General features: G+C 41.5%; 1 pseudogene; it reads left to right on the top strand.

Annotated features, from left to right (window-relative positions):
- Positions 1–140824: 140824 nt before the first annotated feature.
- Positions 140825–141903, top strand: LOC129478471 (large ribosomal subunit protein eL36-like; annotated as a pseudogene).
- The last annotated feature ends 2276 nt before the right edge of the window (positions 141904–144179 follow it).

Genomic DNA, 144179 nt, shown 5'->3' with positions numbered 1-144179 from the left:
AACAAAGCGGCCCTCAACAAAGTCATGTCTTTGACATATTCATTGTCCTTCTAGATTCCACAAACGTAGTAACCTGCTTTTTTTTTTTTTTAAAAAAGCCCTAAACTTTATTCTTGAAGTAGAGTTTCTAAAATGAACCCTATTTTATCTTTGCTAAAATAGTTTTAACAGCAGTCTCCCCTTGAAATGAACTTCTTTTTCAGTTATCCCTTTTCTTATGATTATTTCACTGAAAACGAATTTAAGATCATTAAAGCAGATATCTAGATAAATTTTTACTGACCTTCACATTCATCAAAAACAAAGCTCTGCTACATGGATACAGTAATTTTTCCAATACACAGATAATTACTACAGCAATTAAATTGAAGTAAATGTGGTGAAAGAGAAGCGTGGTTTAAATGCTGCAGGAGTGTAGGCCTGAGAGATCATCTGACTGAAGAAAGAATAGAAGGTTTCAAACAACAGGTATTATCCAGGCTGACCTAAAAGACACATAGGATTTCAACAGGAGAAAGGGATTAAAGGAATTCCAAGTAGAGGGAGAAGCGTGAACCAGATAAGAAGCCAAATGGTGGATAAAGATGCACAATAGAGAAAAGGACTGGAAAAAGCAACTGAAGGTCTTGAATACCAAGCTAACAAGTTTGACCTCATTCAGTAAACACTGGAAAGTCCTGATTTTTCATCACCAGAAGCAACTGTCAGATCTGGGCTTTAAAAGACCAGTTTAATTGCAAGTGTCCTGTGGGCTAGATAAGATCTGGGCTTTAAAAGACTAATTCAATTACAAGTGTCCTATGGGCTAATAAGCAGACCAGATCTGAAACAAATTTGACCAGATCACCAGAACCAATTTTCTTTAAAATACCCCCATCCTATAGAAAAATTGGCAAAATTAAAACAGGATTTTCTCAGTAGAAAAAATGCTTTCAACAACCTTTGGAAAGATAAAATCATGGATAAATTATCACATATTTGTCACAGGAAGTAGACCAGGCATTTTAGCTTGGTGTAAATTTCTGAACCATGAAATTATTGAATATTGCTACGAAAGTCTTTTAGAAACTACTTTATCAAACCCCTTCATATGGTATCTGGAAAACCAGGATCCAGAAGGAAGCCATTTGGGCTTGTGCAGTAGAGTAAAACTTAGTGTGTGTTAAATACAGGGCCTACTAATGAAAGAACAGTGTTTAGCATTCTTCTGTGCTCATCTGTCCAATGATAGGGACAAATACTCTTTTTCATACAGGGCCATATAGTACAGTGGAGGTCTGTGTTCAAATCCCAGATTCCCCACTTAATTCTTGGGTGAGCAAGTGACCAACTGTCTGTTTCTGTTTCCTTTTCTCTAAAAAAAAAGGTTGGTGGGGGATAATGAGTACCTGTTTTATAGGGCTGTTGTGGGGATTAAGTGAACTAATTTATTTAAAGTCCTTAGAACAATGCCTAGCCCAGAGTAAGTGCTCCATCAGTGTTAGTCATTCTTATTTATAGAAAGAATATCAGAACCAGAGCTCTTCCAGAATAGAAGCAGTTGCTTCAACCAGCAGGAAATGTTCTGTTGATGGACAGGTCCAAGCCCCACAGCCTCACCAAGATGGTGGCCAAGCACCACATGGTCTAGGTGAGGAGGTCTACCTGCCCTATGCAATGTCTCAGTCTTAGACATAAGAATAAAATGATGAGTTTTACAGTTTTATGAGATCCAGTAACAATTCAGTGTTCCATTTAAACCATATCATGCAAAGTAAACCATTTATCTCATTTTATAGATAGGAATCTGAGACATGCACACATTGAGGGTCTTTTGACTACAATTCTGGGGTCTTTCTCCTGCTGTACCCTGTGTGGCCATGGAACAATCATAAGTGAACATAATATACAAGATGTAGTACACGGGCCAGACAAGAGAATCAACACGTCCCTAAATGCAGACAAAATCATAAGAACTACAGGGGCTCCTAGACTGGAGAGGCCTCAACCAGGGCTTTGGAATTATGGCAGCAAAAGAATCTGTTTTGTGAAACTGCATCCTAAAAACACTATGTAGAAATCAAATCTGGATGCAATGCTAGCATTCAGAGAACAAAACCCAGTTATTAGATACTGAATATAAGTTAAATATTCAATTATGAAGTTTTATGCACGCTAAGGAATTGCTTCCTATCTCTTTAGTAACTGATGTATTTCCATACATGATCAGAAACTAAATCAGCTCTCCACTTTGCAGGACATAAAAGTTTCCAATTCGTTTGCATTTCAAAAAACTGCTCACACACACACATTTGAATTATGACTCATGAAAAGAGAAATAACAATACGGTCAGTCACACATTGCTTAACAGCAGGGATATGTTCTGAGAAATTGTCGTTAAGTGATTTCATGGTTGTTCAAACATCATAAAGTGCACTTACACAAATCTAGATGGTATAAGCTACTACACACCTAGGCTATATGGCATAGCCTATTATTCCTAGGCTACAAACCTGTACAGCATGTCGCTGCTTACCCCAGAACCACCATAAACATGTGAGTAATTATGATGGCTATAATGTCACTCGATGACAGGAATTTTTCAGCTCCAACATAATCTTGTGAGACCACTGTCATATACACAGTCTACAGTTGACCAAACATCATTATGTGGCACATGACTGTACTTTTTGTTTGTACATTTCTTTCTAGTTTCTAGTGTACTTTATTATCCATCACAGCAACTAAACTTATAACAATGCTGTGTGGTAGGTATTGCTATCCTTGATTTTATGGTCAAGACATCAAAACATTGACTGGTGCAGAGTCACCCAGATAATTAGGCCAAAACTATAGAAACAAAATCTGATGACTCCATGTCTAATGCTTTTCTTGCCACAACAGAGCCATCATGAACAGTGAACATGAAGATCTCCACCAAGCTTGATATCTGGGAACTATTCAACCCTCGGTGGAAGTTTGTTGGGTTCCCATGTTTATCTGAGTTCTTTTACCAGGTTCCTGTAGGACTCACTCATCTCACTGGACTCTGCTTCCCTAACCCAAGGGGACTAGGCAGGTTTTCCCAATGCCAGATGGTTGGGCTGGGAGAAGCATTACAAACGACATGAGTGAGCCACTACATCCCAGGGGAAATGCTGCTTGGATCTTTGAGAAGAGGCCAAGGGGGTGCCTGACAAGACCCAAAGGGAACCGTTATTATGGACAATTCACAGGGTCCATGTTCTGGCCCCTCCCCTCACAGGCTCATAAATTCCTCCTGTCAGAGCTACAGATTTGACTAGGCCCAGAGCACTGACTCACACTACTAATGTGCACAGAGACATTCATCAAATTAGCCGCCAAATCTGCTCGTTTGCAATGAGGAAACTCATTGTCAAGGGGATGGGTGCTCCTGTCAGCCTGACCAGCTGCGGGCAGGCTGCAGGGAGAGTCAAGTAACCTTTTGTGGGCCTCACCCTGATTAGTGGCAGAGAATTAACTGGATGATCAAAATGTTTAGTGGTAAGAGGCGGGATAACAGATGACACTTCTGTCTCATTGCAGGACAGACTTATCAGAGAGAGAGAGAAACTGAGGCCAGTCTGACCAGATGTGTCATCATAGGGCTGCTGAGATGACACTGGCACCCTCTGTGACCCTCCTTTAGCTGAGTTTGTTCCGTACCAACTCCGTTCTGACAGACACATTCTGAACTACATTTCTGAATGTCAAGTTTGGCTGTAGCCAGGACTAATTCTGGCCTCTGAGTCATTCTGATTCTTTAAAGAGATTTTGCCCCACTCAACACTAATACTTTCTATGTTGATTTCTGAGCCTAATTCCCAGAGTGCAATCTGAAATCCCTTATTTTCAAGTTTCTGGTGACAATACACTCATCACTGTCAGCCCTGTGTCAGAACAGTCTGACTCACCCATTTCACTTTTGCAAATTAAAAAAAAAACTTTAAAAATTCTTATTACAAAACCAACATAAGCCCTGTATTTAAAAACTGGTAAACATATGTACACACATCCACACACAGATTTAATCTCCTTTAATCCCAATGACTCAGAACATTCTGTCAATTCTCTTTATGTACACATTTTAATAAAATAATAATATTTTGAAAATTGCTTTTTCACTTTACATATTATGAACATCTTTGTTAACAAACAATTCTAAAACATCATTTGGATGACTATCTGCTATTCCATTCTACGAATAAAATTAAAATTATTTAAGCAAGCGTCAATGGTTGGATATTCAGGTTGTTTCCAACTTTTTGTTCTTACGGCAGACTGCAATGCAGATCCTTACGGATGAATATTTTTAATAAACATTTTATTTTAGAAGTATTTTACGTTTGCAGAAAAGTTGCAGCCAGTATAGAGTTCCCATAATATAGAGTTCCCCTAATGTTAACATCTTATATTACCATGGCACATTTGTCGTAACTGAAAAACCAACATTGGTATGTTAACATTAACTATACTCCAGACTTTATTCGGATTTCATCAGCTTTCCTACCAATGTCCCTTTTCCGTTCCAGGATCCAAATAAACATATCACATTGCATTTACTGTAGCTGAATTTTTATGCACACATATACAAGTATTCCTTGACTTAGGCAATGGGTTTATGTCCTCATAAACCCATCGTAAGTTGAAAATATCCTAAGTTGATAATGCATTTAATCCAATTAACCTACTGAACATCATAACTTAGCCTGGCCTATTTTAAACATGCTCAGAACACTTACATTAGCCTACATCTGGGCAAAATTATCTAACACAAAACTTATTAAAAAGTGTTGAATAGCTTATGTAACTTTTTGAATACTATACTGAAAGTGAAAAACAGAATGATGGTGTAGGTACTGAAAGTATGGTTACTACCAAATGCATATTGCTTTTGTACCATAGTCAAGTCCAAGGCTCTTAAGCAGAACCATCATTAAGTTGGGGACCATCTATATTACTTCCATTTATTCCTGGACATAAAAGAATAAACTCCTGGAAGTGCTGGACCAAAGGACACAGAAGTTTTGAAATTTTTTGAAACATGTAACTGCATTGCCCACCAGAAGCGTTGTACCAACACACATTCCTCCCATTAATGCATTAGAATGTCCATATACATGCTGACAAAGCTCTTTCTTATAACAGCTTTGAACCCTATTATGATGGTGTCATAGCGAAGTCAAATTATAGAAAGAAAGCTGACGAATGTTGAGGGCCCTATCTCTGTTTATCTGGCTGGGTCCAGGGAGGTTTTAGCATATGTGCAGATTGGTGAGCTATACGTCCTTCAAGCAATCCTCTAATGTCTTATGTGATGACTAGCTAAGCCTTAAATAGATATCAAGAAGTAGTAAGCCTAACGGTCAATGCATGGCCAGAGAAGTGCACCTGGGAGCTCTTTCATGTTGCCAAGGTTACAGTCGTCTTCAGTACAGCTCCATAGACACGTGTGCTGGAAGGAATCAATGTGCTGCACTACATCAGCTTTCAGGTTTTGTTTTTTTTTTTGTTTTTTGTTTTTTTTTTTTTTACCATGACTTCCTGCTCAAAAGCACATTTTAAGTCCCGAGAAAAAACTATTTACTATGAGCAATGCTCTCTGCAATTTTCCATTGTATTCGATTTCAACGTGTAATCTTACAAGCACTGAACTTGTGCTGTCTGCTATAGTAGCCTGCAGCCACATGGCTAGCGAACACTGAAATGTGGCTAGTCTGAATTGAGGTTTGCCGAAAGTGGAAAATACACACCAGATTTTTCGAATTTAATTCAACAAAGTGGATGTGCAATATCTCATTAACAATTTTATATTAATTACATGCTGCAGTGATAACATTTTGTATATATTAAATAAAATATATTAAAATAACTTCAACTGTTTTTATTAATGCAGCTACCAAAAAATTCTAAATTACATATGTGACTCACATGACATTTCTGCCAGATGATAGTGCACTAAACTAACTTTATGATACACCCCAAGCCGCAGTTTAAGAAACACTGCTCTAGTGGGATCTGGGTTCCCTACCAAGAGTCATGGCCAAAGGCCAGTTGCTATTTGGTCATTTGTCCCCACATCTCTCCTGCCACCCACCTTTCTGAGAGCCACACACCTGAGATTAGGTCACGATTCTACTTGAAAAAATGGCTTATATGTAGAAAGCTGAAACTGGATCCCTTCCTTACACCTTATACAAAAATTAATTCAAGATGGATTAAAGACTTAAATGTTAGACCTAAAACCATTAAAATCCTACAAGAAAACCTAGGCAATACCATTCAGGACACAGGCATGGGCAAGGACTTCATGTCTAAAACACCAAAAGCAATGGCAACAAAAGCCAAAATTGACAAATGGGATCTAATTAAACTAAAGAGCTTCTGCACAGCAAAAGAAACTACCATCAGAGTGAACAGGCAACCTACAGAATGGAAGAAAATTTTTGCAACCTGCTCATCTGACAAAGGGCTAATATCCAGAATCTACAATGAACTCAAACACATTTACAAGAAAAAAACAAACAACCCCATCAAAAAGTGGGCAAAGGACATGAACAGACACTTCTCAAAAGAAGACATTCATGCAGCCAAAAAACACATGAAGAAATGCTCATCATCACTGGCCATCAGAGAAATGCAAATCAAAACCACAGTGAGATACCATCTCACACCAGTTACAATGGCCATCATTAAAAAATCAGGACACAACAGGTGCTGGAGAGGATGTGGAGAAATAGGAACACTTTTACACTGTTGGTGGGACTGTAAACTAGTTCAACCATTGTGGAAGTCAGTGTGGCGATTCCTCAGGGATCTAGAACTAGAAATACCATTTGACCCAGCCATCCCATTACTGGGTATATACCCAAAGGACTATAAATCATGCTGCTATAAAGACACATGCACACGTATGTTTATTGCGGCACTATTCACAATAGCAAAGAGTTGGAACCAACCCAAATGTCCAACAATGATAGACTGGATTAAGAAAATGTGGCACATATACACCATGGAATACTATGCAGCCATAAAAAATGATGAGTTCGTGTCCTTTGTAGGGACATGGATGAAACTGGAAAACATCATTCTCAGTAAACTATCGCAAGGACAAAAACCAAACACCGCATGTTCTCACTCATAGGTGGGAACTGAACAATGAGAACTCATGGACACAGGAAGGGAAACATCACACTCCGGGGACTGTTGTGGGGTTGGGGGAGCGGGGAGGGAGAGCATTAGGAGATATACCTAATGCTAAATGACGAGTTAATGGGTGCAGGAAATCAACATGGCACATGGATACATATGTAACAAACCTGCACATTGTGCACATGTACCCTAAAACCTAAAGTATAATAAAAAAATAAAAATAAAAAAAGAAAAAAAAGAAAAAATGGCTTAATCTGCTTTAATATCCAGAAGAGTGGATGGCCTGTGTTCAAAGTTCTACTCCATAGATCATAGCTAAAATAGTTTGGAATTCACTACACATTTCTGAAAAATGCAGACTTGTCATCAATATATTTTGAAGGCTAAAATATCTCCTTCAAAACAAATTGATACCTAAAAAATGAATGTTTCAGTGACAGAGACTTCCTCAAGTGGCCACTGTTAAGCTGTTTTGTTCTTACTGTTTACAACTCCATACTATTTTGCATTTTATAGTCTGAGATATTATATAAATAATTGGTAGATGCAGAAATAGCTCACCAACTAATGCGAAAACATATAATCTTTTGGATATGTTGACTTTAAGACCTAAAACAGAATCTTGTTTATTTCTAATTTTTAACTATATATATTTAATGTCTAGTAAATTTGCATACTTTCATAAGTTCTATTTTAATAACACTCTAACATATAGTTAAAAGTACAGTAGAGAATACACCTTATACAAAAATTGTAGCTTCAGTAACATGTGTTATGATATTGTTTTCATAACATCTTTATAAACCAGAAAGGGCCAAATGTTAAATATTGCACAGAGACATTGAAATGGCATGTACATTATTTATTCAATTATTCTCTCTGAGATACAGGTTCATTCTAGTTTAAAGTCTATTTCTTTGTCTGAAATAAGAAGAAACTAATGATTCAGAATATACTTGGATCTTATCATCATATGCCCCTCTGCTCTCCAATAAACACTGCCAAATGTTATCAAGTGACTAATGGATGAGCATAAACGTATCAGCCTTAATAATAAGCTTACTTCCCATGCTATCTTCTAGATATTTTATGCTATTGACTAAATGTTGCCTTTTTTATTATTAAAGCTTTGCTTAATTATCTAGGTAATACAGGCTCATGTAACTAAAACAATCTAGAGATGTGGAGTGTAATGACCAAGCATCACACATGCAAAAATACAGTAATGACGACTTTGCAGCAGACACAGTCAAATCTCTCCTGAATGACAAGGTCTTGGAGGGATTGCGCACCATTTTCTTTTTAAAATAAAAAATAAAACGAAATTATTTTCCTTTATACGCATAATGTAACTAACTCTCTTGTTCATTTTTACAAAATTTTATTATTTGTCATTCCTACATGTATACATTCCCCTAGACAGTAAACTCCAAAGAAGCTTTTCTGTCTCCCCTCCTCAGCCCAGCACCCGATATTCAGTCAATATTGCCTGGATACAGTCTCTGAGTCTCTGGAAGAACACCTGTGCTTTGTATCTTCCCCTTCCTGGCTTCTATTTCCATTACAGATGTCCTTGGGGGCTGGCTAGGACCACACAGGACTCTATGGCATCCCTAATATCATACAATCAGGGTGTGACCCTAACATCTGTTCCAACTTTCAGTCAGCAAATGAAGTGATTTCTATGCACTGGGCCCTGTTCTGTGAATGAAGGAGAAATCGGGTGAATCAGCCTTATTCTCTGCCTTCAAGGGACTCACAGGTACTTTAGGAAAATGAGGAAGGTAGTGAGCACAGACCCTGTGCTCTGAGGTCAGAAATAACAGTGCCAGGAGACAGATAGATGGTAGGTGTGGGCGCAGAGCTGGAAGAACTGGGCCTAGAAAGAGTGGAAGAATACTCATGGAAAAGGCAGTAAACAGAACCCAGGAATGAGGAAGGGGCAGGAGATAGATGGGCTTCAGAAGACACTAGGCTGAGTTCTCCTGCCTTTAACCTCAACCTTCAGGCCTATGAGGACAAATGGACCATAAACGAGACCAATCCCCATATAAAGGTAGCCTGGAAGACAGATGGATGAAAGGGGTATGACTTCCCTGTAGGAGAAGTATGGCCCAGGTTTGGCTCAAGTTTAGCAGGCCTTCCTTGGCCCTTGTGTGGGAAGAAGGGAGTAGAAGAAGTACCGTGAGGAGTTAATGAAGGTGGGGGCAAATGGAGGCATATTCATGGAAGAGAAGCCATCTCATGGGTTCAGATCGTGACAGAGAGGCTGCCTTGTGTACTCAGAAATGGGAAAAAGGGAGACCTGTGGAGAAACCCCGATGCTGGAGAACTATCAGTCTGGAAAATAATACAAGTGGGTGTCAGGATTGTGGTGGTGGTTGGGTGAGGGGTCTTGGAGCAGAGGGTATATAGTGCATTGAGGCTGCAGAAAGGCACCAAGATCCCTTTGCCCTACCTACAGGCACAGAGTCAAACCGTGCTTCAAGGCTCTTGTGCACTGAAGAGGGAGCTGTGAGGCCTCAGGCCACTGCTGGAAGGGATGAGATGGGGGCTTGCAGCCAGGCCTCTACTCTCTTTGTGGTCCCTGAAGTCAGGTGGCCACAGTAGGTGACCCTGACCTCATTGATGAGTTAGCCAACCCTTTCGGGTCACCACATACCTGTGAATGCCCCTTCCTGTCTGTCTGGGCTGTGGTCTGCCTTCACTGAAAAGAGATAGAGAAAAACTGAAGAGGACAGCAAAGACAGGTCTTTATGCTTCAGAATTTTTGTATTGCCTACACTGGGATAGTTGCTCAAGTATAACAAGAAGGACAGCCAGCAGCAAAATCCACAGGCCCTTCAAGAAACAGGGCTTGGGAAGATTCTTGGAATTTTGAGTGTCCTGAGCCAAAATTCACAGGAAGAACCTATGTGTCCACAGGTAGGAGAAAAAAAGAAAGTAAAAGCTCGTATGTTTTTGGCTTCCGTGTGCTATCATTAATCATTTTCTCGGGAACAGAGGATGGTTTCCTTGCCATAAAGAGGAAAAGAGAAACAGATCCCTTTGACCAATGTGCTACCCAGATGTTCTCCAGGCCCCAATATTTTTCCCCCATTTGATCTGACAAAGTGAAATAGATGACAATTGAGGGGAAGTGATTCCTGAAGACTGCATCACCCATCCCTTCTCAGCTACAGCAACAATCACCTTCTGCTGGGGGAATGGGATTACCTGTTCTGAGAGATTTCCAGATGACTGCCCAGCTATCTTCTGAGGGAAGCCATGGAAAAATTTGGTGGACTAACTCTTTCCTGGATCAGCCATGAGTTAAATTACCTGGTAAGAAGGAGGGAGGCTCATGGGTAGCCTGTTGCTACAGGCATGGCCCTGATCTGAAATTCCTGGACACATTTCAACCTCACCTGGCTTCCCATTGCACCACATGTTCTTGAGAAATTAACTGCCACAAGAAAGAGTTAAGGCACATACTCAATGGAAATAATTCTTGGAAGCTTCAAATTAGAGGGACAAAGGTGAGTGAGACACAAAGACTGTGAAGTTCCACAAAATCAACCTAATTTTAAAGCAGCAGTCCCCAACCTGGGTCTCGATAAATGTTATTATTTTTCTTTTAATTACCTCACATTTTTACATACATAAATGTTTTACACACAGAAATCTTGTATCACCTTAGCAGAAAATTAATAGACCTTGCCACATGCAGATATTAACAGTGAAAAATAAACGGAGTGACAAAAGAAGCATTATGAAATTCCTCTTATAGAGAGCATAATTTTTACAAGCTTTTAAGCCTGAATCTTGATTTCACCTTATTTACAAACAAATGGATACATACAGATGATCAGGTAGAGGAGAGGTGATAAGGGCATGTTGGCTTCCAGTTGCAACCTTCTCTGGCTAATCTGAAGGCTGGAGAATTAAAAAGGGAATGGGTTCTCACTATGAGTCTATGGTATTTATCATTGTATCCAGATACCTTACCAAAATGACCCTAGAAACCATGAGGGGTAAATCCCTCACTTTAGAGAATGCCCAACTAGATGGGCTCTAAAAGCCTTCAAACTCTGACATTCAGAAATTCTAGATTGTTATAGTGATGTCTTTTAAATTACATAATCAGTAAAATGATCAATGTGAGGTAGGCATGACTATATAAAATGGATTGAGGAAGCAATAAACCTGATTTTCCTGCTTGACTTTGGAAAAACAGTCTTATACCTTTATAACGACTCTTCTCCGTGGTCATGGCATCATACATAGAGGCCTCTTATGATTGACTAAGTCATAACATGGCTTGGGGTCTCCCAAAGCTCCAGCTGCTTAGGAAATGAGCCTACAGTGCACAGGTGGTTTTTCTGTACTCTAAATCAAGGTTTCTACGAAACCTGATTGATAAATAAGCTGTCACCGTCATATACCTTTTTCTAAATCTTTGTCTGTCTAGAGACGGTAAAAGTCTTCCTTGGGTTACTGTCAAGCTGAAAAACGGCCCAAGAAAAAGACAAGACATGGCCAGATGTTGTGGCTCACGCCTGTAATCCCAGCACTTTGGGAGGCCAAAGTGGGTAAATTACCTGGGGTCAGGAGTTAAAGACTAGCCTGGCCAAAATGTCAAAACCCCATCTCTACCAAGAATACAAAAATTAGCCAGCTGTAATAGCGCGAGCCTGTAGTTCCAGCTACTCGGGAGGCTGAGGCAGGAAAATCACTTGAACCCAGGAGGTTGTAGTGAGCCAAGATCGTGCCACTGCACTCCAGCCTGGGCAACAGAGTGAGACTCCATCTCAAAAAAAAAAGGAAGAAAAAAAGAAAAAGACAAGACAGGCCCAATAGTAGCATATAGGCAGGAGAGTCCTGGAAAACAGCTTCAGCTCAAAAGTGTAATCTAAGACTCTACTGTCAAGGCAGAGAATCCACAGTGAGGTGAAGCCATGGTCAAGAGAAAAGCTGAACTGTCCAGGAAAAACTAGCTGTGAGTTGAAGGAGTGTTTTGATGGTAGACCGAGCAGCAAAATAAATCAACAGACAGTTGAAGAGTAAGGAAGAAGGAACAAAACTACTGGTTCAAGGAGCTAAGTTGAAGAACAAGTCCGATATGCTGGAATGTTCCATCTATGTGCCACCTGTACCACACTGCCAAGGCAAGCACTGGGCAAAGAAAGAGCCCCTCCAAATGATGCACACAGTGCCTCTCCTGCAAGCCCGCAAGCATGCACACATCCATCCATCCATGGACGCAACCCTTCCCAGTGCCTGGAATGTGTAAATCATTGTGTGAGGCTGTGCTGAGGGGAATGCAGAGGTGAATGAAATATAAGTAAAGATGCTTAGAAGGAAGAAAGAAACAAGACAAGGGAAACTATAGCACTCAAGGCAGACAGTGTCCAGTGAGCCAAGAGAAGCACAGAAGTCACCATGGAAGGGAGCTCCAAGAAAGGTAGGGTCACATTGGAGTGGGAGAAGTGTGAGTGGGGAACACCTAGAGTTCTGCAAATATCTCTACTCCATCATGAATATCATAAAAGGAGAGAATTTTATAGAAAGTGGGTGCCTTCAAGCAATGTCCTGAAAAACTGGGAAGGCTCAGATGGATGTGACAACAAGGGAAGAGGGAAAAGATTTTCAAGCAAAGAAAACAGTTTGTGGAAAGGCAGAGACAATTATTTACAGCTTCCTAGATGTTTTCTAACCACAGAAACCAAAACCTAAATAATCTGTCAGCACATTTGGGGATTGCTGACTGAACCTTGAAAATTTACAGGCAGCTGACACAGGAGAATTGGGTATTTCCTTTGATTTTATCATAGCACCCATGATCTTACATGGAGAGAAAGAGGTAAATGTTTTAATGATTTGGAAAGGCTTTTTCTTTTATTCCACAACCTGAAAATTGTTTTGCAATAAAATACCTTGACATGCTTATAAATACCACATTACAATAAAGTGAGCCTTTCTGGACCACAGGCTTTGGAGATTTCTTGGATGGAAATTGGGAAATTTCTGGAAAAAAAATTAACTGAGTTTTAATGCACTTAGAATCTGGTCATATGTTCAAATCACAGCAGTTTGGGGACCTTTTGGCCTCCAAATAGTGCAAGGAAGCAGAGCTTACTTCTATTGATGGAGAACTCATCCCCTTAACAGCACTGGCATGTTACAACTAATTCTCTTAATATTGTGAGATGGAATAAAAAGAAGAAAATGTTGGTCTTCAGAGAAACATCTGAAGAAAATGGTAAAACGAAGACTATCTTCTTGACTTTCTGAAATAAAGTGCTTCTTTTTAAAAAATCTCTAATTTAAAATAAAGCAAGTGGAACTCAAAGAAATTATATAAATGACCCAAAGTCATGTGTCAAATGTCTTAGTTCGTTCAGGCTGCTGTAACAAAATACCATAGACTGAGTGACTTATAAGCAATGGAAATTTATTTCTCACAGTTCTGGAGGCTGGGAAGTCCAAGATCAAAGCACTGGCAGGTTCAGTTTCTGACAAGGGTGGCTTCCTGGTTCATAGACAGCTGTCTTTTCACTGTGTCGTCACATGGCAGAAGTGGTGAAGAGGTCTCTGGGGTCTCTTTTTTTTTGAGATGGAGTTTTCGCTCATCACCCAGGCTGCAGTGCAATGGCGCGATCTCAGCTCACTGCAACCTCCGCCTCCGGAGTTCAAGTGATTCTCCTGCCTCAGCCTCCCAAGTAACTGGGATTACAGGCATGCGCCTCCATGCCCGGCTAATTTTGTATTATTAGTAGAGACGGGGTTTCTCCATGTTGGTCAGGCTGGTCTCGAACTCCTGACCTCAGGTGATCCGCCTGCCTTGGCCTCCCAAAGTGCTAGGATTACAGGCATGAGCCACTGCACCAGGCCTCTGGGGTCTCTTTTATAAGGGCACTAATCCCATTCATGAGGGCTTCACCCTCATAACCTAATCACCTCCTAAAGACCCCATCTCCAAATGCCATCACATTGAGGATTAAATTTCAACACGTGGATTTGGGGGGACATAAACATTCAGTGAGTCACATCAAGTAAGGGGTAGACAATTAGGGTGAGACATCATTAGTGCCCTTGTCAATCCTTTCCTTGAGCTATGCCCTTGGCCCTCACTCCCTGTAACTTTAACCCCAGACCTGGATCCACCTCACTTAACCCTCCCTCTGTCCTGGACCTGCTCGGTGGACCTGAATTCTACTTCATACAGAATTCCTTCCACCTTGCCACTGCCAGAAGACAGAACCAGTAGTAGAGAATCTTACTCTTTCCCCAGTTTCCCCATCTTGGTAAATATTATCAGCATCCATTAAGTAGCGAACACTAAAAAACTTAAGAGTTACTCTTTCTTTCCCTCTTCCCCTCTCTATTAGTTTCTCATGGATGCCATAATAAGTTTACAACAAATTTGGTGGCTAAAAACAATAGAAATTTATTCTCTATTGTGGAGCCAGAAGTCTGAATTAGATGCCACCAGAGTTGATTCCTTCTGGTGGTTCTGAAGGAGAATCAGTTCCATGCCCCTTCTAGCTTTGGGTGCCTGCGGGCAATTGTGGCATCTCTTGACCTGCAGATGTATCATTCCATTCTCTGCCTCTGTCTTCACACGACCTTTCCCTCTGGGTCTCTGTGTCTGTCTCTTTTCTGTCTCTTATAGGGACACTCATCATTGGATTTAGGGCCTACACTAATCCAGAATGATCTCACCTTAATTACATCTGTAAAGACTCTTCTTTCAAATAAGGTCACATCCTGAAGTTCTAGGTTGACGTATAATTCCAGGGCCACAATTCAACCCATTACACCCTCCTCCCCACATCATATCTGTCCGAAGTCCTGCCGACTGCACTTTCACCATATATTCCATTATCTTTCCTTTCTCTCCATCTTCATTGCTACTATTCAGCCTGGCACCACCATCACCTCTCCCTGGACCACTCCTGTGGCAACCTAACTGGCTTCTTTGCCCTTACTCAGACCTTTCCATCCATTCTCCTTCGAGTATCCTGAATGATTTTTCAAAAAATCATACCTTATCACTCCCTTACTTAAAACCCTCCAATGATTTATCACTCACTCAGAATAAAACCCAAATCCCTCACCATAGCCTCCTGAGAAGCCATGATCTAGTCCCCACCTGTGGCTCAAACTTTCTAACCTACCATCCCCCACCCCACACTGAGTTTTTCTGAGTTTCATTGTTGTTATTTTGTTTTGTTTTGGGTTTTTTTTTTTCTGTAGTTCCTCAGACACTTCAAGTTTCTTTTCCTCTTAGAGCTTGTTTCTAGCTTTCCCTCTAATAGGCATGCCCTTTTTGCTCCATTCCCCCATCCCTACAAGGCTACCTCCTCTTCCATCCCAATTTAAGCTTAAATGTCACCTCTTTGGAAAGGCCATTCCTGACCACCAAGAAGTTGTCACATAGAAACTTTTAGTCAAAACACTTAGCCTTAATTCTCTGCATAACACCCAGCATGTCTGATAACTTTCTCATTTGCTAGTTGCTGTTAGTTTTGGGATTGTCATTTGCTCGTTCTTTAATCATCCACCTCACCTCCAGTAGGATATATGTCCTGAAATTGGAGATATAATCAATTTGTCACTATTAAATCTTCAATTCTAGAACTCTCTGGAACATAGTAGTTTTTCAGTAAATATTTACTGACCAAACAAATCAATGAATGAAAAAATGAAAGTTGCTCATGCTTAAAGATTTTGACTTGAAGTTGGTAACAGGACACAGCTTCTGAAACCCTCAGACAGGGTAAGATCTGGTTGGATGAGTACCCAGGAAAAGTCCACAGACAGTTTCTAAAACTTGAAACATGCAAAGGCAAGTAGGGACAAGAGATTCCCAACTGTTAGGGAATCAGACCCAGAACCTTTGTCTTCTTACCTGCACATAAGTATGCAAAATTTAATGCTGGAATTGATTAGAAGTTACATGTAACTGAGGAGGCCATGGACATCAGCATTAGTTATAGATCCTGGAGAACTTAAAATAAAAAATGAAAAGGAAAACTTGTTTCAGCCATGAAAAAAAGAATAAATATGACAAGTATAACATAATTTCTCCAGATTCCCATGCATCAAAATGAATATATATCACATTCAGTGTGTGTTAAATTAATGTAAGTGTAAATGTTATTGGTGACAACAATAAGTCATAGACCTCTCTAGGGGGCAACAGAATGTGTCGCCTAAGTGACCTGAGACCCACACCACCATCATCAGGATCAGCCAAAAAGTGAGCCACATGGTAGCCAGGAGCCTCTTGTAACAAGGGGTCAAATGAGAACTTGCATTGGTTTATGGGATAAGAGGGGGCAGGATGCTGGTGGAGGGATGAATTCACCTTTCTTTTCCTGGGACTTTCCTGATTTTGGCACTGCAAGTCCTTCCACCCTGGAATGCCCTCTATCCTGGGAAAACCGAGATGATCGTCACTTTAAATGGTGAGGACTAAGGACTGAAACTTTCTGTTGAATTAGTAACCCCTGACCTAATGTTATTTCTAGCTCAAAGGACCTAGCAAATATTTTCTCCAACCAACACTATTGCCTCATGTGCTCTGGCTTTTCTCTCTTACTGACTGTTAAGGACAATTCGTCTAAAATGTTACTCCCACCTTTGCCAACCACATAAACTTCAGGCCCATCTCTCCAGCCCAAAGACCCCATATGCTGGTTTTGCCTGAGAGCAGATGCCCCTCCCCCACCCAAAAAGTAGGGTCAGCATACCCCACACCAGCTGCTCCCTCTGGGACCCTACTCCCTGCCTTCTTGGTGCCTCCTGAGCTTCCTGTTTCCCCCAGACCCACCACATTCTTGGTGCTGTTCTCACCTCTGTGGTGCAGTTCTCTCTCCCACATCCCAGGCCACCCTTTCCTGTTTGATCCAAACCCATCTGTTTTCTGTCTTTCCAAGATTCCTCATAGTTCCCAGTTCACTATGTCCCTTCTTGCCCCATATCAGGTAGACACAGATTTATCTTAAGGGTCTGTCTTCTCTATTGTTCCCTGGAGTTAGTGACATATGAGTAACCATAGCACACGCTCAAGCTGCCATTTTAAAACACTATGGCACGCACAATTTAATCCCCATTTAGGGAAACTTGACAATACTTGTAACGTAAGAGGGAAAAGAAGAGTGAAAGAATACACGACATATGCAAATAAATGAAACCACCACCACCTCTAAAGGTGATGACAGCAGGATTAGCTGCACCCAGAAGAGAAGTATCCTAAATCTGCTTCTCTACCTTTGAATGTTGCTCATTGATTTTAAGCCTGAGAACCTCTTTTTCCTGTAATTTTTTAGGCACAGCATGGTCACAAGATCTACTTTTGTGGACCTGATTATAGTAGGAAAATTTTCTGCAATGCTTTTAATAAGAGTATTCAAAGAGTTTGAGTTGGGTGCTTAATTGGTTTTACCAAAAGTTATTTTAATGACATCATATCTGATTCTATCCGGTGAATTGTTTACCTCCCTTCTGAACAGCAATTTGTTTATATTTTAAATAGAACATTATTTTGAATAATTTAGATAAGCTTTCCACTTTGTTTTAGACTTATTCTTTGTTAGAAAAAATGAGAAAGAAACGACCATTTAGTGTACTGGGTGCTTTGCCTGCATCATGTCATTTAATCTTTGTGTTCATATGATGAGGTGGTACTAATATCCCCATTTCAAAGATGAGAAAACTGAGGATCTGAGAGCTTACATAAATTACAATTAATCACATAGTAAGTGAAGGAGCTAGAATTTAAACCATATCTGCCTCTATTAAGGACCTCAAAAGAGCCTTGGATTTCTACTTAGTGCAGGTTTCCTTGTTGATTCCTAGGTGATTATATATATATATACACACATATATATATAATAAAATATACATTATATATGTGATACTACCTATAATGTCTTAACTATTAGATTTTTGTTTTGGTTTGTTTTGTTTTGAGACGGAGTTTCACTCTTATTGCCCAGGCTAGAATGCAATGGCACGATCTCGGCTCACCGCAACCTCCACCTCCCGGGTTCAAGCGATTCTCCTGTCTCAGCCTCCGGAGTAGCTGGGATTACAGGCATGCGACCACGCCCGGCTAATTTTGTACTTTTAGTAGAGATGGGATTTCTCCATGTTGGTCAGGCTGGTCTCAAATTCCTGACCTCAAGTGATCCCCCCGTCTCAGCCTCCCAAAGTGCTGGGATTACATGCATGAGCCATCGCCCCCGGCCTGCCATTAGATTTTTTTTTAAGTAACTTATACATATCATTGCTCAGGAAATAAAAATGTTTTCTTTTGTTTTCAGAAAATGAGATCCTGGATTTTATTTTATTTTTATGTGTTTACATTTATTTATTTTTATTTATTCTAAAAACTAAAACACAGGATGCATATGCAGAATGTGCAGGTTTGTTACATAGGTATACATGTGCCATGGTGGTTTGCTGCACCTATTGACCTGTCCTCTAAGTTCCCTCCCCTTACCCCCCACCCCTCAAAAGGCCCTGGTGAGTATTGTTTCCCTCTCTGCGTCCATGTGTTCTCATTGTTCAACTTCCACTGACGAGTGAGAACATGTGGGGCTTGGTTTTCTGTTCCTGTGTTAGTTTGCTGAGAATGATGGTTTCCAGCTTCATCCATGTCCCTGCAAAGGACATGATCTCATTCCTTTTTATGGCTGCATAGTATTCCATGGTGTATATGTACCACATTTTCTTTATCCAGCCTATCATTGATGGGCATTTGGGTTGGATCCATGTCTTTGCTATTGTAAATAGCGCTGCAATAAACATATGTGTGTGTATCTTTATAGTAGAATGATTTATATTCCTTTAGGTATATATCCAGCAATGGGATTGCTGGGTCAAATGGTGTTTCTGGTTCTAGATCCTGGAGGAATTGCCATACTGTCTTCCACAATGGTTGAACTAATTTACATTCCCATCAACAGTGTAAAAGCTTTCCTATTTCTCTACAGCCTCGCCAACATCTATTGTTTCCTGACTTTTCAATAATCGCCATTCTGACTGGCATAAGGTGGTATCTCACTGTGGTTTTGATTTGCATCTCTCTGGTGATCAGTGATGTTGAGCATTTTTTCATATGGAAAAAAATGTTTTTAAAGAGAAATTCCTTAGGTCCATAGATAAGTGGGCTATTTGGATTTGTGGTGACATAGACATTTTACTTCATCTTAAGTTTAGGGTTAAATCTGGAGCACTAGATAAGAGTTAGAAAACACCTTTAATTGATTAAACTGCATCAAAAGAACTTTCTGTCTTCATAGGTAGGTAGAGGAAATCCAGTGGACATAGCATATATAGATCCTAAGAAGTAATTCATTCACTCATTGGCAAATGGCTACTGTGTAACTACCACATGCCAGGCACTATTGGAGGGAGGCACTAGAGATCCATCAGTGAACAAAATAGACAACAATCCCTGTCTTCATGAAGCTTATATTTTAATCACAGAAGACAGATAATAAACAAAGGAAATGAGTAACTTATATGGCATGTTTGAAGAGGGTAGATGTCGTGGAGGAATAATGCAGAATAATAAAGAGCAACTCAGGAATCGTGGGGCTTTTAGCCTCCTTGTGAATTCGTGTCAGCATATTCTGTAGGTGACTTGCAGATGGCAAGACCACCTTTCCCAAAGGCAGCTCAAGATCAGCATTAAAAGAAGTCTCTAGGAGCTGGACAAGGGCTGTACTCTATTCTGCCTTGTTTTGAATTACATAAAAATGGAAAGGAAAATAAATAGTTTGGATGGCAACCAGAATGAAAAAAAGAATTCCACAGCAAGCTGGAAGAATGATCAGAATCTAACAATACAACATGAAATTTAATAAGGATCAATGTACATGCCTCCTAAAATCAGCTTACGAGCATAAAGAGGGAGAGGGAGTTTTGATTTTGTACTGAGAAAAGACACAGAATTTTCATAGACTGTGTCAATTGTTCCCATAGATTATAGCTAACAAGAAAAGCAAACTTAGACTGCACTACCAGAAGAATCTTATCTTGGACAATGGTGGTGATAATGCTGTTCTACACAAACCACCTCTAGAGCATCCCATTTTATTCACATTTCAAGAGAGACTGAGCCAAAAATCTCCCAGAAGAGGGTGGTCCAGGTATAGGGAACTCAAGCCAGCCCCATGAGAAAGGACTGAAGATACAGGATTTGTGCACCTAGATAAGACAAGACTCCAGAACTTCATAGCCAGTATCTTCACATCTCTGAAGTACTGTCATATGAAAAAGGAATTGGATTTATTCTGTGGACTTCCACTGAGTAGGATGCAGAATACAGGGTGGAAGTTACAGGAGTACCATAAAATGTGATAAAATTGACTTTCTGAAATGTAAGTTGTTACATATTCTCTTTACGGTTTTATTTTAGGAATGTATGTAAAAACTAGCTCCTATTGTCTAAGATAACTTCAAGCTCTCTGTTATATTTACAGTAACCCTAACAACCAGCTCAATATGGTAACATCAAAAGGGAAATCCCATGTCTCAATAATTTGAATTCGAGAAACTTAGATTCTAGTCCCCCATGTGCCCAACAATGGATGTCTAGGGATGTTTGTTGTGGCATTGTTTGTAATAACAAAAAACTATAAACAACATAAATGCCCATCCATGGGGAAATAGTTAAATACATTTTGGTATGTTTATAAAATGGAATTCTAGGCAATTGAATAAGTGACTATGTGTTTTGATGAACTGATATGAAAACATGCACCCGATATAATAATAAGGAAAAAGTAAGGTTTCTAACAGAGTGCACACCATGCTTCAATCTCATGAAGTAAAATATAAGCACAGAATAGCTCTGTAAGAAGGAAACAGAAATGAGTACCAAGTAGGAGCTCAGACCATGCCTCTGAATGTGAATTGAATAGTGGCCATCATTCTTGATTGCCATAGGTATTAAAACGTCATATATTTTTATTAACAAAAAGAAACTATAATATCCATTTTCAAATCATTGTTTTCCAATAGTTTTGTATAAGTACAAATGGGCACCAAATTCTTTCTTGATCAAAGATTTATAGGAATAAACGGATCATAGGCACTGAGGGGATGCTGATGGGCTATCCAATCCCAGAGAAATTAATCAAATCTATGAACAGTTATGTAAGAGATCTAGATGATTTTTAAGCTTCCTTTTCAGCTATCAGAAAATATATGTCCAATTCTGAGACAGGAGAATGGCCTTCTATCTTCCTTCTACTATTTTGCAAAAAAAGTAATCAAGGGGTCTAGGTGGGCCCACCTGGTTCCTATGCTGGCCTGATGTGTAAAGACATTGAGGAAGACTGAGGACAGGAAGAGCAAAGCTACATTGAACTCTGATAATAAGTTACCATCAAGGGTAATTGAAGAACTTAATGTGGTTCTACAACGGTCAACAACCCTTTCAAAAGAATTACAGGATGAGCAGATTTTGAAGTAAGAAATAAAATGAATTGCTCCCCAGATTATTTGTTTTAATATTGTATGCAATCTTTATGTGTAACTCCGAAACTGAACTATAAGATAATTCATAAGAATTTGCCTTTTGATAGGCAAATCTGTCTACACTTAGGCATTTAAGGAGCATTTAAAAATATGTATGTATGTGATTGAATGTAAGATTAACTTTATTTTGGTCTGAACAAAGCTTGCAAATTTCCATTGTATTAACTTTGTGTAAGAAGACATTGGGTTACTTAGATGGTCAGCCCTTTTAAAGTAGTTGTCTGTTAACTGGTATAATTTATGAGCAGAAATCTCAAACTGTACTGTATTGTATAAAATGCTGTATTTAAATGAAGCCTAAGAAACTATCTCTAACATATTTTGCACTTTGAGAAACCTTGTATATTAAATTATCGTATGTTTTTAGGTTTACATAGGTTCTACCTTAGGGAAAAGAAAGGGAAGTAAATTGAAAAAGGGGGGAGAATTTATTGTAGTGGCTGCCTAAAAAACACTGGAGTTTTTAAAAGAAGCAAGGAATTAAATGTCCTACGAAACAAGGAAGTGAGCTAAGATTCATTCTGGTTCACTAATGACCAGAACTTGTCAATGAGAAACCACTTGTTAAGAAAAAAGTCCAGTGTTTATTTCCCAAGAGGAATATTCGGCCAACAGATGTAAATAATAGCACTAGCCACTCTTATTAATATTTATAGCGTTAGAAAACCAGCCGCAATACAGATTCACTACATTTGAGCTCATTGTTGGTGACTGCTAAGAGGAAACTTACACTGCATTGGAGAGATTGTGTACATGGGAACTGGCCTGGATGCTGATTGCACTGTCATTGCATGCAAGCATTTTTTTTTTTTTTTTTTTTTTTTTTTTAGAATTTCTGACTATACTTTTGGTACGAACGAAATTCATCACCACAGGGTCCTGTTGTTTTGTTTGATTTTTAGAATTTTTATTATTATTATTAAGTAAGGTTGTAATGTTTTTCTCTGAATTGTCAGAAATAACTGGAAGAATACGATATATGGCCATTATGGAGCTAGGGGCTAGTTGGCGGTTTACTATACATTTGGGGGCTGCCTGTTCGCATTTAACCCAGGATTTTTTTTGTTTTTTTTTTTATTTTTAAATACAGAAGTGGTCTCTTCTCTGTACGTACGAATAAGGACAAAGCCCTATTTTTGTTTCCACATAAAGATCAGCTACTGAACTGGTGATTTTCCTGACAGACAATACTATCTAATCATAGTTCATGTTAGGGGAAGCATTTTTCATCAGTTTCTTTAAAATTGGATTGTACGGTGAGTTTTGATATTAAACTTTATTTTATGTAGCTAAAAAATAAAAATAAAAAAATAAAGCACAATCCCAACAGAGCAATCAAAGCCTGTTTTACTACTTTGACTTGATTTGTGTGATTAATATTTCCTTTTTAAATTTTAATCTAGTGGAAAAGCTGCTGGTGAGGAAAAAAAAAATAAACAGCCAGCTTAGCTTTATTTCCCGTACGGTCAGCTTCCTAACCAAGAGGAAAAAAGAAGTGCTCTGACAGTGAATGTATAGAGAGTTCAGGAGCTTTCTAGACATGGGTTAATTGAGCAAAGGCAGTTTATTTTTTAAATCTGGCTCAGGTAGGCAGTTGCAGTGAAATGGATGTAAATGGCTATGTGTTCAATGAGCGCCTTCCGTAGCCTGGTGCCTGGGATCTAGGATGAGTGCTCTCTAGGATGCTGGGTGGACACAGCACAGGCTATACTTGCAGGGAGTCTGCTATCTCGGCATGAAGATTAGCACTGAGATAAGTCAAAAGATGTAAAACAGCATGAAATAAGCACACCCCAGTCAGAGGAAGGACTCACTATTCCTGATTAAGGGAATTAAGTAAAGCTTCATGACAAAAAGATGATTTCTACGCTCAGCCTTGAAGGATGAATACAAGAAAGTAAGAGGGGTATTGCTGGCCAGCATCAGCAATGACAGACGTGTCTGATCTTGAAGAGGCTGGAACACCAGGCCCTCGAACCTGAGCTTTACCCTGTGGGCTGTGGACACATCATCAACTGCTTTGAGAAGGATGCGATATGAAAAGACTTCCGAAAGCTCGTGCTGGTGCCTGTGCATGGAATGAACAGGCCACCAAGAAATGCAGTTAGGGAGTTAGGGAGCTGCTACTGCAACCCTGTGATGATATGAGGGGCCCTAACCAAGGCTGGGGTAGGAGGAACTGCAAAACAGAGACTTTGGGGAGTTAAAGCACACAGGGTTTGGGAACGCCTAGAGGCAGAGAAAGAGGGAGAGGGAGGAGTGAGGATGACTCCAATATTTGAAACAGTAAATGGGAGGAATTTTGTATTTGTTGAAATTGGGAGAAAAAAAGATTGGGAAGAAAAAGATCATTTTGCCCTGGGTCTCCCTGGCCTGATGCTCATTCTCACTTGGGATACTACCAGGGCTGACCAGCTCCTGCCATGACTCTCTGAATAGTCATTTTTTTTTCGAAATAGACGATACTTACCATTTCTTTCAGGATAGGTCTATTACCCATTCCTTCAATGGACTGGTTTGAATATCAATACCCAAGGGGACTTTCAAGATCATCACCACTTTTGTGCCAACTTCCCCCATTCCAACACACTAGTTAACCCTTTTCCTTCACCCCTAAAGGAAGCTATAAGGGACAGCAAAAAAACAAAACAAAACAAAACAAAAAAACACAAAATTTAGAATCAGAGCAGGTCTCCAATGCTGTCTCCTCCATGGCCAATAAATGGGACCATAGGCAAGTTTCTTAATGGGTCTATAAGTGCTGACACTCAAAATGGCAACAGGGCTTTGCATTTTCCATCATTAAAGAACCAGAGAGCAATGGCTTCTGTGACCACCCAAGGCTGCCTTCAGGGTGGTTGTTGGCTTCATCCATCATGTGCTTATTGAGGCCATATCTTTGTTACCAGCTGCACTGAGAACAGCTGGCTCCCAGACCAACTAAGGCTCTCAGGAAAGCACAGGCTAAAGAGCAGTGATCAGCTGATTCCAAGCGGAGAGAGAAGCCAAGGCAAGCAGATCAGCCAATCAGCAAGGAATTAGCTGCTCCCTCAGCAATCATGAAACACAGGCTCTGCATGCATGCCCGGGGAGCGTCTCACTTCAAGTGGGTCATTGTTATCATCATAATTAATATCTTAACATCTGTGCAGCAATTTACAATTTTAGAGACACTTTGATCTTCATAGCAATTCTCAGAGCTATAGATTTTTATCCTAATTTTATAGTTGTTAATAATTATTACAATGTATTAATATAATAATCACATTGTGTTATTAATTAGCTACTGTGTTCTAGGCACTGTGCTAAAAGCTTAGCTTGCTTTATCTCATTTAATCCTCACAATCCCAAGCCCTTGGCAATGCTAGTGTCTGTTTTACAGAGGAAGAAATTGAGACACTGAGACAGCCATATACAAGGTTGCACTGACTGACTCCAGAGTCCACTCTGTGGTCCACTGACCCAGGCTGCTTTAATGGGGATGACAAAGGGAGGCACAGAGTGGCTGAGAGCCACTTCAGAAGTTATAGGACCAGTAATTGCAGATCTGGAACTCAATCTATGATCCCTTATTCTAGACCCTAAGCTGTCCCTACTACCCTCTGCTTCCACATGTGCTTGGAAGAGCAAAATGGTAAAGACCAATTCCCATTACTGATACAAAAGATAACAATGAGTATAAGAAGTGACTATTGGGCCATTGGGCACCTGTGGAATCCTCTTTGGTGTCTGTCCTTGTCCGTTATTCCTACTGCAGTTGAGTGCTTCCTGCTTTGGGACAGCTACTTCTTCTATTTGATCGTATAATTAATTCCCTCCTTGTTGTATTGGGCTTCATGGTCAATAATTTCAGCTGAACTCCACAAGCACCCTAACCCCTTGACACCCCCTAGAACTCACTCCATGAGCCTCCATGAGTATAAACCCCAATATTGCTCATTCGTCCAAGTACCTTGAGGTCTGTAATGGTTCATATTAGGTGTCAACTTGATTGGATTGAGGGATGCCTAAATGGCTGCTAAAGTATTGTTTCTGGGTGTGTCTATGAAGATGCTGTCAGAGGATATTGAAATTTGAGTCAGTGGACTGGAAGAGGAAGAGTCAACCTCAATATGTGTGGGCACCATCCAACTGGCTACCAGCATGGCTAGAAAAAGCAGGCAGAAGAAGGGGGATAAGTTTGCTTGCTTGCTTGGATAGGTTTGAGTCTTCTGGCTCTTTTTCTTCTTCCCATGCCAGATGCTTGCTTCTGCTCCTCCTAACCTTGAACATCAGACTCCAGGTTCTTCAGCCTTTGGACTCTGGGACTTGCACCAGAGGCTTAGGCTTCCTGGGCCACAGCCTAAAGGCTCCACCATCGGCTTCCCTGGTTCTGAGGCTTTCAAACTTGGACTGGGCCACTATTGGCTTTTCTTTTTCCCCGGCTTGCAGATGGCCCATAGAGGGACTTCGCCTTGTAATCATGTAAGCCAATTCTCCCTAATAAACTCCCTTGTACATATACATATATCCTACTGGTTCTGTCCCTCTGGAGAACCCTGACTAATAAAAGGTCTGTTAAAATTCCTAATATATGCAAGGTCGACTAGCTTCTGCTTTGTCTTGACTCCTCAAAGGAGGCTATGACCATCGAGGCATGTCCAAGTGGTGGTAGAATTGGCTACTGCAATAGCTTCCTATTTAGGCTCCTTTCATTCCTCCTCGTCTGATTCATATGCCCGCATGACACAAAGGCAATTTTTGTACAACACACACCCAATTTTGACACATTCCTGCTCAAAAACCTTCATGGACTCCCAGTTGCATAAGAATAGATTCTAATTTCCTCATTGCATATTGAGTCAGGATGAATCCCTGCCCTTTCTCCCCATGGGACTTTGCTCAGACTGTCACCCCTGCCTGCCATGTCCTTTGCCTCACGCGTAAGTCGAACCATCATTTTCCAAGGCCTAGTTAAATATATCACCTCTCCATCAATTATTTCCAATGCCCTCTTCTTAGAGTGCTTTCTTCTTCATGGTTTTCCCCAAACATGTGATTTGCACAATCACAATATGTATCACCAACTGTGCTATGTTAGAATTATTTTATGAATGAGAGTTATATATGTATCTATACCCCCCTACTTGATTGAAAGTATCTGAAGTTATTTGATATTCATTTTTGTCTTTGTCTTCACACATAAAACAATGTTTTATGCAATACTGAGCTGGATAAGGTGAGAAGTGTGCTACACTTGGGTGTTAGAAGATGGGTGGGTAAAATCTTACTGATGGCTGGTGACCATGATTTAACAAGTCCCAGAAGAGAAGTGGCTAATCCCCTCTGGACATTTTTCCAGCCTCACACTGAGCCAGGGTCCCAGGTTGTGTTCAGGGAGGAGCCAGAGTGGATAGGGGTGAACACTGGTCCCAGGTCCCTCCCTCCCTCCTCATTGCCACATTAGTTTCTGCTGCTTCTCACTGACCTCTGGCCACTATTCGGTCAGGTAGGGTGCCTTTGACATTGGCACTCGAGAGGCAGCATTTCAATCACCACGCCAGCCAGGTGGACACTCACACCTCCATCCTGTGGATGATCTCTCTGGCTGAACAGAGTAGATATTCCATTAAGAAGGATGAAAGGTGCTGGGTAGAAGTGTTAGGAGTTCTCTCTTTTCGAAGTTCAAAATAGCCAGGGTGGATGGCATGCCCAAGTATATCTTCTCTTTAATCTGAATTTTACCAAGAAGAAAACTGATTACACAATTCAATCATCACATTTTTTACAATGCAGAAACCGGGGTACAAACAAAGCAAGGGACTATAAAAATAGTCAGGATCTAGTCAGGAAAATGAAGCCTGGGCTAGCTATAGAAGAAATGAGTCACACAGGTTTCTAAAGGGCCTAAAAGCAAAATAAAGAATAGAGAGTCAAAGCAGAGATTATCAACAGTGAAAAGTCACTACTGTCCCAAGGGTTAGAGACATAAAAGGAGGAGTGATGTTATCAGAGCCCAGGAGCTGGGATTTCCGAAAGGGAGCTGGAATCACAGCAGGAGTTGCCTGGCAAAAAAAATTAGGGACCACAGAGGGAGGGGCTATCAGATGGCAGCTGGAATTGTGCAGGAGATTCTGCCATTGTTGGGGACACTTTCCTAAGCAGAGAGAAAAGGAGAGAAATACCCTGGTGTCTCACCCTTCTCCTTTCTTTAATCTCTCACCAGCACCTCCTAGTGGTTGAATCTAGCTGGAAGCCAGGTGGTAAAGAAGCCTGGGAAATGTTTGCAGGGGTCAGCCCTGAGTCATGCAGAGCAGAGCATAAAAAGAGCAGGGAGAGGATCTGACACAGAGGAGCTGTGAGCGGCTAAGGGGCTTTTCAATGGCATTTGTTTTCTATTTCATCTACCCAACGTTTATTGAGCTTGCTGCCTGCAGCAGTATTTCTTGAGTTTGCTGGACACCCCTGGCCTAAAAGTATGAGGAGAATGCAGGGAAGAAGTAATCTCAAGTGGATAGTGAGTGAGATGTCAGGGAGTGGCAGGAGATGAAATGGAATATTAGGTAAGGCCAACAAGTAAAGGGCCTAAGTAGGCCTAGCTACTTGGGAGGCTGGGGCAGGAGAATTCCTTCAGCCCAGGAGTTTGAGGCTGCATTGAGCTATGATCACGCCCACTGTACTCCAGCCTGAGCAACAGAGACCCTGTCTCTGAAAAAAATAAATAAAAATAAAAATAAAATAACTTATGTGGACTTTCTTTTAAAAGACAGCAGAATCATCCCATCCCAAAAAGTTTTTCACTACTAATAGGCAAGTGTTTCCTATCACATATATGTAGAGAATGAATCAGTACATTGGATTGTAGCAGTAGAGCAATAACAGGAAGATGGAGAGTTCTGAAATCAGACTGCCCTGATTAAAATCCTGATCTGTCACTTGAAAATGTGTCGCCTTGGATAAGTTAGTTTAACCTTTCTGAGCCTCACTTGCTTCACCAGCAAAATGGCTGTAGCAATATCCACTTCGTAGGATTATCCCAAAGATTAGAAACAATGAAGGCAGGGTCAGGCACATGAAGGCAGGGTCAATCAACGACTGCTGCTGGTGTGTCTAGGGGGCAGATGAGAGTGAGTGAAAGTCTTTACATTTACTGCAAATAATCTATCGCACAAAGAACTCACAAGAGACATCAGCTCAGCAGTGAAAAGGAATATAAAACTACCTGAAGTCTATTAGAAAAAATGTTGACATTTATTATTTCCTTGCTGTTTCTCTTACAAAGAAATTCAGTTTTGTCTCACCTTCACACCTTTCCTCAAATGAAAAACAAAGTATATGTAACAACATCCATTTATTCCACAGATATCAAATGAAGCCCTCTCCTACAACAAAGCCCGTACAAGGCACAGAGAAACCCAGATGAGAGGCAGACTCCCTAGCCTTAAATTGCTTTTAGTCTACTGGGGAGTCAGACACATAAACAAATAATTACAAGTAAATTGCCTCTTATTTGCAGTGTAAGGTATTTTCGGGAATTCTGATACTATTTCTAAGAAAGGCTTCATAACTTGCCTGATAAAGCAAGAAGTCCCGTCCACTGATGCTGATGTGTCAGCTATCGTTAGTCAAACAATTGGAGGATGGCAGGATAAGTGATATCACAAATGTCTACATAAAGTGTTTGGGAGGTACAACATTAACTAACCTATACACCGAAAGTGGATTTCCCTTCCAATACCAAACACTAGCAAATCCATGGCTTCTAGATTTACAGATGAGACCTACTTGAGAAGAAAATATGCTCCGAAGAGAAAAATCAGAGAAAATGAGGGAAGTGCAGGAACAAAGACGAGGAGAAAAAGGAGAGGAGAGAAGGTAAGGAGAAGAGAAGAAAAATGGTCTGTGAGCCCTATAGAAAGGAAAAATCTCTGCCTGGATAATTTGGGGCAGACATTACAAACAAAAGGACATTCAAGCTAGGCTTTGAAGGTTGAGTAAGACTTTGAGAGAGCAAAGATATTCCAGACAGAGTGACTGGGTATATAAAAATATATGTTCATCAGGTGAAAATGTTTGGTGTAGCTGGAATATGGTGGTATGTTTCTGTTGGGACATGGACAAAAATGGGAAATATTATCAGAGAATGAATAAAAATTAGGACCAGATTGTAAAAAGCCTTGGATTTCAAAGTAAGCGTTTGGTCCCTTTTCTGTTTGCAAGGAAGAGCCACAGAAATATTTTCAGCAACAGCAGGTGACATTATTAAATTTAAGTTTTAATTTAAAAAAAATCCTGGCTGCAGCATGGAGGTGCAGTCAATGTAACATGCTACCTGGATTCACTTCAACAATGAAGGATTTGAGATGAAGTTACTGGAAATGCTGTCAGTGCCTTTGGAGGATTGCCTCAGGTGAAGGGATAACCCCGTTGTATCAGTCTTTTCTCACACTGCTATAAAGAACTACCTGAGACTGGGTAATCTATAAACAAAAGAGGTTTAATTGACTCACAGTTCCACATGGCTGGGGAGGCCTCAGGAAACTTACAATCATGGCAGAAGGAGAAGGGAAAGAGAGTGGTGGCAGGAGAGAGGGAGAGAGGGAGAGAGAGAGAGAGTGAGGAAGTGCCACACATCAGCTTTCCTGAAAACTCACTGAGAACTCACTCACTATCATGAGGACAGCATGGGGAAATCCATCTCCATGATCCAATCACCTCCTACCAGGTCCCTCCATCAACACATGGCAATGACAATTTGAGATGAGATTTGGGTGGGAACACAGACCCAAACTATGTCACCCCTTCCAGAGGTGGCCAGCACCCAGTGTCTGGTTGACATATGTGAGAATAAAGGCCCCCCCGCCCATCACCCCAACTCAGAGCAGCTCTAAAGGGTAATTCTCTCAACTCCCTGCAGGGTGGGCTAGGACTGCATCCCAGCCCGACTTCATCCTCTACTCAGTGCTGATTCTGTTCCTTCTCCTCCCTTCCCTTTCTGGGTGTTTATTACAACAGCACTCCTAACAAACCTCTGTACACTAACCTGAGTCTCAATGTGCTTTTCAGGAAACCTAACTGGGGCAGCAGAGTAGATTGAAAAGGAAAGAGCGAAAAGGCAGGAGGCTAGTTGCTGTGGACCAGGCTGCGCTTGCTGGAACCACACACACTGAACTTCCTGGGACATCCCCTGTCCGGGTGGACACCACGTCCTGAGGCATGTTTTCTGCTAACGTGATTTTTCCTAAATCCTTGGCTAGTCTCCTGGCTTCTGATTTTATCAACATGTATCAGGAATCAAATTAAATTTTGATCACTTTTGGAAAGGAGAAAGAAGAGTCTTCCACAGACAATTAAAACACAAAAAGAAAAACACGGGGCTGTCACGGGACAGGACAGAATGATAGAGAGGATGGACCCGCGATGCTGGAAATGGAAGGACGTGAAATAAACCAATGGACCAGCTACTGTGAAACCTGTCATCCTTCCTGAAACAAATCATTCAAGAGACAGCCCCTTTCAAATACATTAGCAAACACTGCCCAGACTTTTTAAATCAATGCATATAAACAGATTTTTAAACAACATATGAATGACACGACATGCCTAGTTTCATATTTTGATTTTTTCCCACCCTATATTATTTCTTTCACATTTTCTATATGAGGAAGAGAAATAACCTTTTGATTCAACAGGGGCTCCTGGAGTCAGTTTGTACACTTGGGTTTTTATTCAAAATATAAATCAATGGATTTAAGGAAAGCTGGGGTCATGCTACCTCATAAGCAACTGGCAACCCACCAAATGCCCTTCCTTCAAATGCGTGACCACAAGGCACTCACTCACCCTTGCCCCCTCCCCCCACACACATCCTACCCCTGCTAGGTAAAGGGGTTCAGCTTGTCTTACTAAATATGGTAGATATAAATAATATTCATAAAATAATTGTAACATATACAATATTCAAAAAATACATGTAACTTATAAGAATTACCATAAAATGAACAATTTCGTTCACACTGCCTATCTTTAAAAAAGAATATTATCATTACCTTGAAATTTCCTATAGTTGTCCCACCTCATTTCAAACCTTCTCTCCCTCTCAAAATTAGTAATCATTGTCTCAAATTTTGTGTTTATTTCCTTGCTTAACTTTATAGTTGTATACACGTTTGTATCTTTAAACTATACACACACAAACACACATATACAACACACATGGCTATATGTTTTTGAGCTTTTTGTAAGTGGAATCATACTGTATGCATTCTTCTGTGGGTTTTTTTCACTCAATGATACAATCCTGAGATTCACCTACATGCATTTAATTGAAGGCAAGTTGGTTTTGTCAACTCTGAAACAAACACCACGGCCTCCAATGGTAATAAAAGCCACAGGTAGTCAGAAGTCAATAACCTCCCTAACTCATCCCAAGAGAAAAGAGACATTTGCAAATCAGTGTCAGGATTTCCATAATGTAATGGTCCTGCTGGAAAACATTATTTTTTTTTTCCATTCCTTTCACCACCCTACCTCCCACAGGGACAATGGCCACCGCCGCCAATATCACTATGGAAAAATGTGTCCAGTGAAACATCCCTCTCAGTAAGCCAGGCATTCAAAACTCTCTGCATCTGGAGGGGGACAGGCTCAGCATGCTAGTCCTCTCCTCTCTGCTCTGCTCATCTCCTGCCAAATATCCTGTCCCAGCTCTGGAGCCAGATGAGGGATTCCCAGCAGCTGCTGGAGCCCACGTCCAAGCCCTCCTGTATGTCATTGCCCTGGGCTGCACACTTGACCATGGCTTTCTCAGCTCACAACCACGAAGAAGAATGGTCTTGGGGAAACTACTATCTTCTGATGTTCTGGATCTATCCTTTCACTTGGCATTTTGTTTCTGAGACAAATTTTCCAAGCCCAAAAGGCAACCCCCCGTAGAAGAAAGGTCATATCAAGAGCCACTTCCCCCTCATTTCAGCCAGATAAAATGAGAGCCTGTTCTGTTGGCATTCCACATTTAGCATTTCCACTGCAGCCGCTGCTGGGAATTTCCCCTCTGAAGAAGACTGAATTAGACCCTCGGCCAGGCTGGCTGGCCATGAAGCATCTGAATTCCAAATGTCAAAGATTTCCATCCAAGAGGTTCTGATCTTTTGCTCACATTGCTCTGTTTGCAAAGGCATAATTAATAAGCCATGGACTTCTCCTTTCCAGGAAATCTATTTTCCTGGTCTCAGGAAAGAAATTCCAGTTCTGTACCAGGCATTCTTTCTTCACATGTGACATCCCTGGGACTCAGCATCTTATCTCTGAAGGCTTCCTTAACCATCCCACAACTCCAGCATCACTGACTCGTCCCTCCTCTGCACCCCTCACACACTCTATATGAAGTGCACCTAAAACATATTCTTGCCTGTATTTACTTAGCCCATTTGCTTCCTTATTTGGTTATGGGTTCCTTAAGGATAAGAGAGTGTCATATCCATGTCTATATCCCCAGATTAGGCCAAGGCCTGGCACGGAAGAGGCAGCCAAGGAATCTATGAAAGTTGTCCTGAATCCCCTGCTCCTGGCCTACCCCACAGGTGACCTGGATGGCCAGCCAGAGTGTCAGATGAGCCACTTGGAGCCAGAGGATATGCTCTAAGAGGCTGACATAGGTGAGTATCCTTCCCTGGAAAACAGGCTGAAGAACATGAGTGAAACGCCAGGCCAGATTCTTGAGACAAAAATGAGTCCAAACTGAGGATACCCAGCACTAACGTTGAGTGTGAAATGTTAGAGTGGGAGAATCCCTGGGAGACAAAGCCAAAATAAGCTGGATACTAAAGTAAACCACAGCAGAACAAGAAGACTAGGAAGACTTAGAACCATGAGCCAACCAGGCTTAAAGAGGGTTAAGGCAAATAGGTCATAATTAAATTCTGAATGGCCTTGAATGCTATGCTATAGTGTTTGGACGTTATTCTGTGAGACGATGGCAAAATTATCCCCATGGCACTTGAAGTCAGTTGGCCTCCCCGAAATGGAGCCGAACTGCTTGAGAGGAGCAATGCCACTTCTTACAACAAAAGGAATTGAATTGGAATTCTGTCTCTGACTCCAGTACCAGGGAAGGCACCTACTTGGCTTGAAAAGTCTTGGCACAATGTTGGATTAACTCCATAAATGAAACCCAAGCTGTCAGGCTTCAAGCAGAGAGAGAGAGAGATGGGATCGGGCCCAGTGACTGCCTCCTTCCCCTTGATGGTTCTCTCACTCACTTATTCTCCAAACCATTATCCTCTGTAAAATGAGGTTATTAAGTTTCTTTCCAGTTCATCATCTGTGAAGTTAGAAGGCATTTTTTTTTTTTTTTTTTTTTAGAAACAACCAGATACAAAGCCTGCAATTGTACTTGCTGACAGCTTGCTAAGGGTTTTGCGGGACAGCGAAGGCATCCGTATCCCCAACATGTCAAATCACAACACTGAACAGACCCCAGGTCCATGGCGCTTGACATAACGTCTACAGGGATCTGGAACCGAGAGGGCTTTGTCTGGACATATTTCTGAGAAACCTGGACACCATGTAGAGATTATCCCAAACTGAGATCATCCTGACCAGATACGACTGGTTCCCATATCCTTACATCTAAAACAAGATCATCAAACTCTGCTAAAAATTCCTAAGCCAAAAATCCTGGCCATTGACCTTATTTTATGAATAGAGTCTTGATAAAAACAGAAAGAAAAATGCAAGTTGAGCATTTCAGACCAATGATGACCCTTAAGTTCATCCAGTCCAACATCCTAATATTACAGATGAAAAAATCAAAGCCCAAAGTGGGGACTAGACTTAACCAATGTCACAAATCTGCAGAGAGGAGGAACCAGGAAACAAAAGTCATGTCTTCAAACTTCAAATGCCAATCTCGAAAACAGATTCAAGCCTGGTATTATTTTTAAATGACAGAATAATAATAAAGTGTTATAAAATGGGAATGACACGGGAGAAAAGTTCAATTCGAACACTAAGAGGGAAAATACAAATAACAGAGAAAACGAACTGTTCAAATAGCTGACACTAACCAGAGAATACCAGGGCCCAAGTTAATTAATTACTTATCTCTTATGAAAATGTGAAATAAGGGTGATCAGGCTGGGGAGCGACCCGTGCTTTTAGCTCATCTGGACCACTAATGTCAAGAGCATGGGAAGTTTAAATGGTTAGGCTTGCTAAATTGAAGGAAAGTGAAAGAAGGACTGGGTGCATTTTTGGATGGGCCCCCAATGGGGGGCTCCAAATGGGAATGTAGTAGGTGGGGGCAATGGGAGCCACCTCGTGAAACTTGACTTGCAAAGAATCTGCACAAATGTCCAGAACACTGAATTCCCTTCCTGAGTCTCAGTTTCCACAGCCCTGAAATGGTGATCATAAGACCCACTTCCCAGGGCATAATGTTAGCAACATCAAAATCTCTGGTAAACCATGGTCTTCTAGTAATAGAAGAGCATTGTTACTCAAGTTTTTATGGGACCAGGGAGGTTTGCTTGAGATTCTATGATTTCTGAACCTGCTTTTTGTAACAAATGACAAAAATATTCCACAAAGGAATAGAAGAAATTTATCTTCAACAGGGAATAGAAAGAGGTATTTAACAACCTATCAAAACAACCATACATTTTGCTGCCTGCCAGATCAGTAAACAAACCATAAATTTAAATGGAAAACAAAAAAAAAAGAAAAAAAATGTGCAGTTGTTTTAGAATAATGAGATTCTAATGAGCCATGCATCTTCTGTGCAATTACCTAAGCAGTTTCTTATCTGAGATATTTGCAAGATACCAGTGACAAAAATGCTACTGCTAATCTGAACTGCTACATGTCACATTGTTCCCAAAGATGTTACCCTGGGAGGGACATCAACCTGGAAAACAGGACAGCTGGGTTCTCATCTCAGTTCTCCTCTGTCTTTACTGAGGCCTCAGCCACATTCTGTCCGCTCTGTAGGTCTTGGATTTCTGTAAAATGAAGATTTGACCCAGAGGTGCTATTTCTAGATCCTACCATCTTTAATTCTCAGTCTCTCTTTCTAGCTATTGAGTTTGGCTTGTTGCCTTCCTAACATACCAGTGTGAGAAATCATCATGCAGTAGGGAGCTGGGCTCCCACTGGACAGCGAATGGCAGGTTCTTTGGGTTTCTCTTCCTCTTTGGACAACTTCAGGAGATGAAAAGAGATTTGACGTGGTGTCCCAGTCTGGGACATTTCCCTTCTGGCATTTGCTTTCCTTCTTCATTTCCCTTTCCATACTACCTCAAACCCCACCCACCATTAGATCACCAGTGCCCTCTACACCAGTCACTGACTGCCCCTCTCAAAACCAGAATGGAGATAACTATACATGATTCTCGAAATACAATATTCACTCAAACTAAAACTCACCAATTACCTGCGCACGAGAGAAAACCCAGGAACCATTTCGCATCTCTGACAATCAGAATATATGGAGACATGTTCTGAGTGGCCCTAAAAGAGCCCTAATTAAAACCAATTGGTTACAGGAGAGAGCTTTAACATAGTAACACATCAGCCTATTTTATGTTCTTCCTAAATAGCATCCATTTAATAAAACTATTTTGGCTCTGAAATATTTTCTTAAAATAAATATGAACATGATTATCTAACAGTGCCCTCTGTGTGTGTGTGTGTGTGTGTGTGTGTGTGTGTGTGTGTTTTCACACAATCTAGGTGTGGTTATATGCTTTCAGCCAGCAAGAACTCCAAAGCAGGTGACATCAAAGGGAATGCTACCCCCATCCTTGAACTGAGTGTGCTCTGCAACATGTGTGGTTTATCTGTTATGACCTGTGTGTATCTGTGTGTGTTTTAACCCATAGTGGAATGCAAAACCTGTTTGAGACTAGCGCTGGAGTTCTCTAGAATTTAAAATAATCTGTTGGATGTTGTATTAGTCTGTTCCCATGCTGCTAACAAAGACACACCCAAGACTGGGTAGGGTAATCTACAAAGGAAAGAGGTCAAATTGACTCACAGTTTGGCATGTTAGGGAGGCTCCAGGAAACTTACAATTATGGTGGAAGGAGATGCAAATACATCCTTCTTCTATAGTGGCATCAAGGAGAAGTGCAGAGCAAAGGGGAGAAAATCTCCTTATAAAACCGTAAGATCTCCTGAGAACTCACTCACTATCACAAGAACAGTGGCATGAGGGTAACCCATGATTCAACTACCTCCCACCAGGTCCCTCCCATGACAGGTGGGGATTATGGGAGCTACAATTCAAGATGAGATTTGGATGGGGACACAGACAAATCATATCAGACTTTAAATGGCCATTAAATTGCAAATGTTGCTATATTTTAAGACTCCAAGTAAGTGGATGAAAAAACTGAGATTACAGACTAGCAGGCAATCAGGAGGGGCTTTGCCAGATTGTCCCTGTTCTTGGTTTTCTGGACTATATGCTGATTGGTGAAGTTTCTGCTCAGTGCCTGACTGTATGGTCACTTGTGTTGCTCCACAGAAGTGATCTGCTTGACCTACCCCTGTAAGCTGGAAGTTGGTCAGAATGAGCTTAGATGCAGAAAATACAGTGCATTATACTGCCTTGACTACGTTCCTACCAGATGTCCAGAAACTTAACCTATATTACATCCCTGCCAGATAGCCCAACTTCAAGGGCTCCTTACATTTCCTATTGCTCATTCGAAAATGTGTCCTCTAACTGTTCATGCAAGGCATCTTGTGAACTCTCAGAGAAGCTCTCAGAGACTCTATTCTGCCTGTCATCTCCTAGGAGTTTTACCTCTCAGAGGAAACGTGCCCTTTCTTTACATAGTTAAGTTTGTGCTTATAACTGAGGTTTTTTATTGCTTTTCGTTTTCACTTACAAGGATATAATCACTAATAACCCACATTAAAATATTTGATTGGGAAAAAGATGATAAGCAGTCATTTAGAGATTGGTGGAAGACTTTTGATATTGTATGATATTGTTGGCATCATAAGTGATCCTGCAGCCTGGAGAACTGAACAAGAATAATCCAGTGGGGGAAGCCATAACTGGAAGCATGTGGTTGGTGACTTCAAAGAATATGAATAGAACAGAAGAGCCATAGGAACATGTTTTAACAGGGACCATGCTACAGAGACCCCCATATCATGCAGAGTCACTTAAGGGTCCCATTTCTAGAAGTCGTACCCTAGTGAGAACTGCCATAGGTTTGGTAATGGCAATGGGCTATTTCCCAACACTGGAAGTTTTTGAACATCAGTTGGATGTGAAAAGATGAATGCACAGAGATGTTTATTTAACATTATTTACAGTGGTGAAAAAAATAAAAATAAGCTAAAACCCAACAATAGATGATTTATTACCAAAATATGGTAAACCCACACCGTGGAATACTATAAACATTATGATATAGGTATATATTTATTTATATAGGGAAATAGTGATAATATAGTGAACAAGCAGTAACGTATAGTATGATCTCGTTTATAGAAAAGACTCTAGGTAGCTATGCACCCAATTGCTAACTATATTTATCCCTGGTTGGTGAAATGACACTTGTTGTTGTTGTTTTCATTTTGCTTATATGTGTTTTCTAATTTTAAAAAGTGAATATATATTGTTTGTGTAATATTTTCAGGTTAAAATAAATAAATAAGGGTTGAATGGTCTTCATAGCACTTAAACCCTCCTCTAACATTGAGACTCTATGAAATTCATGACCTAAAACCATAAACAACTAATGCCCTCCTCCTGTCTCAGCTGGCCAACCTCTAACCTGGAGAATCTTTTGCATCCTCTGGATATATGTCACCAGCAATAAACAGACAGCTGGTCCCTAGGACAGGGGGCTAAACCGATAAGTCCCATGGTCACGGCAAGAATTGTGATGGGCACAGCAGTACTGATGCAGCACATTCAAAGGGATGATATGGTCAAAATAACACCAACACTCCGCAAATGATAAACAGGATGGAGCACTGCTTGGCTCAGGTGAACTCTGCCGTTTGTTTTCTTTTGTTGTATTTCCCCATTCGCGAAACAAGGATTTGCCTTTGGGTCTCACAGGCCCCACGATACTGTTATCTTGAGTTGTTCAGTGCATTGCAGAGGATGAAAGGACACTTGTTAGTTCTAAATCTAAACACACCACCCACTCCAGGCAGCATAAACACTATTATCTGGAGTTGACGGATGAGATTTATAGATATGTATGTAGAAGACAAGTTGAAAATTTGCAAGAAGTAGAGCATTATAATGAAGATAATAAATGTAATCCACTTTGTCAACAAAGTTGGCCAAGAATTATATTTTTAAATGAATTTGTAGAAGGATAAATACATTTAATTAGAGGCTGATATTCTAAATATCAGCTCAAGATTAAGGTCCGTGTCAAACTCTAATCTTCCTATCTCATAAGAGTGTTGAAGATTTAGTTCTAGGAAGATGATGGACCCAAAAGTCCTTTGTGTGCTTTCTGAAGGATTGTTACTTTTGGTATGAGTAATAGTAAGAAAACAATGTAAGTTGTCCTCTGATATCTTAAGAACACTAACTTTCACCAAAGGCCTGTTATTGCCTGCTGAGTTAAGATATACAGAACCATGTTAGAAACATCATTCTTTTCTTTGTTGATAAAACTGAAGTCAACATCTAGAACTCCACAGAAACACGTAAAATATGAGGAAAAACATCTTCATTGGACTAGGCATGTCAGCCCTTGCTTTAATATATTAAAAATATTGTATCTGGAGGGAAATCGTAATTCAAAACACTTTATGTACCACACCACTTCTGAAATAAATATTAAGATTTTAAGTGTCTAACAAATGCTTCATACAAAGTAATATTTATGAAGCCTCTATCTTGGCACTTCCACATGGTTTTCACTGTTGGCCTGAGAAAGGGATATCACAACCACGTTTTATGTATGAAAACTCAGAAGCTAAGAGTAATCAGGTGATGCCCCTCAAGGATCCACAAGCAGAAACTTTCAGGGCCAGGATTCTAATCCACATCTTTTGATTTCAAGACTCATGCCCTCTCTACTTTAAATGAGCTGTCTTCTCCTGCTCCACTGGGCAGCCTCATGATACACAGTATGAGTTTACTACTAGAAAATCCCTCATTTCTACAGAGAAGTGGCTTATGAAAAATGGTTTGTGCTAGGCAGGTCATCTTCTGCCCTACTTGTGACCTGCTGGTTGCCTAACTCATGATTGCAGTGAAGTCACAGTTATCCTAATTGCCATCATCACAAGACCAAGCCACGCAGGAAAGGTGTTTCCTCCCAAACCCCAAGCATTTGGACCATTGTTTATGACGGAAATAACACTGGGGGCTGACCCAGGATAAAGCAGCTGGTCACGTAATTTAAAATCATGTTCTATTAACAGGAAGATGTGCAGGTTCCTGATGCATAGGAGTTTATTTGCTGCTGTCATTCTTATTCAGGTTCCATCTGAGTTGAAAATGGAAATAATGAGTGTAGTCTACACTTAGATGCTTTGTTAGAATTAAGAGAAAAATGTTCTTCCCAAACTGATAGAAAACATTTGAGAAGTATTTTGGGGGCAATGGAGAAAGCCCAGGTTCTATAACCCCATAATCCTGGGCTTTAACACTTGCTAGGTTGTAAGATCTTGGGCCAGTTATTCAACCTTTTTCATCCTTATTTTCTTTGCGTGCTGACAAGTTTTTACAGATCTCACAGCTAGGTCCTGACAGAGCCAGGAATGTAATTCAGATCCCATCCAAGGGAGGCCTGCTGCACATTAACACAGATGTACATTTCAGAAGACCCATGAAGGTGCACACACCGAGGGTGTGCTAGTGCAGAGTGGGGAGCCTGCCCTCACACTGAAGGATATCAGAGACCAGGTGATGGAGGAAGATGTGTGAGAGAAGTTGTTTTAGGAAAATACACTGTTGATGAAATGAAGAGGCCCACATAAAGAATTCTAAGCTCGGAGGTATGTGATGAGTCCATCTGAGGTTCTGAGGGCAACCTCTCCATAGAGATTTTGTTCAGTTCCTTGAGAAAAACCAAAATACTGAAAGCTCTCTAATTGCATGTCAATCAAACAAGTTCTTTGTCTGAAACTCATTAAGCATTTGTGCCGGCCAGGCACTGGCATGCTCTCCCCACAGAATTATTTAGAATCCAGAGGGAGACACAAACACAGAGACATGTACACAATGTCAAGCTGTAAACTAAGTTGGGTGGGAAGACTTTTGTTCAAAGCATGAATGAGAGCTAAGAAGAAAGCTTGCTAGCCTTAAGTCTCCAACTTCGGTCTCTAGAGTTACGGATTATAACCTGTCTATCTCATGTGGTAATGTTCTCTTTGATCTTGCTGTTTCCACATCAGTTCTCCTCCTACTCTCTACATGATAATAATAATAATAATAATAATAATAATACCCTCAGCTCCATTAAAAGGCATGCCATCAGACCCATCCCAATGTTTTCTTCATTTACTGAAGAGTTTGGAATTTTATGATTTCTCTTCTCGGCACGTGTCTTATCATCTCTCTTGGTGATGTCATCATCCATGTACATTACCCACTCATGGCTCTGGCCTCTCACTTACATTCTTAGTTTCACCTTGGATCTTACTAACCTGCCCTGCTCACCTCTGAAATTTCTTTTTTGACCATCCCACCCTAGAATGCTCACCTCCTCTCTTACTAGCTTACAACCTCTACCAGACCCATGCCAATAATTCTTCAGCCCAATTATGAACTCCAATTCACTGGGTCCACACATTTGTTCCTTTTCATCACCTCCATCATATCCTCACTTTCCTCTTACCAGGTGGGTTTCCATAATCTGTTTCATAATCACTCCCTTGCCCCTTCAAATCCCTTGACTCTCTCCATCAAACTCCCCTGGAAAAACTCCAACCCTAGTCTGCAGAATTGAGTAGGGGCCATAAGCACAAATTCCCCATATTTGTGAGACGATGTAGCTTACGAATTAGAATTAGAATTAAAAGCCTAGACAAATACTGAGTGTGGCAACAATTCTCTCCAGCCAATGAGTTGACTGGCTTTTTGCACATGTGTTCTTATATGCAAATAAAAAAATAAATAAATAAAGCATTGTTGATTTAGACAGATTAGGGAAAGGAGATAGGAAACTTATGAAAAATAAGTTTCTGGCTCTAAAATGAATATAGTAATTGGATCTGCTAAAGCAGCGCCAGGCAAAGTCCAGACCACTTGCATTCAATACATTGCCTGATGATCTTATAAACAGAAGATGCTTAATTTTTTTTAAGAAAGACGCTTGCTCTGTCACCCGGGTTGGAGTGCAGTGTCGCAGTCTCGGCTCACTGCAACCTCCAGCTCCTGGGTTCAAGCAATTCTTGTGCCTCAGCCTCCCAAGTAGCTGGGATTACAGTTACACACCCGGCTAATTTTTGTATTTTTAGTACAGACAGGGTTTTGCCATGTTGGCCAGGCTGGTCTTGAACTCCTGGACTCAAGTGATCCACTCACCTTAGCCTCCCACAGTGCTGGGATTACAGGCATGAGCTACCATGCACGGCCGAGGATGCTTAATTTCTTAACAGAAGCAGTCTCTTATTAAAATATCATTCACTATCACCTTGTTAACTCTCAAGATTTAGTTAACAAATTTCTTTGTAGAAAGAGGAAGGAAAGATAAAACTTATGGCACTTTTATGATCATAAAGCTAATAAATGTTCATCACAGAAAACTTGAAAAATATAGGCAAGAAATCCCTGGAACAAAGTGAGCACCCAACAGTTAGTTATCTGTCCACATCATTAAAAGTTGTTTTTAAATATTATAATGACTGCATCCTACTGATGCTAAGCAGCTAAGATTGAATTATTCCCCTATTACTGGACATTTAAATTGCTTCTTTTTAAAAATTATAAAAGCACTGCCAAGAATAACTTTGTAAAAAAGTCAGTGTACACAATTCTAACTACTGGTTTTTGTTAAATCAGATTGCAAAAAATGGAGCAAAAGAGCTTAAAGGGATATTTTAGTTTTAAGATTTTTTAATCTTAATTTTAAGATTTTTGATCTGCAAATTGGCTTCTTAGAAGCCAATTTGTCCTCCAGGAAGTTTATACCTATTGGTGTTTTCACTCCCAGAGAGGAAGAGTTCCTTGGAGGGCAGACAAACACATAAAATAGCTTGAAAAACGTGAGAAGGTTTAAGTTTAGACCAGGCTAACATGGTCCCCTAGGGTAAGACTACAGCTCACTCCCTCTGCACAGAGATTTGCAAGGATCATATGGCTCTGAAAGCTCACAGTGCTGTCCTTAAGCATGAGACAATTGCAAAATCAGCAAAGGTCCTGGCCTGGTGCAGATCTCAGCTTCCCCATCTATACAATGATCTCTCTAGCAATGGTTCCCAGACTCAATAACAAATGCCTTGAGAACATGTTAAAGTTCACAAAGCACACGCGCGCGCGTGCACACACACACACATATTCATACACATACATACACACACACCCATACATTTCTGCATTCCTGGACCCATCCTGTAAAGGTCCAGACTCAGTCTCAGACTGGGGCTAGGAATTTCCATTTTCAACACTGTCCTTGGTAATTGTGGTACAGAAGAGCCTCTTAGCAGAGCTGGCTCCTGAAAAGATTTCTCACTCACTTACTTATTGATGGTACTGGTTCCTCAGCTGTGATATTTTCACTAACTTCAGCTTGTCATAAAAATGATCCAAAACTTGGAAATAGGCAAATGAGGATGCTGTATATTCCATCATGCAGTGCTAGGCTTGGCCTTCTATCGACAGAGCTTTTCTACAGCTCGTTAGGGACAGAAGATCACTTGCACATTTTTGTCTAATAGGCAAAAAACTCCTCTTTGGTGGAAAAGACTGCCCCAAGGATTGAGGGTGATGATGTGTTGGACATTGACCATTTTTGTAACTAACACAGAAATCTATTAAAGTGTCGTTATGTGCCTGGCTTCTCAATTCCTCTCCAGACTGGTCATAGCATCTTACTAGCTCCCTAATTAATTAATTAGTTGAATGGGTTCTTTAACATGTGTTCATTTTATATTTGTTAGAGTCTAAAAATTATACCTGAACAGTATATGACGTTTTGTTTATCTTTTAAAGGAAACTATGTTTTCTTTAAAATATGGCTAATATTAGGCAGCTAAAGTGATCTCTTTTTAAATTTGATGGGGAAAGTTTTGAGAACATTTTTAAGATGAGTGGTACTTAATTTTTTAATGTTATGTGATTATTTTGTCCTCAAACATATGCCAATATCAGTTTCTTTCAACAGATTCTCAAATGCATCTATGTATTTTCATAATCCTGTGGTTTTGTAATCAAAACTATTTGTTCCTTGTTTTTTTTCTTCCCTTAAATGTATGTTGATGCACAGTTGAATATACAGAGAATGTATTTAGGCCTCCTTATCTACACTCCCCTGGCACTTCCTTCCTACCTCCATCCTCTGGCCCAAGATAGTAAGTGGCCCATGAGCTGCCCTGCCTTTCCACTCATCTTTTCATTTGCAATTATAACAACAACAATAACTCTTTGAATGAGCATGCACCAGGATTCGGACAGTGTATGGAGGACTTTTATAGAGATCACCTTGGCTCTCTAATACTAGCCAATGCTGCCTTGTAATTCATTAGATGTGACTGAATTTATTAATTCCACCAATACTAATAAACACAAAACATAGTTTCTTTTAAAAGATAAACATCACATACTGTTTAGGTATAATTTTCAGACTCTAACAAATATAAAATGATCATGTGTCAAAGACCTTATTCAACTAATCAATTATGGAACTAGTAAAATGTTATTGAGAGGTGACAGCGTGCTGGCAGACCCTGCAGCCCTCACTCACTCTCGGCGCCTCTTCTGCCTGGGTTTCCACTTTGGCGGCACTTGAGGAGCCCTTCAGCCCACCGCTGCACTGTGGGAGCCCCTTTCTGGGCTGGCCAAGGCCAGAGCTGGCTCCCTCAGCTTGCAGGGAGGTGTGGAGGGAGAGGCGCGAGCGGGAACCCCGGCTGCCAGTGGCGTTTGCCGGCCAGCTGGAGTTCCGGGTGGGCGTGGGCTTGGCGACCCCGCACTCAGAGCAGCCGGCGGGCCCTGTCAACCCCAGGCAATGAGGGGCTTAGCACCTGGGCCAGGGGCTGCAGAGGGTGTACTGGGTCTCCCAGCAGTGCCGGCCCACCGCTGCTGCACTCTATTCCTCTCTGGGCCTTAGCTGCCTTCCCGTGGGGCAGGGCTTGGGACCTGCAGCCCACCATGCCTGAGCCTCCCCATCTCCGTGGGCTCCTGTGCCGCCCGAGCCTTCCCGATGAGCACTGCCCCCTGCTCCACGGCATCCAGTCCCATCAATCACCCAAGGACTGAGAAGTGCAGGCGCACGGCGTGGGACTGGCAGGCAGCTCCACCTGCAGCATGGTGCGGGATCCGCTAGGTGAAGCCAGCGGGGCTCCTGAGTCTGGTGGGGGGGGACTTGCAGAACCTTTATGTCTAGCTAAGGGATTGTAAATGCACCAATCAGCACCCTGTGCCTAGCTCAGCGTTTGTGAATGCACCAATGGACACTCTGTATCTAGCTACTCTGGTGGGGCCTTGGAGAACCTTTATGTCTAGCTCAGGGATTGTAAATAGACCAATCGGCACTCTGTATCTAGTTCAAGGTTTGGAAACACACCAATCAGCACCCTGTGTCTAGCTCAGGGTTTGTGAATGCACCAATTGACACTCTGTATCTAGCTACTCTGGTGGGGCCTTGGAGAACTTTTATGTCTAGGCTCGGGATTGTAAACACACCAATCAGCACCCAGTCAAAACAGACCACTCAGCCCTACCAATCAGCAGGATGTAGGTGGGGCCAGATAAGAGAATAAAAGCAGGCTGTCGGAGCCAGCAGTGGCAACCCACTGGGGTCCCCTTCCACAGTGTGGAAGCTTTCTTCTTTTGCTCTTTGCAATAAATCTTGCTACTGCTCACTCTGGGTCCACACTGCCTTTATGAGCTGTAACACTCACCGCGAAGGTCTGCAGCTTCACTCCTGAAGCCAGCGAGACCACAAGCCCACTGGGAGGAATGAAGAACTCCAGACGCGCCGCCTTAAGAGCTGTAACACTCACTGTGAAGGACTGCAGCTTCACTCCTGAGCCAGCAAGACCATGAACCCACCAGAAGGAAGAAACTCCGAACACATCCAAACATCAGAAGGAACAAACTCCGGACACGCCGCCTTTAAGAACTGTAACACTCACCGCGAGGGTCTGCGGCTTCATCCTTGAAGTCAGTGAGACCAAGAACCCACCAATTCCGGACACATTATGACCAGTCCCTACCAAGCTGTAGAAAAGCTCCATCGATAGAAGGCCAAGCCCAGCACTGCATGATGGAATATGCAGCATTCTCATTTGCCTATTTCCAAGTTTTGCATCGTTTTTATGACAAGCTGAAGTCAATGAAAATATCACAGCTGACAAATCAGTACCATCAATGAGTGAGTGGGTGAGTGAGTGAGTGAGTGAGCGAGCGAGAAATCGTTTATCAAAAATGTGGTGCAGCCTTCTGGGATCAAACACCAAAAAAAGAGAGAGATAGAGAAAAGAAACTAAAAGAAGAAAGAGAGAAATCAAAAAAGAAAAGAGAGAGGAAAGAAAGAAGGGAGAGAAGGAGGGAGGTAAAAAAGAAAAAACCGGGTTGCCAGTTTTATTCCTCATTCTTCATGCCTAGAATTTGGATTCACCCAACGTATGTTATTTGCTTAGATATTTTATCCAACAGTGTTTATAGTTCTGTCAAAATCAAGGCAATTAGGATTGCACACTAACAGTATCTGAATAAATACAGCATTATGTTGAAAGACTAGAGGAAAGCTAACGTTACTTATGGCTTGTTCATCTAACAGTTTTGATGTACATTGATGGCAAACATTCTGTGGTTAAATCAGATATGGTACATGTTCATTGTTAAGATGCTTATTTAAATTACTGCATTTTGGTTTTCATATATACTTTGCTATTTGGATTTTTATTCCTTTAGAGAAAAGGGCATGACCATTTTTTTGGAAAAATGTTGTCATAAGTGTTTCAGGCACAAATGTCTAAATCCTTCTGACATGAAAGTGATATGTTTAGATTGAAGCTGAGCAGGAAAAGAAATAATCTTATTTTTTCCCTGCTATTTGAAGCAAAAATATTCAGACATTTTTAGATGTTTCTAGAATTTTTTTTCTCTTCAGTGCAGTTTAAGTTTTCAATTTATATTGATAGAAACAAATTCCAGAAAAAAATATTTTTTTTAGGAATGACCAAAGCCATGATAGGTTGGAACAATTGAAAAGAGCCAAACAGACATTTGGATGGATATCACTTGTATAAATCTACTTTACAGTCCCATGAGGGAAAAAAAATTCCTTGGGATATTTCCTGTACTCTTTGGTTTGGCTAACCAGAAGTATCTTCGAAAGAGTCTTTATACTAATACTATAAAATCTCTAATTTTGGAAGTTAGTGGAAATCAGAATGACAATGCCAACAATAAATAGAAACAAAATAAAATAAAATTATTTTTTAAAAGTTTCCCAGTTCCAGCCAACATTTTAATTATCTAAATGTCAGTATAAGGAATCTTAACTAAAACATGTCAGTGTTTGAAGAGACAAAACATAGCATCCCATTTAGACCGACAGAGTAGATATTGGTGTTGACATAGATGGGCTCTCCTGTCCCTTTCATGAATAGCTTCATGTGTGTGGGAGTTGCAAGAAAGAGAAGAATTACTGAAACAGTTTCTTCCACCCCAAACCCTGGAGAAGGATGGCAAAAGGACCTGATCATTAATGACAGCCATTATGGCCAGACACTTTACAAACACTATCTCCTTTAATCCTGCCACTCCCTGTAGGATAAATGTTATCCTCTTCCTTTTAACAAATGAAGAGACCAAGTCTCAGAGAACTTGAACAACTTGCCCAGGATCACATAGGACCACACACCAGAAACATTAGCATGGTAAAATTCACTTCCATTAAAACCATTTCTTCCTGCAGACATCCGCAGCCTACTAGACCCTTACTCAAAGGCTACTGGCCAGCAGGAAAGCAAAAAAAAAAAAGAAGAAAAAAATGCCTCTTCCATGATCAATTTTTGAACAAGCACAAATCAGGAAAGAGATTTGGACTCTGGTGTTCTGACTCCAAGACATGGATGTTCTAGCATCCCTGCTTCTATGTTCAATCTGAGGTTCAGAGAAGGCCTGGTTCTCTGAACACATTCACATTCTGGATGTGCCTATATATACAGGTATGTCTAGGTCCACTATATCTATAGGGAGTACTTAAATCACACATAGTCCTCTAAACTTGAAACGCCTATACCAGTTGTAGAGAGAGCCACAATGGACAGGTGTCCATTGTTTTTCTAACAGCTGCTCCATCTTGGATGTGATGCCAATGGGATGTAATGAGAATAAAATCACAAAACAATCACTGCTCCCCATGAACTGAAAGCTCATATTTTAGATATTCATAATTAGGCATCCCACAGGTACATTACCAATGAGACCTTCCAAACCATAAACAATGACCTGTCAAAATCAAAAGCTATGACAGAAAAGAAAAACAACAATTTATACAGCTATCCAAAAGCAACAAAAAAGATACAACTAATTCTTGGAAAAACTGACAAGCTAGATTTTACTCAAATTTATTTAGACCAAATGGTCTTGAGATGTGGTTAGTTTTGTTGATCTACTGTTGCCAGGAGCATGAAGCTTTGTATGAATTAGTATGGAAAAAAAAAAAAAAGCTGCTGTATTTAGTAGGTTTTCATCAGAATCTTAAACACCTTGAGCAATAGCTTAATATGGCTCAACTATGTGGAATACAATTTGCAGGTAAATCAACATGACATGCCTCACAGGGTCCAATTTCTCCAATTAGACATGGCACAGTGCTATATTTGAGTAAGTGGAATGGAAAGATGGTCATTCTTTACTTCAGCTTTTTCCCAGGCTAACCTCTCAACCATGCTTTGATCACTCTCCATTCTTAGCACTTATTTGGCATCAGGCTCCATGAATGGCACAGAGAATGAGGTAATAACAAAGATACAGTTCCTCTAAGAAGCACAAAGCCTACTGGGGAACACAGTCAAGTAAACCATCAACTGCAAGATAATCTTATGGCCTAAGTCCAGAGAACCTTGAAACATCAATCTGAACCATCTTCAGCCAAACTCAGGGAAGATTTCCAAGAAAATGTGAAGCTTGACCTAAGTCTTGAAGAACAAGGAGAAGCATACCGGGTAGAGAAGGAAGAAGAGGACCCCAGGTGAAAGGAACAGCATGTGGGAAGGTATGCAGGTATGAAACAGTCTTATATGTTTGAATGTCTGGTTCTTCTCTTCTAATGGGAGGCTGGATGGGTCCTGAGAGGTCCAAGTGGTGGAAGCATCACCTTAAATCATAGATCTAAAGTATCAGAGCTGTGGGTTTACTAAAATCAATAAAGCATGCAAACTGAGATTCCAGAAGGCAGACTGAGAGATCCAAACTATCCACCAAATTAACTAGAATCTGAGAATGGTATCAGAAGGCAAAATACGGGGCCAGGGGATCTAAGAGCCAGGAGGTTATAAGTGGTAATATCATGTTGGAGAGGCAGCGGGTGGGAGTGTCACTGTTCGGGAGGATCTTTTACATGCTTTTTGCAGCAATATATGAGTCCATTCTAGTTAAAATATCAGATCTAGAATGTTCAAAGTAATGGTAGTTTAATCTGTGTCCATGTAGATAAACCCACCAAATGTATAATAAAAACTGATTAGAGTCCAGGACTGTTTAATTAGAGTCAGAAAACAGAAACCACTCTAGGTATTCAAACAGAGGGAATTTCATACAGGAAATTACTTATATACATAGCTGAGAAACCACACCAGGGTGGTGAGTTACTCATAGATTAGTAACAGCAGGAAACTTCTAACACACCCAATGCTAAACGGAGCACAGGGGCCAGGATCAGAAGAAAGACACTGGAACCATGGCAGCCCTGTCCAACAGGGGCTGGAGTCTTGGAAGGATGAAGCTGATGCTGGAGCTGCTACCCAAAGCAGAGATGAGGGAAGAAATACCCTGGACTATCACCTCATCCTGCCCTCCAGTCTTCTGCCAGTTTCTTGTCCGCCTATTGACCAAATCAACTGGAAGCCAGAGAGCAAAGAAGCCTGGAAAATGTAGTTCCTTATAACAGAGAGCAGGGCAAAAAAGGGCAAAGAGAGCATCTGACAGCAAACAAGCGAATAACCAGCAAAGTCAAAGTTAAGACAGAAGACAGAAGATATGGGGAGAACAAGATCATGAAGCATCCTTTTTGTATTTTATTCTTTGGAAAATAGAAAATGGTTAAACAGTTTTAACTATAGCCATCTTGGTGCTTTATAAAGATCACTCTGGCTACATATGGAGGTTGAGCTTCAGGAGGGTAATTGTAAGAAGCCAGAATACTGTTGTGATTGATTTAGATAAAAGGCAGAACAGCAATGTTCATGGTCCTAGGCATAGGGATGCCAAGAGTCAATGTAGGGCTTGGGGTCTCCATCAAACATCACCATGAGAACAACCAAAAGCCCTCTTTGAGGATAAACATCCTGATTTTGAGTGAACACTGAAGCTTTTATCTAGCTGGACAAAATTACACATTGGACTTTTATACTTAAACTCACTTGGTAGCATTTCATTTCCTGGCCCTCTTGTGGCTGAGTAGGGTCATGGGACTAGTTCTGACCAAAGAGTTACAAGCAGGTGTGGCCTGTATCACTTCAAGGCAAGGGCATTCAATTGCCAATGTGAGACCCTCCAGAGTTCACACTCTCACTCAACTTCAACTGCGATGACCAGCAACATCAGATATGGTAGCTGCTTCATCAACCTGGGTCCCCAAGTAAGCAGGCACGGTGCAGAGTCCCCTAGCAAACTGACAGTGGACAAACTGCATGGGCAAGAAAGAATCCATCTTTGTTGTACACAGAGATTTTGGAGTTCTTGTTAATGCAGCATAACCTAGCCAATCCTGGCTAATACCATAGCCATAATATCCTTCAGAGTACCAGTCTCAATTTCCTCTTCTGTATAAAAAGGGAATAATACCATTCTCGCATGCAATTATAACAATAACATAACCTGATATATGTGGATGTATTTTGTAAATGACAGCTGTTTTTCTTCATTCAGTAAACTGGACGTATGACCAATGCTTTTTTAAAGAGGACAAACAGGATGAGAAGAAATAATTACTATTCAGTTATTTTTTTCTACCTCTTAAAAGAAACCTTTATGTTCCATTTCAACAGCCTTCTACACTGATGGCAATTTCTTTAGATAAAATTTTGTAGATTTGAGTGACAGGTTTGGGAAGATCTGCCTTATTGCTTGCTGATATAGTATATACAGACCTCTAGCAGGCCTCGGCCACCTTTGACTAGCTCTTTTGAAATGTGTACACCTGTACCTGAGGAGACACCACTGTCAGCTTTGGCTGGAAAAAAAAAATCCTCTAATATGTGTTACTCACCCCAGCATCACCCCTCTACCAAACTTTGGATTCATTTATTTAATTAGCAGTCACAGAGATATATTAAGCACCTTTTATGTGCACAGAACCTTGCTATGGTCAGGGTACCTATACTTTCTGAAATTCAAATTAGGACAGAAGGCCTAACAACCAAAATTGTACAGGCAGAAACAGAATGTTGAAGCTGAGCCTATCATGGATAATATCACTATTCATGATAGCAAATGGGTATTCATTCATCCATTCATTCATTCATTCATTCAACACTTACTGACTTCCTACTACGTGCTGTGGCTGCCAGTAATAAACAAAAATGGTCACCGTCTCTGCCCTCAACTTACTTACCATCTGGATAGGGAGAGACATGTTAGTGAAATAACCACAGAAACATGTCAACTGGCCACTGAGACAAGTGACATAACAGCCATAATGTCATAAAAATGTCAAGGCATTTAACTTAGCCAAGGAGGTCAAGTGAGCTCTCCTACAGGAATTAATGCTTAAGCTGAGATTTGAAGGTGACTGACTGGAGAGAAGAGGCTATTTCATGCAGAAGGAAGACATGGGCAAAGGCATTGTGAGTAGAAGAGACCAAAAGAAAGCTGGAATGGAGAATGCAAGGAGGAAACGATGTGTGGTGAGTTTGGATTCATGGAAGATGTAGTAGGAAACACTCAGCACTGATGTCGTTATACCAAGAGCAATAAGCAGCCATGGAAGACATACATAGAAGTGTCAGACATAACAATCTGACCCTGGGCAGCATAACGTCTGACAAGAGGACAAGACGTGTCCAGCAGTAGCAATAAATTAAGGGAGATACCAGAATGCAAACTCTCCAAAGTCAGGGATCTTTCTTTGTTCACTGGGTCACCCTAAATACCTAGAATAGTACCTGGTTCATGGGAGGAACTCAGTAAGTATGTTTTGAATGGATAATGAGACAGGACTTAGAGGGGCCCAGTGAAGCATCACTCTCAGAGATCAGGGAGGGTGTTAGGAGGCAGCATCTGAGCTGCATCTTGAAGGTCAGCTAGGATTATGCTACGTGGAGATGAAGAGTTCAGTTATTCAGGGAGGTATTCCAGGGAGAGAAGCCTGCTTGAGCTCCTGGACAGGGAAGCCTCAGAGTCACAGATGGGATGGGCAGTCCACTTTGGCTGGAACACAGGGTGCATGAAGGGGAGTCATGAAAAGTGAGACCACAAAGGAAGGTTAAGGTTAGCTACTAGGGGGCCACTTTGAATGTCAAAATCATTTCCCAAGCTTATCCATATACCTTCTCTTGGCATTTAGATTTCTCACTTGTGGGAATGCTGTGTGCTATAGCAGGAGGAAACAGGCACCAGGAAATCCAGCTCTGGAGAAGTACCAACTCTGCACCAATGTGATGATAGAATTTTTGTTTGTTTTTATTTGGGAATTCCAGCAGACGAGCCAGCCCTCCTCAGCACACCCTCCAGGGAGCCACTGACCGTCCTCCCTCTATCTGACACGTGGATCTCACAACCCCAGCCTGCACTTGTTCTACCCTTTGGGAGGCAGAGACAGGGATGCGGAACTGAATGAAATTCGTAATTACAGCACCATCCAGGAAGAACGTGGGCTGCCGTTCAGTCAGGCAGAACTTCTAAAGAAGCGTTTCTCCCATGGAGACTCCAGACACTGTCTGCTTGCCACTGTTAATATATGTTGAACTGCTCTTGGACAAATCAGAGCTGTTGGAACGAATTACTGATCACAAGAGTTCTGAGTGTTAGTGGGTGGTAGGAATGAAATTCAAGTTACACTCTTTTGCTCTGTGTGTGGGTGTATTCCATTCCTTTCTTAACTTTTTGATGTTGGGTTCACTAAAAGAATAACAGATTGGGAGTCAGGAGTCCTAGACAGTAATTCTAGTTCGCCACAAACTAGTTTAGGTCTTAGTTACTTGACCTTTCTGGGTTTCCTCATCAATTAAAAAATGATACTAGACCAGGCATGGTGGCTCACATCTGTAATCCCAGCATTTTGGGAGGCTGAAGCAGGAAGACCCCTTGAGCTCAGGAGTTTGAGACCAGCCTGGCCAACACAGGAAACCCATCACTACAAAAAATTTAAAAATTAGTTGGTGGGCCCGTGCTCCCAGCAACTTGGGAGGCAGAGGTGGGAGGGTCACTTGAGCCCAGGAGATCAAGGCAACAATGAGTTATGATCACACCACTGCACCGCAGCCTGGACGATAGAGTGAAACCTTGTCTCAGAAAACATAAATAATAATAATAATAATAAAGCAGAGGGTGGAGAGTAAGGGAGTGTGGATAACTGGGGCCCTCCGTGGCTGGGATGTGCCAAGGTCTTTGATTAGGAAGGTAGCACTTGGGTGAAGGATCGTCCAAGGCAGCAAAGATTGAGAGGCATACAGAGCAGCAGTGGCTTTGGTGCCAGTCCCTTCCGCACGAGGCTTCATTGAGCACTCACTCTGTGTTTATTCCAAATGCTTTACAAGTATTAACCCAGCTAATTCCTGAAACTGTCTCCATGAAGAGAACTGACCAACAAACCTGGACTGAGAATCTGTTTTGGACCCACAACTGTGCTAAGCACTGGGAACATGGCAGTGAACTCCCAAGATATCCACCCCTTGACGTCCCAAACATAGCCATCTGATACGGTTTGGCTGTGTCCCCCATCAAATCTCATCTTGAATTGTAACTCCCACAATTCCCGTATGCTGTGGGAGGAACCCAGTGGGAGGTAACTGAATTATGGGGGTGGGTCTTTCCCATGCTGTTCTTGTGATAGTGAATAAGTCTCACAAGACCTGATGGTTTTTTTTAAAAAAAAAAAAAAAAAAAAAAAAAAAAGGAGTTTCCCTGCACAAGCTTTCTCTCTTTGCCTGCTGCTATCCATGTAAGATGTGACATGCTGCTCCTTGCCTTCTGCCATGATTGTGAGGCCTCCCCAGCCATAAGGATCTGTAAATCCATTAAACCTCTTTCTTCTGTAAATTGCCCAGTCTTCAGTATGTCTTTATTAGCAGAGTGAAAATGAATTAATTCACCATCCTACTTCCTCCTGTCATCTGTAGCTATGTTATTTGAAAACAGGGGTCATGCTCCCAGGCCCAAGTCTTCTTTGTTGCAGACTGAACATCCTGTGTCCTCTGCTCTGATCATGTTCCTCTTTGTCCAGATCCTCCTGAAATTGCATCCAGGAGGGAACATGTATGGTGGCCTAGGATGCTTCGTGGTGTTACTATATTTTATAATGCAGCCCTACAGCCAGACAGTGACCTAGCCTAGCATAGGTAAGAATGCAGATCACATTATTGATTACAAATGGAACCGAGTTTGGGGTACCTGTGAAAAATACCAGAAAGAAACCTCTATCACCTCCCACCAGTCTGATACCTTGTCATTCTCCTTGTCTCTAAAAAGACATTTTATAACTGGATTAATAAGAAAGTCAGTGAGCATCTCTAGGGGGCTTTTTGCCCATGTACTGAGTTTCTACTGGGATCTTCTCCATAGACCAAGATCACTGAGTTATAAATGTCTTAGATTTAGGCCCCAATTTCCCCCATCCACAGTGTTTTCCCATCTGCTTTGCCCCAGGTCTGGTCTGTCTTCCTCAAATCACCTCCTAGGTGCATGCTTGGAGAAGTGGAGCAGTTAAGAGCTTTTGCTCCAGCCACGTCTCCATGTAGTGCGGTACCTGAACACCTGGAGACTCCTGCCATTTCTGGTTGCAGGTGCACTGGGGACTCTATGGACTGATGGCTCTGCTCTGTGGCCTTCTGCCCCTGGAGATGGAGAGTGTTCCTTATGATCCTTCTTTCCTCCTCAGGTGGTCTGACAGGGGATGGGAGGGTGCTGGGGGTAGGGTGGTGGTGGCAGCAAAGGTTCATGTCTGATTTTTCTTGAGGCATTTAAGACAATACACAGCACACAGTAGGTACTCAGTCAACCTTTGTTGAATGAATGAATGAATGAATGAATGAACGAAGGAACACGTGAAAAGGAACTGATGTTGAGCGTGGAGAAGCTGGTATTTTCTCTCAGAACTCTCTGGGCACCCTCTTGTCTTCTGGCCAATGCCTAGTGTTAGAGGAGAGCCCTTCTTCCTCAGGAGGGAAGGAGAAATAAGGAACATGTATTGGGCACCAGTTGTGTGCCAGGAACTTTACCTACATTGGCTCAGACAATCCTCACAGCAACCCTGTGAAGCTGGTATTACTAGCCCCCATTTCACAGATGAGGAAACTGAGATTCTGATTGCTAAGCCACTTGCCCAAGGACATAGAGCTGGTAAGTGGCACGGTGGGAATTAGAACAACTTGATCCAGCTGGCTGTGAACACTTGATGCTTGCTACAGTGCACCAAGCTGGCCTGACGGCAAAGTTACTGCAAGAACTGACTCAGGCCCACAGCCTCATAGCCTAAGTTCTCCCTAGTGAACTTCCAGAGAGTCAGGCTGCCCTGTGATGGGGTGGGTGGGAATAAAGGGAGCTAGCACAACACGCCATCTGTAGAGGTGTGCAAGCCTGGCGCCATGTGGTGGCTGGTCTGGCTAGTCAGCAAAGCTTCTCTCAACCCTTAGGTCCCTCGCCTTGGTTCCAAGAGATAAAGGATTCCCTCCCAGGTTGCTTTGGGCCTCAGGGCTATTCTCCTGCTCCTTCCACTGCAAAACAATTCAAGAAATCACATGGTTTGGGATCAAAGCTGCTGGGAAGCGTCCTGAAGCACTCTGTGCTGACCTGCTGCTGATCCCTTGAGCTGCTGGGGAGGTCTGGGGAGTATCTTTGTGGTGGGGCTGGGGCCATCCACCCACAGGAGGCTGCCTGAGGGGAGGGAAACCCAAGAAGGCTTCTGTCTCCTCTCCTTAAAGGGGAGCCAGTCTTAAGAGTAGAAACGAGCTCGACTTGAATCACTCTTTTGAACTCTTTCTAAGCAGCTGCCGGGACTGTGGCCTGAGGAAGAAATGGGAGGACTAGAAGTAGCTTCCATGGATTTTCTTCGAAAAGGCTCACCCTTGTTTCACCCAGAAAATAGCATCAGAGGACATCTCTAAAGCTTCTCATTAGGACCCTTAGGATGAAGGCAAATGCTGGCCCTTGAGGAGCATGAAAATGGAAAACCATTTGCTAACTGCTGCTTGTAGATCTGTCACCCCAAAACCGTTGTAGAAATTGGCAAGGAGCTCAGAGACAGAGTTTGTTTCATTTCCTGAATCCAAGGTAAAAATAAAAAAATAAAAAAAATTCATGCTGGGTGGTCAGATTGGTCTCATCGCGTGATCAGGACCTTCAGCGGCAATAATGTTCAGTAACAAGCAAGAACATGAAATGATGAATCTGACGAATACTAAAAAAACCCAGAATTGTAATATGTTATAGCTGTTTGCCTTCTGCCATGTTTACTCAAGTGTTTGATCTTTTCCTCCTCCCAACTGCATGAATTTCAAGAAGGAAATACTTGTGAACTTTGTTTTTATACTGTATCCCCCCTCTGGCTGAGATTCCAAGGCTGTCAGTAGTACTACCTAAGTGGGGAAGACTTTGGGAGAAAGACATAACATACCCAGTTAGGAATCCAGTGTTACTGAGGAACTGAAAGAGAGCCTGACCATGTCACCACCATTTTTATAATAATCATTTCCTTTTTAGTTTCAAGGATGACAATACTTTTTTTGTTGGTGTATTTCTATAAAGCAGCTTCTTTGCCTGTTAAAAAATATTAACCACCAAGAGAGAAAATTAAGAATTAGACACCATTATTATTAGATTGATAAATATGCACTAACCACTCTTGACTTCGGTGAGGCAGCAAATGGAAACAGAAATCCACTGAACCAGGCTGTATCCCAGCTCTCCAGTGAGCGCCAGCCTCCCTAAGCCTCAGGTGCCTTGTCTTCAAGCTGGGAATGACTGCTTCTTCCTGGCCTAAGGATTATGTGAGCACCAACTTGGAACCCTGTATATGAGATGCCTTTGTCAACCATGGTACACCTTCTTCAATGTGGAACATGACAGATATTGATCAGCATGGTGGCCCATGGCTTATTATCTGTAATGAAGGAATGGTCTTTTCAACATGACTGCTAGTCCCAGACACAAATAAAATAAAATCGTAGTCCCGCTGAATATTAAGGAAAAGTGGAGAGCCGCAATGATGGCATTAAACGCAGGAAATCAGGCCTGGATGCTATTGAAATGTTTTAAATAAATGCACTCCATCAGTGATCAGGCATCTCTTCTAGGGGGCAGTGGGTAAACTGAGGCACAGGCCCTCATTTGAAGGGAAACCACCAACTTGTGAAGAGACCAGAAAACAGGGCAGGTGTTAAAACTATGTGTCCTGAGGCGTGAGCTAAGCTCAGAGGACACCTGAGCCAAAATCAGGTGATCTGGGACAAGTACCTCAAGAAAGCTTTAATGACTGGAATCCAAGGGCGCACTGCCCAGAAGCAGAATGAACCCCCTCCAGTTTGCTGCAAAGTGCCCAAGTTCACCTTTCATTCTTGCCCCAGGGATCGGCAGCCCAGGGAAACAGCTATGCTCTTGTCTTTGCCCTTGTCTCTCAGGTGTACTTGTCATTCCCACCTGCTGCTGTGTTTATATTCTTCTGCGAGGCCATCAGCTTCTTGGCACAGAGACTGAAGGTGGTGGAAGTGGTGGCTGCTGCTGCTAACATCAAGCGTGAGCTCTCAGAGCTAATTCCACTAGGAGATACTCACACCCACCTCCCAGGGGTGGCACCTGGGAGTGTCCAGGAGGAAGAGTCAAGCCTGAAGAATGCCTAGACCTTGTTAAGGAGCTGCTCCTCCCGGCTGCTCTTTGTGTCATTTAGGCCAGGAGGATTAGGGCGTGTTTTGAGGTTGGCCTGGGGGATGCCCCATTTCCCCAAACACAGAATGCAATTACAACAGAGGGAGGTCACAGTGCCTAATCTTGTAAGCAAATAACACTGTCGCTAGAGACTGAGAAACTAATGATTTATGTCATTTCCCTCTAACTCCTTACTTTCACGAAGCCCCATTACTCAGACCTGCGACAAAGGTCTGAGTAAGCTGGGGCCCCTCCCACACACAAGCCATGACATGATGTGCTGTTTCAGGCCATGTTCCTTCTGCATCGAGTTTCCCTACCTCCACTTCTGTGCCTCAGGGAAGCTCCTACACATCCCGTAAGGCCCCATTCAACTGTCACCTCCTGCCTGTAATCTGCACTAATCAGTAGAACTAACTGAATTACAGCACCAAGCCCTGAACTGCCATAGGTCAGCTGCAAACGGGCTGGGCATACTCGATGCCACGAAAAAGTAAAGGTTCTTATAGCAAAGAAGAAAATGCAAAGGAGAATTAGGTAGGCAATAAATAATGCCTGCCATCAAAATAGTGCATTTTGTACTCCCCACCCATCATTTTCTCCTTTTGGTGACCCTGAGATATATTAACATATTAAAATTTTGAGAACTGTGTATATCTTGTTCAACCCAAACTTTCCCTCACTCATATGGCCACAGGATGGATGTGTCTTTCACTTTTTTTTTCTTTTTGAGATGGAGTTTCGCTTTTGTTGCCCAGGCTGGAGTGCATGGCGCAATCTCGGCTCACTGCAACCTCCGCCTCCCAGGTTCAAGCAATTCTCCTGCCTCAGCCTCCCCAGTAGCTGGGATTACAGGCATGCACCACCACACCTGGCTAATTTTGTGTTTTTAGTAGAGATGGGGTTTTCCCCATGTTGAGGCTGGTCTCGAACTCCTGACCTCAGGTGATCTGTCCACCTCGGCCTCCCAAAGTGCTGGGATTACAGGCGTGAGCCACTGCACCCGGCTTCTTTCACTTTTTTATAACACCTATTAAAAATCTTTAGAAAACACGTTTGAGAAATGCTATCATCCATTTGAGACACATAACATTTTAATGAGATAAACATAATTATTCCCATTTCATAGATGATGAGATTGAGGCATCAAGTGATCAAGTAAGTTGTAAAAGTTTACCCACCTAGGAAGGAGCAGAAGCTGGAATTGGAAGCCAAGGCTTCCAACTCCAAAATAGGTGTTTTTCCATTAAAACCAGATAGGTAGAGAAACAAAGAAACTAAGAGAAGAAAGACAGATGGATTGTTTGAATATAAGCAGAAAGAACTGCAAAAAGTAGAGGAAGTTAAGGAAAAAGGGCCTCTTTTGTTAAAGATAGGTCTAAGTCAGCAGACAAAGGGCAAAGAGTGGCACTAGTGGCCTCAACTCCATTAGGACCTAGCAGGGGACTGAGTAAAGTGATGCATTCAGGAAAGGGCCTAGGTCTTTCCAGGCTTCTGTCTTTCCTTCCTTTGTTCAACAACCTAGCATTCATGTAACAAATTCTGATTGAGCATCTGCTCTGTTTCAACTCTTGCTGGATACCAGAGAGAGGACACAGCTTTTAGCCTCCAACAGATTCCACTCTCCCCAGACACACTGACTTCTGACCACACAAACCTTCTAACAATTTCCCTGAACACCCAGGACTCTTGCAGGGCTGCCATGGTTTGCACATTCCCTTCCTTCCCTGGAGAAAGTCTTTCCCATCTTCGCTTTCTAGAAAAATCTTGCTCAATTTTCCAAGCGCAGCTACACATGGCCCATCTCTGATGCAGCCTGTCCCAGATCCCCCATGGACGATGTGGCTGTGGAGCCCCTATGAGTCCCTTCTCAGGCTGCCCTGGCTTCTGCGACAGCTCTGTGCACTGTGGTCCGTGTAGAGGAGTTCTCATTCAGAGACAGTTAGCCCTGAAGGAGTGGACTGGATGAGGGAAGCTCCCACAGCGTGAAGAGCACCATCTTCCCAAGCAATCTTGACTTAAGTTCCAACTCAAAGCAAGGGAGCAGAGCACAGCTGTGCAATGATGGGAAAGGTGTATACTGATCAATAATCATAATGGAAGAGAAAATAGTGAAGAGGAGGGAGGGGCTCTGTATGCCTTTGTAAATCAAAAGCGCCCCAGACAGTATTTACTGCCTCAATTATGTCAATAATGTATCATCGTCACAGCTCCATATGTCAGAGTTGGAAGTTAACATTCCAACATTCTGTTCCCTGTACTAATGCTTGGATCTGGAGAACATATGCTGGTCTAGAAAAAATTTAAAAAAGACTCTAAAAGGCCTGGGTCTGGTGGCTCGGCTCATGCCTGTAATCCCAGCACTTTGGGAGGCCAAGGTGGGCAGATCACCTGAGGTCAGGAGTTCGAGACCAGCCTGGCCAACATGGTGAAACCCCGTCTCTACTAAAAATACAAAGATTAGCCAGGTGTGGTGGCGGGCACCTGTAATCCCAGCTGCTTGAAAGGTTGAGGCAGTAGAATCACTTGAACCCCAAAGGCGGAGGTTGGAATGAGCCAAGATCACGCCATTGCACTCCAGCCTGGGTGACAAGAATGAAACTCTGTCTCAAAAAAAAAAAACAGCCCTAAAAGAAGAATTTGTCAGAGCCTGTGTATCCCCGCCCCAGTAGCCAACATTGATCCTACGTGACAACAGCCTTCTGGTTACTAGAGAGAAGATTGCATTGTGGAGCAGGATTCACTGCCTCTCTAAACCCTTTAATGCCATCTGCTTTTCTTTCGTGTTCACCAACATACTACTGAAGATTAATTTGCTTGCCTTGCTAGCCTGCCAGTATAACATAATCACTAGGAGCATGGGCTATGGTATCAAACTTGGCAGGATTCAAAATCCAGCACCACCACTTTCTTAGGAACCTTAGACAACTAACATAATCTCTTGGAGGCCTACTTTCCTCATCTCTGAAACTGTAACAGAGAGAAATACCAATGTTATAAGTCAGTCATGGGATTAGATAACATAAGGCACAGCAAGTACACAGTGCTTGGCAGACAGTAACCCTCAGTAAAGGGCAGTTATTTATTAGTGGTATATTTTTACTGTTACTTCCTTGATACAGTGTCTAGAACATACGTAGATTTTCGATCTTATAAATTCAGGCACTGACATTCAGCTTCTACCAGCCAGAGTGAGAGGTAAGAAATCACTCAGCACTGACAGTGAGCTTGCTAAGGTTTAGGAATAATGACTAGCTAGTGTTCTTGGACCTCAAAACCTTAGGTCAGTCCCCTGTGACATTACTGCCCTGGCATTAACTTCTACTCCACTCTGTGGCCCCTCATTCCCACCCCACTGGCCAATCACTCTTGCTTTCGAAAAGCTCTAGGTTGCTTTCTCTGTTTCAATGAACTTCAAATGCTCTTTCATGTGAACGGCCCCCTACCAGAAGATTAGCATGTGGAGGCCAAGGCATTGTTTTCCCTGTCTCTAGAGCTCAGGACCTGGCCCAGAACAAGTCTTACCGTGTATCGAATGGACAAATGAATTTAGTAGGGAGTCACAAGTGAATTGATGAAGATATTATTATTTAGGTCCATGAATGACAGTGTTTGATGAAACCAAAATGGAAGAAAACATTAGTTCCTTTTGTAACTTGTTTTCTTAGTTCTAATTATTTCAGAACATGCATTATTCCCACAATGTCCCAGCCTCTCCTCTTCTTCCCATTGCTCTTTTTAATCTTCACACCCCACTTCTGCCTGTTATGTGGAAAGCCCAATGAGGAAGATGAGTACTGTACAGACTATCATCAGCATTTATCCACCCTGAGTTCATGAGGCATCCCTATGGAGAGCTCAGTAAGAACTCAGCCAAACCTAGACTGTCCATGAAGCACCACGGGTTAATAAAGAACAGAGGAATAAGAGACTAAGTCACTAAAGGGATACAAGATAAAGTCAGAGAAACCCAAGTAGCTGCCCAAGATGCTAGCTGTATCAGTCCGGATGCCAAATAGGTCCCCCAAATCTCAAGGACTTAATACTACAAAAGTTTCTTTCTTGATCATGACACATATCTAAGGCAGGTCAGAGAGGGCTCCATCTGGTAATGCAAGGACCCAGCCTGACAGGGGAATGAGCCATGATGTTGTGACACCACCATCCTAACACACGGCTTCAATGCTCACCATGACAAAGGAAGAGAAAGAAGAAGAAACTCACCCTCACTTCCAAACATCTTGGCCCAAAATGACAAACATCTCTTCCACCCATAGCCCATTGGAAGGACCTACTTTTGACTCACTGAACTGCAAGAAGACTGGCATGTGAGGCCCTTCTAGATGCTCCAAAGGAGAGAATATAAGAATATGCATAATTGAAGTCTCTACCACAAATTTTGAAACATCACAGGAATCAGTAATGAAGTTGGTAGTTAACTCAGATTTCCATGTATAGAACTGGTAAAATAGAGAGCACCCTCATGTGGAAATTTTACAACCGCTACTCACTGGGATCACCTGGTTAATAATGAGGTTAGTTTCATTATGGACACTGCTCAGTACAACCGTGGCCTACCCACCAATCCAAAGACCAGTCAGCTGATTTTCCCCGGAAGCTAGCAGAAAATCTGAAACCAAATCATACCCAGGGTCATGCTGTTTATTGGCAATGGGTGATTTTGTGTACTATTTAAAATTTAATTCTATTAGCAGGCTTACCGAGAAGTTGTCTGGATCAGAAAATCAAACCAAAAAAGCTTAAGAGAGTGGAAAAACAGAAAAGTGAGACATTTTTGGTAAAAGGTAAACCAGGAATAGCACATTTTAAAGCTCTTCTGAATGAGATTGTGCAACTATATTATTGGAAGTTACCTTCACCCTGCTGAGTGTTAGTGACTTACACTATCCATATATAGTGATGGAAAAACTAGGACCTAGATGGCTATTTCAAATACACTGAAATATTACATTAGAGGCAATGCATATAATGAATTCCTTGTTTTATTATTTATTTATTTATTATTATTACTGATACAGGGTCTATCACCCAGACTGGAGTGCAGCGGCACAATCTTGGCTCACAGCAACCTCTGTCTCCTGGGCTTATGAGATCCTCCCACCTCAGCCTCTTGAGTAGCTGAGACTACAGACATGCATCCCTGCACCCTGGCAAACTCTGTGTTTAAAATGTTAACATAGAGTGAAAGAAATTCAGTATAATAAAGAATCGGCTTCTCTCCTCCTTCACTAAAATAAATATTGAGCAAATATCTTTAAAACACTGATAAGAACAGATGCCAAATTAGCCATCTGAGGCATCCCACATCTCACCCCAGTCCTGGGCACAAGATAGCTCTAACGGAGCCAGAGGCAACTCTATCTTTCTATAGGCAAAAGGAGGCATCTCGATGCAGACAAAGACATTGGATTTGGATACAACAGAATGTAAGAACTGGCGTGGCAAGTTACTCGCCAACTTGGACAACCTATTTAAACTAGCAAATGGCAATAAGAATGCTTATCTTATCAGATTATTTATTTGGTGAAATAAATAAACTATCAAATGTATATCTCCCAGCATGAACCTGCCTGGTAGATAATAGAGCTTTAGTATCTAGACCTAAATCGATTGACTGTTCTTGCAGGCAGGAGACTTGGACTTCAGCCAAGCAAGATCAACACGAAGTGGGACAATTCAACAAACTATGCCTCAGCTTTCCTTTCCGCAAAACAGAGATGACAACAATTGCTTCCATCTTCACAAGAGAGCGATGAAGATGACCAAGATAAAGCAGGAAAGACCTCTGAACTCTCAGGAAAAAGACACTGGAGAAATCCACACTATTATTACCTTTGCTGAGTAATAATAGGGGATTTTCCCAACCAGGAAACAGCTCTCTACTCTTGAGAATGCTCACTGTCCATATCATGCAAATGCTACAGTGCTGACCTATTTGCCAATGTCAAGTAAAATCTTGGCAGGGCTGTTAGTTAACCAAGTTCATTATGCTGAAAGACACAGTATCAGGTGAACAGGAAAATCCCGAGAGGGCCTCCCTCCTGCATTCTGAGCGTAGGAGTGACTGAACAGGTTTGGTGCTGAGTCGTCAGCAACAAAAGAGAACTAAACAAAACTTTACGCATCCAGTTTAGTTTGCATGCTTTTTGGACGTTCCTGGGGTTTCCAATTTCCTGTTCCCAGTGTCCAGTGGAAGAGCCCTTTTCTCCTAGGGACCACAGATCCAGCACCACTTTTCTTAATGACTTATACTTGCCAACTGGCCGACGAGCAATCCAGCCGACAAGCAATGCCCTTGTAGAGCCAAACATGAGATTTCACTAAAAAAAAAAAAAAAAACCCACAGCATTTGTTACTTCCATAATGGGAAAGAAACATTCACGAAAACTTAATTTTGAGCTGAATTAGAGCCCACTTTGGCAAAGGGGGGAAAAATGTGTTTTCATTTGCTCCAAATGGTAGCAAACCTCTGCACAGGCCCACAGCCTAAAAGAGGCAGCTCATAAAATCTTCTTTGAAACTTTTTAGTAAAGCAAAGCTCATTTCTATAGGACCAATCCCTCCTGAAAACACCATGGCAGAGCCTTGCTGGCCTTCTGAACGGTGAGCACACCCCTGGGAATAACAAGAGTCCCTGTCCTCAAAGAAGCAGATGTCTCTGGGCACTGTCTCATTAATCCTCACGACCAAGCTATAACGAAGTCAAAAACAGTCATTATTTTTTTCCATTCTGCAAATTTTATAGGCTCCAACACTTGCCTGAGGTAACAGGACACATTTGCGGCAGAGTCCAGCCTCCAGGACTGGCCAGCCTCTTGGGATATTACTGCTTTCCGGCAGGTTCTTGTGTCATCATATGGCCACTCATTTGTTCACATGCTGGACAAACATTCACTGGATGCTGACTCTGTGCCAGCCACTGAGCTTCATGCCAGGATGGAGAACTGATTAATAGGAAAGGCCCTGCCCCAGATAAATTTACAGTTTAGGAGGGAGAGGCTGGCAAGTCAACAGATAATTACAAGAAGATCTGAGAACCACAGGCAATATAACTGAGTGGTGAGGAGCATGCTAGGTGTAAAGCAGACCTGGGTTCAAATTCCAGCTCAGCCTCACATTTGCATTTTTTTTATAGTACTTATCTCCTTCTAACATTCTACATATTTTACCTTTTTACTGTTTATACACATATACATGCATGCGCGCACGCACGTGCACACACACGCACGCACACACTAGAATAAAAAATATATGAGGACGGATATCTTTGTCTGTTCAGGGATGTATCTCCAGGGTCTAAAACAGTACCTGGCATGTAGCAGGAGTTGAATAAATATCCGTTGGATGAGTGAATTCACTATGCGTCCCTAGGAAATGTACTCATCCTGTTTGAGCTTCAGTTTGCTTGTCCATACTAAAGGGGATGCCAAGGTGATGGGATTAGATAACATATAAATGCCCGGCACAGAGCCCAGCAAAGATGATCATAAGCAAAATAAATGGCCATTCATGTTCAACATTGATAATACAGTGGGCTTCAGTGCTAAGAGCGTCTTAATGAGCATCCGTGGTCTCTGCTCGGGAGTGTCAGGGAAGCTTGCCCTGTTGAGTGCTGGAGGATGAGTAGTAGAATGTTGCTAGAAGAAAAGAAGAAAGAAAAAGGACTCAAAGCAGCAAGGAAGGCAAGACGAAGGCTGTGAAGCCTTCATGCTGCTCTCCAGCCCTAGTGTCTAAAACACCGTATCCCATTTTTGCTCACAGCCATCCATCCCTGCGCCCTTGACAACTCCTATGCTTGAGGGGTACTATCTCCAGGATCAGTTTCAGGATCCAGCATAGAGCAAACGTCCCCTAATTCCTCCTACACAGAGGCAGATTAGTCTTCAAAAATATTGCAGCGTTGGCCTTTCCTTGGGGCCCTTGCCACGGGCTGGATTCTGTGTGCTCAGTATAAATCCGCAGAGATGAGGCTGGCCATGTAGTGACTGCAAGAAGTAAAAGAAGCTTTCCGCTCGATGACACATCTCTGATTCAGTCTGCCCTGACAAAGCTGGAGATTAAGTTTCCTTGCCTAAAGCTGCAAGGAGAAACATGACACCCTTTGCTGGCTACAAGTGGAACACGCTTTATTAACCCAGCCTTAATTATATTCCATTTTGAGATTCAATAGTTTCGATTGCAACACTGCATGAAACCAGGGTGACTTGCACCCCATGGGACTCTGTCCACAAATGAGATCGGAAAAGTGCCTTGAAGGCAGTGACCCGCTTATGCCAGCCAGTCAGAGAGGCAGCCTAGAGCCTGTGCCTGGCTCTGGGGGAGCCCCAGAGGTGGCCAAATCAGGGCAGGGCTGCGTCCATAGTCAGCTGTGTAATGGGAAGGTGGCTTCTATTTATGAAAGAAATGATGGCGCTCTCTGAAAAGTCTGAAGCAAATGTGGCAGGAGTTGCATATAGCCTAACATGCATGCAGCTCTCACCTCACAAACGAAATTCTTTTTCATCTCATCATCACACCCTCTTTTTTTTTTTTTTTTTTTTTTTTTTGAGACAGAGTCTCGCTTTGTCACACAGGCTGGAGTGCAGTGGCACGATCTCGGCTCACTGCAACCTCTGCCTCCCGGGTTCATGCCATTCTCTGGCCTTAGCCTCCCAAGTAGCTGGGACTACAGGCACCCGCCACTATGCCTGGCTAGTTTTCTATATTTTTAGTACAGACGGGGTTTCACTGCATTAGCCAGGATGGTCTCGATCTCCTGACCTCATGATACGCCTGCCTCAGCCTCCCAAAGTGCTGGGATTACAGGCGTGAGCCACCACGCCCGGCCCACACTCTCTCTCCTTCTCTCAGTTCTTAACAAAAAAAAAAAAAAAAAAAAAGCAGAAAAGCAGATTACCTTTTTTGTTTGTATACAGATTACAGTCTACCCTATCTGAGGCAAGCAAGCTAACCTTGTATTCTTTTCTTGAGGTCAAATTTTCTGCAAATATTTTACCTGCCTTCCTACGCTTTTCAAATAAGGTAACCGAGGCAGCTGATTGGTCCAAGGGCTGAGTGTCTCTATTATAATACTAATAGCTACCTATTATTGAGCATTTACTATATGACAAGGAATATGTGAAGGGTTCTATGTGAATTATCTCATTAAAGCTTCACGACAGCTTTAAGGGCCAACAAAGGCATTTCATTTTTCTCATTCCCACAGTGAGAAAAAGGCAGAAGAGAGACTCCCACCCAAATCTACATGAAGCCCAAGTTTGCACCCTTCTTGCTACACTCTGCCTCCACTGCACTGCAAGATCGAGAGGACAGGGAGCATGGCTGAGGCCTACTAGGTCCCCCAGCACCCGGGAGAAGTCCTGATGAATGGCAGACCTCAGTAATGTTTGGTTAATTAGTGAGGTAATTTTAAAGAACCTTAGACTGGGAACAAAAGGGTTAATTGGAAGCCAGCGCTGACAGTAATAAGCCACGTGGATTTGAGCCAGGTACTTCCCCTACGGGCCTTGGCCTTCCCATTTGAACAGTGAAGCGGCTGGACTAGATGACCTCTGATGGTACCTGATTCAGGGTCTTGCCCCAAGTTCACCCAGCCAGGCAATGTCCCAAGTCTGCCTCCTCATCTCCCACCCCACACCCAAGTCCACGTTCACAGAAACAGGCCCTTAGCCTGACAACATGTTGGCCCAAGCCCCAGTGAGTCATATGTCAAGCTAAGCAGGTACGTAGGCATGTCTATGAGTTACTGCTAAAAACGCAAGTCTGTTGACTGCCTACTAAAGGGAAGAACAGTTAGCACAACCAGAAACCAGCATTCTCTTCAAGCCCACAAATGGAAAGGAAGAGCCTTTCTAAGTATAAGGGACCCTCCTCTCAATCAGGGAGACATGCAAATGTTTAAAAAAGAGCCTTCTTGGACACAGGTGAGGTGTTTAAAATTAAACCCTTATCATTTAGCCACTGTTACCAGAACAATTTGGTTGTTTTGCCACATTCAGTACATTGCTTTTAGCACCTACCCTGTACTAAGTACTAAACAAGGCAAAAAGAATATTAAGAGAAAAACAAACAATTCTTACCTCAAGAGCACACAATCTTGTGAGAGACAACTATAAGCCAAGTTGGACTTTTAGGAGTGAAAAAAGGAAGTGCTAATTCTGACAGGGAAATGGGAAAGGAGGAAGCGAGGGTGGAGGTTGGGGCTGCTTTCCCGGTGGACACGACATTTGATTTAAACCTTGATGAAGAAATAGGCTTTGACAGGTAGAAGTAAAAGAAGACTATTTTACCCCAGGCAAATGATTAGCAAGTGTTAGTTGTCTCAGCATGATGTATACACATGTGCACACATATGGGTATTCATATTCAGAATGTCCCTTTGCACGCACCTGCACCCATTGATTGAGGATTCTGTCGGCCAGCCCCAGGAGTGCTCACTAACCATTAGGACAACTGGTCACATTCCCCAGAATGGCCAGATGGAAACACATGTCTCTGTTCAGTACAACTTAAACCATATGCTTCTGGTTTATTTCTGCCTAGTTCATCAAAATTGTCTTTCACATTTGAGTTTGGATAGCCAGGAGCCTTCCAAGATCTTTTCTTTTTTTTTTAATTTTACTGTGTAGGAAGTCGCTTTTTTCAAAGTGAAACACATTGAAATCTCAAAAGATTCCAGGATGCTCTTCGCAGGGGACAGATGTGTTTAGATTCACACATAATGTCTAAAAAGGGAGAGATTCTTCCAAGGTGGGTTCATTAGTTCTGCATGGTTCTAAAGTGTTCTGCGTTTTCCTCTATTTAATACTTACCATAAAATTTAATGTGAATATATAGTTTACAAGGCAATTCAGGGCCCCAGGGCAGGGGCCAGCAACTAAAGCCTGAGGGCCAAACCTGACCTGCCATCTATTTATGCATGACCTATGTGTTAAGACTTGCTTTTACATTTTTACTTTAAAACAAAATTTGTTTTAAAAGATGAGATCTTGCTAGGTTGCCCAGGCTGGTCTCAAACTCCTGAACTCAAGTCATCCTCCCGCCTCAGCCTCAGGCACATGCCACTGCACCTGGCTAATTTTCACATTTTAAATGATTGGGAAAATTTAAAGAATAGTCACATATTTTGTAACATGTGGAAATTACATGAAATTCATATTTGTGTTCATAAAGTTTTATTAGAATACAGCCATTCTCATTCATTTACATATTATCTGTGGCTACTTTCACACTATGGTGACAGGGTTGAATAGTGGTAACAGATACCATATGACCTGCAAAGCCTAAAATATTTACTATCTCACCTTTTGCAGAAAATGTTTGCTAACATCTGCTCTAATGTAATAGAATGCTCCTGCTGAACTAGATGCTAAGATTTTTTTTAATGAGTCTTGAAGCTGAAAAATGAAATCATATAAAAGTTGCTGGTAGTTTTTATTTTCTAGGAACTAAAGGGTTGAATTTACCTTTAGGTCACATTGTCCCAAAAGTTTTTGAAAAATAAATCTAATGGGCCCTTTAATTACTCTGATATAAAGCATTATACCCTGCCATTATATGTGAGGTAAAATAAAGTCCCCATTAATCTGAATGTAGATGTTTATACTAAAAAGCAGAGAATTCTCTTTGGTATATAAGTTAGATATTTGTTTAAGCATAGCTATGTGTTTGCAGACTTTGTAGCTTCTTTGAAGAAAACATTTCTTTTCCATATATGGTTTTGCTCTTGCCTGTGATTGTATACTACTGCTCATTCTTCGGAAAAGGTGTGTGTGTGTGTGTGTGTGTATGTGTGTGTGTGTGTGTGTTTTCTAGAATTTTTTCACAGGAGATTGGTAGTAAAGACCTAAAAAATCTGGAAGATTCTATCTTTAAGCTGTGGTTAAGATGAGCTTGGCTATGTTTAAGTCATCTTGAACTAGACTATGATGTTATTCATGATGAATAATAACTAGTGCTTTGTGAAATAATGGTGAAATAGTGCACTCTGATGTGATGGTCTTTGGGGGACCATGAGCTCATGGGCAGAGCTTCCCCTGGAAAGAATGAATGTCCCTGCTGCACATTATTCTCAAGAGAAGCCAAGTGCCTATGCCAACATATGAGGACTAAGGAGGCAAGACCTGGCTGGTGGGAGTGGGAGGGAGATGGTAATAAAATTCTATTCTCACTGGGCTGTCATAAGTTGAGGTCTAGACTCCAGCAAAGGAGACACGCTAAAGGTCAGAAAGACTCCCATAGGGAAAGGAAAATGGCCTCTTTGAGATAGGTAGGCTGGACAACAACCATTGAGGGGCCTACAGAGGGTGGGTCTGGACCTATGGTCCCTGAAAGCCGACATATGAAATAGTAGTTTTTTAATATTCTCTGCTTGTATTTGCCTCCTATAATCTCCAAAATTCCATAAAGTTGTGTTCAAAACTTGCAGCCTAGGCTTGAGTGTGCTGTGATCAAATAAAAGAAGAGCCTGCTCTATATTTGAGTGACATAGGAAAGAGGGGAGCAGGCCCTCTCTCGAACCCAGGACACAGCCATGATAACCAACTGAGGATGGCCATGCCCCACTGCACTGTGGCTGACAACAATGGAAGTTCCACAGCATGGCAAAGAGGTAAAAAAAATGTATCTAGTATCAGGGCCTATTCATTTATACACATAAGCCAGCATCCATAAGAACTCCGAGAACTAACTGAGAATTCTCCAAGGAGGATAAACATTGGCCATCAAAGCTGAGAAAGGCTTAAGTCAATAGTGATAGGTGTTTAAGGAATGTGACCTCATTTTATATTCAAAGGTTGATGAGTCCTGACCATACTGCTGACAGTCTCCATAAGATCATAAGTTCCTTTAGAGTGAGCACCGTGCCTTTGTAATCTTTCCACCTCTACCAACTGGCATAAATTCTTGGGATTTGAGTGCAGTAAATGCTTGGAAAAGAAGAGTGCAGGAGTTATTCACGTGCATTTTCATGTTAAAGAGATCGCACTGGATCAAGCTCAGAGGCTCACTTTAAGATATTCATTTGTTCTTTGGACAAATCATCTGGTAACTATTCCATTGAGGAACAGATACTTCTGCCTCCAAAACTTATCTTGAGAAATCTGCAAGAACAAAAGTGAATAATTTCAGATGCACTGCAATGGCATGTAGGCATATCTTAGGAGAACATCTTAATTACCCAGGAAGTATTAAAGATTGCAAATAAAATATTCCACAAATACAGCCTGCCTGCTTGTGGCTACTAAATTGATTATTTGGATATTTTTCACACTTGAGAGTTATATTAGCACCTAGTAAACACCCAGTAGATTAACCACAATAACAATAACTAATTTCTTCTATCGAACATGGAATCCCAAAATGTCTGAGTGGTAAAGGACACACAGATCATCTAGCCCAACACGAGGTTCACATCCTGCTGCTCCCTTTTCCTATGCATGTAGCAGACACTAGCAGCCCTCTTTCTTGCTGAACATTACCATGGCTTCACAATCCCTATCAGCTGAGCCTTCTCAGCCAGGAATTCTAAACCAGGCATTACAGCACCCAAGGGGCCCAAACTTGGTTCTTGGAAGATGAAGAAAATACTAGGTATTATAATGGTTTGTGGCCTTCCAAAGAGTCATAGTACATAAACACATAGGCAGTATACCTGCCACATTAGAATTACTTGAGAAAGGAGAATGATTAGGGAAAAAAGGTCTGAAAAAACTCCTTAGGAGTTGAGAACCACCAATCCAGGCAACAGCTACCAACCCTCTAAAGATGGCACATAAAAGGAAACTTACTTGCCATCCTGGATCACCCAAGTATCCCATTTTAACTGACAGGAAAAGTGAGGCTCAGACCGGTGAAGCAAATTGTCCCAGGCAACACATGCAGGAAATGGCCAAGTCTTAAATTCTGACTTTTAATTAAGTGCCCAGTTCATATTGCAATGTATCATGTTATTACTAAAAGAGAGCCCACTTTACAATCTACTTAGTTAAAATTACATTTATATAGCAGGCAGAAAGGAATAATAAAAATATTACAGAAATATTAAGTTGTTAGTTCACAATGTAAATGGTGTAGGGGAAATGAAGCATTAATAAAGAATACCTATGTTCCTTTACTGGGCATCTACTGAGATCAAGAACAAGTGTCATGTCTCAGGTTCCCCAAGAAAGTGACCAAGATTATTCTGAAGATCCTCTTTTTCTGACATGACACATGGATCCCCATCTCATGTGTCTATCGATGAGCTGAGGAAATTGCAAAACACACGCACACACACACAGTCAGTCCCTAATCACTGAAGTTATCCCAAGTCAAAAGGAGGCAAAATCACATTAATTGTTTGATTGTAAAACGGATCTTTAGGGTTTTTTTTTTCCTAAACTGCAACAGCCCACATGAACTGGACCACTTTTAAAAAGAAATTGTATAATAACATAATTTCCAGGGCACCTCTGCTAAGGCTGCTCAGAGCCTTATCTATCTGGCCAAGGTGGTGGCTGACAACACTCTGTACATGGGCAAAGAGAGCGAATGAGTAGAATTTGCATGGAATCACTGAAGCTGATTTTGGCATCCCAGCCAGCCATCTGTGCTGATATCCTACTCTCTCCTTTCACACCTCTCCTCACTGTACCAGGGGGACCTTTCTAAAATACACATCTGATTACGCCATCCTCTGTTTACATATTTTGGGTGGTTCCCAGATATCTCCAGTATCCATTCAGACTCCCTGGCAGCGTGGGCAAACAAAGTGCTTCTCAGATTGGCTTGGGTATACCACTCCAGCCTCCTTTAATGACACCTCCTCACCCCATCCCACCTCTTTCCCTTTCGGTGCTACACTTTAGCCAAACTAAAGAACTAGTTGCTTCTCAAGACCATCCATGCCTTTTCCTGCCACTGTTTCTTTACAGAAGCAGTACTCCTTCTCAGAGATGTGAAGCCAACAAACCCCCGTCCCTCAATACCCAGCTCAAATGTCAACACACATTTGCAGCCTTCCCTCACCCACACTCGAACTTGGTTGATGACTTATACTTTATATTAGAGAACATAGATATTCATGCCATCGCTAACACAGACATTCACAGCATCACTCCAATGACATCATTCATGGAGGGGTAGGGAAACATCACAGCCATTTCCAACCTCCAGCCCCACAGAAAGAGAACAATGTTAATGAGAACACAAACTTTAATGTTAATGAGAACACAAACTTTCTCAGGGTTTACTGATATGGTTTGGCTCCATGTTCCCACCCAAATCTCATCTCGAATTGTGATCCCCACGTGTTGGGAGAGGAATCTGGTGGGAGGTGATTGGATCATGGGAGCAGTTTCCCTCATGCTGTTCTCCTGATCGTGAGTGAGTTTTCAGGAGAACTGATGGTTTAAAAGTGTGTAGCAGATCCCCATTCTCTCTGTCTCTCCTGCCACCATGTAAGACATGCATTGCTTCCCCTTTGCCTTCCACCATGATTGTAAGTTTCCTGAGGCCTCCCCAGCCATGCTCCTGTACAGCCTAAAGAACTGTGAGTCAGTTAAACCTCTTTTACTTGATAACTTACCGAGTCTCAGGTAGTTCTCTATAGCAGTGTAAAAACAGACTAATACATTTATCTTTGCATGGTCAGATCACAGGAGGTGTTCATTAGATGTCACTGAGTGAATGGATAGATCGATACCAATTTATCTATATATATAACTGAACTAGCACAACTGCTACTGCTATTCACATAAATGACCAGAACTACCAAACTTACAGCTGATGTTTACTTGTTAATTATAAAACTATGGTATTATGCAGTGTTTCTCACAGGACGAGAAACAACTTGGGAATTTTTAAATTACGTGTGACAGAATTCTACATGGACACAATATTAAATAATGTTGGGCATGTTGGAAAAGTTATTTCTTTTCCAATTCTGTTTCAGACCTTCCAGTGATGTAAAGGAGAAAATCTCAGTTTGATGCCCTGTGATTTTAACATCTCTCTAAAAACATGCTAAATTTTTTGAACAAAGAGAGGGTAGATCTTAGGCTCAGAGACTTCAACAGAAATTAATACTTAACTAAAATATAATAACACTGCTTCTCATTGCTTTTATTTTCAGTTATTTTCCAATTAGAGAAAGTAATATTATTTTTATTTACTGTAGTAATATAAAGTTTTCTTGTTAAATATATTTACGCTAAACATGAGTCACTTTAAAGAAACAGAAGAAAGAAATAATATTAGAGGTAGTTTCAGATATTACAAAAATAGTGGGGATGGCACCCAAGTGCCTTGCTAGAGTGGATGGAGCTCCAGGCTCAGAAGGCAAAAGGCCTGAGGGGAATCATAAGTCTTTTGCTCTTGGGTAAGTTACTAAATTTCTTTGAGCTTTTTTTTTTTTTTTTTTTTTGAATTGGCAGAGTATGACTAGTAGTTGCAACTTTTCCTATTTAAATTTTTTGTGAAAATCAGATTAAATTATGTGCACGGAAATGCTTTGGAAATGGATAGAGAGTTACAATATTAAGATCTAAACAACCCAGCTATGACACACTGCATCATTCCTTCCCATCCTGCATACCCAGTGTGGTTGAAATTTAATTGAGTTGACTTGAAGATGTTCACTTGTGCCCGTGAACTTAATCCACCTCCTTCCCAAAATCCTGTTAAAATGACCAAAGACGTTTTTATATAATAAAATATCACAGGAATGGTGTTATTAACCTATCAAAATATACGAGGGATTTTTGCCAGATGTAGGACAGACCAGAACCATTAAAGAAATCACTGAATTGATGGTCAAGCCCACCACCCAAGACAAATAAAGGAGACAACCACAGGGCCAGTAACAGCATCCCCAACTCAGCCCCCACATCCTGAGCAACAGGGGCAGGAGGCCCCATTAGATTGGGATGAGGACAAAAAGAAAGGGCCAACCTCAAACCCATAAATGACTTCTGGAAACTACCTTTGTCTAGGCAATAAAAGTAGGGTGGGGCAGGGGCACTGGAGGGGTAGGGAGACATCACAGTCATTTCCAACCCCCAGCCCCACAGAAAGAGAACAAAAACACTAAATAAAGAAGTGATCTTTCACTTATAAACAACTGGCCCTCCAACTTAACAAAATAAAACTACAAGAATCTAAATTTTTCTTCTTTTCGCCCTTATATCATCACCAGGAAACTCCAACCAGGAATCTATAGAATGTATGGCCACCTCAACTTCAGATCCTGAATGAGTTCTCTGAGGATTTTGAGCTCATGGGAAGCTTAATATGAGACACTAGAAGAATGGCTCTGCCCAAAAAGTCAATAGTATTTGAAGCTCTATTGCTAGGACTAGAGTGTTAAGAAGAAGAGAGGTAGACAGGTGTGATCTGCTTTGCACGGATTAATCTTTACTTGTGGTAATTCCTCTAACCAATTCTAAATCCACGCATAATAAAGGCTGTTTAAAACATCATATGTCTGGAATCTCTCACCCACCTCACCCTTTCTTCTGCCTCAGTAATAAAAACCTGAGCCTAAGACAGGAGAGAAGAGGAGAAATTAAGGAACTCTGAATGGGCTGAGTTAACGAGTTTTTCAGAATTTTGACAGAGAAAGATGAAAGACTAGAGTTATAGCAGAGAAAAACAGAAGAAGATGGTAAATATAAATTTCTTATGTTTTGCTGTGAGTTAGGAAATGATCCCTTTGAGGTTTTTTTTGTTTTTGTTCTTTGAGACAGGGTCTCACTCTCTCACCCAGACTGGAGTGCAGTGGCACAATCTCGGCTCACTGCAAACTCTACTTCCCAGATTCAACCGATTCTCCTGCCTCAGCCTCCAGTGTAGCTGGGACTACAGGCAGGTGCCACCACACGTGGCTAATTTTTTATTTTTAGTAGAGACGGAGTTTCACCATGTTGGCCAGGCTCGTCTCAAACTCTTGACCTCAGGTGATTCACCCGCCTCGGCCTCCCAAAGTGCCAGGATTACAGGTGTGAGCCACCGCGCATGGCCTTGAGGTTTTCAAATAATTTTATTAAATATCTAAATGTCTTCTCAATCACTTTTGGTTGTGGACAAAGACTTGGAGTGTGACATGAGCCCTCCCCCCTTAACTGGGTCACACATACTTCAAGAGGGATAAACTGGAGGGTGTTCAAAGCACAGTGGCTCAAGTGTGAAGCCCTGAAATGGTGTTGCATGAACAAAACCTTGAAGAAATGGGCTACTCAGCTGAAAAAAGGACAAGACTTGTGAGCAGGGGCTGAAGGACTGTATTTGTTCTACCCTAAGAGATGGAATTGGGACAACTGGTAGAAACTGTGGCAGGGACAGAAATCTGCTCAATATTAGGAAAGAATTTTTTTTTAACCGAGAGTGCTGTGGGAAGCAGATTGAGCTTCCTAGGCTGGAGAAAGGAGGAGAGAGGGATTGGAGATTACCTGTCAAAGAAAATATCCAAATTCAGTTTGTAAAATCTCTTCAATGGGACAATTCAAGCAAGAGGGAGATGGGGAATGGGGCTTGGTTTAATGATCTTCCTAACAGATACAAAGATGGGGGTAATGAGAGAAAAGGAAAAAAGTAACTGAATTTTTAAGAGCCCAAAGTTTTAAGGCCAATAGAGGCCCCAAGATCAATATTCAGACGCCAAGGACATTTTTCCTATTAGGTTCATCAAAAGACATTCTCTTTTGCTAAAGAAAAGAAGTTCCCTTCTGTTCTCTCAAAAGAAAAATAAGCAAATACTAACTATCCTCTAACTTGTCTGTCCAATTCTCCTGCCTTGGAATATCACCCTAGACATAGTTCTATCTCCTCCCTGATGACAAGTTATACTTTCACTGTCCCACTGCACTCTGGCCTGAGAAAGACCTGGGGTTTGCCTGGTCAGCCCAGGCTGCAGCTGACAATTTGCAATGTTGCTGTGGATTAAATACAGACTCCCAGAAGACAAATTCTCTTCTCCCAAGGGTGTCTGCCTCAGCAATTTCATCTCAAATGGAGAGTAAGACTGAACCAAACTCAGACAATCCCCAGAGGAGGCTAAGGCCAGGAGTCAACACCAGCAGCTGAAATCCCCAGAAGAGACTGCAGACAGGAGCTGGGTCTTCTCCATCCCTGAACTGAGACTCAGGCAAAAGCTGGCTGAGCGTGACTCAGAAGACATATCTGTGCCTGTGAACAAAGCCCAGACCTTTGGGCTGCATGATCATCACATGACACTCACACCAGTGTGCCAACAGGTGAGCTGCTGTGACTAGCACATCAGATTTCTTTCTGTCCAGGCTTTCTGCAGAGTCCGCTCCGCACAGGTAAGGCAGGAAATCTGAGTAAGGCAACAGCAGCAACCGCAATGAGTCAACAATAGGATGAGTGAATATGCACGTGAGCACCTATGAATGCCTTGTCCTGGGGAGGCTCAGGAGATTCACAGACAAAGAAGAGATGGCCCTTGCCCCTGAGGAGCTCACAGTCCATTGGGAAAACAGTCACATGATCTCATCATGGTAACATAATGGAGGGACGCCCTCGTAGACGTGAGACCTTTGAGGGAGCACAGATAAAGGAGTGATGGATTATCCCTGGGGAGCTCTCCTGGACATTATATCATCTGAGCAAGAAAATGTGTAGTAGGGAGAAGGAAAAAAAACATGAGCAAATGCACAGAGGCAAGACATTTGCTTCAGCTATTTGGGGTAATAAAGGGTTTGAATTTCATTTATTATAGAATTAAATACAAATGAAACTTCTGTAGATGATGGTCCCAATACTGAAAGTGTTTTGGTAGGTAGAATCAATGCTTTCCACTGATGGGATACCAGTGAACACTGATTGGTATCCCAGAAATAGATGTAAATCTGACTCCAGAGCAAATTATATACATCTATCATGTCAATAAACATACACAAGAATAGCAAATAAGAAAGGAAAAAGAAGGCTTCTTTCGGTTACAGAGTATCAATTTAAAAATGTGTCTGCCAAGCACAGACTTCCACTATGGGGGCAGAGCAGTAAAAATGATGGCATTGAAGGGCAGTAACTGGGAAAACCTGGAGATGTAAATAGGTCAGGTCGTTAAACAGGGACATAACTTCTTTCACTCTCTATAGGAACACTGAGTAAATACATGAGAGGTGAATTTCCATCAGAATTCAGCTGCCTCATCCCTGACCAATGACCAATTTAGATGAAGATGTTTGACAAGACACAGCGGATCATGCTTCTAGTGACAGATCTGCAGGCTTTAGTCCAGGATAAACACCTTCAGCAAAACCATCCTTTCCTGACCTCCCAGGAGACTGTCGGATGCCTACTGAATGGAGCTACCTGCATTCCCTACATTTTCCTCCTTATAAATTTTAGAAAGAAAATCACATCACGGGTCACCAAATGAACTGTCATTGACTTGGTCAAAGAAAAATCCATGGGCCGGGCATGGTGGCTCACACCTGTAATCCCAGCACTTTGGGAGGCCGACGGGGGCAGATCACATGAGGTCAGGAGTTTGAGACCAGCCTGACCAACACGGAGAAACCCCATCTCTACTAAATATACAAAATTAGCCGGGCATGGTGGCGCATGCCTGTAATCCCAGCTACTCGGAAGGCTGAGGCAGGAGAATTGCTTGAACCCAGGAGGCAGAGGTAGTGGTGAGCTGAGATTGCACCATTGCACTCCAGCCAGGGCAACAAGAGTGAAATTCTGTCTCAAAAACAAAAACAAAACCATAAACAAATGATAATTCCAGCAAACGCAGGTAACACTGCTCTATTGTTTTATCCCATTTTACTGGAGGTGGAGTAGGCAAATAGAACAATATGCTTTTCTTCATATTTCATTTTTGAAGGCTATTTGAGGATAGTTATCTCTCTCAGAAGATCAAAAGAGGTGGTTTTGGAGTAATAGAAAGTGCAGTAAGTAGGTCAAAGGGTTGTCTGTCTATTTGTTTGTTTTAAAAAGCTGGGTTTACCTTACAGCCTCTAAATTTTCATCCTGAGCAGGTCATTCTGCCTCTCTGGGTCCATTTCCCAAGATGATCTTCTCATTTGCCACACTTTTTTTTTTTTTTTTTTTTTTTTGAGGGACTATGACTTCCAGGCTGGTTGATAGATTCAATCTTAAGATTCAGATAAAAATTTCATTCATTCGTTTACTCAATGAATACATTGAACTCCTATTATGTGTCAAGAATTGTCCCAGACATTGTTCCAGATTTAATGAGTTTCCTCATTCTTTGCTCCAAAGAGAACCTGAGGCAGCTTGAAATAATAGTTCAGTACAATAAGGGATACCAATTTTGAGAAAAATAAACTGAAATCAGGCATCATATAACCACATATGTGTAACATAAGGTCTTTCTTAGTTATTTGCTAGAGATAGGCCACTAGTTATTTGCTAGAGGAGACTGTCTCTGAGCTTGCTAGCAGCCAGTGCAAAGAGGGAAACACTATCTATTTCATAATTTTCTGAGTCTAAAAGACACAAATAGTATCTAAGCTATTTCTGATGCTGAGATCTGAATATTTAATGTCAGCTTGTCATAAATACATCAAGCTACAGAAACCTTAATTCAGCAAACATTCACTCATATCTACTCTGTGCCAGGTATTACAACGAGTGAGATGAGTAAACTCTAGTCTGTGCTTTTCAAGTTTTTCATGTTCAAAAACTGCAGATCAGGACTCGTAGACTGTCACCGTCAATTCCTCCCCATTCCTGAAGATGCCCCATCAACCTGCCATGATGTTATGAGGCAACCTTCTAGAAATCTTCCTAGCTTAGGGAAAATTCCAGCAGTGTGTTGAAGCTGGGGATACAGAGATGGGGAGATGAGGGCAGGAATGGGGTGTTCTCTGTGGTTAGGAGACACAGTGTCCTGTCTCCACCCATTGCGGCTCTAGAGTGTGTATCTGGAACACAAGCACATGGAATTTGCGGATGTTTTTTAAAGTCTTTATCATCAGCAAAAAATCTGCTTTGCAATGCTTTAAAATGCCACCATTGGCAAATGAGAACCATCTGACCTGAAAGAAGCTGCACACCCCCTCTGTCTTGTCTAGAGGGCTGTGCTAATGCCAGGTCAACGTAACCCATTTCTCCCCAGAACAGCCAGACTGCCCCTGGGTACACAGAAGTTGACTAAGAAAATATACTGCCCTTCAAAGGATCTGCTCTACGGATCCTTGAAGGCGCCTATTTCATTGTCCCAAGAAAGTATCCCATCACAACCCATTAAACAAAGTGAGTCATGAAGCGGGCGAGTAACTTACTCAAGGCCATACCGGGCAGAGCAGGAACCCGACTGCAGAAACACTCCACAACATGCCTAGACCCTATTTGGGATTTTAAATCTCAGCTCTGTTGGGACTGTGGCTTCCTGAGTATAGAGACCATGTCTTCATGTCTCATTCATTTCTGCAGCCTCAGTGGCCTATCCTATGCCTGGACAACATTAGGAGGTCACACTGTGCTGTTCGCATTCGGTTCTTACAACCCAGGGGTGGAAGGACTCTATCTAGCACAGATTATCAATGATGGGAGCACACTGGAGTACCTGGGAAATGTTAACAAAACATGGATATGTGGGCCCCACCCTGAACCAAGTGAATCAGAACTGCTAATCTAGCTCTTATAGTACCAAAGCATGGCCATCTTGCCTCGGGCTGAAGCCCAAAGTCACAACAGATCTCTAAATGCATTGTTCTTGGAAGGTTAGTTCCATTGGGATGTCCTTGCCAAGGCTTTCCCCATGGTAATCCCAGAATATTCTTCAAAATCAAGGGCAGGAGCCTATTCCCTGTTACTGTTCATATACTGCCATCTAGTGGTTGCTGTGGCTCTTCCGGGGGAGTGTCATAAAGACATAGTTGTGCCCAGCTGTAGCTGAGAGATTTCCTTGTGTGCCAGAATGCCAAGCCATTTCATTATTTGGATGTTCTTTCCTGGCAGAATGTCCCACGATTTCATCTCTTAGGGTATCTACAAGTCTTTGATTTTATTTGGATAGACAGTCCAGGGTGGAAGTGGAACCAGGCCCAAACTGAGAATCCGCAACCTGTATGTGGGCCCTGTGTGTGCACTGAGCAATGTGCCAGTCATCAGACCCTGGACAGTTCATTTAATTTCCTGTACTTCAGTTTACTCATTTGAAAGATGAAGAGAATAACCCAGCCCTCTACATCACCAGAAAGTTTTTATATCAATGAGATCACTAACGTGTGAATTAGCACATTTGTCACAAACATCCATGATCATGAAAATAAACAAACACACACACATATTCCTTGTTATGTGGGTCATGACAAACATGGTACATGGATGATGAAAAATAATTAACTGATTAAATACCTGGAAGCTAATCTTATGATTTTGAGTCCTATGATCATAAAGATGACAAAACTACCTTTCAAATGTGTGGCTTCGACTTTCTAACGTAATGGATAGAATTCACATCCCATTGAAAAGAGTTCTAGGTCCACTAGATTATTTAGTTTTGCTCACTAAAGCAGAGAACCCCTGAGATGGGTCATTAATGTCTCCCTAAGCCAGTCATCATTTTGTTGGTGTTTTTTTTTTTTTTAGACAGAGTCTCGCTCTGTCGCCCAGGCTGGAGTGTAGTGGTGCGATCTCTGCTCACTGCAACCTCCACCTCCTGGGTTGAAGCGATTCTTCTGCCTCAGCCTCCCAAGTAGCTGAGACTACAGGCGCACATCACCACGCCAGGCTAATTTTTGTATTTTTAGTAAAGAAGGGGTTTTACTATATTGGCCAGACTGGTCTCGAACTCCTGACCTCGTGATCCACCTGCCTCGGCCTCCCAAAGTGCTGGGATCACAGGTGTGAGCCACCATACCCAATCCTCAATTTAAAGAGGCTGTTGAGAGAAGACGACCGGTTGAGGGATTCTAACTCCTTGTGGAGATTCCAACCAGGAAACCTCCGGGTGCAATCTCCATCCCAGGAAGACCAGGGGACATGGCGGGAAGCAAGTCAGGAAGCTGCAAAGTGAGAAGGCTCCCAGGAGCTTTCTACCTGGGGAAGTGCTGCATGCAGGTTCTACCTGGGGAGAGGGTGTCTTAATAAGGGGCATCTCAGAGGAGTCTTGCAATTTGAAGCCCGCACAGACTCAAATCTATTCATCGGTGGGGGGTGTAATTTTCCATCTTTTGCCAATTGCACTTTTTAAAGAGCTAAGAGTCAGCTTACGGAAACTTAAAGAGAGGACTTTAAAATTTATTTTAATGCTTTAGTCAGAAAAAGCAGCAAGTCTCCTACTCTGGTATGTGTAAGAATCACCTGGGAAGCTACTTTAAAATGGGCCCCAAGCAAAGATCCTGACTGCAGCGCTTTGGATGGAGCCCAGGATTTTTCATTTTTAATAGACAATTCCAGGTGATTTCATTCCAGGTGCTCCACAGATGGCACCTTGAGAATCCTTGTTAAGAAATCTGATTTCTCCTAGGCTTTAGATGCTATAGAGCCACCAATTTTTATCCTGTGGATTGGGACAAGATGTCTACTGAGATAGGTTAAAGCTCAGAATGGGGAGCAAATTCCCCTAAACACATGGTCTGGGAGGAAATCCAGTTCAGCAAAGCAGAGAAGCCAACACTCTTGGCATCAGACAGTAGGTGGAGGTCAGGATCAAAAGACATAACGCAGCAGGTCAGAGGGCATGACCACGGTAGGCATGACAAGCATGGGGTGTTAGATGTCACAATTTCTCTGACTCTCACTGCAGGAAGGGAGGTTTCTATTGTCTCTATTTTATCACTAGGGCAGAGGAAGTCTATTGTTTACCCCTCACTATTTCTATCATACCATCACCTAGAGAATGCTGCAGTAGTTTCCAGGGCCCCCTCTGCAGGACATCAGGGCCTTTACACATGCTCTTTCCTTAACTATGCCTTCTCTAGTCTCTTCCCCCATCTTTCTCCCCTGTCTGGGGGACTCATGGCTAAAGACGAAACTCAAACATCTCTTTTCTTGCAAGAGCCAAAATCAGAACTAATTATTGTTGAGATTTTGAAGCACTTATTTAACAATAACTCATCCCCAGACATGAGCTAGGCATGTTGCAAAGGTATCTCATGTGATACAAAGATTGCACAGCTAGGAATTAATATCTAGAACAGGGATCAGTACACTATGTCCCCCAGGCCAACCGGATGATCACCTGTTTCTGTAAATAAAGTCTTTTTGGAATACAGCCATGCACATTTGTTTACATACTGTCTTTGGCCTTGGCAGGGTTAAGTAGTTACAGAAACTATACAGCTTCCAAAGTTGAATATTTACTATCTGGATCTGTACATGAAAAGTTTGCTGACTATAGTCTAGAAAGATGGATGACATATCTAAGATAATTCAGTGGGCATTTCGAATCTCTCCTAAATGAATAATTTGAATCCAGGACTCTCTGACTCCTGAACTAATGCACAATCATGTTTTCATTCTTTCTACCACTGGCATCTTGCTTATATGTCATTTAAAGCATTTGTCATCACTGTGCTCATATAGAGGTCATTTACTTCTTCAACCATTTTTTATTGAGCTCCTACAAATAAGATAGGGTTCATACCCTCCAGGATCTAACTACCGGAGCAATGACCTTCAACCTTTTCAGATTATTAACCCTGATCAGTAAAACAATTTTTGAGCACACAACCACAATATAGGCATTATTTATTAGTCACCAAATATATATGCTTACTATTGTAACAACATATTAGGCACATTAAAAACCATGCACATAATTGAGATGAGAGTTCTATTCTATTCTTCCAACATCCAGTTTTGGAAACCACTAGACTAGAGGATTTATAGGATGTGGTGGAAGGTGCTAAGGAGAAAGGTGAACATGGCACCTCTGAGGCTTAGAGAGAAGAGAGGAATCAAATGTGGGAGGGGCTATGAGAGGAAGTCTCAAAGGAGGGGCATCTGACCTGAGTCTTGGGAGATGAGCAGGCGATGATCAGGCAAAAAAAAAAAAAAAAAAAAGCGGGTGGAAGGGCATTAGGGCATTCTAAACAGGGGAACCAGCTTGTCCAAGACACGGAGGTAAAAGTGTGCTATCTTCAGATAATGGGGATTTGTTGTCTATAAAAGGAGGCTAGAGGAAGATGAAGTGGGTCAATGGGACTAGAACCAGTCTCTGCATAGCAGGGCCATGTGTTCCAGACTAAATCTGAATTTTCTCCCGAAAGCAAACAAGAGATACTTAAGAAGAGGATTGGCATTATGATGTTAGAGATCTCTCTGGAAACTGGGCGAAGGAAGGATTACAGAGACTGCCAGAAGAAAGGTTAGTCCACAGCATTTCAGAATTTATTGAACCCAGGTTTGTTCCATTTCTATAATCAGGGCTTTCTTTTAATTGAGCACTCCATCAAAGTAATGGTGGTCATATTCATCTTGCTACTCTCCCCTTCTGCACCCAGCATTGAGCTGATAAATAGAAGCTAACGACTACTGGTTGGATCATATTGAATTGACATTGTCGCATTTGCAAGAATGAGATTTCCCAGGGTGAGACCTTTGCTGCCTCTGTAAAACCACCATGGCCTCAGGTCTGTGCCTGAGATGAGGAGATAAAAGGACTTGAGGAGGCATGACTCCACACTATAGGAGCACCGGCCGCACAGAAGGCCAGCAGCTGGGCTGACTTGGCAGCTGGAGAAACTGCTGAGGATGTGTGTTAGACCAGCCTGGCTGAGTCCTCATCCCAGGCTGTGACTCACTGAATCAGTGGATGATGGTCCTGCCCTGGGCAGTACAGGGAGGCCAGCTGCTGACTAGGGCGCTATTGTGAGGCAACTGGTCTGGCACATGTGTAAAGACTGATGTTGGGTGCCTCTTGCCAGGGAATTCAGAAGGAGCCCCCGGCAGCTCTGGGCTGTCAGAAGCAGAAAATCAGATGTCCACATCCTCACCCTCCTTGTCTTTCTAGCTGAGCACTGAAGAGCAGAGTTTGCCAAGGGCCACAGAAAATGAGTTGCTCCAGTAGGAGACATCAGGCTTGAACTAAAAACCACCCCCACAGCTTGATCTAAGGGTCTCAATTCGGGGACAATAGGAAATCTCAGAGTAAAAAGAGAAAGCAAACAAACAATATAACCACATGTGCATAACCCTAGATAATCCACCTCCAAGGTTCACAGAAAGCTAGCTGGTAGTGTAGTAAAAAGAAGAGTAAGGTTTTGCAAAGGAAATCCTTCACATACTAGACACCAGGAAGATGATTTCACATACAGTTTAATATAATTAATCATATTAACAGATCAAGAAAGAAAAATCATGTGCTCATCCCTATAAACACTGGAGAGGTGTTTGGAAAATCCAAAACCCAAGAAAACTATTTTAAAATAAGAACACGCCAGGTGTGGTGGTACACGCCTGTAATCTCTTTGAGAGGTGGAAACAGGCAGATCACTTGAGCTCAGGAGTTCAAGACCAGTCTCAACAACATGGTAAAACCCAATGTCTACAAAAAATACAAAAATTAGCCAGGCATGGTAGTGCATACCTGTAGTCCCAGCTACTCAGGGGGCTGAGGTGAGAGGATCACTTGAGCCCAGGAATGGAGGCCGCAGTGAGCTGTGATTATACCACTGTACTCCAGCCTGGGTAATACAGCGAGACTTTGTCTCAAAAAAATAATAAAAAATAAATAAATAAAAATGAGTATTTATTCAATGGTAAAAAGGCTATATCCCAACCTAAAATGCAGCATCATACTTTTCAGGAAAACAGAAGCATTTCCATCAATGTCAGAAATATAGGACAAGGTAGTTCTTCACCACCGTTAGTATTTACACTTATTTTGGAGCTATTTACTAGCACAATAGCTAAGATATAGAAATAATAGATGTTAAGAAGTAAAAAAGAGGCAATAAATTCATTAACACTTGCAGATAATGTCATTATTTGCTTAAACAATCCAAGGTAAACAGTAAGCTTAAACCTCAGGATTTATAAACTCTTGAGTTTTTGGAGGTGGCATCAGAGAAATGAAAATAATCAAAAATATTTCCCCTGGAAAACATCGTGAACACTCCCTGTTGAGTTTAAATGCACTAATCATGCCAAAGCGAATAGCGTAGAAACAGAAATTTCAGTCTCAACACCACCATCATATTTCATGTAAGCACCAAAGAAATACCCCTCTCCCACAAAAAGAAAAGAAAATTCAAGAGAAGCAACTGACAAGTGTTTAGAAACAATGAGAAAATTCTTAAGGTGGACGAATACAAAATTAATATACTGAAACCAATGACTTTCATATATGCAAACAAGAGCCAATTAGAAAATCTAATAAAAGGAAAACCCTATGTATGATACAAAAAAAAAAGATAAAAGACTTAGCAATAGACAAGGTCAACATGAGGAAAATAGACCTACATGATCCACATACAAAAAATGTTTAAACATTACTCAGAAAGAGAGAAAGCAACCAGAAGGCATGCTATGTTATTCGGTAAGAATACTTGATACCACTTTTTAAAAATCAGTTATCTTAAACCAACCTACAAATTTGGTACATTTTCAGTAAAAATAGTAATGGGATTTCTTTTTTAACCAGACAAGCATATTCTAAAATTTACATAGGAAATAAGTAAGAGTAATACAGAAAATGTCTAGGGGCAGGGGAGAGAAGAGTAATGAGTAGGACCAGCCCTACCAGGTATTTAATGTTTTAAAATCTATTAAAAATTAAAATAGTATGAGATAGTCTCAAGAACAGGTTGGTCAATAGAATGCAGAAGAGGCCAGGAGCGATGGCTCACGCCTGTAATCCCAACACTTTGGGAGGCTGAGGGGGGTGGATCACTTGAGGTCAGGAGTTTGAGATCAGCCTTGCCAACACGGTGAAACCTCTTCTCTATTAAAAATACAAAAATTAGCCTGGCATGGTGGTGAGTACCTGTAATTCCAGCTACTCGGGAGGCTGAGGCAGGAGAATCGCTTAAACCTGGAAGGCGGTGGTTGCAGTGAGCAGAGATGCCGCCACTGCACTCCAGCCTGGGCAGCAGAATAAGTGGAACTCTGTCTCAAGAAAAAAAAAAAAGAATGGAGAAGAAAGTTCAGGATAAATACAAATGTATATTGGGATATATGTGAAGACAGGTAACATTTTAAATCAGTGAGTTGGAGAAGAATTTTTTGATAAGTGATGTTTTCCCAACTAGGGAGGCATCTGCAAAGAAAAATAAAGTTGGATCCATACCTCACATCTTCCATGAAGATAAATTCTAGGTGTATCAAAGATTTAAACACGAAAGAATAACATTTAAAAATGTTAGAACAAAGAATCATTTTCTACATTTTCAAAGTAGGGAAGGCAGTCATTCTAAGTATGACAGAAAACACAAACAAAAACAACAAAAAACTAATATGTGAGACTACATAAAAATTGCTACGTCTGCCTTTTTTAAGTCAAAATAAAAGCAATCTGGGGAAAATCCTTGCAATACATATCATAGGTAAAAGACTAACCTTTTTGAATTTACAAAATAGCACCTACAAATCATTAAGAAAGAATGTAAACAGATAGTTCTTGAAATGAAATGCAAATGCTTCCCAAACCACTGATAAGCATGTCTCAGTATCACTGATACTTAGGGAAATGCAAATTAAAATCAAAATCAGATATCATTTATCACCTACCATTTTGGCAAAGATCAACATATTTGGTAATATATTGCATAGGCCAGGATGTGGGAAAAGAAGCATCCCTGACATGTCTGCTGGGGCTGGGGATCCCCAAAACACCCATGAAGAGCAATGTGGCACTATCCATCAAAATGTTAAAAACATGCGTCCTTTGATCCAGCAATTCTGCTTCTAAGACTTTATTCTACTTGTTTGAAATGAGACGTGTTCAAATATTTTCACTGCAACAGCCTTTGCACAACTTTTTGGAAACAGTACTTCCACAAAGCAGTCAATTGGGACTGCTTAATTAAATTATAATGCATCCATATGTGGTTATTTTAAAAGTTGCAGCAGCCCCATCTGTACTAAGATAATTTCTGTAATATACTTTCAGGTGAAAAAAGCCAGGTATAAAAAATAATACAGAAAAGAAAATATGTTGTTACATGCATAGATTATCTCTGGAAAAAATACACAAAAGAATTGGTAACAATCCATCTTCTCAGTAAAGAAACAGGGTGGCTAGGGAACAAGGGGGGAAATTCATTTTTCACTGAGTACGCTTCTGTGCCTTTTAAATTTTGTAGCATAAGCATTATCTATTAAAAATTAATATAATTCTTTCAATATACACCACCTCCACCCCTCCCTGGTGTTCCTGTTTCTAGAATTGCAAATGGTCTATCTCAACACAGATGCAAAGGATCTGGAAACTGAAATGGATCTTACATCATCTAGTATGGTCTCGAATCTAACTCTTCAGTCCTCCTAAAAACGTGCTACTAAAAATGTGGTCTGCAGACCCGTAGTGTCAGCATCACCTGGAGTTTGTTAGGAACTCAGAATCTCGGGCCCCAGCCTAAACCCAATGAATCAGAAACTGTGCTTTAACAAGATTGGCAGGTGATTCCTGTGCATATTCAGGTCTGAGAAAGACTGCTTTTGTCACATCACCCACTGAGCCTGTGCTGGAAAAGCCCTGGAGAAGGGGAGATTCTTCCTTCAGAATTCACCAGTTCATCTTTAATAATTATCATCTACTGAGCACCAGTATGTGCTAGAAGGTCACCTAGATAACTATTCTTCATTAGTCCTCACAATAACCCAATGAGGTACAGAATTTCCCAAGGTGAAGGACAGGCACCACCAGTAGTGTGCGAAATGATTCTAGGCAAAACATCTGAATTGCATATGTTCTTAGAGAATGAGGCCATTACTTCCTTTTCATTTTCAACGCTTTTAATTATTCACAAAGAAAATCACAGTTTGGTGCTAGTGTGTCCTTCATGCTTCTTTACATTACTGATACTCGCCCCGCCTATTTCCCCCTTTACAGCTAGAACCCTCTCAACAGCTTGGTTATTGAGTTGTTACAACGAACCAAAGCTATCTTTCTATAACTTTCGCACCCAAGTTATAATTTTATCTACTGGATCCACATCCAGGAGAGAACTGAGAGAGAAGCTTGCCCAATGAGATGTTAAAATGTTCTCTACTAGGACAATAAATAGATGGCAATGAAACTGAAGTAAGTAGGTAGATCAATAGAAAGCAATAGACAGTTCGAAAACAAATTCAAGTTTCTTTTAGAGCAAGTAGCCCTTAAAACTGAAAATGGAAAAAAATTAATAAATGGCACTGTTTGGGGACTACTTTGGGGAAAGGCATACAAACAAGTATTGGAAGGATTAAAGACATAAATGTGAATAAAACACATGTTAATATGGATATAATCTTAGGAGGGCATTCCTAAGCACTGCACTCAAAGATGCAATCATAAAGGATGAAACCGATTCTCAAATTTTAAACATTGGCACCTGGAATAATACATGTGCAATATACATGACATCAGATTAATTACCCATAAAATACAGATTTTACAAATTAAGAAAACAAACCCTCTAAGTTTTAAGATGGGCAGAGTCGAGATGGGAAAACAAGACCAAAGCATGAAATATAAATGTCCGATAAATACATTTGAAAGTTTATCACCATTAAGGAAATGCAAAGTAAAGCACAATGATGATCAAATATAAAATTAGAAAGTGTTAAAACGTATTAAATTTGAAGATGTGAGATAGAGAGACATGGGCTCATTCTCATTTATGTACTAATGGTAGAAGTTTAAATTGGTAGACTTTTTTCAACTGCAACTTGGTTATATGTATTTTAAAACCTAAAAATATTTTGACCTGGTAACTCTGCCACCAAAAATTTAACTCGTGAAAATAATTAAAGACTAGCATGAAGATTTAGCTATGAGGATGTATGTCAATATTGAGAATAACCGCGGGGGGCAGAGTAAAGAAAGCAAAGGAAGGAGAGAGAGAGAAAGCAAAGGTGGTACATCCAAATGCCCAGCAATAAGAAACCATTTAATAAATTACGGTATATCTGTCTAATGGGATACAATATAGTCATTTTAAAAACAGTACAGAAGTAGGTTTATTTACAACGAGGGTCATATATTACTGAGTGGGGGAAAATGTTAGAAATATACTTTTCAAAGCAAAATCTAGGGGTGTGGGAAGTGTATGAGAGAGAAAATGAGAGAGAAATATATAAAACTATAGACACAGGATGTTTATTACTGCAATGTGATGATAGCATGAACTAAACAAACCTGAAACAACCTAGATTTTAATCAATGAAGACTGGTTAAGTGACCTAATTATAGTATAGCTATATCATATAGGCTTTTGAAAGAATTAGGAGTATCTCTATGTGCTGGTATGAAAAGATTTGAGATATTTAGTGCAAAAAAAAAAAAACGGAAAAGTACAGAACAAAGAATATTATTTCATTGTGGGAAATAAAGATATATAGCTACAGATAGAATGTGATTTCATATGCATATATGTCTTCAAAGGATACCAAAGAAACCGTAAACAGTGGTTAGTTACAGAGGTGAGAACCCGGGTCAGGGAATGGAAGGGGAGATTCGTCATTCTATTCCTTTCTGTAATGCCTGAATTTTTCTGATGTGCGTTTATTGCTATGAGCACATACAGACCTAATATATCATCGAAAATATATATATATATATACCTGGATAGACCACAAAAACCTAACGGTAATTATCACCAGCTGTTGAGATTATGATTTTTATCTTATCTTTATTCCCCAATTTTTCTATAGTCAACAACCATTACTTATGAATTTAATATATTTTAGTCATTTCAAAAATTAAAAATAACTGATGACATGGAAAAATATATAATACATTTAAACATAAAACGTATTTATATATAATACATAATACATTGTATAATAAATTATGCATTATACAAAAATTATATAATACATTTAAAAGGAAGAACACAAAATGTTATATAAATCTTGATTTTGTTTTACGATATATTCATATATGCACAGAAAAATGACAGGAAGGGAATATGAATAATGGAATTATCTATTGATGGATTACTAGACAATTTTTCTTTATACTCTCTCTGTTTGCCACTAAGTTTTCCATATTCAATATTCACTGCTTTATAATCAGAAAAATACATATTTTGAAATAAAATGAAAATAAGGAATTAATCTTATTTATAAGGTTATAAATAATCCACATGGGAAAAAGTAGATTCCACAGGGCAGAAGAAAGGCACAATGATGTGAGGACACTTGGCATTAGTAGCAAAAACAAATGTCAGAGCCTCCATTGGGCACAGCTGGTATCAAGTAAAGGTGGGAGATAGAGAGGCTAAAACTCCCTTGGCATATAGTCAGAGTTCTAGAATCTTGAAGTTAGAGGAGACTTTCCAGTTACCTAATTAAGCCCTTTAGTTGAACCCAGATCTTACAGAGGCCTCTGTTCCTCCAGCTACATGGGGGAATGTGACCTAATCTTTCACTTAGGGACAGGAAAGGAAAAAAGATATCTGCATTTTGCACTGAAGGGGCCAGCCTGCTCCCTGTGGTGGCCCGGTTTCATGGATATGTCTTCCAATCATTCATTGGTTTCACAAATTAGCACCTCCCTAATATATGCAAAGTGTTAGATATGGTGGATTCAGTCCCCACCTTCATGCTCTCCCAAACTCCACGTCCTCCACCTTCCCTCTGCAGCACTTGTCCACTCTAGGTCATGGGACAGAGTAGGAAGTTTCTCTGAGAAAGCCTTCTCCCACTACCTAGGACTCAAGGGCAATGATGATCCAAGTGTACTCTACAGAGGACTACAGTGCCTGTGAGAGCATCTGACAGAGCAGTCATCTCCATGATGCCCTAGCTGTGGGGGCAACCAAGAAGGAGATAGCCTTTCCCTTGAGTTCCAGCTCAGTTCAGATGGAATTGGGACACTCCATGACCGCCAAGCTCATGCATTACTCACCTTCTGCACAGGTAGGTGGAAGGGAGTTTGCCACCATGGTGTTTCCATGGGCTTTTACATGTAAGGGCATTCTTTTAAGCCCAACAGGCAAATACTTCTTTGAGAAATGAGGCAACCAATTTTGAAGGGAACCTACCTGTGGGTGGATATGAAACAATTAAGTTGCAAAATCCAAAAAGAGTACCAAGTAGGCGATTTTCACTCCCAGCTTCTGCAGCCCATGGAGACCTTCGCAGGTGGGAAATGGAAATCTACCACTAAGGCAAGAACTTCTGTGTCATAAGAGAGGCTATCCCATGCGGCACTCAAAACCAGAAGTCATTTTTCCCAAGTAAAGCCAGAAATGTTTATAATATCCCTCCAATCACCAAAGCACAAGAAACAGGGAAGGAAAAATTTGCAGATCAGAGTGGATAGGGGTTAGTGCTGACCTCCTAAAAATAATTAGTTCACACCAATCTATATGGTGCCAAACAGAAACTGTCCACAGTGGTTATCAGTCCTCGGTGTGCATAGGAGTCACCTGGGATGCTTCTAAAAATTACAGACAACTAAGCCCCAAAGATTTTAATTTAATCAGTCTGTGCCAGGGCCGGGCATTGATGTTTTTTAAATGATCCCCCAAGCGATTCTACTACCCGGGATGCAAACTGCTGAACTTGCCCAACAGAAGTCTGACAGGCACATCTACGCACATAAGAATAGACGTTGAGCAGAGAGGCTGAAACCCAAGCTTGGACCCTCCAATCTGCTCTCCACTCAGTTTCCAGAAGGATCTTTCTAACAGGGGAGGCTAACCACCCCCCACTCCTCTACTTAGGACCATTAAGAAATCCCCATGGCCTACAGGGTAAGACTCTCCTTAGCAGGACCTATAAGACCTCTCGTGATTCAGCTCCTGCCCCTCTCTGCTCACACGCTGTGCTCCCACTGTGTTGAAATATCAAGGTTTTTTTTTTTTTTTAGGTCTCTCCTAAAATTTCTTTCTGCACTCTCATACCAGACTCACATACTTATCTTTCAAGGCTCAAATTGAAAAGCTCCTCTACAAAGCTTTTCTAACCAGCTTCTCATTTCTCCAGTAGAACAGCTCTCTCTCCTCCATCTCTCATGTATAGACTACCCTTTAAACATGTTACTGTGATCTTAAGCATACCCATACTGCTCTGTCAGTACCTATCACTGTGATTGGTCACTTGCCTGTATCCCCAATAAAATGGAGTCCCTTGAGGCTAAAGGTCTCCTTCAGACCTAAAAATCTAAATCAATGTACAGCCTGGATATACCACGCTCAGTCCTAAGATCAGGCAGATGCCTAACATTTGTAAGGGCCCAGGACAGAAATTGAAACAGAGGTGCAAGTAGCAAATGGCTCAACTATTGAAAAGTTATAAGTCAAACTAGCTTCCTGTTAAATGAAATATGCTCTATTCTCCTACCATGAAAAATATGCATTATCAACCTAGAAGGCTAGGCTCAAGTTTAGACTTCTGGGACACCTCAGGGCTCTGCACTAGAACCAGGAGACACAGGAGACAGAGCCTTGCCTTCACCCTGAGCCTGCTTTCTTCTTTTCCATGCATATCTCTGCCTTGCAGTGCTCTGTCCACCTTCCATGCACATAAGTGGTCGCTCTAGCCCTAATGTCCAAACATCATCTGTGTCTTCCCCAAACAAACACTCTATGACCACTTTTCAGGCCCAGAGGTTCACCAAGTGATGCAGTCAGCCCAAGGACCTGGGAAAGAGGCTCACACAGGATCCAGAAGTAGGCTCTGAGTTGTTGGGGCATAAAATTCAGGGTTCAAACTATCTAGAGTGTGGTCTAGAAGAGGTGGAGGGGCACAGGTCCTGGGTGTGGATGGGTCTTCCTCTTAGACGAATGGTCTCCTCCATCCACGGGGACAGGTACAGCTGGAGGAGGGCCAGAGGGGGGCCCTCTAAGTCTTGGGGCCCAGGGCAGGGATGCTTCTTGTACAAATCCAAGGGAAGTTCTGCTTAAGACATGTTAAGCATCATTGCCTCCTTCAAGAAACTTCCCTGATTCCTCAAGCTAGGAACTGTTCCTCTCTACATTCAAAGCATCTTGTGGGTATTTCAGATTCTTCCCTTAGCCCAGTGTATTACAATGATCTATTCCTAGATCTGTCTCTCTCACTACTCTTTGGAGCTTCTTAAGAACATGAACTGTATCTCATTCCTCACTATGGACCCTCAGGCATCCTGTGCAGAGGGATGGCACAGGGCAGGCCCTTATCCAATATCCAATGAATGCATTCATGAAGCAGATGGTGGTGGAAGTAGAGGATACTGATCATATCCAGGAACTAACTCCCTTTACCACTCCAGGCTAAGAGTTTTACCAGTGACCTTTTGAAAACTGAGTGGCAATTAACATTGTAATTGAGATAAACTCTAGTCACACCTATGGACAATTTATGATTTATCACATATACATTACCTATGAAGAAACAGAAGTGCTTTATTTCCTACTGAAATTCCAATTTACAAACGACCTTTTTGCTGTCTTAATAAAGTCGCACACACACCCTCCAAAAATGATGCTCTCGGGTACTGTTGAGCAGAAGGACCCAACCTTAAACACCTAAAGTAACCTCTGAGCAGGCCATGTGAGCAGCGCCTCTCACCAACAGGACTTGTACTGAGTTACTTCCGAATAAGTGAGAAGGGCCCTTTCTCCTACTCACATCTGTTATTCCACAGGACATTCGAGACCTTGTTGATGGAATCACCTAGGAAAAATGGTTTCCCTCCAGTAATGAATGCCTCCATAAATCTCTGGATGATGACAGAAGCAATTTGCAGATGAGATTAGAGTAACTCTCCTATGGTGGTATGCCTTTTGCTTCATGTAGCAGTGGCTGAATCCTTGGTCTGTTGAGTTGGGATTTTTTTTTCATCCTCTGCCAATTTACCCAAAGATGTTCTGAAATTGTGCAATTGGCAGACTGTAATAGCCTGCACCCAGGGAGCGGCAGGGGAGTGACACAGTGAGTCACAGACCACAACAAAGCCCTTCCTGGCATGTCGGGCTCTCTTGGCAAACCCAGAGGATGTAAAATTGACAGTAAGACAAGGAGCATCATTGTTATTTGTCAACAAATTGCAATGACCATTGCAAAGTCTTGGCAGCCCCACACAGGGAAGCCTAGAGGCAAGGAATGGGGGAGCAAGTCAACAAAATTATGGAAAACCCCTATCTCCCAATGAGCAAGTGTCAGACAGGTGTGTCAATAAGAATATTTTTTCTGACCCCAGTGACCTATTTCTCTGTCATGTTCAACAAAACAGAAGGGTGCTGCTTTCGTGGCAGTGGGAACCTCAGATACACATGAATAATTAACTGGCCTTGAAATAAAAAGACTTAAATATCTGACCCTATCAGCTACCAGCTGTGTGACTCTGGGCAAGTCATGTGATATCTCAGCATTTGGTTCTATATGTCTGTAAAATTCCAGTATCGTCAGCCCCACCCAACTCATGAGACTGTTGTAAATATCAAGCAAGATAAAGAAAGTAAAATGAGTTTATAGGTACAAAACTCAGCACAAATCATATTTCTGTTTTTTTTTAAATTTATTTACAAAAAGACGTTGTCCAAAAATCAAATCCAGGAAAACTGGACAGAAGCTGATTTGATTGTATTAGGTTCATAGAAACAAATGCATTTACCAACTAATGTCAGGTCGCAGAAGGTCTGCTGGTTGCTATATATTCTATTGCCACAGTGGAAAACTTGTAGAATAAGTATCACCTCTTGCCTCCTGTAAAGGGGCTTAGCACCAGTCCATCTGCACAGCTTCATTCTTTGAGATCTAAGCCTTGGGTTCAAACTTCCTCTTAGTCAACATTTTGTAAGCACTTACTATAGGCCACGCCCTGTGCTGGCCACTACGTAAACAAATACAATCAAGACAGCCATGTTTCCTGCTCACTATGGGATGGGGGAAGGAGACAAGTAAACCATTCAGAGCACTACATGTTGCAGGTACCTGTATATAAGGTACAGAGAATGGGAACAAAAGACAGCAACAGCTATTTCTACTTGTACAAACAAGAAAGCTTCAGAATACATATACCTACTATGGGCTCATAAAATTTTAAAAAAATAAATTTTTTTTAAAAAAAGCTTCAGAGAGGAGATGACTCTTGAACCAAGTCTTAAAAGATAGGCTGACTTTTACCAGGCAGATGGTAACTTGGAGGAATTCCCATGAAGCTAAGAGATCAAATGCCTGATACAATCCTACGATTCAGGGAATCAAAAATTATCGGACCATGGGAGGGAAGGGGCACTCTTAGAGAAAGGTGAAGGGAGAAACAAGGATCAGATCACTACAGTCTTAACAGGCAAGCTGACCTTTACCCTGTAGGTAACGGGGATCCAAGGAAATGTTCTAAAGGTGACTATGACATGATTAAACTTTCACGTTAAAAAATCTCTCTGGCCGGGCGCGGTGGCTCACACTTGTAATCCCAGCACTTTGGGAGGCCGAGGTGGGCAGATCACGAGGTCAGGAGATCAAGACCACGGTGAAATCCCGTCTCTACTAAAAATACAAAAAATTAGCCAGGCGTGGTGGCAGGCGCCTGTAGTCCCAGCTACTCGGAGAGGCTGAGGCAGGAGAATGGCGTGAACCTGGGAGGCGGAGCTTGCAGTGAGCTGAGATTGCACCACTGCATTCCAGCCTGGGTGACAGAGTGAGACTCTGTCTCAAAAAAAAAAAAAAAAAAAAAAAAAAAAAAAAAAAAAAAAATCTCTCTGGTGTGCTTGGAATATGCCTTGAAAGAGAAAGCTGCCTACAGGCTGGAAAGCCAGCAAAAGGGTGCTTTTCCCGCTTGTTTTTTAAATAAATCGGCACCCTTTGTTCCAAGCCAAATCTTAAGTGGGCCCTCATGGTGTGAAACAGATAAAAGCGGACCTGCTTGGTGGAAAGTAGGATCTAGGGCCAGGAAGGGGGCTACTTGGCCTCCTTTCAACAGCACAATCATGCCTGAGCCCCCTCTATAAAGTCCTAGGGCCCTGAAGAAAATGATGTGTGCCACTGTTAAGAAGACAACAGGAGTGGCCCCGGGGAGAGAGGAGAGAGGAAGAGGAGCAAAAATGTAGACAGGACCCAATCCACAGTTCCTGGTGGTAGACTGACTGCAGGAGACAAAAAAGAGGAACCTAGGAACGACTTCAGGGTCTAACTGGGACAAGGGAGAGGACGAGGGCGCCTCTCATGGCAGAGTGGCCAAGAGGGTGAGCAGGTTTGGGGAATAATAAATTCAGGTATGGCATGTTGGGTGAGATAAGTTTTGACACATCAGGTGAGAACTTCCAGTGGGCAACTAAGGGGGATAATCTTAGCTAGAAAGAAAAGATGTGGCAGTTAAGAGCAGGACCAAGAGAATCGGTAAGATCACCATGGAAGAGTGGGGACAGAGAGCAGAGAAGGGGGCCTGAGATAAACCCTCAAAAACCCCTGGAGATGAGGAGTAGGAATCTGAGAAGAGAGGGACAGAAATAAGAAAATGGGGAGAAAGACCCCAGAAACCAAGAGGAGAGAGAATCTTGAGCATACAGAATGTGTCCCATGAACCCGCAATGTGGGACAGTATCCCAACTGACACAGGGTCCATCAAGCTAGGAGACAAGGTGTTGCCAGCGTGGCTAGGACTGAAATGTTCACTGGAGCAAGAAAGACACTCACTTTGCTTCTTGGGAAGTCACTCTTCTCACAGCCAGAGCTCAACTTCTAGTATGTCATATCCTTAAAAAAGAGTCCAATGTTGAAATAATTAGGCAATATTCCCAAGGAAGGAGTAGTGGTTGAGAGACTATCAGGATTGAAAGAATCTCATTGTTCATCTTGTCCAGTTATACTCGCGTTAAGTGGTCACTGCATTTACCGTTACCTAATATGAGCAATAATGATAATAATATAAAATTATCACAGTGCTTTGCTGCTTCATTTGATCCTTCCTCACAGCATTCGTTCCTACCAAGTGGTAAAGAGGTAGCTCATCTTCCGATAAAATGCTTACAACCTCACAGGCAGCTCATCACATTTTCAGAATATCTCTGCTTTAAAAAAAAGTTGTTTCTGGGTCGAGCTGGGCTCTTCCTTCCTGTAGTTTCCACATTAGTTCTGCTTCTTAATGCCAAAGCTGATTTATTTGAAGATAAAGACTGTGTTCTCCCCAATCTCTCTTTTTTAAAATAGAAACATAGGGGTGGCACAGTTTCTCACACCTGTAATCTTAGCATTTTGGGAGGACGATGTGGGCAGATCACTTGAGCTCAGGAGTTTGAGACCACCCTGAGCAACATGGTGAAACCCTATCTCTATAAAAATATAAAAATTAGCCAGACGTGGTGGCGCACACCTATAGTCCCAGCTACTTGGGGAGCTGAGGTGAGAGGATCACTTGAGCCCGGGAGGTCGAGGTTGCAGTGAGCCATCTTTGCACCACTGCACTCCAGCCTGGGTGACAAAGTAATACTCTGTCTCAAAAAAAAAAAAAAATGGTTTGAAAGAATAGAAATATAATCACCTCCTTCAACCATTCATTTAACCTTCAATCATGAGGCATGATTTTGAGTCATCTCATCATCCCTGATAGATCTCCTCTGAACAGAGTAACATTGTTTAACCTTTAAGATCGGCATGAAAAAGACAGATGCATCAGCTTTTCAAGTGTCCAGGTAGGAACCACGCAGCCCTAAATCTGAAAATGCTCCCTGGCCTCCATCTGTTCACCCAGCTCGGTGCCTTCTCCCTCTCTCTAACCATTCAGTCCTTGCTTTTGTGCCCAGTTCCTGGAGTGGATGATCCATCCACGTGTTCCTGCTGCTAATACCTCTGCCTTTCTCCTACCCCACCTTTCACCTTTATTTTAAAAAGTTGGAACAAGAGTAACAACCAATTGTCACTTACTATAGGCAGATGCTAGAAGAGGTGCACTTTCATGCAACTCATATCATTTAAGTCTTATGACAACTCTACAGGACAGTAACTTGTTCAAAGTCAAGCGTAAAGTAAGGGATGAATCAGTATTCAAACCCAGGTCTTGCTGAGTCCCAAAATCCCACAGAGAAAAATCTAGAGCTGCCCTGTTCAATACAGTAGTCATTCGCCACATCTGGCTATTGCACCTGGGATATGTGGCTGTCTGAATCGAGGTGTGATGTAAATATACACCAGATTTTGAAGACTTAGTTGAAAAAAGAATGCAAAATATCTCACCGATAATTTTTGTGTTGATTACATGCTAAAATGACTTTAGGGATATATATAAAATATATCCTTAAAATTTTCACTTGCTTCCTTTTACTTTTTCTTTAACGATGCTGCTGGAAATTTTTAAACTATTTATGTGGTTTGCATTTTATTTCCTTTAGACAGCTCTGATCTAAACACAAGAATGAAAAGCCTCAACTCTTTGGAAATTGCTGTCTTGATATAAAAGCATTTAAGGAGTAGCCGTTTAATTAGTCTGGCATTGGATGGGATTTCGTGAACAGTGCTGGAATTGGAGCTTTACCTCTCTGTATTCTGTCGTCTTGTGTTTTATTTTGTTTTGTTTTTCAGTCTTCCCGGGGCTTTGTATATGAGGTGTAGTTTATAAACAAAAGAGATAAATTTATATCTCTTGTATCCATGAGTACATGTATCTTTTCCTTTAAAGTGCTACAATATGTCATATTTCACTTAACTGACCACCCCTGGATAAAACCATGTGTGTTTAAATTGTGAATCATCCTTAGTAGGGATGGCTGAAGCTTTTAGAGAGAAAAGATATCCTACATGTGATATTTTTCTGTTTTGCTGTAATAATTTTTTCTTTTTAAGTTTTGCAAACAAAAAAGTAAAAAAGTATTTTAAATGAAGAATCTCCAAATCAGACACTCAGACACAGCAGGTGAGATCAAAATTAGCATAAGAAGTCACTAACTTTAGTATTATCTGACATTAATAAAAATAATAATATGTAGCATATCACACTGTTTAACATATGCAGCCTCCTTTAATCCTAATCCTATATTAAAGTCTATGAAATGGGCAGTAGCAGTTTAATTATGCCAATTTAACAAATTAAAATTTGAGGTCATGGGAAGTTAAGTGAATAAAATCCAGGGCTTCTGAGTCCAAGTGTGGTGATCTTTCCATTTTGTATCATGTTGGGTAGTGAAGGGCATTACAGATAAGCTACCAGGGAAGGCTTCATCTGGCAGTTCTCTTTTCAATATTGTCTGGGGTTTACAGAGAGTTCCTTCCTATGGGATAACACATTCATTACCAGATTAATTTAGATGTCCCAGAAAAGCACCTGATACAGTGTTGAGTATATGACAGTTACTCAATCAACATGATTTTCTCTTCTTTTACCATCCCATACCAAGAAAATCTACTTGTTAGATACTGCTACATGATCACTTATCCTTGTTCTTGGTTTCTGGATTAAATATATTTGACTTCCTTTCATGGAGTTATTTGGATGCACTGTAACCTCATCATCGTTATCATTACATTGCTTTAACACCCTGATAAAGAGAACTTGGACTTAAAATCTTAAAATCCAGGTCAAGGAAAATTAAAGAAAAAGAAATCACTGGCTTGAAGATTATAGTATTTGCTATTTTCAAGAGTAAACCTATTCATGGTGATTTGACAAACCATCAGGTAGGTTCTCTGTGAAATCCACACATCTCCATCACCTACCAAAACCTGTAAGGATAAAATACAACAAATGCCAGTCTGGGAGGCTGCCTGTAGCTTGGGGGTCAACCCAAGCTGCCAACCCAAGGCTTTGGTATCAAAGAAAGAGAATCATTCACTATGATGTCAACATATAATACTAATTACCATAATAATGTCTTACATTTATAATTGTTACTCTATAGCTTTAAAAGTATTTTCACCTTAATATTCACCTCATGCAATTCCAACTTACATATTTGGAAACAGAGACTGAGAGAGAATAGTGTCAAAGGTCACAGATCTTGTAGAACTCACCCAGCAACACTGGCTGACTGCCTCTAGCTATGTCCAGTGGGAGTTTTTCCGTTGAAAGGCTTTAACATCAAAAATGTGTTTCTACTTTCATTACAGAAAAGTTGAGAGATGATACCTGATTCAGGAAAGCTTGATCAGGTCAATAATATGACCAGGAACTAGGCTTCTCCCATTTTCCACTCTCCCTTCTCCAGGGTCAATTTTGCCCTAAGACCAGCCACCACCATGGTTGTGAGATGGCTGTCTGCAGTTCCCAGGCCCACGTGTTTTTCCCTCTGAATCTAGTAGGGAGGTGTATGGGTCTCTGCCTCAACACTCCTGGCAAAATCCTGAGATTCACCCTGACAGGAATGTCTTGGGTCACATACCTCCTACCCCCGCCAATGAATCACAGAGGTCAAGGCAGGGGATGGACTCATTGACTTAGCCTGGGTCATGCACTCCTTTCCTGCAGCCTGGAGTGCAGACAACTAATGTGGAACTCTGGGAAATCCCAAAGGAAATCAGGAGTCCTTGAGAAGAAGGAAGGAGACTGAATGCTAGAGAGTCAAACCAACAAAGGCCAACTATACCAGTCTAGTATTTCTCCCATGAAGGCACAATGGTAAGGAAGACTTTTAAAAGAAGGTAAGTAGACAGTAAATACAGATGCACTGATATATCTTGTAGCACTGGTGATGGATTGAAGAGTCTGAATATACAAATGAATTTTCCTCCTACAATGTAAAATCCTAAGCTGAGTATGCTAAAAGTTACTTAAAAGATTTGTTTCCTATAGCACTGAGTTAGAGTCCCTAAAGTGAAAGGAGACCAGGAGACATGTGTCAACATTAAAACTTGTACAGCAATTGTGCAAGAGACAATGCATTCCCGGTGTCCCTGTGCATCACCAGAACTAGGTGATGGTGACATTTTGACCACAGGCTGCACTAATAACTAACGAGCTAACTATTGCCTGGTACCAGGACAAAATGTTTTATACTCATTTCATGCTCCAAACACATTCTATGAAATAAGAACTGATTACCATCCCCAGTTCACACATGAGCAAACTAAAGATCAGAGAAATTAAATGATTTACCCAAGCTCACTCAGGATAGGAATTCAGGTCCATTTCAGACTCTGTGCTCTTAAACATTATGCCACTCTGTCAAGTGGACAATAGCAAATTTTGCATCTGTCTGGCTCTCTGGAGACTTCTGCCGTTTGTAGGTAGGCTCAAAAATCAAAAGCCTTCTCCCATTACAATGCATCTCTTGTAGAAAAGAAACAAAAAAAAGGGGGGGAAACTCCACGTACCCCTGGAACCCACCTTCAGAATCACTGACTATTTTAATATCTTCCAGAAAGTGACAGAGTGCCGGAGTCCCACAGATCCGTATTTGAATCCTGGTTCTGCTACTGCCTGCAGTTTAACCTTTAACAAGCCAATTAACTCCAATGAGCCTCACCTTTTTTATCTGCAAAATGTAGATATTGGCCGGGCATGGTGGCTCACGCCTGTAATCCCAGCACTTTGGGAGGCTGATGCGGGTGGATCTCCTGAGGTCAGGAGTTCGAGACCAGCCTGGCCAACATGATGAAACCCCGACTCTACTAAAAATACAACAATTAGCTGGACGTGGTGGCGGGTGCCTGTAATCCCAGCCACTGGGGAGATTGAGGCAGGAGAACTGCTTGAACCTGGGAGGCAGAGGTTGCAGTGAGCCAAGATCATGCCATTGCACTTCCAGCCTCTGTGACAAGAGCAAAACTCCTTCTCAGAAAAAAAAAAAAAAAAAAAAAATGTATATATTACCTGCCCTCAGGATGGCTGAGACATAAATAAGGTCACAGGCTGGCATATAGAAAATGTAGTGTAGTGTACTGTAGTAATTATTAGCTGCCTTTTCCTCCTTTCCCAATATGAATTCACTCTTTCCACTTCCTTTGAATATGGTTGCAGATGCTTAAGATTAGAAGTCTCAGAATATATTTGCAGGGTCTTCTTTCTTAATATGTATTTTTTTCCTGAAATTCTAGGTGACCCTATATACCAAATAAGATAATTTTACATAAATTTTTTACTCTCTCTCTTGCTGAAATCTTAAAGATGTTTTCCCTATTGTTGGAATGGTGAAGAGAGAAATAACAAAACTATTTTTTCATTGGAACACTTGATCTTGTCTTTACAATGCATTCACATGCTCTTTTGTGGAAAGGCAGTATAGCCCATTTAAAGGAGGCCCTTCAGAGTGAGAGGTAAGGCCAGTGGCCAACTGAGGCTTTAATGAGTTAGCTTAAGTATGTAAGCTAATTAGTAAACCCAAGTTTCCAGAGCAAAGAGCTAAGATAAAGAGAGGTAGCCAGGTAGTTAAAAAATGCCTCTGGAAAAAGTACATCATTGGGAAATTATGCTGTTGATGAACCTTAATCACTTTCTCTCCTAATTTATGCCAAGTTTTGGAGGGCAGAAAATAATTTCGTTATATTTTGTTTTGCTGTGTTTCTCCTGAGCTAAGATATGAGAAGAAACTGGACTGCTAGTTAATCAGATCCATGAGTGTTAACAAATAGTGAAGCCCATGGATTTTGCCAACCTTGTAACAGAGAGAAGAGCTCCTGCAGAAAAAATGCAGCGTGGATGTGGTTACCCCTAGACTTGACACCACAGTTCACTTGGCAGAAGCTTCCCCAAATTGCAGGCAAAGTACCTAAGAGAAAACAACCTTCCAAAATCAAACCTTCCAAAAAGGGATAAGCATCACTGCAATCATTCAGGAAGTAATCAGAAGAGTTCCACTGGAAGCTTTTGATTTGTGAGTTATACATCTGTGCTCTGAACACTAAGTGATATGTAGGGATGACCCTAGGCCCTTGTACTCGATGTGGCACCAATATGAAAGTGAATACACAACAAAGGCTGAATTGGAGAGCAGTTTAGAAACTATTACTGGGCTTGTTTTCTCCTGGAGAATTTTATTAGATGGGAAATGTGCAATTAGAAATCTTAATATGAGAGAATGGACTAGTAAAGACCTGCCCTTTTTGTAGAGTTCTAATTTAGTTACTAAGCAGAACCATATGAAATTGCTATTTCATAAGTTAAAAATGGTCCAAAATAGGACACTTTCTGTGGTTCAACCTAATATCATTCAGGCGTTTTGTAAAGGGGACATGATGGACTCTGGTGGACATTTTTTGAGCACCATCATGTGTTAAAGATCATTCTAAGTGAATATATATATACACATACATATGTGTGTGTGTATATATATATATATACACACACACATATGTGTGTATACGCATATATATGTGGGTATGTATATATATATACACACACATATGTGTGTGTGTATACGCATATATATACACACACATATATTAAATCTACTTATCCATGCACTGGTTTCTCTAACATACCAGACGCAGTGCAACTTCCAGGTCTTTGTAGCTTCTTTCCCTCTCCAGGGCATCATCTTCACCCTAACATTCACTTAGATTCATTCAGGGCTCCGCTCAAACATCAAAGAGAGCTTCCCTGATAAGTTTACTGAAAATAATACCCCATCACTCTGTCTCTTACCAAGTTTTATTTTTCTTCTAAGTATTTATCACCCCCTAACATTTGTTGGTCTTGTTTAACGTTTATCGCCTACTAACAAAATGAAAAATTTGCAAGAGCAATGACACTGCCAGTTTTCATTTGCGGGTCTTTTTCCACTGCCCAGAACAGCATCTGACATATCATAGGTATTTAATATGCATTGGTTGAATAAATGAATGAGACTCCAGAGCCCAAGCATTATCCTCTGCACTGCACTTGTATGGAGAAGAAAGGGTAGGAAAAAGAAACAAAATGTAAAGATGGAGAAGGGGGACACAAAGGCAATAACACAAGGAAGGGCTATTTCTTCTGTGAAATCCTGACCCAAATTTCCCTTTTTTTTTTTTTAAAGGCTCTGCTTTTGAGGCTATTATAAATTTCTGCTTATTGCCTCAGTAGAGCTGTGGTGAAAATGTTACTTTGTATAAATTTGAACTGATATATGGGTATGTAATACACAGATCAAATTCATGTTTATTGCATATTCAATATGACAAATATAGATTCCTAGTGGATACTGGCAGCAAGGCAAGGTAGTTACCAGAGAGAGAGACAGCCAAATGGAGAACAAGAGTGAAGAAGGAGCAAAGTAGAAAATTAGGCTGGAAATCTCTCTAAAATTTTGGTGCTTCATTTCCAAAGCTGTCTAAGTCATTGCAAGAATTTGCCTTAACCCCAATAGCCATCGTATAACAGGGCATAAAGAGATGGATCTGTATGCCCTGTAAATCCTCAGGCAGCAATTTAATGAACAGACATTCTTCAAGAAAACATGGGATTCTGCTTGAAGTGCCACTGTGCTCTGATGACTGATGAAAATATCTGGAAGATGCTCTTCTTTGAGAATTATGTACTGTTCTTTACTTCCAAAAATGGGCATAGGTTTTGCTTTTCAGATAAGATAGACATAAGTAATTCTATTCTCTTCCTTTAATCACATTTTCCACAAATAGCAACAACAGAACCTTCTAGCAGGTTATAAGATAGCACATGGGTCAATGGTTTATCATTGGAAATATCGACAAGATGACAAGGAGCTTTTGCTGTAAATAGCACCTCCAGTGGCACCCTTCCAACCAGCACTGGGCATTCTTCGTGCTGCTGCTCAATGTCAGGCACTCTTTGTTCTCCAGGAACTGGAATATCCAACAGGTAATATATGGAGAACAAGCTGATTATAATCCCAGAAGGGATATGGCCTCTTTCTAAAGGGCCCAGCACACACAGTAACTTACACACCTTGATATGATGTGAATAATTTTGCCAAGATCTCTATGTCACATAGGCAGTGATCATGAAAAATTATTATGGTAGAGCTCCCACATCAGCATGAAGCAGGGTAGAAAGAAACATGGATCTGGCTGTAGGTTAACATAAACGTGGTTTATACTGGGTTAAGGATCTGACTGTGGGTCAATATAAATGTGGTGTACATATTTAGACTCCTTAAAATGTCTTTGGCCTGTTATTTTGGCTGAATATTGTAAGTGAGCGTCTCCCTCAGAAGCCCTGTAGTTTTTTCAGTTTTCCTAAAGTGTCTCTTGATTTTTTTCCTTCATTCAAGTCTGGCTCAGGATTCTTTACAGGCTACCTCTCTAAGCATGGACCAGCAGAATCAGCACCCCCCGGGAGGCTCATCCTAGACCTAGTGAATCAGAATCTCATTTTAACAGGATCCCAGGAGATCTGTATGCATTTTATAGTTTGGATACCTCTGCTTTACAGTTCAGAAGATTCTTTTTTGTAGGTTATAAAGCATGATTAGCTGGTCATTACATTACTACACAATAGGAAACACACATCTGAAATAATTCTTCAAGGGAAGTTTATTCCAAATTCTTCAGTCTTCAGTTGACCCCTGATTCTCTAAGACTGAAGTCTTTAACTCAGGTAGATCACCAACATTGATTATCTAATGTAAACAGTACATTGTGGATAAGGCTATCTCAGTTCTATCCCAGGTTACTGATCATCTATTATGCCATAGGCCCTGGATGGCAAAGGACAAATGAATTTAATCTCTCTTTTTACAGTCAACTGATAGTAAATCATGCTTGAAATACTGTATTGGGGAAGATTCTAAGGTTACCTCTAGGCTGAGGTGAAGAGTTACAGGGATTGATTAACAATGTCTGCTCTGAATACAAGAGAGAAGAATGCTGCTAAGAGTGTGGCATATTTACATTCTATTATAGGCCTTCGGGTAACATTTAGCACATTCAGAGAATCATCCTGAAGAATTTCCTCCTTTGTAGAAACCTCAAAATGAAGGGTCTGCAATGAACCATGTTCCATGGATCACAATTCAAAACCACTCACAGTTAATAAAGTCAAGTCCTGTGAGACCCTACCCACCAAGAGGAATCTCAAATTTCTCATGGTTTCTCCTGTAAAGGGAAGAGAGTTTGCCTTTCAGTTTCTTCATGCCACAGGAGTAAGCAAAAGAAATCTTTTTCTTATGCGGGCTGCAGAAGAAGCCAAACCGACACCAAAATATCATTCTCCTGCATTCCACACTTTAAACAAGACCATGTTGACCTCCTCCACTGCACTGTGAGCTCTGGGAGGATGGAGTTATAGGAGGTGCCAATGTCACCACTCTGGTCTCCACTCTGTCACCCTTTGAGTGAATGTTAACTGTGCAAGAAAAAAAAAATACAGATTTCACCTTACTACGCCCCAGTAGGTATTAATCCACAACAGAGAAGGTAAATCCACCAACAATAAAAAGGAGAGAAATCACAAAACTTGATAGTTCCTATTCAATTATGTTGCATGTTTTAGGGAAATTTATAACTAAAAAGCTACATCCAAATATGTGATAGCAGATCATTTGATCTTCAACTTGATATTGAATTACCTCACTTAGAACTTTAAAAACTGGGTCTCAGAGAATTTAAGCACCTTGGCTCTGATTTCTGAGTTTAACTTGCTAAACCAAGGGTCAGCAAACTTTTTTTGTAGAGCCAGACAGTAAGTGCTAGGCTTTGTGGGCCATACCATCTCTGTCACAACTACTCCACTCTGCCACTGTAATATGAAAGCAGCCATCAACAATATATAAACAAATAGATGTGGTTGTGTTCCAATAAATTCTAATTTACAAAAACAGACAGATTTAATCCATAGGCTACAGTTTGCTGCCTCTCAAGCTAAACTCTTTTCTTTACAGCACAGTTGATGTTCCAGAAGCCCTTGTCAAACTCTCTATGCTTCTATTAATTATTTCCATTTGCACTTATCGAGCACCTACTAAGTACCTGTGCTAGGACTTGGGACTCCAAAACTAAAAGAGAATCACATTTTCACCCTCAAGGAAGTGGAGTGCTGGTTGAGGATACAAATGCAGATACTTTCTAAATTTCCGTCTTGAAGTTCCAACTCTCCCTTATTCAACTCCAGGATGGATTAGTTACTATTTCACTAATGCCCCTATAGCACATAGGTATATAACTCTATTGTTCACTCATCACTTCTATATTACAATTATGAGTCTCCCCCAATAAGGCTATGAGAACAAAAGTTGAAGATGCGTCATACCTGGCTCTAGGTCCCAATTTCTACCAAGGTGCCTGATGTGTATCAACAAGTTGATTTTTTTTAATGATTATATATCACGGGAAAGTTATGAGAGACCTATTTAGTAAAGGATTGTAATACCAGGCTATGGAAATATTATGGAGCATAATTTGTGGAGGTCTCATTGGTCACAGACATTGGGACTGAACTTTCTAAGCCAAAGAATGTATATGGCTAAGAATGTACGTGGCTATGACAATGTGTATTTGCTCAGCAGCTATTAACAGATTTTACATCATGGCACTTGACTGACATACTGTTTCCACTAAGTGGTCCTCACAGTGGACTTTAGCTAATTGAAAGCTGTCATTCTATCTATTCTCCAAGGAGAATCCAAGCTTTTATGTGAAGAGAAAAAACTGAAACCTGAATTCTTCCATGCCCAACTGATATTGAAATAATGCCAAAATGTATCGTATAGAGCAAAGAAAAAAAAAACTCCCCATAATGGCAAAAACACAAAAATGTGTGTGTTCCCAGCAAGCCCCATTAGCAGAGCCTCAAAGCCCTCTCTCTGGCTCACTCATACATTGATCTACTGATCAATGAGAAGATAGTGGATTCAGTTGGTCCAGTACCCAAGCATAATGCTGCTTCTGTATACTCTGCTGTATTAATCCATTCTCACATTGCTATAAAGAACTACCTGAGACAGGGTAATTTATAAAGAAAAGAGGTTTAATTGGCTCATGGTTCAGTAGGCTTTACAGGAAGCAAGGCCAGGGAGGCCTCAAGAAACTTACAATCATGGAGGAAGGTGAAAAGGAAGGAGGCACGTCTTACATGGCCAGAGCAGGAAAAAGAGAGCGAACAGGGAGGTGCTACACACTTTTAAACAATCAGATCTCATAAGAACTCACTCACTATCATGAAAACAGCAAGGGAGAAGTCCACCCCATGAGGTAATCACCTCCCACCAGGTCCCTCCTTCAACACTGGGGATGACAATTTTGACATGAGATTTGGGCAGGGACACAAATCCAAACCATATCATCTGCTGTGAGACCCAGCACCTGTTTCGCAAAGAGAAGAAAGGAGCTGGCAAATGCCTTGTATATGGGAAATGAGCCATCTCCAATGGAGACTTTAGGTAGGATTTGGTGTTTTGCCATTAGCTCCTTGGTGTAGAATTCACCCTGGGCTGGGCAGGACTGACCCTCTTGGACCATGTCAGCAACCTTCCCATCCATCCTGGATGGGACTTAGAAGAGGCATCTTTGCTAAAGCCCGCATTAAAGGGCTCTCAGCAGGAGTAAAAGACATTTATACTAGTATTAATTCTCCATTTTGACTTCTTCTCTGGAGGAACATTTGCCTACAAGCCTAAATTCCTACTTTAGTTTTCTTATATTCAATATGGCCTAGAAGATAAACATACAGGTTTTACAATTACACTGACTGGAGTTACAGTCCTTGCCCCACCATTTCCAAATTGCCAGCCTTGGGTCTTTTCCATGATCCCTCATCCCTCAGTTTTCTCATTGTTAAATGGGAATAATAATACCTTTTAAGAAGGTTTGTGTGATGATTATATGGGATCAGGAATGTAACATAATAGAAACTAGTGTTTATTGAGCATGTAGTTACTATTTTGTTACATTCCTGATCTCATACAACCCTCTGTTCTAAGCAGAGGATCACAACAACTCTATTAGGTAGACACTATTACAGTCCTGTGCCCCAAATTTCATAGCTAACAAGCACAAATAGAGTAGGATTTAAACTCAGACAGTCTAACTACAGAGCAAAATACCTAAACCACTCTATTCTTTGGCTTCCACGACAAATATTACATTCTGAAAAATAGCTGCTATTTTAACGACTGCTACTACTATAGCTCATCATCATCATCTTCATCGTCATAAAATGTCTAGAGATGGCTTAGACCCAGTAGCACTTAAGGGTGCTGGGCTCTCTTCTGACACAACCCACACTATTTTCTAGTCGACAGGAGAAAATTCCAGACTTTTGCAACTGACAGGGCTGAAAACAGCAGTATGTCCCTACCTGTTCAGTTTTAAACCCAGGAACTGGGCAGAACTCCTCAGTGACCGTCACTATGAACAAATGGATCAGGGTAGAGGGGGAAAGTATACTTTTGGCAGTGGTATGTTGGAGTCTGCTCACATCAGCTCCATAGAGCCAATAGAGCAGATTTCTTTTTAACTCTCTGTTTAGTAACATGAAGCTGGTAGCTAGAAATTGATCGTGATAAGAATACACCACAGAAATAAGCAAACACTACAAATCAAGGTGCTTTTTCCCCCAGAGACCCGGTTAAACATTTACCAGCACACTAGTGCTTTGAAATCAGACAGGCATGAGTTTGAATTCTCAGACAATCAAGTGAGATGGCAAGCAAGTTACTTAACTTCACTGAGCCTTGTTTTCCTCATGCCTATAACAGGAAAAATAGCTCCCTAATGAATTGTTGTGAAGATTTAATGGCATACTATTTGTAAAGTTTTTAGGAGAACATATGGCACTTAGAAGTCAATAAGTCAATAAGGTATTATGTTAGTTTTATTATTTGCATTGCATTAACCAAAAGTGGATGGTGGAAACCATGGCATAAATAAGAATATACAAGCACCAGCTCAGCAGGCCTGTTCTTCACCAGGACTGGTTTCACCCTTCCAAAAACTATTCTAATCATATCCCAGTTTTAAAAGCCTAAATTTAAGTGCTCTCTGCTCTCTGCTCCAGTAATGCATTTTCATTTGGATCCATTTCTAATGTTACAAGCCCCTGCCCGCACCATTCAACCTGTGTCGGGGTAAACTTTACCTAATTAACAGTGGCATAATCAAAACAGGTATTATTTCAGTTCCCCATGACATGATTAATTCCTATATGCATTCCAGGTCAGGCCTGCTCTTGATTCACCAAAAAGCAAATCACAGAATCACTAAATATTTGAGCTGGAAAATAATTTGGGGCCCCTCTTATCCACTTTGCAGATGAGTGTATTGAGTAGTTAAGTGACTTGTGCTCTATAAATAGATGGCTTTATGCCAATAATTTTTTGTAACTTCTAAGACACAATTCACATGTACTTAGCACATACTAAGTGCAAAGAAGAAAGCCATAAGACTTAGTGATCCTCTCCACTCTGTCACCAAGTCCTACCCCGCCACAAATCTCATTGCCACTACTGGTTTTATGTCAAATTACATACCAAAGAAATGTAATGATTTAATGATGTCATTTATTTTCTGGTAAAACTACTGTATTTTATTAAATTCAACAGTTTCACATCTGGAAGGACCAAGTCAATTGCCCAACTCACTCCTTGAAAACTTTAAGGGCTATACAAATTGAGGGGTACTCAACTGCTCTGAATACTCATAAATTCTCAAGATGTCAGAGCTTCATGTTGTAACTCTCTCTTACAGAAACATGATACATATTGCCATACTAGAGGCTCTGAGAAGCTCCACAGTGCAAACATCATTTACAACATTTTATTAATCAAATATTTATTTTTAATTAGTCTAATGTTTCCTAAATTTTATTGACTAGAACTAGAGAATTCCTTTTTTGCTGCATATCTACAAATCTCAGACAGAGACTACTCAGTGGAAGACAAGTTTGGTAATGGCCAATCTAGTCCATGCCCTCAAGTTTAGAGAAGAACCTGACTTTCTGGGTAAAGACTTGGGAAACCCATACAGCTAATCAGAACAGCCAGCTCCTCTGCCTCCCACTCCTTGCCACTACCATTCCTTAGTGACCCCTTGGTATGTGAATAGGATAGTTCTGGGTTGTGTGATTTCACTGGGGGCCTACCTCAGCTCCAAACCCCAATCCAGTATGCCAGTGAGCAACTTAGGAGAAAATCCAAGGAAGTAACTGGGACAGGGAGACAACCCAGTGAGAATTCAAACAGGGAGAGAGAAAAAGTAAATAAACAATAAAAACTGCATGAGTAGGTGAGAAGACCAATGAAAAAGAATCGAGTAGATGAAGCAGCAAAAGAGTAAAAGAACGAATGAAGAACAAGGCAAGAATGAACAAGTATGTAAATGAGTGAGAGGAGGTTCACTCCCAGTTGTGCCATGACTGAAGAAACAACGGCTCCCTCCTAGCCAATGACACCAGACCTTGTTATAAGTCACAGGCAATGCGTAAGAGCATATACCTTCTCTTTTTCTTTTTCTGCAAATGAGGTATTAAGGAACTTGAATTTTACCCTGAGGACAATGGAAAAATCATGAAGAATGCAAGCAGGAGAGGAACACGCTTATATTTATGTTTTTAAAATATAATTCTAGAGGAAGAGGTAGGTGAGAGCCCCTTGTGTGGCCCTTCTCAGTGGAGTCTCAGGTGAGCCATTGCTTAGTCTATGCTTCTCAGTCTTCTCGAAAGAAGACACAAAAGCAGTGATTATATGACAATTCTCTTAGCACTATGGAGTTTACTTTTGCTACCCCTTTGACTAACCTTCACCTCCACCTGGCTTTGAACCTTAGGGGAGATGGGTAATACAGACACCTACCACTTGAGTTACTTATATAGTACTTTCAAAGAGAGATCAGGACAGTATTGGAGAACTCCTGGGAAGTGAACAGAGGGAGCAAAATTGACTAACTACGAATCCTAGCTGTCCTTAAGAGATTCTTAAGTAATATTGAATCTGAATATTGGCAGTTTTAAGAGACTAACTTTATGACCTAAAAGGAAAGTGGTACTTGACAGAGAATGCAAAAAAAGTCATGCTCACTGGTATGTGATATAGGCCATATTAACAACAGATTCAAGGAGTCTGGCACCCTGCACAGTGCCTGGCACCTAACAGGTACTGTACAAATAATGGTTGACTAATTTATACTGAGTTCATAAAGGAAACAAACTCATCCATGTGCTCAGTAAACATATACTAAAAGCCTACTATGTGCTAGCACATGCTCTGGAAGCTGGAGATGCAGCAGTGAATAAACGAAGTCCCTGCCTTCATGAAGCTTCCATTTGAATGAAATGGCATTTAAATGGAAACTTCATGAAGGCATGATAATATCCCAGAATGTTAGGGTCAGAAGTTATAGATTCTACAGCTCAACCCTTTCATTGTTTAGAGAAATTCAGATCCACAAAGGAGAAAAATTTTCCCAAGTTAGTAATAAAGATGAGGTTTAAGCCCCAGTCTCCTGACCATAAATTCAGTGCTTATCTATTTATACAAGCCTGCCTAGATTATGGCAGTTCCAGAATGTTTGAGACCATAACCTTAAAGAAAAGCTGTGGTGCCACCTAGCATCATTTAATTACAGACATTTCAGATCTTCGCCAATGTTTTTGGCTTAGTAAATTAATTATTATTACTTTAAGGAACAAAACAAAATTAACCAGAGATCAGGAATTATTACAACCAGCAAGGAAAAAAAGAGGATTGCCATTTTATGTTTTCTCCAAATAAGTAACCATGAACTAGGAAGCTTTAGAATCAAATTTACTTTTGAATACCAGTTCTGCCTCCTATGATGTACATGACCACAGAAAACTCACAGGTCATGGGCTTCCATTTCTCCACTTGCAAAATCAATCAGAGAATTTTTATGAGAATTCTACATAATAAAATATGTAGAATACAATAAGGGCTTAAAAAGTGGTCATTCCTTATTCCTCCCCATACCTCCTTCCCATTTGGATGGCCAATTTCCCTATTTTAGGGCCAGTCATTGAACTAAAAAATGTTCAGACACTTACATTGCTGAAACATAAAAATGTAATAACCTTAAAACATCTGAAGAAAATGCCCCTAAACTCATAGTGTGCACAACAGGCCTGGAATTTGGACTCTTTCATTTGGTGGAGTTTTCATATTTTCAGCCTTTGGTCAGACTTAAATTCCAGGGGGACTACCTCGCCTGATATTTTGGCACTTTCCCTAGTCACAGTTGGAAGCCAGAAGTACAAAAATGAGTGAAATTGAAAAATAATGAAAAACAAAAGTCAATCAAATCTTTTATTTTCACTTTTTTTTTTCCTTCGGTGGAATAAAAAACAAAACAAAACAAAAAAGCAGATCTGTTTGACTTTAAGTCAAGGCCTGGGATATCAAGTTTTAGTTCTGAAACCTTTTCCCATGCTCTAATTCAATAGGCTTCCACTTACCCCATGCTGGTCACATTTTAGAAACCCAAGAACTCCTTTTCCAGGTAATGTCTTATTAAGACCAGCGACCCCTGTGACTAATTCACAAGTCATGTTTTTTGGAAAGATATATTATATGCACATAGGTCTTGCTGGAGCTGAGAGAAAACAAAGCTTTTTTCTTTGTCAGTGTCATATGCTTTCATATTGGTACCAACACAGCAGTGTGTGAGAAGTGTGCGTGGATCTGAATCCACGAATCCACATGGCAATCAGCATCAAGATTCTGCAATGTCTACCAATCAAACTGAGTATCTGCAGTTTAGTCCCCTTTCAGTATTGCAGAGTGGACCAACATCTCCTGACATCTTTCTCTCCCCTAATCCCCACCCCTAGAGAATATCGCTTTTTATTTTCTGCAGAATCAAAGACAATGCTGAGATGTCGTCTTTGAAACAAAGACAATGCTGAGACGTTGAGGGAGATTGACACGCACAAGAATTCCAGAGTGTGTGAGCTCCAGGAGGTAAACTGACAAAACCCTGAACAGGGATGCTCGCTCATGCTGTGGAATGTTTAGACTTTTCTTGAATTTAGGTATATTAATATTCTCTTGAATGTTCCCAGATACAGTCTGTGGGCTCCGGAGTTGTGATGACTCCTCTTGGTTTCCATTTATTCGTGTTAGTGTTTGGCACCTATCAAGGGCTCAATCAACCCCCATCAGGGGTTGACATCAACAAGGGAATATTAATAAACCTAAATTCAAGAAAAGTAAAAAGAATACTAACAGCATCTGGTAGACAGTTAGGGAGTAGAAGGAAGTGCCTACCGATGGCTCTGCTTCTAACTCCAGACACCTTGCAGGAGTCTCTTCCCCACCTGGACCTTGCTGGGATCTCTCTGGAAAATAAGGGAGCACTGGACAGGATGGTCCCTAGGACCCCTCCCAGGTCTGATACTCTGTGGGTGAAACAAGTTTCCCACAGTAGGAATCTGGGAGCCAGTCCACACTAATAAGTCTGACCGTCCATGTAGAGATCATCCGGAACAGCTGAGGGGCCAAGAAGTAACAGTATGCCTGCCCAATTTGCATAATAATCAGAAAGGACTACAGCCACTCAAAGCATTGCCACTTTGGAATGTTTCATTCACCATGGAATGTGCTTTCTTCTCCTTGTTCAAAATGGTAATCAGAATGCTTGAATTACAGATTTTTTTTTCTGTGTCCAGTCAGGAGCAGACATAAAATCCTAGATTTTGAAAAACCTAACTTTTCTAAATTTTTACTTAAAAACCTTGAAAAGAGGACAGAAGGACACCTCTGGAAGAAATAGACACAGCATTGAGCCCTTTGTATATGCCAAACACTAACACGAATAAATAGAAACCAAGAGGGGTCAATACCACCCCTGACCTCACACAGCTCGTATCTAGGAAATGAGACAGAAAAATACCCAGGACCTAAAGTAAAGATTAGAGGATGGTAAAGAATGAGAAGAAGGACATCTGCCCTTAGAACTGACATTGTAGTGAGGGTGATAGCCATTCAGCCTGAAAATGGTGACTTTATGGACCTCTGGCCATAGGAAAAGCCACTGTTAACAAGTGGAAAAATGAAGGATAATTTGTCCACAAACAATAAGATCTTTGAAAATTGAAATGAACTCCAGTTATCTTATTCCTACGCTGAGAAATAGTACTCCCAGGCTCATAGAGCTTTTTAATTCAACCAAGGTTTAGGAAAGGAAGCACCTACTAGAAATCTAGAATGAGCTATCTGATGTGATACATGTGTGAACACCATAACAAGATTCAACGAGGAAGGGGGAAAGTGAAATTGGGGTCCCACCTCCATGAGAACAATGATCAACTCTGAAATTATAGAGGCTTAATTAAGGTTACATAATTAAGTACCTGTCGTCTTTTTTCCGGGAACCATAAAATGCTCCTTGTACAAAACTGTCTCACTATGATTCCTAAAGCATCTTTGGAGGAGAAGAGAAATAGAAAAGGTACTACAGTTCTCCATAAGTAGGTGGAGCCTAGTCCAGCTTGAAGCTTCAATAGACTTCTCTCCTCCCAGCCATCTGCAGCCAGTTTCAGTTTTACACATTGCAATGATCTAGGACCACTGTTGAGACTCACCAGTCTCCAATATCATCAAACTCAGTGGTGTCTGCAAATACACTAAATCCCAGTGGAACTATGTTTATTGAGTACCGAATGCATGCCAGGCCCAGAGTTGACCTCTGGTAGAGCAAGGTGTGCAGAACTTGGCTTCTCTGCTCACCAACTTCAGGGAAGTCAGATGTAATCAAGGAAAATTCAATATGGAATGTCCAAGAACCAATTCCATCCAAGGCAGTTGGAGATGGTGTTACAGAAGCGATGCCATTTGGATTCACCAAGCAGAGAAGGGGGTAAGGATATGTCAGGCAGAAGGAATATCTTTAGCAAAGGCTCAGAAGGGTAAAAGAGCATGGGAACCTGCTCAGTTTCCTGCTTGAAAAAACAGCCAGTCTGGAGGCAGGCAGAGCAGGGGATAAGTCTAGAGATGTGGACAAGAACCAAGTCTTATTGCCGCCATGTGTGCCAAGGCAAGGAGCCTGGCCTCCGTCCAGCAGCCAGGGGAGCCACTGAGCTTCCACAGAAGTGACATGGTCAGATTCATCTTTAAGGGCACTCCCTCTGGGGCACTGTGAAGGCAGATTGGCAGGGGAAAGACTGAAGGTGAGGAGGCAGGTTACGAGGAGTTTTATTGCTGTTTTTGTGTGAAGCATCTGTTCTAAAAGGAACAATAAAGGAGTAAGTCATGTGGCTGCATAACTTTCCACGTGGGCTACTGCAGGGGATGATTAGCACAAGGTGAGTGAGGATCAGAACACAGTGCTGAGTGAGAAGCCGGTAGCACAGATTGGTGTTCTTAGAGGGCTAAAGACCCAACAGATACCCCAGCTTTTCAGTGCATCAGTTGAATGACACTGGGAAACTCAGCCAAGAGGGATTATTGGGCATAGCCTCAGTTTCCTCATGTGTAACATGGCAGTCATGGTGCCAGTCTGGTCAGTTTGCTGTGAATAAGAAATGCACACAAGGTCCCTGGCAGAGCCTCAGGCACAGAACAGGCCCTCTGTGAGTGGTAGCCACCATTATTACAGTGGAAAAGTCTTCTGCCAAGAATGCTCTCAGAAATCAGAAAGGATTCACTCACCAAGACAGAGGCTTCCTCTGCTAAGCACCAGTAACCAAAGCAAACAAGAGCAGTGGGGACGAACTCAGAGTTATTACCTATCTGGGAGGCTCAGGTGTCCCTTTGATGGAAAGCATAAACCAACCTGAATCAAACAAGCCCATACACACCGACCAGAGCTGCGCATTCTCAGCAGCCCTGGGCACATTCCCACGTAACCTGGTTTGACAAGCTGCACTGGCCCAGTGCCCAGCTTCCAATCAGAACCTATGAGGCCCAGAGATCATTTGACAATTTCTGTCTCTGTCTAGGAGAGGAGCTATGGTGCAGAATGGAAGCATCAACATATGTGTTAAGCACATGTGTATTACCCTTTCATTCCTGTCTCACGTAGAAGGTAAATCACCTCTTCTAGATGGCAACAGTTTCTGCCATTTATACAGCTAATTCACTATCTGGGAACAGTTCTGGCTCCAGAATTAGGATTAAAGGCGGCAGATTTTCTGATACTCCCAGCTCTGACACGATTGAGTTTCCTGCTGCAAACCACTTGCTTGGAAAGTGAAGGCACTGATGGATGAATACATTGCTCAGTCCCAGTTATCAGCTCTTCCTCTCCTGTCTCCTGACTCTCATGCTCTCACTGGCAAATGTTCTGGAAACTTCTCATGCTCCCTTTCCAACAACACCTCTTTCCTTCTACCACTATTTGTTGCACCGAGTACCCAACACCCATTGTTGCTTCTCACCTGGTGGTCACCTCTGAGCCTGTGAAAAGCCCTTTCTGCCTTCTCTATGACAATGAAATGTTCTCTGCAGGTCACCAGTAGCCTTTCGAAATCCAACAAGGCCTTGCCCTACTTGGTCCCTTCGCTATTTTACACTTTGACCACCCTCTACTTCTAGAAAGCTGCCCCTCTGTGGTTCCTAAGACTCCTCCCACTCTGCTGGCTCCCCCAGTTCACACTGGCTGACTCCTCTTCCTCTGTCTACCTCTGGGCATGGGCTTTCTGGAGCTTTCTTTCCAGGGCCTTTTCTCTTTTTTCATTCCATAATCCTCTTCCTAGAAGATAGACACAGTTGCTCCTGTTCCAGATACCTCTTATTCCCACAAGAATCTCCCTCTCTCTCTCTCTCTTTCTCTTTCCATTGAGTCCAGAACTGCAAAGCCAGCCCTGTGGTGGAACCCATCCCTGCTCATCCCATAATGGCCTCACACACAGTTGTCCCAGTCCAAACTCTCATCTTCCTCATCCAAACCTGCTCATCCGCCTGTGTTTGCTGCCTTGTTGGTGGCCTCATCACCCTCTCCACCCAAGGGAGAAAGCTCAGGAAGTCTTGACTCCTCCTTCTATTTCACCCTTATCCTTACTGCCCCATCCCCTACCAAAACCTCTCACCCTCTTACTTGGACTTTTGCCGTCACTTCATAACCAGCCTCCCTGCTTGCTTCCCCTGCCATTTCAGGTTCCTCGTCACTGCTATATAGAGAATATTACCTGTCAGGAATCAAAAATACTCACCACTCCCAATGCCACTCCTTGGGGTGGCATCCAACACTCCCCCACAGGTAGTGAGAACATACATTTGTGGTCTGCCTTTCCTACTGAATTGTCAATTTCTTAATAGCTACAACCGTGCCTCAGTGGCTGAGTGTCAGCCACCCCAACCCATAGTAGGAGCTCAATACACACTTGAAGAAATGAACAAACCTTCAGGCAGTCAACAGTCCCCAGCTTATCAGCCTTGCTCTCCGAAATCAAAATGCCTTTCTCTGGTTATTTTATGATTTAAAGGCCATAAAGCAATTGTAAAATACATCTGAGCATCCCAACATTTCTAAGACTAATGAACGCCCCATCTTAACTTTCCATCATATTTAGTTGTTTCTAACTGGCTATTTATCCACATCAAACAAAAAGTCTGCTCGTTACGGGTTATGGCTAACAAAAATAATTGTATCATTTTTTAAACTTTGATTTAGTTTGTGTCATCTGTTGGGGTCCAACCAGAAAAACAAGAAATTGTTCTATTTAATACAAAGGGAATTCAGTAAAAATAATTGATTACACAGATAACGGAGGATCTGAGATATTTAGGCAGATAATCGTGAGGTAACCCAAGAAGCAGGAAGCTGCTAGATATCCCAGGCTAGACAGACAAGAGAGAGCCTAGGCCAGTCACTCAGTGGAAGCTGGAAGTTTTGCAGTAGCAGATTTACCATGAAGCTAATGAGGCTTGAGCTTGCCATCCAGGGTCCCTTCTAAGACCCTGGATCTAATTTCATACTCATAATTTTGTATCATTTTTATTTAAAGCAGTCCCCAAAATTATATAAGCTATAAGTCATAAAACCTGGATCCACCATGAGCCATACAGGAAATGTTACCACTCCTGGAGATGTTGTGCAAGGCTGAGAGAGGTGGAGAGAAATTCCCTGGCTTTTCCTTTCTGTCCACTTTCCAATTTCTTGCCAGTACTTTCCATTGGCCAAACAAACCCAGACAGAAGCCAATTAGCATGCCGGCCTAGGAAACACAGACTGCAGGTCATCCTCCCTGTGCTATGAAGTACAGCAAGGAGGGGTAAGGGGTAGATCTAAGAACAAACAAACCAAGCACTGGCGTATCAGCCTCACTGAATCTCCCTTAGGACTGAAAGTATACAAAGATATGAGGCTGTTTGCGGGGAAAGGCAAACTTGCTCTCCTTCTTCCAAGATTTTCCACAGGGCAGCATCATCCAGGTGTACACAAAACATACTTGGATCTGCCGCCCAGCCCTGCAGTCTCTGAAATTCAATCTTGTCATTGTCCCAAAGGCAGTCAGGCTTGGGTAGGCCAACTCACACTAACCAAATTTATAGAAACTTGAGACATAAGCCCTAAAACCGGTATGCCAATTTGTAAAAAGAAATATTCCTGTAGCATGGAGTAACATGCTCATGTTAATAAAATCAGTTCAATTCTCTTGCTCACGATACCACACAATTATTGAATGCTACCTCCTTTGTGGGTACTCCCAATGTGGATACAGATGAATAATACCCAGCCCTTCTACAGGCCAGTAATGAATTTACAGTAACACAGTAGACAGATCTAGACTGAAAAGAAATGATAATCCTTATTGAGTATGAACCCACAGAGAGGCAAGTTAAAGTGATTTGAATGTTTAATACCATCAAACACTGACAGATTCAGATGCTGGTCTTTACTATAGATAAAGACTTGGCAGGAAGATTGTTAAGTGGTTGTTTTCTTGTCAGGGTGCAGCCTCCCCTGGAAAACACTCAAGTATGTCTCACTGACTCACTTTTTCTATGTCCTACACTGACCACCCCTTTGCTGATGGGCACATGCATGTAATGCCATCCATTTGGTCACAGCCAAGGCCAACAAGCCTGGGAACCATTCACTCACACCGAGGCAGGGCTTCTGAATCATTCTTGCCCTTTGAAAATCTCGTAAAAGCTTTAGACTCTTGCTGAAATGCATTTACACTTTCAGAAAGTCCTTTGATATAGTTGCCTCCAGTTCTTTCTCTAGAGCATCATTTTTCAACCACAGCACCACTGACATTTTGGGTTGAATAATGCTTTGTTGTGGAGGTCTGTGCCCTGCACTGTACGATGTTTAGCAGCATCCTGGCCTCTACACACTAGATGACAGTAGCCTACCCATCACCAAGCTGTGACAACCAAAAACGTCTCTAGACATTGCCAAATATCCCTGGGGTGGGGGATGAGGGGGATAGGGAAAAACTGCCCCAGTTAAGAACCAGTTCTCCAGACAGCCATTGGCCACTTCCATTCTTCCTCCATGAGTGTTGCATGAAGAGTCCAGCCCTAAGAGTAACCAGGTGACCTCCCTCTAGGATTGAGGCCATTGGTCAGCTCAGCAGATGAGTTAGCCTCAAAATGAAGAATGTCGCCTGGCATGGTGATGCACGCCTATAGTCCCAGCTACTCCAGAGGCTGAGGCAGGAGGACTGCTTGAGGCCAGGAGTTCAAGACCAGCCTGGGCAACACAGTGAGACCCCCTGCCCACCACTACCTCTATTTTTTTAAAAAAGAAAGAAAATGAAGAATGTTTTCAAGTTTCCACCTTCTAATTGTACCAAAGTATAGAATAAATGTCGACATGTGGATCAGGGTTGGGAGAGAACAGAAAAACATGTGGTCATGTGATCAGGATGGGGAGATTTTAAGCTTGGTTTTTTTGTTGTTTTCATCATCTGGGGAGAAAAAAAAACCAACACTACTAGAGTGCATGTGCTTACAACACAGTATGTGACTATATCCATTAGCCAACTAACCTTGAGTCCACCTGAAGCTGCCTGTGATCATTAGCCAGCCATGTTTCCAGTACAGCTGGCATTATTGTCAGTCTCTTGTAAAGGATTGGGACCTGCAGCCCATGTCAATTCTCAAGGTTACCTGTAGTCCTTAAAATACGGCAAAGAAGTCATCATTCCCTACCCTCTTGCTCACTCCCATCAAACATATTCTGAGGATTCACTGTGGGCCAGACACTGTACTTTATGTATATCATTTAAAGCTCACAACAAGCTAGAAAAATAGGTATTGCTGTCCCCACTTTAAAGAGAAAAGAACTGAGCATCTGAGAGGTTTAATAAGTCACTTAGTATCACACAGTCAGTAAATGACAAAACTGGAATTAAAGCCCAGCTCTTCTTACACTAAGGCCACTGATCTTTTCCTGTTCCTGTTGTGTGTTTGTTCAACTGTAAATTTTAGCTAGAACTATTCAACATAAAAAAGAAATGGCCTCTGTGATGTGTATGAAAATCAAGACCAACAGCTCAGTTTTTCATTTCAATGGGTAAGTGCATCAAAACAGATACTTGACATCAAACCAATAATACTCCTGATTGATGTGATGTTTAAAAAAATATATGAACCCATTAAGAGCAGTGTTTGGCTGTCATTTTCAAATTCCCAGAGTCTTCCCATAATGCAGGCAGCTACATGCAGTGCTGAGGAAAAGGCAGAAGCCCAGGAATTCTGCGTGGAAGGCTGTCCTCCCCATCTCCACAGCAGTAACTTCGAGCTGGCTCTGAGCAAGAAAACAGTCATTAGCCTTTAGTTACCAATACAAACTGACGGCCTCTTTATTCTGCCCACACAACTCCTGAGGAAGTCTGGGACAAGGATGGAGAGACCAGATTGATGGGGCTACTCCAAAACACAAATAATGTATTTCCTCCCAGATATGAAAACAACACTTGAAGCCAGGGTGTAATAATAGGTTTTCCCAACATGGTTGCTTTCATGGAGAATTACGACTGTGCCCTAATTACACTTCTAAGAATACCAAGTCCGGATTTCTTCTTTTCTTCCCTTCTTCTCTTGCCTTCCCCTTCTTCCTTCTTCCCTCCTCCAACAGTCACATCCTGACCTCCTCCTCTGCACCAGCCCCATGCTGGGACCTGGGGATACTGATATGAATGAAACCCAAACCCTGTCTCTTCTTAGACTCTAGTTGGGGATAGTGGCAAATAATCCCAAGAGAGTGTGACCAGCACTAGAATGGTGGTGTGCCATTTGTCCCCTCAAAAAGATGGAAACACTCCAAGTGATATGGGGAAATCATTAATCTGTTTGAAATATTGGAGGTCAGGGTCAAAGAGGCATCTCAGAAGGTATGACATTTGTGTACAACACTGCAAATCTGGGGCCTCGAAGCTTGTTGGGAAAGCATGCCTTCCATGGGATCTTTGAATTCTAAATGGTGTGAAATCTTAAGAAAAAGAGATGAGAACAAAGCTACTTTCTTTTTTCCTTAGCAAGAAGGGTGAGTAGAGATAAGGAGCCTGATTGATAAGTGCTGCTTTTCTTAATCTTCACCAAATCTATTAATATTTTATAGTGATTTTATTTAGAAATTACTTTCACATGCATTGTCTCATTTTTGCTTTCCAATGACCCCATGAAGTAGGTATTATCATCTCCATTTTAATGGTGAGAAAATCAAAGCTCAGAGAGGTAAGTGGCTCTCTCAAGGGCTTACAGCTAGCAGAAGGAAGAATGGGTCTATCACATCTACCTCTGTCTGCTTGCAAAACAGTGTTCTTCCCTCTAGACTACAATGCCTCTGTGCATGCCATGAGTCCTGGGAAACAAGCAGCGTTATTCAACAAGTAGTCTCCCAGGCATCCCACGTGGAGTGGAAGGTGTGTTTGGGAGGCTCTGGGGTGTTGGGAAGACAGTAAAGTAGGTTTTAATGGAAAAGACTGTTCTACTTATAGCTGCTCAAAAAAAAAAAAAATGATTCACTCTTCAGGCCTGACATGTTTTAAGAGACAGACATGCCTGTAAATTTGGCCAGACTCGTGGGTGCCAGATGATAATTGACAAAGACCCTAGGGCTTGGCGATCAAGCCAGGACTTCCTCATGTTCCTCACTGGGCTCGCCAGGGGCCAAGCACAGTGCATAATTAAGTCAGATGGCTGTAGAAGGGAAGAGATGGGTCATTTTCCCTACAGAGAGTTTTTTTCTTGGCAAGATGTAGAATGACACACTTCAGGCAGCAGGAAGATCATTTCCATAAAAGTCTGCAGGGAGGGAGGGAAATCGCAAAGTTACTGAAAGACAAACAAAGCCCAAATACCATAAACAGAGTATGGAGTTCTTAACCAGAGGCACAATTATCTCTTACCTCAAACTTGGACAGGACTCAAGTGAGCATTATAAGAGATTTTCTCATGCACATGAGTAATTGCCCCACTCATTAAAACGTTATAGATGAGCCTCACTTGGAAATCAGCGAAGTGTGAATTCCAGTGCAGGACCCAGAGAAGACTCAAAGGCACCCCAGGAAGTCCTAGCAGAGAGTTTCAAGGCAGCCCAGCAAACTTCTAGGGGGCAAACAATGGTCATAGTGAGATGACCCAAAGAAGACGAGGTATCACCCAATATGCACACCAGTATCACACATGCCCATGAATATAAATAATGGCCATATGTCTACAACAATGAGGGAAAATGCTTTTCCAATCTCACTTATAGTTCCACCACTTAGGACCCTTTCTTCTTGAACCAAAGTCAGTAACTGTTAAAAATAAAGAACCTATGGGATTGATAACACTATCAACTTAATCTCATCAAGGTGTGATTCATGTAGGATTTAATGGCATGACAAACAACCACGCTGATATCTTTAACCCACAAGCTTTGAGGTGCCATCTTTCAATCATAGTCATTCTTATGATATTTTGAGGCTGTTGAGTCACCTAAGAAAAACACAAATATGAATTTTAGGTCATAGAAGGTCTAGTCCAGTACCTCAGTTGATCACGTACAAGCTGACCCTGGAATTTGAAATAATCATATTTGGATTTTATCTCCACATATCCAGAAGACACTGTGACTTGGCTGATAATAGTAACATTCACTAACATAAGGCATTCAGGAGAAAGAGTAGCACGGACAGAGGGAAACAAAAATGATGAATTTTATATTAGACCTGATGGGCTGGAAAAACCTATGAGACATTTCCAAGCAGGGGGTATTCTGTAGGCAATTTACTACCAAGATTTCAAAGAACAGAAACAAAAAGAACATGCTCAACAATTGGAGAAGATATTTACTTTGCTTTCATATGTGAAATGTGGTACTTTATTTTTCCTTCCTTATTGTTATTAATGTCATTTGTCATCACATATAGTAAGTATACTTCTCTGTACTGCAGCACAAAGGTTTTTGAGTTGGGGCAAGTATTCTCCCTGGAAAAGTTATGGCATGTGACACATTCAGACTCACTTTTTCTTCAAAGGGCTGAGCAAGGGAAATGTTACAGGAAGAGGGCATGTCTCCATGGGATTTGATGGGAAGAAAGACATCCATCCCATCACCTTATATGAAAGACTGATGACCTTGACCTACTGTGATGACCCATCTGAATGTATGCCGAGTACACATGACAATGATAATCCTTAAAATATAACAGGATCTCCCACAAGTGACACAAAACTTCCAGATCATGGCTGGTTCTTCTATTTTGTTTTCTATAATGTTTATTTTCTCTGATCATAAAGTAACATTGTCCATTATAGTACAAATGGAAAATACAAAAAAAAAAAGAAGAAAACAAAAATTATCTTCAACTGTATCAGAGGTAACCAACTTTAATAAGTGTCTATTTTATCACTGTTTCAACCCATTATAAATTAATGTATTTGGGGGTACTTGACACCACTGTGTACCTGCCATTTTATCCTTTTTTCTCCTTAGCATTATATATTGAACATTATCCCACGACATTAAATATTCTAATAACATAATTTTATATTGGCTGAGTATTCCATAATTTAACCAATTCTGCATCCATGGACATTTGATTTGTCTCTAGTATTGTTTTTTTTTTAGTATAAGTAACAAAACAAAAAATTCCTCCTACTTAAATCCGGGTGCGCCCTTGAATTGGTCAGACCTAGACAGGATGGTATACACAAAAGGGGTTTCGTGAAGAGTATTTACTAAGGAACTGGGGGGGGTTAAAGGAAACCAACAAGGATGGCGATATAAAAAACAGGTGGAGCCCAAAACAGTGAGGAAGCCACTCCTAGCCAGGCCAGAAGGGGAAAGGCAGAGGGTGAAGCTACAGGAAGTCAAGTTGGTGAGGGCGGTAGCAAAAGGAGGGAGTCGCCTGACAGGCCATGTGTCCATCGGCGAGGAAGGCAGCCACTCGCAAGCCATGGCCCGGCAGGGAGCGAGCCAGAAGAAAGAAAATACCCTACCCCGTTTTGCCACTGCTCTCTGACTGCCACGGCTTCTCATCAGTTGAACCCGACCAGCAGACAGAGAGCACAGAGGCTGGATGGATGTGTCCATTGAGTTCAGCCTTTCAAGTACAAAGCAGGGAAGACTGGAGATTCAGATGGAGAATATCCAGCTCAACACCTTTGCTCGTCCCCTTTCTAAGTTAGAGACATAAAGACTGTGAAGATTTAGAACGCATACTGTGTAGCCAATATCGCTGAAGTTTCACTGTCTGAGTTCCAGATGGGTGCAAAGCAGCCCAGCTTGCCTAAGTCTGTTTGTGCCAAATTCAGAACTGGGTCATCCCCTCCTCCAAGCCTTATTCTGCCGCAGCCACTGAGGAGGCTTCTACTACTTGGTCCCTGAGCCAGTGCCGACCTGGGCAGCCAGACTATTGGCATACTCACAAAGTTCTGGAATTAGGCTTGCTGCCTAGGCCAATTATACAATGGATCTACAAGGCGATCCCTATCACAATCATTACACAATTATTCAACCTATATGACTGAGCTTCTTCCCTGGTTCCCAGTTTTTGGTCTTTATTCATTGTTATAGAGAGGAGCCCTGCTCTGAACACCAGCTAGTGGTGTGAGGCCTTGACATCCTGCCTAATCTGGACCAGCATCATCTTCCCAGAGGCTGGTCCCTGCTTCCTTCCCAAACACTTAGCCAGAGACCTGCCCTAAAGCCAACAGACCACCTGTAACTATAGCTGTGCTCATTCCTGAGTAGAACCACTACTTGCTAAAAATACTTGCTATCTCTTGCTAAATAGACTTAGCAAAAATAAAATTAGATTCCATTAAATTTAAATTTTAAAAATGGTTGCTGTCATGTTCTGCCAGCAGGTGGAATACCCTGGGCTGCCAAGTCTGGCCCAGATGGAAGCAAGTCTAAAACATTTTTAAGGCACTGTGTTTTGGGTCAGCCCTACAGTCTAGTTATGATTCTAACCATAACACAGCCTGAATTTTCTCTCCACTGAGTTTCCATTATGGCTTGTAGTCGATTGTGCAATAACTGGTTAAGCCCTAAGCTTTACTAACTGTGAGAAAAGGCAATAAAATTCCAGGTAGGTTGGCTGCTGCCTTTTGGTAATGACATCACCTTTTTCCTATGGTCTCTGACCCTTAGGTCCAACAGTGGGTTTTGATGTTCTGCTTAGGACCAGGCAAACAATTTGGAAAATTATCTTCTCTAATGTAGAGAAATATTTCATTTTTCTTGTCTGATCTATAGAAATGAACTCTTTTGTTGCATCCTTGGCCATGAAATATGCCTCCTGTATTATTATGGGAAGTTCGTCTTGTTGGGGTCTCTAGCCCGAGTGCCTTTGAAGTCAGCAAAATCAGAAGTTAATTCCAAGCAGGTCCTCTAGGTCCTTTGCATGCTTTGGTGCTTTATAAATTGTATTAAAGGTTAATTTGAGCTCTTGCAGTCCAAGAGACATTGTTCTGTGTGCCTCTATTTCTTTGTCTCTTTATTTCCAACAGTACAAGCTTGAGTCCTGTCTTTGTTTTGTCAGGTGGGTCCCATTAAAATCATGTATTAAACTTTGCCTCTTTTGAAGTCCCAGATCTCATCCATCTGTTCTGTTTTTTTAATGACTTTATTTAGAATTTTTTTCGAAGTTAATGGAAATGTTTGAGGAATGGAGAGTCTGGTTAATTGATCTTTCAGTTAACTGAGGGTTACTGCTAACCAATATTTTCAGATTTTTGCATTTCATCTTATTTCAAATGGCCCTTCAATTTGTTTCAGCTGCTCATCTCCCAGTCTGCAGATTTTCACCTTTCTTAAATCTTATTTTTAATCCCTTATCCTGCTCCTACACTTGGGACTGGATGCCCAGAAAGTAGGCTCCAGGTGGACTGATTGAGGAAGGTAAGCTATACCAGAAATGCAGAGGAGGAAAAACCCCAGAGAGAATATATATGCCCAAATTCATAAAGTGAACCTGATCATCATGGGCCATATATAAGCATCAAATCTAAACATATAAGAGTAGGATCATTTGTTCAAAAATAGCAAGAGTTTAAGGCTAAAGAACACTGGATCACAGAGAAAGTAGGCTGGAAATGAGCAAAGAAGATTCCAGAATATCACTCACAACAATGATGGGTGTTTGGCCATCCTTAGCAGATGTTTCTCAAAACTTTTGTGTCAAAAATAAATAAATAAATAAAACAAAACAAAACTTCACACTCTTTCTGGATGTACTGAGGAATATTCCTTTTCTCACAAATTTTAAGCACTACATTTTACCATGGAATATACCTTATTCTTTTTTTTTTTTTTGAGACGGAGTCTTTCTCTGTCCCCCAGGCTGGAGTGCACTGGTGCGATCTCGGCTCACTGCAAGCTCCACCTCCCGGGTTCACACCATTATCCTGCCTCAGCCTCCCGAGTAGCTGGGATTACAGGTGCCCGCCACCACACCCGGCTAATTTTTTGTATTTTTAGTAGAGACGGGGTTTCACCGTGTTAGCCAGGATGGTCTCGATCTCCTGACCTCGTGATCCGCCCGCCTCAGCCTCCCAAAGTGCTGGGATTACAGGCTTGAGCCACTGCGCCCAGCCTACTTTATTCTTTAAAACAAAAAAGTCAATGTCATCATTTCCGTTTAAATATAAATGTTAAACTATCCATAAAAGAAGCATCTCCAGTTTGTGTGTCACATGCATGTATTTATGCAACTGAAGGCAACTTAGGGCCTAGATCCTTTGTTTTTTCTTATTTTCTTAAGTAATCTCATTATTTAGTCTTCAAGTCTTATATATTAAACAAAATGATGGCTACTAACAAGATGGTTTGCCCTTTGGCTTGAACATCACATTTCATTGACCAGGATGAAGATGACAGGACACAAAGTTCCCACACAGGTGAGGCAGGTGAAGTAGAACTAGTTTCAACAATGCTGCATCCAGGAATTGGGTGGAAAGTGCCATTATGCCCAATTCAATAAAATAATTTACCTAACACAATGAGACCTCTAGATGATACTAAACATGAACAAAAGTATATCCTACCCTAGATTTGGGGTGACATAATACAAAAATAACAATCCCAAGATCATATTGTCTAGCAGATGCTTAAAATATGATGGAAGAAATGCCAAGGTATGGTACAAATGGGGGAATTCATATTTAGTTCCAACGCCAGAAAGAGTAATTTCCAACCAAAGACATTTTAAGACTCCATGGGATCATAACACCGAGATAATCCAGCCACCGAAGAAAAAAATAATTGACAGCAAGAAGACACAAGCAAACATCATGAGGACATGCAAGGCTAACAAGATAAAATGATTAAGAAACCAAATGACCCAGACCAAAATAGGTGAAGCAAACCAACTTGGGACATATAGGAGAAAAACCCAGATGAAACCAGAGTGATCTTCTAAGGAACTTCAAAGCAGAACTAAATGCATGTTGGAACCTCTGGGTTCTTTGAAATATATTGGTTGTACTGTGTATTTAGGAATTGTCCTTATATTGAGATAAGGGTTATCATCAACAAATCTTTTAGTCATCTTCACAAAGCACCCCTCTGAATATCACTATATATAGATACTTGAATGGACACAGATACTTGAATCTAGTTATGATCATCAAGATTCTGCTGCTCAGAAAACAAAACTACCTAAGGAACACTCATTGAACATTGTATTAACAAGATGCTTCTTTACATATTAGCCTAATAGATTCTGTTTCAAGAGAGAAAATCAAATGGGAATAAACATCCTATCTTTCAGATGCTATGAGCAGTTTGAAGACCACATTCTCTCTTCTGTTCTTCCTAGATTCCTGGGAAATACAAGCAGGTGATCTTGATCTTAGCAAAGTAGTTGTAACCTGTGTGTACTTGACCACAAACATGCACACAAGTGTGGTCACATCTCTATGCTCCCCACTGACTGCTTGAGCTCCATGTGCACTGTCCAGTACTAGTCCCAGCACCCAAACACCACAGAGACCCCAGCCACCACATCTCCTTTTTAACCCAGAGATCAGCCCCAAGGGATTGGGAAATCTTTTCATTGAGACACTCAAAAACAGGATCAGATTATATCTCCTTTTGTAGACACCTTTGTGAGAAAGGCTACTTCTGAACAATATTTTCCTAGTAATTGTAACATCAACTCTTCAAGAGCAACTACTTGCAATGACTTGGTAGAGAAAAAAATACAAACCTAATCTCCTGAAAAACCTACTCTACAAACAATTATGATTATGTCACTCAGCTCAATAATCTTCAATGTCACCATATTGTCTACAGAATATGGTTCAAGATCTTCAGCTTAGCCACAAATCTTTTTATAGCCCTAGTTTATGTTTCCAGTGATAAAGTCTGCCACTTTAGTCATGAGAAATCACCAATTCAGTCATGCCAAACTTCTCACAGATCCTCAGAAAAGAAGAAGCTTTTATGTTTTTCTACTTTGTGTTCCTTCTTAATAAAATGCTCCACCACCATCATTGCCATCTCCTGCCTCTTTTCTGCCTGACAAGTATCTACTCATCCTTTCAGGCTGAGCTAAACATTAGCTCAGGAAGCCTTTCCTAATCACTGGAGGCAGGGCCAGTGGCTACAGGACATCCAACTGTTATACACCTTGGCACTGGATTTGCTCCACTTGTTGTAAGCACCACAAAGTTTTTAGTATTGTGTAACAAGACCTTAACAGAGTATCTGATACACTGACTATGTTATATTAGTATCTGGAGAAGTGGAAAGATTCTAAAAATCATAACATAAAAAAAGAAGTGAAGGAAGTAGGCTTGAAGAAGACTCAAGGAAGATAGAGTAGCTCTTAATCATACTAACAATAACCTTAGCTAATTACTATTTGGGTGTCTGGTATGTGTTAGGCGTGGTGCTAGCTACTTTAAAACATCATCATTTAATTCCTCATGAGACCCCTGTGAAAGAGATGTTTATCATCTTCATCCCCATCTCAGAGAAGTAAAGGAAACTACCCAAGATCACAAAGCTTATCAGTGGCAAGGCCAGTGTTCAATGCCAGTCTTCCTGCTTTGAAAGTCTAGTTCCTTCACACTGTAGCATCCTAAACCACAGAAAAAAAGCAGCCTTAGCATCACTGGCCTCAGCCTGCTTGTCCTGCCTTGTAATTAGCCAGCTCTGTGATCCTAGGCTAGTCATTGCCCTCTTCATCTGCATCTCTTGACCTTTCCTTTCTTAAAATCCTCTCAGCCTATATCCCACCCATCACAAGTGTTACTTCTTCTTCCTCCTGTGTATGTTTCAAATTCGACCATTCTTCCCATTTCTATCATCAAAACCCTACCAAGCCACCTTCATCTCTCACTTAAACTTGTGCAGTTAATTCCTAACTCACCCCTGGTATCCTCATACCCACTCTAACTGGCCTCCCACCCAAGATTTGCACTACAGCGAGACTGAAATTTTAAAACACAAGCTTATCATTGCTTCCTATTTATTCTCAAGATAAAGACCGAATCCTTAAGACAGCACACAAGGCCTTTGCCCCACTCCAGTTTCATTCTACTTCTCTCCTCACGGTTCCCTGATCTTCAGGCTTTCAGTTTCCAAATTCCCTCTCTCCTTGTACCCTCTGCACGTGTTCATCAGCCTGAAAGGCTCTTGCCTTCTACTGTGGTTTGGTTGTTTGTCCCCTCCAAATCTCATGTTGATCCCCAATGTTGGGGGTGTGGCATAATGGGAGGTGTTTGGGTCACAGGGCCAGATCTCATAAATAATGTTCTCCCTGTGGATGGGGCAGGGTGGTGAATGAGTTATCACTATAATAGTCCCCAGGAGAACTGGTTGTTAAAAGGAGTGTGGCATCTCCCCCATCTCTCTCGCTTTCTCTCTCTCCATGTGATCTCTACAGACACCAGCTCCCCTTTGCCTTCCACCATGAGGGGAAGCAGCCTGAGGCCCTCATCAGATGCCTAGTTCTGACCCTTCCACCAGCAGAACCATGAGCTAAATAAACCACCTTTCTTTATAAATTACCCAGCCTCAGGTATTCCTTTATAACAATACTAAATGGACTAAGACAACTCCCTTTGTCAACTCTTCAGCAATTCTTTATCCTTTCAGCCATCTCAGGCATGGCTTCCTTGAGGACACCTTCCCTAAGCCCCAGATCAGATAGGCTCCATTAGACATACTCATCGTTCCAGTCTTGTTTTTCACCATAGCACTTATCAGTGTGTTGATAATGACATACTTCTGTGATTAGTTAATCAGTATCTGTCTGACTTCCTCCCAGGCTATAACCTCCAGGACAGCAGAGTCCACGTCCACATGTATCCCTCTTTGTCCCCAGCACATGATATGGGGCTTGGCAAAGAGTAAATGTGTAATAAACATTTGTTAAATGAATGTTGGAAGACTACACATCCATTTCTTTATCTGAACAATGAGGGGACTTGACCATGTGATCGGTGAGTTTCCTCTAGCCTTTAGCCTTAACAGCCATCTCCTTAAGACACTAAATCACATTTCCGGTTATCCCAGAAGACCTAGCCAGACCAATAAGCAGATAAACTGTAGTTTAGGAGAAGGCAGTGCTTTCTAAAAAGAGAAGCAGCCTTGCAATGGAAGCAGTCTCTCTAGAGGGTAAAAGAACTGATCAAGCAACAGTGACTCAATCCTCTGCCAGGGGTACTATAATAATTCCCTCATCAGGTGAATGAGAATAAATGATCTCAACACCCCTCCCAACTTTTAAAGTCTGTGATTCTGTACCTGTGTAAAATAATGAAATCCAACTATAAATTCCAACCAGGTCATTAAATACTAAGACAATTTGTGCTAAAATGCATAAAATGCATGTATACTGAGATTTTAATCCTAAAAGACATTGACACAGTACATTTAATATATATTGAGCTACCTTGGGCACTTAGTAAAAATACAGATTCCTAGGCTCCAGATCTGGTAATTCTGATCAGTAATTCTGGTTACTTTTAACAAGAGATTTTAGGTGATTCCAATGAATTTAGAAAACTTTATTATTATTATTATTATTATTATATTATTATTATGATTTTGAGATGGAGTCTTGCTCTGTCCCCCAGGCTGGAGGGCAGTGGCACGATCTCGGCTCACTGCAACCTCCGCCTCCTGAGTTCAAGCGATTCTCCTGCCTCAGCCTTCCCAGTAGCTGGGACTACAGGCATGCACTACCACGCCCCGGCTAGTTTTTTGTATTTCTAGTAGAGACGGGGTTTCACCATGTTAGCCCGGATGGTCTCGATTTCCTGACCTCGTGATCTGCCCACCTCAGCCTCCCAAAGGGCTGGGATTACAGGCGTGAGCCACCACGCCTGGCCAGAAAACTCTTGCATGAAGCAAAGAGCCCTGGACTTGGAGTTAGAAGACCTGAGTTCCAACTGGAGTCAATGACCAAGTCACCACATGATGCTGACAAGTTATGTGACTTTTCTAAGCCTCATAACTCTGGCATTATCTCAGAAAAGAGAAACATTACTTTTAAATGGCCTGATGTATGGTTACATGGAAGCTGATGCTTAATGGTTGCATATGCTGCATTGATCCTAACCTCACTACCTCTGCAAAGGATTCTAAAGCTCTTGTCTCAAAAGCTTACAATTAATCTATTTAATGTTTGGCCTCCTTCAGGGAATGGAGGCATATTTCGCTTCCCTCAAAAATGATGAGAATTTTGGCAAAGATAAACTCAGCCACCTCAGTGACCAACTGTCAAAACAAGGTTTTGGGATTTCAAAAGCTTCTCCGCACAAATGAGCCTTTTAGAACAGTTGTGGGATTATGAATGACATCCATCTAAGGTAAAAACCTGCCCCGATTTTCCCCTCCTTTCACTCTTATTTTGTTCAAGAGTCTATCACTTTTGGAAAATGCATTTAAGAAGCATTATTAAAGTAGGAATGCAACACAAATCTACCCAAATCATTATTTTCTGCTTCCATCCTGGAAATTTATACATGCGATATATTTTGGGGTGTTGGAAGGAAATTGGAAGTTAACATTTTTCTTGAAAAGCTTGGACACTAGGAATGCAAACCCACAGTCTGGCCTAGTGTTCATTCATTCTCTAGAGCTTTCACTAACCTCCAGACACTTTGCTAGTTCTGTAGACAGAGAAGTAAATTCAACATGGTCCTTGCCTCCAAGAGGTTTATACTCTAGCATGGCTTCATTCACTGGAACTCTGTGGAATAACAGAAATATCTTGTGTCTGTCTTTTCCAACATGATAGCCACCAGCCGTGGCTGGCTATTGAACATTGGGAATGTGGCTGAGAAATTGAATATTTAATGTTAGTTAATATTTATTTATTTATTTATTTTATTATTATATATTTTTTAGATGCAGTTCCGCTCTTATTACCCAGGCTGGAGTGCAGTGGTGCGATCTTGGCTCGCTACAACCTCCGCCTCCTGGATTCAAGCAGTTCTCCTGCCTCAGCCTCCCGAGTAGCTGGGATTACAGGCATACACCACCACACCTGGCTAATTTTATATTTTTAGTAGAGACGGGGTTTCTCCATGTTGGTCAACCTTGTCTCAAACGCCCAACTTCAGGTGATCTGCCCGCCTCAGCCTCCCAAATTGTTGGGATTACAGGCATGAGCCACCAACAGCTACATATGGCTGATGGCTACCATGCAGCACAGCTCTCCAATAAAAGGAAGAAGGAAAAGGAGGAGGAGGGGAAGGAAATGGAGAAGGAGGAAAGGAGGAGAAGAAGGAGGAGATGAGAAGGAAAGAGGATGGGGGAGGAAAAGAAGAGGAGGAGGAGAAAGAGAAACAGAAAGAGGAAAGAGAGAAAGAAGAAGAAGAGAAAGAATAGAGTATTGTGAGTATGATTCTAAGTTCATACACAATGAACCATCAATTATCAGTCGTGTGATTACTAACTTTTCATTGAAATGTTTGAGGGGCAGGGTGAAGGTGTTTAGAAAAGAAACTTCAGAGTGAAGATTTCATTTGAAGGGTGAGAGGAGCTCACCAGTTGAAGAACAGGGAGGAGATTTTTGGGGAGGAGCCACAAGCTGTACAACCCCACAGCACCTGAAAAGTACACAGTGGTTATTTAGCCTGGTGGTTTGGCTTGATTGAAGCACCAGATGCTTGGGGAGGAGAAAGGCTTAATAAAGGAACAGGAGTGAGACTGGGGCCAAATCATAAAGGGCCCAATGTATAGCTCTGAGGGATTTGGACTTTTGTCCACAGGCAAAACATTTCTCTTGGGTACATTCTAAGGGTTTTAAGTGGTGGTTGATATGCCTGTCGCTTGTTTGTTTTCCCAGGGATGGGAACTAGAGCTGGTGTTTCCACTGTCTTAAACTAACTTCCTGCTTCAGCTCCATGCATGTATTGCTCATTGCAAAACATTCCCGGTTTCTATTTTCACATAGCCTCAGAAAACATTATATCAAAGTTAAGTTTAATTCAGTTGAAGTCTCCCTTTACTCAGTCCAAACAGCTACTTCAACCCAGTCATCCAGGTTAGGAGTGAACCTTATTTTTCTGGTAGACACTATCACGTTTGCAGACCTGCCAGGAGATACCAAAAAGGCTCCATCTGCTCAGAAATAAAGTACTGTTCCAGATCTTTGTGTAGAACTGAAGGAAATTTCTACATGGTTCAGTCAAAAACTGCACTACTCTGGAATGACCTGGGAAAATGATGGAGAAGAACAGTCAATGTTCTGTGATGCACGGAAGTGCTGCTGTATCTTGGAAAGCACTTGATAATCACTGTTAAAGTCCCTTCCTTGTGGGCCAGCACTGTCACAATGACCACAAAAATCACCCTTCATTGAGCATCTGTTCTATGCCAAGACAGTGTGCTTAGCACGTTGCCTGTGCTATCCCATTTCATCCTTGCAACACTCTGTAAAGCAGGTATTTTATCCCTAGTTCACATGTAGATAAAGTGAGCTCTGAGATGCTGTATAGCATATGTTGCTTCCCAGAGTCAACAGCTAGTAACTGACAGTACCAAGCTCAAACCTAGAGGAAGCCACTTGAGAGTTACGCTACTGAGAGAGCACTGCCAAGGGACACTGGTGCAGCAATCAAGTCAGAAGGCCTTCCCACTTCCTCTGTCCCTGCCTGATGATGCCAACAAATCCCATGACACTTCAGTCTCTGTTATTTCACCTATAACATGGAGGTAGTTAGACCTTCACTACAATCTCTGAAATGTACAGGAAAAGCTTTGAAATTTTACCTTAAGCAGGAGCTCATTCAATTATCAAATGAACATGTCTTGAGCACCTACAATTTTATAGATCCATCAGCTAGGAGCTAAGGATATAAAAGAAATCTTAAGATCTCAAGAAACGTGCCATTTAGCAATTAAAAGTCAAAATGTTTACAACATGCCTCTCACCCAGACAGAAACAATTTTCATTCACAAGGAATTCTATAAGGGGGAGAGGGAGTAACTCATCTGGGTTTCCCACCCCAGGATTAGGATCTTCAGGGTTTTAAGCAGAGGAGCATATCAAGTACAAAAACCTGTCTTCAGAACTCTCCACTTAACTTAAGTTAACCACACTCTTCAACTTCTGTAAAACATATGGACAGACACCCAAAGCAAACAGAAGGAGCAGCCAGCAGAACCACCAGCAGCTAGCAGCCAGTCTGTTACCGGCTTATGAGAGTCATCTGGAATGGTATCCAAATATGTTCATGCGCATTGTACTTAGTCTACAATGACATGATTTAAATATTATGGAATCCAGTGAAATATGAACGCAGTAAGAGTTGCTTCTACAAAATTAATTTGAATACTTAGAAAAAACTCAGTAAGGATGAATCACTATTGTAGATGCTTTGGAAATAGGTACTAGATGACTGTATATAATTGGGGAAAAAAATATGAAAGTCTACTAAGATACTGTGCCCAAGTTTCTTCATAGATGTTTTGAAGTTCTTATTCCACTTTAAAGAAAGCAGAACTTGGAACTGTAGATTGCACATCATGGCTGCGGTTTATGAAAGAAGAATGACTACAGTCAGTGAATCATACCCAAAGAAAAGCTTTGGCCTAACATCAAAAGATTGGCAAAGTCATAGATATGTATGTGCTCTACATTAAGATAAATGTTGATAGTATGTGTGTATCACTTTTTCCCCACTTTAACCAACTTTTCAACAATCCAGCCAACTACTGGTCCCAATCTGACCTGGTAAGAGAGCTTCCTTCCACTGCATTATAAGAGCAGAGTTATTCTGTATTTTTTTACATTATAATTTTAGGGAGATGGTAAGATACTTGTTGAGCACGCCCAAGCCCATGCTCTGGAATGAGCTACATTTGGTTACTCTGTCTATGATGGGACAAGCCAAGCACTCCCACTAAGGGAGCCTTCACCCAGACTGGCTGCAGGGACAGTCTCTATGCACAGCAGGTCCAGATGCTCTTTGGTGTGTTTTAATGTGACTGTGCCTCTCACATGATTTGACCTGAGTTGGGATGTGTGCCTTTTATTGTTATGACTTTCATTTCTAGGTCTTCTCTTGGCTTATACTTTTGAGCAAATGATTGACTCTTTATCAATTGATTTCTATGGAGATGTCATTTCCCTCCAACTTGCTGTGAAGAATCCTGGCAGCAAGTTTTGCTCTAGTGACTCCTAATGAGCAATGCCCTGTTTCTAACTGGCAAATATTAAACTATTCCATACCTTTTCAGGTCCATGTACAATGAAAGACTAGTTACTGGTTACCTACTGAGCAATGAAAGATTGCTAAATTTGGGTATTAATATTTTTTAAAATAGCACATTGTTAAAATGTACTGAATTCATCAATTCAGTGGTTACCCAAAAAATCTGGCTATTTCTACAAGACACAAAGCTCTTACTGTGTGTATATAATCGCAAATGATTGGAATTCTTGCAAATTTTAGGGAAAAAAAAAAGCATTGCTCCCAGAGCTTCATCATTGGGATCTGAGGTTGACTATGGTCTTAGTTGCCTATGCTCTTGTTTTAATTAACAGACCCATAGAATTACTGTTAGGCTCTATTTCTGCTGATTGATTCTTGAGAAACCAACTACATTGTTACCATTAGGACTATTATCAAAAGGTTTTCACTGTTGGTATGCAACACTTTTGAGAACCAATGCTCTCCTTGTTAATCAGAATGGTTGGGTGAAGCAACAGCTCTGTCTTACTGTCCTGAGAATTTTACATTATTCACAAACCCTTTATCAGCTGACATCTCTCTGCCCTGATCAGTGTTCTCTCTGCTTCAGATGGCATGTGGGAGCTAAATCCCCTTTGGGCTGAAATAGTCACTTCCTACTCAGAATCTACATTGAAACAAATTCCCATTTACAGCTCTGTGATATTTCCTGGGTCTCACCACTAAACATCTTCCCAGGGGCTATTGCACTTAATCACATCATGCCCAATATGGCATGATCCGTGCATGCATCAACAAAAACTACACTGCCTTGCAAAATATTCCAATTAGGATTAATTTTTCCTTTCTCTTTCTGGAGACAGATATTCTTATTTAGACAACAAACTCAAAAACACTCTCCATGCCTCAGGGCTCCCTCCATCCAGTCCATGTCCACTCAACTACCAGATGTGATCATTTCACATTACTACTACGAATTAAAAAGTAGAAAAGGAGATAACTAAACTAATGAACTGAGTAACCGAAATTTCTTATATGTCTACCCATTGCAAATGGATTAAAATTTAAACTTCTTTAGTCCAGTATGCATGCCCTCCATAGTGGTAAACCGAACCAAGTTTTCTATTTTCTCTCCACCCTCTTTCTTATAACCTTCATCTCAATAAAGTTGCGCTGTTCCTGGCACCTGATTCTAAGATGTCTTGCCTCACTTGTGGGGATCTACCTGCCTGACAGCCTTTTCCCAGACTCTGTGTGAGTTCACATCCTACCAAATCTTCAAAGCGCAAAAGCTACTTTCTATTAAAAAAAAAAAAAAAAAAAAGAACTTTCCCAACTTACCCTAAGGAGAAAGTGGTCTCCCCCTCCCGGAATCCCAGTTAGGCATTCCCTGACTACTCCCTTAAACTCTGCACTTTCAACCTTGCATCTTGTTCATTGCATTTGTCTTCTGGACTGTAAGCTTCTTGATGGCTGGTTTGTGTGGTTTTCATCTTCCTATTTTCCTGCTCTCCTACCCTTCACTGGGCCTTGCAAGAAGTAGTTAATAAATGAAAAAATGAATGTATATGTGAATGAATAAATGAATGGATCTAACATACACATAACCACATGGTTCTCTCCTCCTATAACTTCATTTCTGGACCTTTTTCCTAGATGAACTGGCCTTGCTAAGAGTACCCCAGGCAGGGTTTAGCAGGTTAGCAGGGAGTCTTTTGCTTGCTTTTGAGGCAGAAAAGTGCAGCCTTGTTGCAGGGCAGAAATATAACATCACAAAAAAAAGCACCAAGGAAATTCCTTCCACTTCCACCTGCGGATTAAGAAAGACTTAGAATTCGATCTGGTGAAGAAGAAAAGATGTAGGATTTTAAGTTGGCCTCAGGCTCTCACACTTACAGAAAGTGAGCATATAATTTGTATTCCAAACTTTTGAGAGTGAAAAGAGAGTTTATTAATGATTAATCTGGGACAATAGGTGTGACCTAGGACTGTCATGGGCTAAAAGGATGATATATGATCTGAAATGAGCTACACTTGGTTACTCTATGATAGGACAAGCCCAGCCCATGGATATGTTTTATCATCTGTAACATGGGGATAATAATAACTAACCCCAGAGATTTTCCATAGGATGAAATATGACCAGGAAAGTGAAGCATCCAGTGCTTGCAAACAAATAGTATTTAATAACTGATCGCTCCCTCCCTTTACTAAGATAAGGTTCTTAGTAAAGCACCTTATCTTACATACCACTTCTTATATTCATTGGCCTAGGTAATCCTTTCAATGAATCTTCAAAGTAACCAAAGTAACCTGGGGCTGGGGCTGGGGCTGGGCACGGTGGTTCACACCTGCAATTCCAGCACCTTGGGAGGCCGAAGCGGGTGATCACTTGAGGCCAGGAGTTCGAGACCAGCCTGGCCAACATGGTAAAATCCTGTCTCTACTAAAAAAATAGAAAAAATAGCCAGATGTGGTGGTGCACCACTGGAATCCCAGCTACTCAGGAGGCTGAGGCACAAGAATCACTTGAACCTGGGAGGCAGAGGTTGCAGCGAGCCAAGATCGTACCACTGCACTCCAGCCTGGGTGACAGAGTGAGACTCCAGCTAAAAAAAAAAAAAAAAAAAAAAGGTAACCAACGGGGAAATTATCATCTCCTTTTACTAAGAAGCACACTAACACCACCTACAAAGGTTCAATAAGGCTCCGTAGATAAAATCTGATGGAGCCAGGACTTAAACCCAGGCACATCTGTCTCCAAACTGAAGCACTTTCTAATGCAACACCCAGGCTTTATGAGCTTCTATAGAAGGGACTTTAAGCCTGGCTGGACATCTTAAATCATGTGCTTAAATCATGGCACCGGCAGAGCAGAGAGCTCAGATAAGGGAAAGTGGGAGTACACATGGCAGTACGCACTTCTCAGTACCAGAGAAGGCAAAGATTCTAGCCTGGGCACGCCAGCTCCATCAGCCTCATTTGTTCCAGGAGGAGAGTTTCTTGGCCCTATCATAGTCTCACACTCCACCTCAGAGTGGTGGGTACGTTTCAGCAGAGGATGGGAAGACAAGCAGAATTCACCATAGTAATCTAAATTAACTAGGAGCCCAAGATCAACCAGGGAGGGGTAATGATCTGGTGGGGGGCAGTTTTCTGGTCGGTTTAACAAGCATGCACAAACACCGGTTATGTGTACACATCCATAAGCAGCCTGGCTGAAGGTCAACAGCCTGCTTCTGTTACCAAATGAGATAAAACAATTAGCAAAGCCAGGCACTACTCCTTCTGTTCATTCTTCAGTTCGAAGTATCAGCAGTCATTTGTCTAGTTCACACGTTAATCCTTTACCTTTGTTTTTATGTGAAAGTATTGGTTGATCTGGACTTCCCTATGAGCAATGCAAAGCTGATTAAAGTTCAAACCATGTTATCAATGAATACTTCCTACTTCACAGCGAATATGAAACACTTTGAACATTAGTGCCTCCTCTTCTGAACTTTAATGTAACAGCGGTAGATATCCCAGAGTTCCGCGTGGCGCCAGCCCTTCCGCCACGGCCGCCTCTGGAGAGCAGCAGCCACGGCTCTATGCTACCCTATGGCCATGGGTCTCGACAAGGGCCACGAGGTGATCAAGAACATGAGCAAGCCCAGGCACAGCCGCCGCCGCAGTTGTCTGACCAAACACACCAAGTTCGTGCGGGACGTGACTCGGGAGGTGTGTGGCTTTGCCCCGTAGGAGCGGCATGCCGTGGAGCTACTGAAGGTCTCCAAGGACAAACGGGCCCACCCTCAAGTTTATCAAGAAAAGGGTGGGGACGCACATCCGCAACAAGAGGAAGCGGGAGGAGCTGAGCAATGTACTGGCCGCCATGAGGAAAGCTGCTACCAAGAAATACTGAGCCCCTCCCCTGCCCTCTCCCTGAAATAAAGAACAGCTTGACAGAAAAAAAAAAAAAAAAAAAAAAAAAAAAATATATATATATATATATATATATATATATATATATATATATAAAACAGCACCCATTCCTTTTTGATCTCCTTCCCTCACACGTCCTTCCTCACTTCCAGAGCTAGCTTGTCACCCTATGGACCTGATCCTTTCCCATCTGTCTTTTTCCAGGACTGTGTTCCATCAGCCATGCCCTTTCATTCCTGTCATCAATTATTTCCACTCTGGCTTCTTCTCCTCAGCCTGCAAACAAGCTCAAGTATTGGAAATCCTTAAAAAAAAAAAACAAAAAAAAAAAAACCTTATATTCCCGTTCCAGTTCCCGCCTTACCTCTTGGTTTTTCCCTTGCAAAATGTATTGAAATCACATTGAAATGTATTGAAAAAGTAATCTGCACCTGTTGTCTTGACTGCCTCAATTCCCTTTAGCCCTCAGCCCATCGTGATACAAATCCCCTAAGCCTCCATTTAAACATCACCATTGGGGTCACCAGTAGCTGATAATGAAAACTAATACCTTACTAGTTAGTGATCATGAGTAAACTTGTCAAGCAACACCCTGGCCTACTTCTTTCCCGCCTTCCCCCAGCATCAAGCCAAAAACATGGAGGTTGAGTGGCCAAGCATTGTTTACCTTAAAGTTTAATCTCATTTTCCTCCAGACATTGTCCCTCTCACTTCTCCCTACAATTCTTTTTCATCATTGATAGCACAGCTGAATCCATTCATCATGCTCCCTACAACCCCACTTCTGAATATTCCCAAGAACTGAGGTTTCCATCTTATAAAAACCTGTTTTCATTAACAATTCAATTATCAGTGTATTACTGAGCCCTTGTTCCACTATGGATGAGCAAAATCGTAACAGTGAGCAGTTTTTCAAAAGAGAACAAAATGCCAAGGAAGTGAGAGTTGATGACACCCAATAATGAAGAAAGCAAACAACTTTAGAAACTAACATTCAATAGAGAACTGGCACCAGGCTGCAGCTGAGCCAAGGTCAAGGTGCTGGCCACTCATCTCCTTACCTAGCTGCAAAGAGGAGAAATGGACAACAAGAAACCAGTTCCATTGAGATAAGCTTGAGTCTGTCATGCCAGACCTTGGATTTGGTGCCAAGCTCTGTGATCCAGGGAATACAAACATGAAAAGACACAATCCTTCTTATCAAAGCGCTTGTAGCCAGAAGGCTGACAATCCGTCTTTCCTTCTGGAAGAGGTTAGCAAGAGTTAGTGTGTTGGAACAGAAGGACAAGGGTTTTGGTCCGAAGCTGACCTAGTTTTGAGTTCTGATAACTCTCTTCATTAGTTATGGGACCTGAGCCAAGTTATTTCATCCCTCTGAGCCTCACTTCTGCCACTTGCGAGATTGAGACCTTATAGGATTATTAAGAGGGCTAGAGTTTAAATTTTTAAAGAAGTTCTAGCACACTTCTTGGCACACAATAAGAGCTATAAAAAATGATAATAACGCTAATAGGAACGTGCACTAGGCTCTTGTCACATGCTAGATGTGTGAGATTTTGAGATTAAGTCATGTTGCCTCTCTGATCCACAGTATCTTTATCTGAAAAATGAGCTGGTAGGATCTAGCTCATAGGATACTATACAAATCAAATTATATAATGCCCATAAAATTATCCCATAAGATATAAAATACTCAGGCCCTATACTATTATTAGTGACAAAGAGGGTTGGAATAAAATAATTACAATTTCACAGACTCTTGGATCATTTTCTCTTCTAAACAAAGGTTTATGTTCACTTTTAAACATTTACATGCCACTTGATATGGTTTGGCTCAGTGGCCCCACCAAATCTCACCTTGAAATTGTAATACTCCCCATGGGTCATGGGAGGGACCCAGTCGGAGGTAATTGAATCATGGGGGTGGGTCTTTCCCATGCTGTTCTCATGATAGTGAATAAGTCTCATGAGAACTGATAGTTTTATAAAGGGAAGTTCCCCTGCACATACTTTCTTAACTGCCACCATGTAAGATGCGCCTTTGCTTTTCCTTCACTTTCTCGCATGATTGTGAGGCCTCCCCAGCCATGTGGAACTTTGAGTCCATTAAACCTCTTTCCTTTATAAATTACCCAGTCTCATGTATGTCTTTATTAGCAGCATGAGAATGAACTAACACAGTAAATTGGTACCAGTAGACTAGGGTGCTGCTATAAACATACCCAGAAATGTAGAAGTGACTTTAGAGCTGGGTAACAGGCAGATGTTGTAACAGTTTGGAGGGCTAAGA

This window comes from Symphalangus syndactylus, chromosome 3, assembly GCF_028878055.3.
Source record: "Symphalangus syndactylus isolate Jambi chromosome 3, NHGRI_mSymSyn1-v2.1_pri, whole genome shotgun sequence".
In the NCBI taxonomy this organism is placed as follows: Eukaryota; Metazoa; Chordata; class Mammalia; order Primates; family Hylobatidae; genus Symphalangus; species Symphalangus syndactylus.
The sequence above is the reverse complement of the archived record's forward strand: the minus strand, read 5'-3'. Positions and strand labels throughout refer to the sequence as shown.